This window comes from Mesocricetus auratus, unplaced genomic scaffold, assembly GCF_017639785.1.
Source record: "Mesocricetus auratus isolate SY011 unplaced genomic scaffold, BCM_Maur_2.0 Super-Scaffold_100008, whole genome shotgun sequence".
NCBI lineage: Eukaryota > Metazoa > Chordata > Mammalia > Rodentia > Cricetidae > Mesocricetus > Mesocricetus auratus.
In genome coordinates this window covers 80765214-80907131 of record NW_024429192.1, presented here as the reverse complement: position 1 = coordinate 80907131, position 141918 = coordinate 80765214, and the positions used below count along the sequence as shown (strand labels likewise).

Below are 141918 nucleotides of genomic sequence, written 5' to 3'. Positions count from 1 at the left end.
CTCTGGGAGAGCAGCCAGTGCTCTTAATTGCTGAACCGTCTCTCCAGCCCCTTCCTTCTGTTATTAATCAGATTTTCTTTTGAGACAGGGTCTCATGTAGTCCAGCTGTCCTAAAATTCACCGTGTAGCAGAGGATGACCCTGAACTCTTGGTCCTCCTGCTTCCCCTTCCTAGTGCTCAGATGAGAGAGGAACACCACCCACAGCTTGAATCTGAGTTTTGAATAATTTCTGACTTTGGGAGACTGTGAGCAAGAGTTGCTTTTGCTCATTTTATCTGGGAGTTGTTGCCTCTCCAGTAAGCCTTCTTTTTTGCAGTGGGTGCTTGGTGGTAGGCTCATTTTGAGAAATATTTATTTCATATGGTTTGATGAAAACCAAAACAATTAGTGCTTTTCTTCAGCAGTCTGAAATTACCAAAGGCACAGGGGCAGGGGAGGGACCTCCTATCACACTGTCATGAGCCACTGCTGGAGATGTGTAGTCTTTACACTAGGAATGTCAAGGCATCACTGATGTAAGATGTTTGAAAGACATGAAATTTGAGACCAATATGAAGGATGTTCCGGGGGTTGGAGGGTATTACAGATACCAAGCAAATAACACACAATTTTGTTTTTAAATTTTAAAATTATATTTACTTATTTGGGGGTGACACAGATTTGGAGGTCAGAGGACAACTTGTGGGAGTTGGTACTCCTCTTCCACCACCTGGTTCTGGGGGTCAAACTCAGGCTTGGCAGCAAGAGTCTTTATTTAGGAATTTGGAATGAACAGTGTAGTGGAACTGCTTGTGTCACAGAGTCACCGTGTATTCAAGGTGGCAAAGAAGGGAATTTTTATTGAGAACACATGCTTTTAAAAGTTGCATGAAGTGATCTGAAATGGCCACCTTCAGCTGCAGCTGGCAGTCCAAGGGAAGAAGGAGTTGTCAAACAGGCACCCTTGAGAAGTTTTTTCTGGATGAGGTGGGAATAGCCTTTGGGTTGTGGTTCTGGCAGAATCTCCTGTGCTGGTCTTGTCATATATGTGTGTGTGAGATGCCCTCCCTTCTAACACCCCAACTTTATTATTAATGTTAAGGTTTGACACAAGTGACTCCATTTTGATTCTGACAACTTTTTACCCAGGGAAGAATTTCAGCCATGGAGGAAAATGCTGGTGGGCAGGGAAGGGGCTGCCCCTAGGGAGCCCCAAAGTCCTTCCATGTATTAGCACACGGACTTGGGAGTGGGAAAGTCACTTAGGTGTGTGTATATACATGTAGAGAGTACTGGAAACCCTCAGATCCTTACCAATTTCAGGTCTCCATTTTTCTTACTACATGGCAGATTGGGATTCTCAGACGGGAATGTGTACTTGGGAGTGTCATGGGTTACTAATGACTTATGAACTAAGCAATTCTTTTTTTTTAAGTTTACTTATTTATTTTTTATCTTTTTACTTGGTTTTATTTTTATGTGTGTTGATGTTTGGCCTGCCTGTGTGTCTGTGTGAGGGTGTTGGGTCATTTGGAACTGGAGTTAACAGTGAGCTGCCAAGTGGGTGCTGGAAATTGAGCTAGATCCTCTGGAAGAGCAGCCAAAGCTCATAGCCACAGAGCCATCTCTCTGACCCCAGTGACCTGTAATATATATATTACACAAAAATTCAGCCTTTTTAGTGTTTGTTTGTTTGTTTATTTTGGGGGAATGCTGACTGCCAGCATAGCCAAAAACTTCGAGTTTCAGGTTTGGAGAAAGACTATGACTCAGAAGAATCAGGCAGAGAGTGCCTCCATTCCCACACAGGCACGCCACTAGTGTACACAAGTGTGTGCAACCAACACACACACATGCATACACTTCTCTCTCTGTGTTTCTCCCTTACACAAAAATGAAAAAAAGTCTATCAGGAAACATAACTACAAATAGTTTTCAGGATAGGGATGCAGCTCAGTGGTGAGACATCTGCCTAGAATGTGTATGGACCCAGGCTCAACCCCCAGACAGGAAAGATGCTATAAAGCACTATGAAATAGGATTTAGTTATGGGTCTAGGAACTTTAAGGCAGTCTTTGTCAAAGATGGTACACACACTCATGGGTGAAGAGCAGTAGGCAGTCAGTGAGGCAGGAAGAACACTCTGGGCAAAGGAACTGTGTTGTTCAAAGTCCCAGGGACAAGAGGAAACAAGCAGCATGGCTTGGCAGGTGGCATCTAGAGAGTACTTTGGGCTTTAGATAAAGTAGAGGAGGCTACCAAAGCAGGTACAAGACCATTCTGGCTCTTGGGACCAGAATACTTTGAGAAGGTCACTAATGAGTTGACCGGAGAAGTTTGACGAGAGCCAGTGATGGCTTAGACTCCAGTTTCAAGGTGGAGAGAAGCAGATGGAGTCCAGATATTTCCTGCAAGTAGAATCATGAGTGTGGGTAAGAGAATGTTGAAACTGAGAAGGAGGGAGGTGCCAAGAATGAAGGCCTGGATTCAGGGTAGGTGAAGGTGCCATTTTCTAAACAGAGACAACACAGAGAAACAGCTTAACTATTCTTATTTGTTATTTATTTATGGCACACAGGTGGAGGTCAGGGGACAGCTTTTAGGAATCAGTTCTCAATCCACTGTGGGATTGGGGATCTCACTTAGATTCTGAGGCTTGTGTAGCAAGTGCACCCCGAATGTTTCATTTAAAAGGCAGAGTTTCAGAGATCCAAAAGATGGTGGCAGAGTTGCAGTCACATTGTTGATGCTTAGGAAAGAGAGTCTGATTATAAAAAGTTAATCAGTAAGTAGGTGGTGATATTTGTTTATAGATAGGGTCTCATAACCCAGGCTGGTGTGGAACTCGCTATGTGGTTCAGGCTGGTTTAAATCTCATGATGCTTTTTCAGCCTTTCTAATGCCAAGATTACGTGAATAAGTCGTCATGAATGGCTGGTGATATTAAAGCTGTGGAAATTAATAGAACATGTAGGTAGTGAGTGTTTATACAGTGAGGAGGGATGAGGGCTTGTGCAGATCCTGGAGGACCTCCAATATCCAGAGGCCAGGTAATGGAGGATAAGCCAGAAGGCAAGCCAAGAAAGGTAGAAAGTATTCAGAGATAAACAGACAATAAGAACCAGTGTGGTGTGTTGACTTTGTTGGCCAAACATGAGTGGGTCGGACACAATGAAAATCATTGGGTTCATTGAATTGGGCAGCATGGAAGTAACCAAAGATTAGATTAAATCTGGAAAATATATAAAGGAGCTAGAAATGGCCAGGCAGTAGTAGTGGTGGTGCATGCCTTTAATTCCAGCACTCAAGAGACAGAGGCGGGCAGGTCTCTGAGTTTGAGGTCAGCCTGGTCTACAGAGTGAGTTCCAGGACAGCCAGGGCTACACAGAGAAAGCCTGTTTCAATGCCACCCCCCAAAGAACCTAGAAATGATGAATGAACATTATAAATTATAGGTTAGTAGGGTGAAGAAAAGAGGACCAACCATAGGATTGTGTGTGTGTGTGTGTGTGTGTGTGTGTGTGTGTATGCTAGAGCACAACCTCGGGTGCTGTTTCTCAGGATATGGCCACCTCATTGGTCTATAGCTCACCAAGCGGCCTCTGCTAGTCTTCTAGTACAGGTAACCCCTTCTCTAGTACTACAAGTGTGCACCACTGTGCCCATTTTTTGTATGGGTAGATTGAGCTCAGGTCCCCATGCTTACACAAAAACACTTTACTCACTGGCCTCTTTCCTTAGATGAAGCACAGGATCATAAATGGCTATGAAAGTACAATTTCCCTGGGAGACATCTGTCAGTTTGAAAACTTAAGCTTGGGGCCGGAGCAGTGGCTCAGTGGTTAAAAGCACATATTTTTCCACAGAGATTGAGGCCAATCACCCATGTCAACTGCCTGTATTAGCTGCTGCTGAGCATTCTCAGGGCATTACTGGCTATAGAATACTAAAGCTTGCTCACCATATTTGAAGAAGTGGTAGAAAGAAAACAGGAAAGCAGAGTATCACTTACAAAAACAGAGGTGTAGTTTTAAAAGGACAAGATAATTGTGCTGGTTGGCTTTAACTGTCAACTTGACATAATCTAGAATCAACTAGAAAAAAGTTCCTTTCTTTTAAAAGTGTAGTTTTATCAGTTTCAATTATGTGTATGGATGTGTGTGCAGGAGCCCAGAGGCCAGAGGCATTGAACCAGGTGATTTTGAGCTGGGAATCAATTTCATACCCTTGAAAAGCAACACAGTAGGCACTCCTCTAGTTCTCCTCCTAACCTATTTCTCCAGCTTTGAGAGGGTCTTAATGAGGAATTATCTAGATCTGGCTGACTTGTCGGTGTGTCTGTAGGGGGCTGTCATTGATAGAGGAAGATCCAGCCCATTGTGGGCATTACCATCCCCAAGAAAGGGATCCTGAAGTGTATAAACAGGAATCTTTCTCCTTGGTGACAGCAAGCAAGTATGGATGTATTTGTTCTCACTGCCCTTGGTTGCAAATGTGATGTGACTAGTGTTTAAAGTTTTTCTCATCTTCCCTGTAACTGATTGTACACTGGAATTGTAAACCAAATAAACTCCTTTACCCCTAAGTTGTTTTTTGTTAGTAACAGGAGTGAAACTGAACAGTGATGCTTCTAGTAACAAAGAGGTAAGTATTTTTAAAAATACTTCAGCTTGGACTCTAGCTTAGCGGTAGAGTGCAAGGCCCTAGGTTTCATCCCCAGTACCACTAAAATAGATAAACAGGGCACTTCAGTGCCGTATAAACTGCAGACTACATACAATTGAAGTGAGAATGGAGAAGTGAGAGATCTGGCATCACCCAGGAACAAGCAAGCACAGATCCGGGGTATGGGGAGAATGTGGTGGTTTATCCTATATCTAAAAGAAGAGAACCAAGAGCATATTCCAAGCGCAGGCATGGGAATCTTATGGAGGCCATGAAATGAAAAGGACTTGCACTCTGATGCAGGAATCCCAGCATGCCCGTATAAGATCAGCAGGTTTGTTTACCTTGTACACACAACAGTTTCGGGACCGCGGGACACTGAGGACAGAGATTTGAGTGTTGCCTGATAGAAGACTACCAAAGGGCCATAGTTTGGCTTGATAGGAACTTTTCAGCAGGAACTAAGGAAACCAGAAACAGCCCAACAGTGACACCAAGGCCTGGGGAGAGCGCCACTGCCACTCTGGGTCTAGCTGGAGCATCCTCTGGAATCTGCTCGAGGTTCCAGGATCATGCATTCTCCCTAAAAAAGTGACTTCTCACTACCGGGCGGGACTGGGCCTGCGTGACTCTTCCGGAAGCCCTCCAGCGCGAGAATTTCCTCCAATCTCGTGAGAGCGGCAGCGGCATCGGCCGGTGCGCAGGCGCGTGCGTGCGCCGTCGGTTCTGGAACGCGACCGCTGAGGAGCCCGGCGCCATGTTGGCCCGGAGGGGTACCAGGGGAAGCGCTTGAGGCGGCGGGCTCGGAGCGGAGCGGGGGCCGACAGGGCCGGCCGGCAGGAGCCCGCCCCTCGCGCCTTCGGATCATGAGCCGAGCAGAGGCCGCCGAGGTCGCGGTGGCGGGGCAGGTGCCCTGGCGGCGCGGGAGCTAGAGATGATGCCATTTGCGGTGACCACCCAAGGAGCACAACAGCCGGCTCCCGCCCCGAAGCAGTACGGCATATCGTCCCCCATTAGCCTGGCCGCCCCCAAGGACACAGACCGCGAACTCACCCAGAAGCTGATCGAGACGCTCCAGCCCTTCGGGGTGTTTGAAGAGGAAGAGGAACTGCAGCGCAGGATTTTAATTTTGCAGAAATTAAATAATCTGGTGAAGGAATGGATCCGAGAAATCAGTGAAAGCAGGAATCTTCCACAAGCTGTAATTGAGAATGTTGGGGGGAAAATTTTTACGTTTGGCTCTTACCGACTAGGAGTACACACCAAAGGTGCCGATATCGATGCGTTGTGCGTTGCACCAAGACACGTGGATCGAAATGACTTTTTCACCTCCTTCTATGACAAATTGAAGCTACAGGAGGAAGTAAAAGATTTAAGAGCTGTTGAGGAGGCCTTTGTGCCGGTTATCAAACTATGTTTTGATGGGATAGAGATTGATATTTTGTTCGCAAGATTAGCATTGCAGACTATTCCGGAAGATTTGGACCTACGAGATGATAGTCTGCTTAAAAATTTAGATATTAGGTGCATAAGAAGCCTTAATGGTTGCCGGGTAACTGATGAAATTTTACATCTAGTACCAAACATTGACAGCTTCAGGTTAACACTGAGAGCCATCAAATTATGGGCCAAATGCCACAATATCTATTCCAATATATTGGGTTTCCTTGGAGGTGTTTCCTGGGCTATGCTAGTAGCAAGAACTTGCCAGCTTTATCCAAATGCAATAGCATCCACTCTAGTACGTAAATTTTTCTTGGTGTTTTCTGAATGGGAATGGCCAAATCCAGTGTTGTTAAAAGAACCGGAAGAACGAAATCTTAACCTGCCTGTGTGGGACCCAAGAGTGAATCCCAGTGACAGGTACCATCTTATGCCTATAATTACACCTGCATATCCACAGCAGAACTCCACATACAATGTGTCTGTTTCAACTAGGATGGTCATGATTGAGGAGTTTAAACAAGGGCTTGCTATAACACATGAAATTTTGCTGAATAAGGCAGAATGGTCCAAACTTTTTGAAGCTCCAAGCTTTTTTCAAAAATACAAGCATTATATTGTACTTCTGGCAAGTGCACCAACAGAGAAACAACATTTAGAGTGGGTGGGCTTGGTGGAGTCAAAGATCCGAATCCTGGTTGGGAGCCTGGAAAAGAATGAATTCATTACTCTGGCACATGTGAATCCCCAGTCATTTCCAGCTCCCAAAGAAAATGTTGATAAGGAAGAATTTCGTACCATGTGGGTGATTGGGTTAGTGTTGAAGAAGCCAGAAAATTCTGAAATTCTCAGTATTGATCTCACCTATGATATTCAGTCTTTCACAGATACAGTTTACAGACAAGCAATAAATAGTAAGATGTTTGAGATGGATATGAAAATTGCTGCAATGCATGTAAGAAGAAAGGAACTTCATCAGCTACTTCCAAATCATGTTCTTCAGAAAAAGGAAACCCATTTAACAGAAGGGGTAAGATTGACAGCCGTGAATGACAGCAGCCTTCTCTTGTCTGTGGACAGTGAAAATAGCATGTCTGCACCTTCACCGACTGGCCCTATAAAGACAGGCCCACTGACTGGGAACCCTCAGGGTAGAAGCAGTCCTGCTCTGGCTGTTATGACAGCATCAGTGACCAACATACAGTTTCCTGAAGTTTCCATGCAGCATGTGAGGCCCATAGAAAACTCGGGGATTGCCCTGAGTGAAAGCATTCCTCAGATTCCCTCACAACCTACCATTTCACCACCACCTAAGCCAACAATGACCAGAGTGGTTTCTTCAACACATCTGGTAAACCATCCATCTAGACCTTCAGGAAATACAGCAACGAACATACCCAATCCTATACTAGGAGTCTAGAAGACCTTCTCACCTGATAAGAAGGGAACAAGAAACCCAACAGAAGGGGAGGAACCAGATAGACCAGTGCAGCTCAGACACTACTCAGACAGCAGCTTCTCTGTTGGCCTCTCAGGAAACACCTGGGAACAGATAAGCCCAATATCCCTGTTTTTCCTAGAGATCCTATTCCTTTTATTGAGAGTTCAATAAAACAGATTGAATGGATAGAAACCACCTCAAAGGCCCTTACACAAATTCTTGCAAATTCATCTTGTTGCTTTCAGATGTTAAAGGAAAATGAGGGAAACAGTCTAGATGTGACTCAAGATAGAATCATACTTGATTGGTAACTTTCTTTACTGGCCTAACCTTGAACCAAAGTCCAGATTAACATTGAAAACCAGAAGTACTGTTACTCATGCTTCAGATTATTAACATGCCACTAGTAGCTATTTTTCAAAGGACTACTATTCAAAAAGAGAAAAATCCCCTCCAGCTATGTTCATTTCTGTCCATGACTGACATTAATACTGGATTTATGTTTGATCCATTGTTGGGAAAACTTGCAATACAAACTATCAGAACCCCTTGTTTTAGTGATGCACTTTATGGGATTTTTAATTTTTCCATTAGGACTAGAACTAATTTTTGACTTTCCACTTTGGTGAATTTTCATGAATTTTTTTTCTCTCAAAAGGTTTCTTTACTAATCTTAAAGTTGCATGCTATTTTGTGTAATATATCTCAGTTCCCAGGAGGTGGCTGCACATTTAAAATGGAATGTCAACTCCTAGGGCACTTATTTGACATCAAAACCATAATTACTAAGTTTTTGGTTTCTGTGGGACAAGATCAAGAAATGGTATATGGGTTTTATCTGTAGAATTGTTTGGAGACTGTATAATCAGCAACTAGGTATTTTCTCAGAGTTTCACATTCTTTTGCCCTTAACCATTTGTCCTCAAACAGAAAACCTTTTGCCTTCATCCTCTTACTTTTGTATCAAGCACGCATGCATGCTGTTTAAAATCCAGAATATTAATATCCAAACCACGGTGTGAATCCAAAAGTTCTGTGTCGTGGCACAAAACACCAGGTTCAGACTCCAGGGTTAACATCTCACTTGGGTGGGTCAGTGTTCTGTCTGTGAGACAAACTGCCGACCTCAGTTTCTTGATCACCACAGATGTGAGATTTTCTGTAATACAGAGTATCTGCTTGGGAAGAAAACTAGTTTCCAATTTTAAATATTAGGCAAAAAGGCATTTTTACAAGAACTTTAAGCCATGTTTTATTTTTTTTTAATGCAGTACCAGAATTTATTGGATTTTGTGTGTCTAGTCCTAAAAAATAATTTCCACAAAGCGCTTGACATCTAGTCAGCTTTCTACTCTTTTACCAAATATTAGGGATACATTTAAGTTAAAAACCGCATTTCAGTAAAGCCACAGAACCCCCATAGGTAGGAACCATGAGGACCAATGGCTATCGTTGAATGATAGCTTAGTCTTCCTTAGTCCAGACACAGCAAACAGTAGGTTCTCCAGGCAGTCCGGTCTGTCCCTCCCCATCCCTCTAAGACTGTTCCTTTCTATTCTGCCCATTTTCTCCTAGGTCAAACCAAAATTGTTTACTGCCCCCTTGTCCTTCTAGATTAATTTTTTGTATTGGAATATAGTCTTTTTTCCTTTAAAGCTATGCAGTAATTGAGACTTTCTGATACCTAGACTTGCGGATCTCTGTCACCTGCGCCCTGTGCAAGTTTACCTTGCCTTTCCACCAGTATAACAAACCAGGTGAAAAGCACATGGCTTCTGCATCTCAATAGCCACGGTGTCTGGTCGAGACTGCCAGGCACAAATTTAGTCTCATTTTGTTTACACATTGGAAAAATTGTTTATTAAATGTTTTGTGTAACTATATCTGTTTTTTTTTTTACCAAGCTGGAAACTTGGGACTTTTGAAGTCTAGTTTTTATTACGTGAATACCAGACTATTTTTTCATGTGATGTGCGTAGTGTCTCCTGCCTGGAGTTTGCTGTTACGTGGTATCTGTACTCCTTGTATTTTCGAGTGCTATTTTAAAAGCAGATAATGTATTTCTCCATTATAAACATAATAAAAATAAATACCAAACAACCTGGAACTAAAAACATTGGCCAAATGTTTAAGTCTGATGTAAGAATTCAGATGTTCTTTTTTTTTTTTTTTTTTAACGGAACCCAAGGCCTCATATGCACAAAGCAAGTGCTCTACCTTTGAGCTGCATCCCTGGGCCCAGAACTCCTTCACTGTTCTGAAGGAGGTGGCGGAACTGGTGACTTTTCCAACTTTATGAAGTGGAAAGTGCAAGGTGTAATTCCTGTGGAGGACACACAAAGGGTTCAAATATCAACTCAGGAAAGACTTTAAAAAGGAAGACGGGAATCGAGGCGTGGTGGTGCCATGGCTGTAATCACAGCCCTTAGGATGCTGAGGTGGAAGATGACTGGAGCTTGGGAGTTGGTGACCAGTCTCTGTTTAGTCACATCTGAAGGAGTGTGATGGGTTTGGGGGCAGCAGGGATAGACTGCTTACATGGATATTGTCCTGGAGGAAGAGGAGCATGGCCATATAAGTGGAGATTGCCAGTGTGGAGGAGAGGAGTATCTAGGAGGAGGGGGGAGCTGCAGCGAAGTGGAGATGTCAGTATGGGGTGCTGGGGGTGCTGCTGAAATGGAAGAAACTGTTCAGAATGTGAGCACATGAAAATGCAAACCTGAAATGCAAGTGAGGAAAAGAAGAAACTGGCATGGTGACAGGGACAGGAGGGCCCCAAATTAATGATGGGAGACCATGGTAGGAAAGTGGGGTGCTTTATGACATGCTTGTCCAAGAATGCTTAGCTCCAACTGAAAATAGCAAAGCAAAAATTAACAGATTTCAAAGTATGCCATTACCACACAACATTTAAAATCAATGTTTCACTAACACCAAGCTTGTGGGCAGCCTAGTGTCATGGTTGCTGAACTTTTCCTGGCCAATGAATAGTTTCAGCTTTGGGAAGCCGTATGCTCTCTGTCACAACCACTTAACTCTGCCCTGTAGAGTGAAGAGACAGCTAATACAGCAGCAGATGGCTTGGGCTGGATTTATCGCTCTCCCTACCCCCAGCAAGTTGACCATGATAATCCCATGTATATTTATCATAGACCCCTCTATTCAACAACTGGCAAATGCACACCATTCTCTGGTGACTACTGGGCATGTATAAAGCCCATGATAAATAAGAAAGTAAGGGTCAACCTATTTCTAAGTATTAACATATGACTCTAGTAGTATAAGTTAGAAATCAGTAATTAGCCAGTGCTGGCAAGATGGTTCAGAAGGTAAAGGTACTTGCTGTAACAAAGCCTGACGATTCTAGCTTGATCTTGGGAACCCACTATGGAAATAGAGAACAGGCTACTAAAACTTGACCTCTATATCTGTATTCTAACTGTGGTATATGTGTGCCCACTTTCATACATATGTCTCCGTCTCTCTCCGTGTCTGTGTGTCTGTCTCTCTCTCTGTCTCTCTCTCTGTCTCTGTCTGTCTGTCTGTCTGTCAGTCTGTCTCTGTCTCTCTTTCCATCCCCCAGACACACACAAGAAAAAAAATTAAAGCTAGGTGTGGTGATGTATGCCTCTAATCCCAGCATTCAAGGTGGAGATAAGAGGAGCCAGAGTTCAAGGCCAGCCTGGGCTACATAGTGAGACCTTCTCAGTAAACAGTTACAATAAACAATAGCATGGGCATTTCACCATAGGTCCACACTTTTTTAAAAATTCTCAGGTCTCTGCATCATACTGTGGGTGCCAATATGCTTGATCTTGCTGATCAATCCACTTGACTGAGAACTCCACACACCCTCTAGTTACCAGTAGTGTGCTATGTAAAAACAATACTTAACTTTGATGGCATGGTGTTAGAAAAGTCCTAGAGACTCTTGTCTGATAGCAACCAAGAAGATGATAGTTCAAAGGTAGAAACAGTGTACATAACCATCAGTGGGGTGAACTAGGGACACCTTTTTCAAGTAAGCATCCTAAATCTATGACATCAAACATCATGCACCCCATGAAGATGAAGATGGATGGTCATGCCGAGGAAGACAGCAAATCCTCCCAAAATATGTAAAGTGTAATGTGATCTATATAAGGTTTAAATACAATGTAAAGCAGTGAAACTCAGAGTTAAAACTGTGTAACATGACCGGTGCCTTGGTTCTCCCCTGGAATCTCAGCACTCAAGAGGCTAAAGCAAAAGATTACCAAAGATCCCAAGTTCAAAGCCAGCTTGGGCTAAATAGCAAACTCCAGGCCAGCCTGGACACCTTAACCAGACCCTGTCTCAAAACAAACCAAAGATCAAAAGTCATTGTATTCATTTCTTTCCATTTGCTGTGATAAAATACCTCATAAAAGCAATCCAAGGGAGGGAGAGAAATTGCTTTGGGAAGGATTAGGAGGTTTGGATTTGTTGGAGGAGGTTTGTCACTGGGAGTAGGCTTTGAACTTTCAAAAGCCCAAGCCAGGACCAGTGTCTCTCTCTGCCTGTTGCCCGTGGGTCAGAACATAAGCTACTGCCCCAGTGCCATACCTGTCTCCTTCCCACCATGATGATCATGGGCTAACCCTCTAAAGCCACTTGAGAGTCTTCATTTAGTAGCTGGTGGAAGCAGAAGCAGGCACCCACAACTAAACACTGAGCCATACTCCTGGAATCCAGCCACAGAGAAGGAAGAGGGATGAGCAAAGGAGACGACCATGCTGGAAAAACCCATAGAAACAGCTGACCTGACCTAGTGAGAGCACAAAGACCCTAGTCGTAAAGTTGGGGAACCAGCATTGGACCGAACCAAGCCCTCTGAATGTGGATGCCAGCTAGGAAGCCTGGGCAGTCTATGGGACCTCTAACAGTGGAGCCAGTGCACAAATGAACTTTGGGAGCCCATTTCCTATGGAGGGTTACTATTGCAGCCCAAATAAATAAAAGAGGATCTAGGCCCTCCCCCAAATGATGTGATAGACTTTGATGATCTCCCGTGGAAGGCCTCACTGTCCTTGGGGAGTGGATGGGGGGTGGGTTGGGGGGATCAGTGGGGGGCATGGGAGGATGGGAGGGCGAGGGAATGGGGGATTGATATGTAAAATAAGATTATTTCTAAATTTTTAAAAAAAGCAATCCAAGGGAGAAAAAGTTTGTTCTGGCTTCAGATTCAAAAGGAAGGCATGGAGGCAGGAGCAGGAGGCAGGCAAACACACTTCATTGGCAGAAAGCAGAGAACTACAAATGTAAACTGCTACTCAGCTCCCTTTCTACATGTGTACACTCCAAGGTGTCAGCCAGGGAATAGTGCCACCCACAGTAGGCAGGACTTGCCACCTCAGTTAACATAACCCATCATGTCCAGGGGCCCACCTCCCAGGTGACTCTGGATTCTACTAAGTTGACAACAGTGGCCATCACGGCGATTAGTTAAATTAAAAATGGCAGTATGACTCAAGATGTGTCATCTTTTGTGAAGAAAGGTGGGAGAGATTGCAGTGGCCATGTCCATGTTGGATAAATGCAGTACTTGAAGGTGATACTTTGCAGAACCTTTGGAGTCAGAGAATCACTAGAGTTGGTACAGGCCTGTTTCTTTTCACATACTGGGTGCTACGTTCAGGACTACTGGGGTGGCTCCCTGGGTCCCCGGAGCCCTGGGCTGTGTCCACCTGTGGTCCCATTTCACTGGTTCACACCTTTCTTCTTCAGGGTTGTTGAGGGCAGGGTGATTTGGGGGAAAGAGCCAAATATCTCCATGTGTTAGCTACTTTCATGTTGATGTGATCAGAAAGCAAGAGGTAATTTAAGGGACTGGGGAGGTGGCCCATGGGTTAAGAATGCCTCCTGCTCTTTCAGAGGACCTGAGTTCTGTTCCTAGCACCCATACCAGCTGATTCACAACCACCTGTAACTCCAGATCCAGGGGATCCGATGCCCTCTTCTGACCTCCTGAGTTGCCTACACAGGTGTTCACAATAGACACATCCATAAATAACAAAAAAATCTGTTAAACATATTTTTTTAAATGGGTAACTTGAGGGAGAATTTCTTGTTGCTTAGGGTTTAGGGGATACAAGTCTGTCATAGCTGGTAATGCATGCCTTAACCCACTAAGCCTTCTCTTTTTTCAATAATTTATTTTAACTTTATGTACATTGGTGTATTGCCTGTATGTGTGTCTGTATGAGAGCATCAGATCCCCTGGAAACTGGAGTTACAGGCAGTTGTGAGCTGCCATGTGGGTGCTGAGAATTGAACCTAGGTCCTCTGGAAGAGCAGCCAGAGCTCTTAACTGCTGAGCCACCTCTCCAGCACTCATGGAGCCATCTCACTGGCCCACTTTATCCACTTTTATACAATCCAGGATCCCCCAAGTGGGCAAAAGTGCTACCTATAATGGGCAGGTCTTCCCACCTCAGTGAATGCAGTCCAGAGCCACCATCACAGCCATGGCCAGAGGGGATTTTGGATTGTGTCATGTTGAAGAAACTAACAGCCATAGCAACTTAAAGAAGAGTTTATTTGGGCTCTCAAGTTGCAGGGACAGTCCATTATGTCAGGGGAGGCGTGGCGGTGAGAGAAGACCTAACTGGCAGCAGGAACATGAGGCAGCTGGCTATCTTGTATTTGGTTAGGAAGCAGAGAGATGAATTCTGGCGCTTGACTTTCTTTATCCTTTTTTTAAACCAGCCCTAGAATAGTGTTGCCCTTTATTCCACGTAGGCCTTCCCTCCTCAGTTAAACTTCTCAGGAATCTCCCTCCCAGACTCAGAGGTGTGTCTCCTAGGTGACTCCAAATCCAGCTGCCATGAAGCTTAACCATCACTATCTTCACTCTGGTGTCCTTCTCCCATGGAGCATATCCCAGCAAGAGCATCCTTCATCTTTCATCAATTGGAACTTACACAAGGCCAGTCTGTCTGCAATAGAAACAGGAAAATGGTGTCTCCAGTGGCACAGGGGTTACAGTGTTGGGAGAGGAAGGAATGACTGCTGAAAGGCCATGACACCTTCTCTGTGTCATAGCACTCGAAGGTTTGAAGTCCAAGAGCACTTTTAAATACAGCTTTCCGAAGGGCCTGGCATCTTCAGGCCTGTGGGACAAATTAATTCCCCCTTATTCTCTGAGTACTCAGCTTCTTTTATGTTTTGAAAGCCTCATGTAGGCTGGGGAGGGGGCGCAGTGTGTAAAGTGCTTGCTGTGCAGACCCCTAGCATCCATGTAAAAGCTATGTATAGGCAAACATGTGGCTACAACCCCAGCATTCAGGAGGATCCCTGGGGCTTGCTGGCTATCAATTAGCTGAATTAGTGAGCTCTGGGCTTATTGAGAAACCATGTTTCAAAAAATAAAAAGAGCAAGTGTGGAAGATGCTGATACTGACCTGGGCCCTCCACATACACACATGCACGCATGAGTACACACACAGGCTCATGTGTTTGCTTGTGATAGTTATCACTTAGAGCATCTCTTTTTGAGTAAGCCTGTGTGAACAGATTATCATTTGTTATTCTGCGTGTGACATGGCACACGTGGAGGTCATAGGACAACTCTATTCAGTTCTCTCCTTCCACTATGTGGGTTCAGGGAATTGAACTCAGGTCATCAGGCTTGGCAGCAGGTTCTCTTACCTGATGAGCCAGCTTACCAACCCATCAAATGTATTTATAACTGAAGAAATTTCTTTTGCCATATAATTGACCATGATCATGGAATGATATCATCTTCACAGGTCTCATTCATATTGGAGGTGGGGTCATTGGGTGCCCACAATCCAGCCTGGACCCCAGTGCTCCAGTCCTGTGTTTCACATGCAGGATGCACTCACCCTACCTCAAAGGTCATCTGGTGTCATCAGGTTAAGCCCCATATCTAACCATCTCATTAAGTTAAATGAGGTGTGGCTGAGGGCTCTGGGTAAAGTCCATAAAGTTACCAGTGGTCATGAGCTGCCTGGTGCTGACTATTGAACCTGGTCCTTTGGAAGAGTAGCAAATTCTCCAGCCCCTTTGGCACTGTTTTTACCCTTTTCGGACCTTTGAAACCAAACTGCCTGCCCATCACCCCCATCCTGCAGTGGGAAAGACAGACACAAGTGACAGTGTTAGCAAGGGGCCACTGGGAGGTTGAACAGGGTCACTGGTCCCAAGGGATTTTCAAATCCACTTAGATAAACTCCAGCCATAGTTTTTGGATGAAGTTTCCAGGCCTGGGGATAACCTCTTGACCCTGCCCCCTGCACCTTTAATGCCACCTGCTGGGTCCTCCTTTCTATATTGGGGCACCCATCCTTTTTGGTGACAGTGTGTTTGTCAACCAGTGTCCTGTCAGTTTCTGTTCACTGTATACCCCTTGTCCTGTTCAGTCTGGGCCATCTCCACTGATAGAATTTTCTCAAGAGCCTTGTGGGCTGCATGGGATTTCCTGGGAATTCACTGCACTGCACAAAAACCACGCCCACACACATTTCTGAAGTCATTCCTTCTGTTTTTAGCCTCTATAGTCAAATAGTGCTCTTAAGTTTCCTTGAGGTCTTCTGGCCTGAGAAAATCTGTGGGAAACCCCTTCATCCCTTGAAAGAGTCTCCTGCGAGATTTAGTGAAGTGTGAGGGCTTTATTTATTTTGTAAGATTTATTTATTCTTATTTTATATGCATAGGGGTTTTGCCTGTATGTATGTGCACTACAGGAGTTCCTGGTGCTCAGTGAGACCAGAAGAAGGTGTCAGATCCCCTGGAGCTGAAGGTACAGGAAGTTGGAGCCACCTGATGTGGGTGTTGGGAACTGAACTCAGGTTCTCTGCAAAAGCAGCCAGTGCTCTTAACTGCTGAGCCATGTCTGCAGCCCGGCTGAGAGCTCTGAAATGTTTACTTTCATGTTATTTTTCCGTGTTGGATGGAGATGGAACCCACGGCCTTGTGCCTGCTCCAGCAAGCTACATCTCCAGCAATGCACTTGGCCTTTTCTCTTTCTTCAGGGTCCTTACAGGCATGTCCACACCCTCGCTGGGCTTTCCTTCTGTACCACATTTGGGGCAGTCATTTTCTGATTTTGTCTTCTGGTGAGGTGTTCCAGCACTTTCCAAGTCACCCTGCCCCGGCTGTTTTCTTAATTCCCAGAACTGTCAACTTTTTTGGGGGGGTGGGGGACAGGGATTCTCTGTGTAGCCCTAACTGTCCTGGGATTCAGAGGTCTGCCTCCTCCACCTTCTGAGTGCTAGAATTGACAATGGCATGCACCACCACCACCTGGCAGTTTCCTCTTTATTTTTCCCTCACAGTAAGCAGCAGTGGAAACCAGATAACACCTTTCACACTCCACTAGAAAGTTCCTCAGCTGTATACTGATAAATCCCACTAGTAAATCCCACTTTCCACACATGGGCTCCCTTCCCTTTTCCCTTCCCTCCCTCCCTCCCTCCCTCCCTCCCATTCCTCCCCTCCTTCCCCCCCTTCCCCTCCCATTCCTCCCCTCCCTCTCTTCTTCCCCTCCCATTTCCCTTCTCTTCCCCATCTTCCCCTCCCCTTTCCTTTCTTCCCAACTCCTTTCTCTTCTGTTTCCTTCCATTTCCTCCCCTTCTCTCCTCCCCTTCTGGTTCCTTTCTTCTTTCTTCCGTTCTCTTCCCCTTCCTTCCCTTTCCTTTTCTTATACCCTCTCCTTCCTTTCCCTTGCCTCCTCCCCTTCCTTATTTCCCTCCCTTTCTCCTTTCCTCCTTCTCTGTCTCCCTTTCTCTTCCTTTTCCTTCCTTTGGCTGCTGGGGATAAACCTAGAGCCTCACCCACTCTCTCTGCCACTGCTGTCCCCCCAGCCCTCAGGACTCAGTCCAGTGAGCCCCCAGCCTGGACACATGAAGGACTCTCTTCCTCCTGTTTCCAGTCCCACCCCTCACCTGCACCCCATCTTTACTTGCCCCACTATTGGTCTCCATTTCTGAGGTCTGCTTCTCCCATTCTTAAGCTACCAGCAGCAACATATTCACTGTCCCATCTCCACTGACTGCCTGTCAGGCAGGCCCGGCCTTTTCTTTCCCACTCCTCAAGCTTCTAACGCCACCGACTTCCAGCGCCTTCCTGCATGTGGGATACTTACTACAGCTGTGGCTTCTGCATACTAACTAACGTATCTGTAATTTTTCTCGGTGTGAAAACACCAACTTAAGACTACATGCTCTTCTCTTAGTGGAGTTTAGGCTCAGGGTAACCCCTGCTCCATCCATGTCAGTATACATGTTGATGGGGTACTTACCTGCTGTATGGAGGCCTCTGTCCATCTCTCGTCATGGACTGAAAACTGTCTTCCTGCATTCTCTTGAGTTCCCATCTTCCCTCTCCCTCCCTTAAGGATCTCCCTAACTTCTCTCCTGAGACCAGCTGAAGAGATCCCTCAGATCAGAAGGGACATGTGACAAGAACCAGACCCCTGGTCTACATTTTAAGATCTGTAGATAGGTGACCCTGATTTATTAGAGAAGCCTCCTCTCCTGTGCACCACGACCTGGGAGTGACCTCAGCAGAGTCTCAGACCCTCAGAGGATGCTGCCCAATTTGAATCCCCACCGCATACTACACATGCCACATGTGGTTCTTTTTTTGTTGTTATTGTTCAAAGTCAACTGGGGCAGTGTAGTGGGTTCTAAACCAGTCTGGGTTACTGAGTGAGAAAATGAAAATAGAGAGAAATCTACTAAATCTAAACATGGATTTTACTCTATATTAGATAGTATTGTGCTTACACAAATTGGTGTATCATAGTCAAATGGATTTGGAGTCCAAGGGTGTGTGTGTGTGTGTGTGTGTGTGTGTGTGTGTGTGTGTGTGTGTGTGTGTGTTACCTGGGATCAATCTCCCAAGGCTTGTAGTTGCTCTACCACAGAACATAAGCCAACCTTTAACTCAGCAGGTGCTCAACTAGGGAGCCACGCCCACATCATCCCTCACTGGGAGATTTGAGGCAGGAGCTCCACCTCTGAAACCCTAGGCTGCTTCTCAACGCAGAGTCCTGAGTGTCATCCACCACAAAGTGCCCAATTTCTGTGTTCCCCTGATCACTTGAGCTTTCTCCCCGTCTGTGGGCAGTTTCTGGGAATGAGCATTCGGAACCTCTGTTTGTCTCCCTGTGTCCACACATGAATGCTGTGTTCCGGATCTGTCTCAGGAACACCAGGTGAGCTGTTGCATCACTCCACCGCATAGCTCAAGGTGAACTTGGGATGCTTCCAAGGTGGGAGAGTGTACCTGGGCGCCAACTAGACCCTGCAGTGAGAGCACCCCCATTCCCCTCAGTATGTAGAAAAGTGTGCCCTCTCAAAGCCTGCCATCTCCAGTCAGATGTGTAGTTAAAGGAATGCTTTCTCATTGCTGCATAACACCAAGCAAAAGGAATCCCGGCTCCTTGCCAACCTTCCCTTCTTCCCACTCTGCTCTCCCCTGTGGCTGTGATAGCCGTGAGCTAGTTCTGTGGGGGTGTTTGGGTGTGCATGCTTGTGTGTACATGTGGAGGTCAGCGGACAGACTCAAGTGTTGTTCCTCAGGTGCCCTCTGCCTTTTTTGTTGGTTTGTTCTGAGGCAGGGTTTCTCACTAGCCTTCACCTTACCAGCTGGGCTAGCCGGCCAGTGAGCCCGGAGGATCTGCCTGTCCCCACCTTCCCAGTATTGGGATTAACCAGCACTTGCTTCCTTGGCAAACCCTTGGCCACCTGAGCTGTTTCCTCAGCCCAAGTGCATCTTTCAAAACTACAGTGTAGTCCTGACAGTTCTTAGGCTTTAAAACTTCAGATGTTACCTAGTGACATGAGCCGTCCGCACCATCCCATCTGATTACTTCTCCCTGTTCAGTGAGGTCACAGTTTGAGTTCAGTTGAAAGTCTGGGGCTGAGGATGCAGCTCAGTCGATAGAGTAGTTTGCCCATCATGGAGATCTCCAGCACCACATCAACGTGTGGTGGCAAAAGCACGTTATCCCAGGACTTGGAAGGGAGAGGTAGGAGGATCAGGAAGGCCATTGTACTCTGCTCAAAAAGGGGATGGGGCTGAGGCAGGAAGGTCTTGAGTTTCAGGTAAGACTGGGCTGCATAGGGAGACCTTGTCTCTAAATTATAAGCACGTCAGAGTTTTTGTTTGTATTTAATTACTTTATATACTAAAGACTGGGATATGCCAAGTGTGGTAGTTTGAACGAAAACAGCCCCCATAGGTTCATATACTTAAATTGGTGGACTGTTGAGGAAGGAATAGGAGGTGTGGCCTTGTTGGAGGAGGTGTGCCACTGGGTGGGCTTTGAAGTTTCAAAAGCCCATGCCAGGTATCTCCCGTTCTCTCCCTCCTGCCTGCACCTCAGGAGGTAAGCTCTCAGCTACTGCTCCAGAACCATGCACCCTCTGAAAGTATAAGCAAACCAAATGCTTCCTTGGTCGTGGTTTCTCTTCACAGCAATAAAACAGTAGCTAACACATGAAGATTGATCTTTCTGTTGTCTGAACTTTAGTTTTCTTTGTAATTGATGATATCTTTTTTTTCCTCTCTGCTTTTTCTTGGCACTTATAATCAATTAATTAATTGAAACAGGGTCTTACTCTGTAGCCCGGGCTATCCTTAAACTCATGGTATGCCTCCTGCTTTAGCCTTCCAAGTGCTGGGGTTACAGGCATGAGTTGTACCATGCCTGACAAATTACTTGTCAGTAATCCAGTGTGTTCTCTGTCTCTCCTTCCTCTCTTTCTCCAAGATGTTCAGACGCATCATCTTCTTTGGTTTAGCTTTCTTTTGTGTGACTATATATATGGTACCATGTATTTGCATGTGCTCATGGAGGCCAGAGATGTCAGAAGGAGTTAGAGTTTTACATGGCTGTAAGCCACCTGATGTGGACCTGAACCCAGGTCCTCTGTAAGTACAAGTGCCCTTAACCACTGGGCCAGCTCTGTAGCTCCTTACGCTATCTCTGTATCCGGTTTCTGGCTGTCCTGGAACTGTGCATACACCAGTCTGGCCTTGAACTCCAGAGATCTTCCTGCCTCTGCCTCCTGAGTGCTGGCCCCTCTTTAGCTCCTACACTGAGCATTCCATCAGTTTTGCAGCTTCTTGCAGCCTGTGTTACTTGTTTCTGACAGGCAGGGTCTGCCTTAGGGAAAGATGTATCCGTAATAAAAATTTTTATGATGTCACATCTGCCCAGCTCACAGGGTATCTTTTATACCCTTAAATGGTCTGTTTTTAACATCTAATTGAATGGCATCTCAGCACCTTCACAGACTTCTGCAGTTGTCACTATAGTCAGTAGCTGTTAGTGGTGTGATGGCAGAGTCCTTTTTCCACACAGAGAGAAACTGAATAGAAGATGAGATGCCACAACACTCTTAGAGTGTTGGCAGTGCCAGGCCTCGGAGACTCCAAGGCTGTCGGCTGGAAGTGCAGGCCCAGAGGCTCACAGCTGCAAGCCTTGAGAGTCAGACCTATTGCTCTAGCTCCAGAAGCGGGTTCTCAACCTTCCTAACACTTCAACCCTTTAATACAGTTCCTATGTAGCATGTGCTACAGAGTGCATGTGGAAGTCAGAGGATAACTTGCAGGAGTCTGTGGTCCTTCTGATAGTCTGGTCCTGGGGAACAAATTTAGGTCATCAAGCTTGGCAGTAAAGATCCCTACCCACTGAGCCAACTCACTGATATCTTTGAGGCTCATCCATGTGTAAAAGACATCATGTTTGATACCATTGTTAATAGAAGTCTATCATATGAGTGTTGGCTGCTTTCTTTGTTCCTTCACTAGTTGGTGGCCACTTGGATTATTCTCCCTTTTCCTTTACATGTGTGTTTTTGTGGTGTGTATGCATGTGTTTGTGGGTGTGAATGGAGGGTGGAGGCCATAGGCTGATGTTGGGAATCTTCCTCAATTGCACTCCAACTTACTCTCCTTCCTTCCTTCCTTCCTTCTTGCCTTCCTTCCTTCCTTCCTTCCTTCTTGCCTTCCTTCCTTCTTGCCTTCCTTCCTTCCTTCTTGCCTTCCTTCCTTCCTTCCTTCTTGCCTTCCTTCCTTTTTTGTTTTTTAGTTTTTTGAGACAGTGTTTCTCTGTGTAACAGTTGGCTGTCCTGGAACTTGCTTTGTAGACCAGGCTGGCCTTGAATTTATAGAGATCCACCTGCCTCTGCCTCCCGAGTGCTGGGATTAAAAGTGTGCCACTGCCACTGTCTGGCCACCTTATTCTTCTGAGGCAGGGTCTCTCAATCAAACCCAGAGCTCATGGATTTGGCTACTCCGGCTAGCAGTTTGCTCTGGGAATCCACTGTCTGCCTCTGAGGCCTCTACACCCACCTAACATTTATGTGGATTCTAGGGAATTGAATTCCCATCCTTATGCTTATGTGGCAGGTGCTTTAAGTACTAAGCCATCTCCTCAGCTGGGAATGGATCTTATGGCCCTCCCACACACAGGCAAGAGTTCATCACTGAGCTGTATTCCCAGCCGGGGGTAATGCATCTGCATGAATATTTACAAGCACTTGTGTACACCTTGGTTTATTCCTCTTGGGTATTTCAGTAAGAGTGGAATAACTGGCTGGGTGGTGATGCAGCCTATCTTTAATCCCAACACTGGGGAGACAGAGTCAGGCGATTGCTGAGTTCCAGGCCAGCCTGGTCTCAGGGCAAGTTCTGGCACAGCCAGAGCTACACAGAGAAACCTGTCTTGAAAAACAAACAAACAAGAGTGGAATTACTAGATCATACGGTAAATGTGTATTTGTCATTTTAATAAACTGTTTTCCAAAATGGTTGCCACATATTACATTCTCACTAGCACTGTAAGGGGGCAGAGCCCAGCTTCTCCCCCCTTGTTACCTGGCTATCTAGGCCAGACTGATGCTGGATTCCGGACATCTGCCTTCCTCTGCCTGGATGCAGGACTAAAGACCTGTGCCACTACACTCAGCCTTTGGTCTGCATGTTATTTGTTTGTTCTGAGACAGGGTCTCACTATTTAGACTTGGGTAAATCAGACTGGCTTCAAACACACAAAGGTCCATCAGCCTCTGCCGCTGAAGTGCTGGGATCAAAGGTGTGCGCCATCATGCCTGGCCTTGCCCATGTTTGTGAGAGAACATCTTTTACATATGTTTTAACAATTTCAGCCATGTATATACATGTGAATACAGTGTGTGTACAGTATATACAGTGAACCTTGGCCATATGTGCTCCCTCACTTCCCTTTCCCTCCTCCTGGATACTCCCTGAGAAGTCCACCTCCCATGTCGTCTGTCTCTTCCTATTGTTGCTCACCCCATGGAGTCGGGTACTGAGTCGGGTACGTGCTGCCTGCTGCAGCAGTGACTGGCCTTGTTGCCTTGATCCTGTGTAGGTCTTGTGCAGGTAACTTGTTAAGAACAGCCATGGTGATTGGGAAACACAGTTTTCTTTTTGATATGCATGTGTGTGTTCACACGGCCAGAGGAAAACATTTTTGTTTTTGAAACAGGGTCTGTCACTGGAACGTGCTAGCTAAGCTAGGCTGGCTGACTTTCCAGCAAGCACCAGGATCCTCCTGTCCTACCGTTCCAGTGTGCACTACCATTCATGCCTGTCTGTTTTTGTTTCTTTTCCTTTTCTCTTTATCCTCTGGGTTCTGGGGCTTGAATTCATGTCCGGTGCAAGGCCAGGGCTTTACCCACTGAGCCATTGCCCTAGGCCCGGTGCTTTTTTATTGTAACTTTCACTTCTATTTCCAGTTCTCAGCTAACTAATGATGTCAACCCATTTTTAATGTACTTCAATTTCTCCCACCTTAAAACATAGGATCATTGGGGGCTGGAGAAATGGTTCCATGGTTCAGAATACCTGCTACTCTTGCAGGAGACCTGGGTTCAATTCCCAGCACCCGCAAAGTGACTCTCAACCATCCATAACTCCAGTTTGAGGTGTTCCAACAGCTTCTTCTGACTTCCAGGCATGCATGTGGTGCACACATCGTCATGCAGGCTAAACACTCATACACAATAAGTAAATATATTCATAAATATGAAAGAGAGAGAGAAGGGCGGGGGCTGGGGAGGTGCTGAGCCTTAAAGAGCGTTTTCTGCATTCTAGAATAAGAGCTTTGAGCCGCAAACCATCGCTCCTCAGTTGTAGCTGGAAGCTTTTACCAGCCCTGCGCAGTCCTGCAGCCGCATATAAGATAATCACTCAGAGGTTTAAAATTAATTATAATTGTTTGGTCGATGGCTTGGGCTTTTTACTAGCTAGCTCTTATCTTTAAATTAACCCATTTCTATTAATCTGTGTATCGCCACATGGCCTGAGGCTTACCGGTGGTGCTTGGACATCTTTCTCCTTTGGCAGCTGGATGGTGTCTCCCTGTTTCTAATAATCTTATGTATTGCCACGTGACTGTGGTGTGACCTCATTTCTACATGTCTTGTTTCCTCGGTGGCTGGCTGGTGGCTGCCAACCTTGCTTTCTTTCTCCCTGTATCTCTGCTTGGATTTCCCACCTGGCTCTTTTCTGCCTGACTGTTGGCCAAATCAGCTTCTTTATTAACCAGTGGTAATAAAACATATTCACAGCATATACAATATCCAGAAGTAAGAAAAACTCACATTCATAGCATACAGAAAAACACCCACATCACTCAGGATACCTTCCCTGTACAGTTTTCACCTAATGGTTAATCTGTTCATCAACAGCTGTTGTGGTCATTAGTTTGTCAGCTTGATACAAGCTAGAGTCACCAGGGGGAAAAGTCTCAAAGGGGGATTAAGTTGGCTTGTAGGGGGTTGTCTTAATTACCTTAATTGATGTAAAACATAGCCCAAGCCTGGAACTAGCTCTTGTAGACCAGGCTGTCCTAGAACTCACAGATATCAGCCTGCCTCTGCCTCCCGAGTGCTGGGATTAAAGGTGTGCACCACCAACACCACCCGGCTCACCTTTTTTTTCCTAAGAGTCTTGCTATGTAACCCAGGCTGACCTTGAACTCACAGTCTTTCTGTCTTGGTCTCCTGAGTGCTTGGGTTGCAGGCATGCATAAGCACTTGTGACTGGAAAGTACTTTAGTGTGCATTTTGAATGATTTTTGCACTGAGAATTGCTTGCTCTCGTGTTAGAGTTTCATGATTTTGCTGACTTAGAAAAGGGTACTCCAGTACCTTACGAGACACAGACTCATAAACGATGAGTCAGACCCAGGATCCATATAGCAGCTGTGGCTTACTGAAGTATGTCCCCAGCTGGTGCAAGCCATCCCTTTAAAATAGGCTGTTCCCCTCATGTTAGGAAAAGCCCAGCACAAGAACGCTGTGCCCCACATCTACCAGTGTGCTTACCTCATCTGAGTTCAGGGCATTGGGCAGGGAACACTGACGGACTTCCTGGTTGTGCTGTTTGAAACCGTAGAGCCAGGGAAGGACGAACAAGCAGGACCAGGGGAGAGCCTCACAGTGATGACGTGATGACGGAAGCAAGTGATGTTCAGGAAGAGCTGTGTTGTGCTTTCCAGGGCTCTCTGAAGCCAGAGCTGACCCATGCTGGCAGCTCTGATGACAGTGAGCAGCTTCACACTTCTCTCTGAGAGAGATGCATTAGCCAGCACCTTCTGTGGAGGGGAGGAGGCCAGGCAGCCATAGAAAGGAAGATCCAGAGAGGCCAGGCTTAGCACGCCTGGAGTGTTTCTTGGGAGACACTGGTGCCTCGTCGCTGTTCCAGCTATACTTGGTACCCTCTGTTCCATCCGGAGTTCCGGAATCATAGGCCCTGCTTCCTCACACTCCCGACTGCTTGCTCAGGTGTTTCCGCTGGGAGACCTGCAGAGCCGTGTGGGTAGATGTCCCCCTGGACACTTGTGCTCATGGACACCAGAGCTTTTGGAACACTGGGTCCTGTTCATTTTGTTCTTGGATCTGGGATGGCATGGATTAGCAGGTGCCAGGTTGCGGGCAAGGAGGGTCTCTAAGAATATCCTTGTGTGGAAAATCCAAGGTCCCCGAGTGCTCTGAAGAGGAACACACCAGGGACTGTAGGTGGAACAGTGGAAGTTCTTTGTGGCATAGCAGAGGTCTCGGGACCCGAGGGGGAAGGCTTTTCTGTGTGTGGGATAGAGGCTCATTGTGGCCCTCCCTGGCCTGGAACACTCTATATAGACCAGGTTAACTCTGAACCCTTAGAGATTCACTTGCCTCTGCCCCCCCCCAGTGCTGGGATCAAAGACATATGCTACCACATCCAGCTGAAAAATATTTTTTTACATTTATTGATTTGTTTGTTTATTTGTTTGTATGTGTGTATACTCGGGCTCATTCCCTCTCAAGCACGTGCCATGTAGAGGTCAAAGGACAACTTGTGAGAGAGGGTTCTCGCTTTCCACTCTGTGGGTCCTGAGGATCAAACTCAGATTGTCAGACTTGGTGGCGACTGTTACCCATCAAGCCATTTCCCCAGCCCAGGCTCATGCTTTGATCATTTGTTCCCAGCTAGTGGCTCTGTTTTCAAGCCTGTGGGACCTTTGGGAGGTGGGACTCAGCTGGAGGACAGTTGGGTCAGGCCTTTAGAGTTATACCCAGCAGTGGTTCTGACCTGTTCTCTCTGCTTCCTGCCCCTCAGCCTTGTGAACTGCTGCTGCTTCCTGCTCCCATCACCAAGGACAGAATTGCTTATGTATTGTGCACTGCCCATCACTGACTTCCCATCTACAATGTATTGCAGACCTCTGGAACTGCCAGATGTTTGGTCAGACATGCCAGTGACTGATACCCAAGGTGTCCCTGAGATCTACTGAGTCAAGGCCTCTGATTGGAGTGAACTCAGCCACACTGGAGCAGGAGGTGTGGTCCTCAGGAAATGAGAGCCTCAGCTGGAGATCCCTGAGGCAGAGGAGGGGAACAGGTGGCTGTATCCCTCTCCATCCTCTTTGACACATGGCAAGGCTTGCCATCATTGCCTGGGAATGAATAGTTTTCCATTCAAATTTGCCCTGTTATGAAAGGCTTTGAACCTCTTGCCATTTGACTTGCCTAGAGTAAGGATGTGGTAAATGATGGCTTCCTCAAACATTTCTTATTGTTTGCCTCACATTGGCAAAGTCCCCTGATTGGCTGTAGGTGGCACCTCGAATGACCTTGTTCTTGGTCAAGATTCCAGGTGTGTATGACCCTAGGACATATGCCCATTTGGCTGCCAACTCCTCGAGCTCCTCCTAGGTCCTGTGGTACTAGATTTGAGCCCCTCACCAGCTTCAGAATATGTCTAGCCATGATGCCAAGCAGTGTTCTCTGTAGCTTCAGGACTGACTTATAAGAGATACTAGCCAGCCGGGTGTTGGTGGCGCACGCCTTTAATCCCAGCACTCGGGAGGCAGAGGCAGACTGATCTCTGTGAGTTCGAGGCCAGCCTGGTCTACAGAGCGAGTTCTAGGACAACCTCCAAAGCAATATAGAGAAACCCTGTCTCGAAAAACCAAAAAGGAGAGAGAGAGAGAGAGAGAGAGAGAGAGAGAGAGAGAGAGAGAGAGAGAGAGAGAGAGAGAGAGAGAGAGGGAGATTAGAGAGATTAGAGAGATTAGAGATTAGAGATTAGCCTGCTGACCCCTGCTGGCCCCTGCTGGCCCCTGCTGGTCCTTGCTGGCCCCTGCTGGTCCTTGCTGGCCTTCAGCCCATAGGCCACATGGATAGGCCAGTGGTCAGGGGTGGACTTGAGTTGATGTATAAGTGTTGAAGTTAATGGGCCCACCCAGCGGTGCTATGACCATAGCTCTGTTTCTAAGAATTCACGGACTCACAGGTCCTCAGAACTGGTCTCCCTGATCCCATGGTTTGGGCCCTTGCCTTCTGTAGCCTTGTCTTGAGGAGGGGACAATAAAATCCCATGTAAATGAGAAGCCTTTAGAACAGTAAGGTTCCATGATGCCCATTTGAAGGAAGGCTTTTAAGAGTAAAGAAAAGCAACCAGACATGGTGCACAGATCTGTAATCCCAGTCTTCAGGAGATGTAAGCAGGAAAACTATAAATTCTGGGCTGACCTGATCTATGTAGGAAGACCCTGACTCAGAAAACCAAAAACTAAAAAGCAAAGCATAGGGAATTAGTTGCATTTAACCGACACCTGGGTACCTGCCTCCCAAAGGTGCCACATTTGTTTAGAATTCTTAAACATAAAATAAGAAAGTCAGGCACAGCAGTATGGATTTGTAAACCTGCAGCTTGGAAAACAGTCAGGAAGATCTCATAACTGTCTCCAAAACAAAGCAAGATGGGGGGCTGAGGAGACAGTCCAGTCAGCAAAGGGCTTGCCTAACAATCATGAGGACCTAAGTTTGATCCCCAGGATCCCTATTTTAAAAAAAGCTAGGTGTGGTGGCATATTCGTCACCCCAGTGCAGAGGAACAGGAGGACTTGCTGGCTAGACTGCCTAGCCTATTTGGAAAGTTCCAGGCTCCTGAGAGACTAAAGGTGCTTGCTGCCTGCTGCTGAGCCTGATGGCCTGAGTTGTAGCTCTGGTACCCACATGAAGAAGGAGAGAGCTTGTTTCACAAAGTTAAACCCTTGATCTCCATGTCCATGTGCATGCACACATACACATCACACCACCAAAATACATAAACAAGTAAATAAAATAAATAAAAAATGATATGGACACCCTGTCTTGACAAGCAAAAAAAAAAAAAAAGATAAGTGTGCATCTTATCATATGTTACACACAGGCTTCCTATTAAATCCAACATGCCCATCACAGTATTCATTTCCCTCCCACCTGTGAGCTGCGAGTCTTTTTTTTTTTTTTTTTTTTTGGTTTTTTCGAGACAGGGTTTCTCTGTATTGTTTTTTTAGAGGCTGTCCAGGAACTCACTCTGTAGACCAGGCTGGCCTCGAACTCCCAGAGATCCACCTGCCTCTGCCTCCCAAATGCTGGGATTAAAGGCGTGCGCCACCAACGCCCGGCTGAGCTGCGAATCTTAAGAGATGACCCTGTGTGTACTTCTCCACAAACTAGGAACCATATCTGGGACATTACAGGGCTGGTAAACTGTGGTAAGCCGGCGGGATTGGGCCAATCATCTCTCCTGCCGGTTGCCCTTCTCACTGTACGCTCGAGTGTCTGCACACTGAGCCGGAGCTCCCTTTGTGTGTCTGGTGCAGAGTGCATGTCCCTGTCCCTCATAGCAGCTGACAGAGGAGGAGGGAGGCATGAGATCACTGTTGAGCCTGGGCGTCGCTAACTTTGTTGGTGTCCCTGGTGTAAGTTGCTGCTATGGGTGCTGCACAGCCTTACCTGTCCAGGCTCCTTCTTGCTTCCTGATGAACTTGGGTACATATCCAACCATGCCACCCAGAGCGAAAGCCTGGCCCTTCTTTCCCCTCCCAGGCTGGACGCTCGTTGAGCCTAGACAGAACCAAGGAAGGAGATCTAGGGGAGCAGGGGAGCCCCTGCATTGGCAATGATTAGACAGGCCTGGGTTAGGGGTGCATCTGAGAGGGTAATGTTCTTTTCTCAAAATGACAGGATTTCAGTCAGCTCTGAGTGTCTCATGTGGAACAAACAGCCTGACATGGACCCTTGGGGCCTTCTGGGAGCCCGGGAAATGAAAGAGGAGAGGTCACCTTCAACTCAGTTGCTTTCCACAACACTAGAACTTCTGGAATGTCCCCAGGGAATTGCCTTCTCTCCCACCGCCCTCCCCTGGATTTGGGCAATGCTTTGGGGGGGGGCACCATTTTGTACCATATTTTGTTCTTTCAGATCTGGTCTCATGGTTGTTCAGCGAGGACCAGCTGAGCATTTGACATTTTTTACAGGTTGGGGGAAGGGTGGGGCAAGACAGGATGGGGGGCGAGGGGGGGCGCGGCTCCGGCCTCACCTGCTCGGCACCTGTCTCTTGCTGGGCTGACCAGCTGGGCTCTGCAGCAGGTGAAGCAGCCTCATAGCCTGGCACTGCGGCTGGCCAGCCTCCATTCTGCAGCCCTGGCCCCCCTGCAGGCTGCAGATGTGCAGGCAGCCTTCTGGAAGGAAGGGCAGAGCTCAGAGCTCAGCCACCAGCTCCCGGTAAGGTGCGCATAGCAGCCATTCCCAGCCCCCCCTTTTGACTTTTGTCTGGTTTTGTTTGTAATGACTGGGAGAAAGGATGCTACAGACAGGGACAAAGCTGCCTGGAGGGCACTCAGCAGAGGGTTCAGGGAAGAAAGCGCCAGGGTCAGCTGGGAACATTGAACTGGGTCCCCAGGGTTCCATCCATCCTGCTGGGAGCTTTCCCAGCAGTGGTACTGTAGAGAGCATTTCCTGTATTTGCGAGCATGAGGTTTTTAAACTGTTTCATGGAATGTAATGTTATTTCCCAGCAGCGTGTGCATGTGAATGTCTGTATGTGTGCGGAGCTGGGAGCACATACACGTGTGATTATGTTTTTGTACCTTCGTGTTGTATGTACATGGGAGTGTGAAGTATAGGGTTTTTGTGCATGTGTGTTTGTGGCTGCATGAATATGTGTTACATTTGTTTGTGCATGTGTGTGTTTGTGTGTATATGTTTGTGTATGTTTTTATATGCACTTCTTTGTGTATGTGTATATACACATTTGTGTGCGTATGTATATTTGGATGCATGTATATTTGCATGTTCTTGTGCCTAAATATTTGTGTGTTCATATGTATGTTCCTACTCTGGCCTGCAAGATCATGATGGCCTCCGGAAGGTGGCAGCCATTCTGTGGTAGAAGCAGACCAGCAGGTGACTGGCAGCTTGACCAATTGTACCATATAAAGTGACCAACTGGTTCCATCACTTCTAGTCAGAATACCCTATCCCCAAAGAATTTGCCCTGACAGACGTAGGAGCTTAGAAGGACAGGGCAGGTGTGTCAGGAACAGGGCTCTGTGGTGACATGGTGATCCGAGATGAGCAATGTTGTGCTGAGGAATTTGTTTTGTAGGTTTGGTACAGGCTAAGGTATGTGATGCGCCTCTGGGCCACAGAATGTGGGCAGCCTTCCTGCCTGCGCTGTGACTGCCTGCTGGGGCAGCCTTCATGGGACTTCATCTTCAAGGCAATGCCTAAACTTTCAAAGGACATGGGCATTGGCCAGAGGCCTTAGGCTCTCCAGACTTTTTTTTTGACAGAATAATGACAAGTGTGCAAATGCCTCAGTGACATCCAGAGTCTGGACAATCTTGAGAAGTGAGGGGCAATGAGATCTCTGACCACATTTTCTTCACTTATTCTGTTCCAGGGATAAACGCCCAAGCCCGGAGACTGCAGCGTGTCCGTGCCAAGGGAACCCCAGCCCTCACCTCTGAGGCTGCCCAAAGCTCCCCTCCGACCCAGCTGCGCCGTACAGTCAGTGAGACCAGCCTAAGTCCAGCGCCCACACTCCCTGCCCAGAGCCCCGAGGAGCCCACTGCCGAGAGCATGCGCTACTCGCTGTACCAGTGTCCGCACCTTCTGCTGTTGCAGGGCTATAGCCAGCAGCATGTGAGCCACTCCGTCCCCAGAACCACTGCCCCTAGAGTAAGGGCTTGGAGGTCAGGTCTTCCCTACCTCCAGCAGAGGCAGCTGTGGGATCTCCCCTCCGGCCGGGAAGATACTGTGGAAGTGGGAGGTGGGGTGCAAGGCCACAGCAGACAAGGGCTGTCACTGAACTCATCCCTCATGGGGTCTTGGTGCTAGACACTTTCCAGTTTCTAGGTCAGGCCTTTGAGACTGATGTGTGGTGTGTGTGAGAGAGAGAGAGAGGGAGGGAGGGGGTGGACAGAGGGAGGGGATGGAGGGGCTTCCTTGGCCAGGTAACAGTACGAGTCTATCAGGACTTGGTAACTGTGTTGTCCTAGCTCCTCATCCCCCCTCCCCTTAAAACAATGTCTTCCTATGTAGCTCAGGCTAGTACAAAATTCACTGTCACCCAAGCAGGTCTTGAATGAGATCCTTCTGCTTCAACTTCCTCCCCAAATGAGAGATGATTGGCCTGTGCCAGCAGACCCAGTTCCCAAAGCCATTTCTTCTTTATCTGAGTCCCAAGCCCTTGGTGACATCCTGTTGTTACTTATCTTTCCTTCGAGCCTTCCTGCTGTGTTCTCTGGGTCTTTCACAGTATCCTGGGTTCCTGGGCTCAGTCTCAAGAGATGCCCCAATCTGAGCTGAGAACTGAGGACCAGGGCCTGCACTGCTTTGTTGCGGGGAAGGGGGTGACTTGAGGAGTTTGGCAGCCTTTAGCACATGGCTGTCAGACCAAGCACTGCCCTTGTCTTTTGATGCATGTCTTTTGTATAGAGAAGCCCTGTACTGTGGAACAGGCTGGGGTGGCCAGGGAAAGATTACCAAGGTGATGGGCTATTGGTGACTTTGGGGTGGGTGTCCCAGGATATGGGGAGTCCTGGGAACAGAACCTCGGAAGATCCAGCTGCTGTAACAGGGTCACTGCTGTGCTGGTGCTGGGCATGACTGGTGTCATGCCTGTCCTAAGTCATCTGTCTGCTCTTTAGGACAGCCTGGTATACGTGCTCAGCCGGGAGCGGCACACGGTGGGCCAGCGCACACCCTCCAGCAAACCCAGCATCAGCTTGTCTGCCCCAGACATCCTGCCCCTGCACTGCACACTTCGCCGTCACCAGTCCCCAGAAGGTGGCCAGGCAGGGACCAAGGTAGTGCTGGAGCCCATTGCAGGGGCATCGGTTTCAGTCAACTTCTCCGAAGTGGGAAGGAATCCTGTGGTGCTACAACATGGTGACCTGCTCTCCCTGGGTCTCTACTACTTGCTGCTGTTCAAGGACCCTGGGCAGGCACAAGCACTGCCTGCCTGTGCGGTTGCCCGCCTTGGGGCCGCACCACAGAACTGTAGGATGTGTGGTGCGGTGCTCAGAGCCTGTGGGGTCACTTCCTTGCCTCCTGCTGTGGTCCGGCGGCGGTCACTGCTCCTGGAGTTTGAGCCCGACGTGGAGGACACACTACTGCAGAGGATCATGACACTGATTGAGCCTGGCGGTGACGACCACAAGCTGACGCCTGCCTTCCTCCTCTGTCTCTGCATCCAGCACTCTGCCACTCACTTCCAGCCTGGTACCTTCAGGCATCTCCTGCTCAAGATCTCCAAGAGGGTCCGAGACACCATCTGGGTGCGTGGGGTTGACCGCCTGTGGTAGATGACCTAGCTCTGCTCGCATGTCCCCACAGTGATGTCAGGCTGTGGAAAGGGGTGGGCTCTCCATCTACACCTCCCTATTCAGCAGGCCACCAGGCTGGGCACTGTAGGCCACAGCGTAGCATTTTGCCTTCAGAGTGAGTCTGAGCCCTGCACTGTCCACAGTTTTAGTGCCCTGTGGTTTCCACCAGGTCAGTTTGGTGCCGAGGCCACAGGACAGTCAGCGTTGGCACATTCCCTCCAGGTCAGGGCCTCTCAGCCTGGACCAGTAGCCCAGGGACAGGGGTGGGGTGCGGTGGGGGACAGAGTTCCTCACTGTGGAGCCAGTCCTGAATCTTTCATGGGGTACATTAGTCAGTGTCCATGGCCTCTCCCACTGTAGGCTGTCCCCTCCCTGACCACACACAAAGGACTTGTCCATCAAAAGCTCAGCAGTGCCACCTGTTGGGCTGGGCAAGCAAAAGCATTGGAGTAAGCTGCTTGGTGTGGCCCAAGGTCTCAGCCGCTGTGCTGGCTCCTGTCCTGAAGGTGACCTGACTCCTAGGGACCAAAAGGGTCTCTATTGCTCAGGGTTGTTAGAGACCCTCAAGAATCCTGGTGCACATACATACAGATAATCAGATGCTCTCACACTCATAGACTTAAAAGTAAAGATTAAAAAACAAATAGGTTCAGTCATAGTAGTGCACACCTTTAATCCCAGTATTTGAGAGGCAGAGGCAGGCAGATCACTGTGAGTTCAAGGCCAGACTGGTCTGCATGTCCATAGTGAGTTCTAGGACAGCAGGGTTCCATAGAGAGACCTGATCTCAAAAGAGAAAGAATGAAGGAAAAGAAAAAAATAGGAGCCTTTAATCTAGAAAATAAGACCTTTACTTTTTAAAAAATCATTGTTGTTAGCTTATTTGTTTGTTTGAGACAGGTCTCCCAGCCCAGGGTAGCCTGAACTCTCCCTTCTTCTGCCCCGCCTCTCAGATTAGAGTGCGGGGTTTGCAGGTGTGTTTCTCTGCCAGCTCTGGCCTCTGATAATATCGTCAGTGCTGGGAGAGCTGAAATTTTAATCTGCCCATGCCTGTGCCATCCTTGCCAAATTTGAGAGTTCCGTAGGGAAGTCACCACTGCCAGGTCTGACTACCATAGCTCAGAAAAGTGTTTCAGGCAGTCCTTTTAACATTCAATAAACCCAGAAAGACATTGCAGGGTGTAGTGGCTCCCTGCATCCTGTGAGGCAGCCCTTAACCCCTGTGGCTGCCACAGTGGAGAATACTACCTCACAGTGGGATGCATGCAGCCAGCCTGCAACTCTAAGATCCCTGCAGCAACCCTCCCCTGCTTCACTTTTATGTGGGTTCTGGGGATAGAACCTAGGGACTGTGTGGCAAGTGTATGTCCCACTGAGCCTTCCCACAGGCCCAGAATGTGTATTTGAATATCCCTGGGCTATCCTGTTTTTCTCACATTTACTTTTGTCTTATTTTTTCCTTTATAGGAGAAAACCAAAGAGCTAGCGGAAAAGCAGGCGCAACTGTAAGTGTGACCTAGTTATTGTCCCTCCCTTGCAACATCGAGTTCCCTGCAGGCAACTTGGGCTTGGCTCCAGACTTCAGCCATGGCCCTCCCATTCCTCTTTCCTAACCCTGGGAAGCTGTATGGAAAATTTCCTATTAGGCCTGTTGTGCATGCACATGACATCTGTGCTGTTTAGGAGTTGAGGCGGGATGATTGCAAGTTCAAGGCTTGCCTGGCCTACATAGTGAGTGCAAGTCCAGCCTAGGCAGTTGAAACCCTGTCTCAAATTAAAAAGTTAAAAACGGCTGGGGACATAGCTCAGTGGTAGAGCACCTGCCTAGACCCCCATGATAAGTTGGAGTGACAGCATAGATAACTTGCCTAGCACTGGGGAGGACGGGGTCCAATCATCAGTGCTAAAGTGACAACAAACACCACAAAAGGTGTTGAACAGTTGCCTAGCAACACACACACACACACACACACACACACACACACACACACACACTAAATTCCCCCTGAGCATCTTTAACACAGAGAGGAATGTCTTTTCTGAGTCTTCCCACAGCTTATTCCCTGGTTAAAGCACCCTAGCCCAACCTCTGTGGAAAGTGCTCATCTGTCTGCTTGCATTGCTGATGGGACTTGGTGGCTGATCTGGATTATCTGTCATCAGACATGCTGACCCTGAGGCCCGCAGCACCTGCCCTTCCAAAATGGAAACCTTCATGAGATGCCCTCATGGGCAGATTGTCAGGGCAGCAGGGGCATGCTTAAACAGTATATACAAAGAGTCTGGCAACTGCAGCCTTGGCTCTTCCAGCATGCTAATACTGAAAAATAATGTCCAGAAAAGCATGCCCAGGGCTGGGGATATGCCTTAGTGGGTAGAGTGCTTGCTTGGCATGCAGGAGGTCCTGGGTTCCATCTGCAGTACTCCATAAACCAGGAGTGGAGGTGCCCACTTGTAATACCAGCACTTAGAGGTGAAGGTAGGAGGATCAGAAATTCAAGGTCATTCTTGGTTCATAGTGGATTTGAAGTCAACCTGAGATGCATGAGATCCTGCATTTAAAAGAGTAAGGCACCAGACAGTACCTGTGATGTGTGTGAGTGTTTGCACACACGAGTGTAGCCCAGGAAGCCATCCTCTCACGCTAACACTGAGGCTGAGCTGAAGGTGGTCCCTCGGAATTCAGAACACCTGAGGTAGGGACTGGAATTGGGGACCAAGGGCTCCACCTGCTGGTAGCATGTTCCTACTTCAGAATGAGCAGTATGCAGTTGTTATGGGTGCTGCAGGGTTGTGCAGCAAGCTCTTTGTACAATAGGATCAGAAGGCATACAAAGTCAGGACAGAGGCCCGGGGTCCTGCCATCCTCAGTGCCCACCAGGTGGAACTGAGTTCAGGCTACCTCCCATTCCTGTCAGTGTCACAAGCCAGAGCCCGGTAAGGTCACTGACTGGGAGAGGGAGTCAGGATCCCTGGGGTCGGGAGCTGCATTCGGGAGACCAGGTGCTGCCTCCTGGCCTCACAGGGCTCTGTGCACAGTAGCTAGAGGCAGCACTGATCCCAAAGGATGATTGACAACAAGGCAGATCTCAGAAGAGTTGCAAAGGTATTGGTCCTGTTCAATTGGGATGAAGGGCTTTGTCTCAGAACAGCCAGGCTTTGAGGAAATTGAGGGGGTGTGGAGATGATGGGAAACTGCTAGGCACTTCTCCTGTTGCACCCAGAAGTGCAGGTCAGACTAGAACTTTCCATCCCAGGGCCTACCTGCCAGGGTGGCCTAGGGAGGGCCTTGGCTTGCCTGGGCTGAAAGAGGTGTAGGCATGGGGTGAACTGTACTGACAGGAAGAGCCAAGGCCTTCCCTGTAGCGTTGCTGTTTCTGCTGTGTTTCCAGAATTTCCATCCCCAGTGCATGCTCATGGCTTTCTTTTTAAAATTCCTTTTTCCTTTTGAAAATAATGGATCACTACAAGAACACAGAACAGTATGAACACAGCAGTCAGTCTCATGAATTCACGAATGTCTGGGCTTAGCCTGGGCGCAGGCTGCCAGATCTCCATCTCTCTTCTGTGTCAAAGTTAGCGCTTCTCTGCTGTGTAGAGATGGGGTCTGCTTCCCAGCCCTCCTCACCTGGCAACCCATCCACTTCCGATCCAAGGCCTTCATGTCCCTGGCAGAATACCAGAGAGAAACAGCTTAAAGGGGGGAAAGTTTGTTTCAGAGGCTTCCTCTAAGGGCTGGGCCTGAGCCCCTGTGCTGTGGTGATGCGGCATCCTAGGACAGGGAGAGGAGGAACAGCCCCCACAGAGAAATGCCTCTGCCCACAAGCTTCCTCTTCCCCTACCCCCTTTGTTTTGTCTGCTCCTCAGCCTGTGGAGTGAGGTCACCTACATTCTGGAAGGGCGTCTACACCATCTTATTGGTATCAGCCTTTGGATTTTTTAATTAGGACCTCACTGTTGTCTACCCTAGAATTTGAGAGCGTCCTACCTCTGCCTCCTAAGTGCTTGGATGGGGATCACAGGTGTGTGCCGCCATGCCAGTTTATCCAACCTGTTTATGTGTGTTAAAGGACTCTTGTTGTTTCTGTGTACTGTGCCAAGTGTCCTTCAAAAACACTTTCCCATGTAGTTGGATTTTAGAAACTCCCTCTGGTTTCAAAGTTGCTTTGCAATATTAACATCTTAGGTAGGGGGATGAATTAGTTGATAAAGTATTTGCTTGAAGCTTGAGTACTTGAGTTCTGAGTTTAATGCACAGAACTCACTAAAACAAACAAACAAAAGCCGTATAAGGTAGCATGCTTCTAGTTCCAATACTGGAGAGGGAGAAACAGGTAGACCCTCGGGGCTCACCAGCTGGTCAGCCGGCTTACTCAACCTTAGATCAATGAGAGACATACATACACATACCATACCACACACTCCCACACCATAGTCACTCCCACACATAAAATATACATACATACACACCATACTGTATCAAACATACACACTACACACTGCCACCCCATACTCACATTTCATACATAACACACACACACACACACACACACAGAGACAGAGAGAGAGAGAGAGAGAGAGAGAGAGAGAGAGAGAGAGAGAGAGAGAGAGAGAGAGAGAGAGAGAGAGAGAGCAGAAAAGAACATGTGTTCCTGACCCCAAGTCCAAGTGGTGGGTGGGTCACCACACAGCTGCACAAAGTCACCCCAAGATGACATCAGTCAGGAGGGAAACAGTCCACGCTGAGGGAGGGGAACCAGAAATAATGATTAGGGGGAAAAAAACAAACACTGCTAAGAAAAAGAACAAGGCTAAGTCAAGATAAACACAGATTAGAAAATGCAAATTACAGCACAAGGTGCCTTGGGAAATAATGGGGACTGGAGCAAAACAAGTAATAAAGTGAGAGGCAGGGAGGCCAAGGCAGAGAAAGAAATGGTAATGTTTGTGTGGGGGCGGGTTAGGGGTATGTGTAGAGTGTGGAGTGTGGGGTGTGGGGTTAGGGGTATGTGTGGAGTGTGGGGTTAGGGGTATGTGAGGAGTGTGGAGTGTGGGGTGTGGGGTTAGGGGTATGTGTGGAGTGTGGAGTGTGGGGTGTGGGGTTAGGGGTATGTGTGGGGTTAGGGGTTAGGGGTATGTGTGGAGTGTGGAGTGTGGGGTGTGGGGTTAGGGGTATATGTGGAGTGTGGAGGGGGTGTGGGGTTAGGGGTATGTGTGGAGTGTGGAGTGTGGGGTGTGGGGTTAGGGGTATGTGTGGAGTGTGGGGTTAGGGGTTAGGGGTATGTGTGGAGTGTGGAGTGTGGGGTGTGGGGTTAGGGGTATGTGTGGAGTGTGGGGTGTGGGGTTAGGGGTATGTGTGGAGTGTGGAGTGTGGGGTTAGGGGTATATGTGGAGTGTGGAGGGGGTGTGGGGTGTGTGTGGGAGGTGTGAGCTGTGTATGTGGTATGTGTGTGAGGTGGGTATGTGTGTTTGTGATGTATGTATGTGAGGGGCACGGGAATAACACGTGCACCTTCAGAGGCCAGAGGAGGCCATGTCCTACTCTAGCATTCTGCCTTATTCCCTTGAGATAGTGTCTTTCTCCAAGCCTGGAACTCACTAATATGCAGACTTCTGGGCAGCCAGAGAGCTCCCAGGATTCTCTTTGCTTAGAGAGGCCCTTTACACTGTGTTGTTGTCGTCTGGGCTCTCTAGGCAGTAAGATACATGATGGTTTACTTCATAGTGTGGGGCTGCCCACCCCCTTGAGTTCTTGGGGAAACTGAGGAAGGCAATGCATTTTGAAAACAAAATGGAGTTGGGCTCCACACAGTCAAATGAGGGCTCTTCCAACCATGTGCAGATCTTAAGCACAGCAGTGTCTAAGTCGTCAAGCAGGGTAGAGAACCAACAAGACTCCAGGCTGTGCAAGCTACATTGGGAGGTCGCAGCTGCCTGGCAGCTAACACAGGAGAGATGGTGGACCCACCCAGGCACAGGACAGAGAGGTCACCATTGTTTGTGGACTAAAGTGAAATTAATGGCTGAGGAGAGCCTAGGACAGCAGGACAGTCTGACAGCCCAGGGGCAGCAGGACAAAGGCCAGACCCTCCCTCCCGACTCCCTCACATTGGCCCCATTTAGTCCCCAGATGTTTCCATGGGTGTGGCCCTTCCTGAGCAGCCCCAGGCATTGTAGAAACATCCAATGCCAGGCCCTTGTGGCTCCAGTCTTCAGCTTCCATCTTCTCCAGGCCCTGTGCCTGCTTCTAGACCTGCTTATCTGGATGCCCTGTGATAGGTGGAAAAGCAGCCCCCGCAACTCTCCCAGTGGGGACACTGAAGCCACCAGGGAGAGATTCTGGGACTTTTTCCTCATATGAGGAGTCAGATCTTGGGGTGATCCTTCTGAGGGAGTGCACACAGCTGCAGAAGTACATACCTAGGTGGGGTGGTCAGAAGATGTGGCGGTAGAGGCTTATGTAAGAACCCACCATCCTAAGCCTTAGGAGGTAAAGAATTGTGTGGGTGCATGGTAGTGCCAGCATTTGGAAAGCTGAGGCAGGAAGTTTACTGGTTCAAGGCCATCCTGGACAACATGTCAAAATTCTGTCTTAATAAATACATACATACAAACATACTACATACAGGTGACAGACAGACAGACAATGAATGCCTGTTAACATTTTAGCGAATTGTAAAGGCCCTAAGTGCCGTCCCAAGCTCACAGGAGCCCCAAGAGTCTGGTTAGGACAATAAATAGTAGATGCAAGTCACACTGAAGGATTGACACCCACACACCTCTGGGGGTTGGTGTGTGAGACTCAGCTGGGAGATGGCTTGGGGTGGCCTAGTGACTGAGAGCCAGTATAGTGCTATAAGGATATCAAGGGAAGCAGGTGCCAGTCATTGCCACTGTCCTCTGCAAAGGGCATGCTTAGTTGGAAGGCAGCAAGCCTGGGATGAATGGAACTATGTCCCTGGCTGGCTATAGCAGGGCTTTGAGCTGCCCCAGGAACTTGCCTTGGTGCCAGGTACCTGGTAGCCCCTTGCCTGGTGCCTGGTTCTATTTGCATTAACCAGAGTAACAGTGCCCCCATGTGGATAGCACACCAAACTGCAGAAGGGAGTGTGGGAACTGGAAATGTCCTGGTCCCCTTAGACCGCAGGAGGTGACCTCCAGTGATTATGTCCACACTGGGATTTTTCCAATGGTTACCTCTAAGTCTGAAGAAGCTTTGCTTTCCACCTGATTTATTTTCTCATGGTACTATGGATTGAACCCAGGGTCTTGCACAAACTGGACAGATGTCCTGTTCTACCCCTGAGCTGGTCTCAGTCCCTCATTGATTGTAGGCAAGTGTTCTGCTGGTGAGCCACACCCCCACTGGGGGATTCTAGGCAACTGCTCCAGCACTAAGCCACACCCCCAGCCCCACACTGGGGGATTCTAGGCAGGTGCTCTACCACTGAGGCACACCCCAGCCCCTCACTGGGGGATTCTAGGCAGGTGCTCTACCACTGAGCCACACCCCAGCCCCTCACTGGGGGATTCTAGGCAGGTGCTCTACCACTGAGCCACACCCCAGCCCCTCACTGGGGATTCTAGGCAGGTGCTCTACTACCGAGCTCTATCCTCACCACTGATTGCTGCCTCTTGATTCATCAGCTTCACACATTCCTGACATTCTTTCCTGATTAAGTAGTATTTAACTAATCTCAGATAGTTCAGTCAGTCTGTTTCCTCTGAGAATTTCCTTATTAAATAGTCTGTTAAAGTTATTCAATTTCTAAGTAACACACTTATATTCAGGTTTCTTGTCCCAAAAACCATGGACAGTAAGCCCCCCCCCACCGCTATGCATGTGTGTATGTGTATGGTCCACAGGTGCTGTAGCACTCATAGATGTTCATCATCTGCTTCCAGAAGAAAAGCTGTGGAGGCAGCATTCTTTTTTTGGGGGGGGGTTTCGAGACGGGGTTTCTTTGTGGCTTTGGAGGCTGTCCTGGAACTCACTCTGTAGACCAGGCTGGCCTTGAACTCACAGAGATCCACCTGCCTCTGCCTCCCAAGTGCTGGGATTAAAGGCGTGCGCCACCAACGCCCGGCTGGAGGCAGCATTCTAACCAGAGTCCGCTCTCGGTAGATTTTGGAGCCTTTGATAGGCTGCTGACTTCTTGGGAGTTGATAGCAGTACTTTCTTCTGCTAGTGCCCCATGAGCATGATTGTCCCCGAGTAGACAGAGAAGCAGACATGGCTCCTCAGCTGCACCCAGAGTAATCTGTTAGTCTTTCTGTCTTGGCAGCCAGGAACCCATCTCCTGGGCCAGCTTCCCCATGGCCGACTTGGTTCCCGACCTTCAGCACATCCTGTTTTGGATGTCAAACTCCATCGAACTCCTGTACTTCATCCAGCAGAAGTGCCCGCTGTACATGCAGAGCATGGAGGAGGAGCTGGATGTCACAGGTATGGCCGCGGCAGTGCGGGGCCAGCACTGTCTTCAGGCGACTTGACAGTGGGCACAACAGTGACTTTGTGCACATGTGCCTGTACTGGGTGGCACTTTCTTGGTCCCCAGGCCAGTCATTTGGGAATCACACATGAGGCCAGCATCAGTGGTTTAGGCTGACCTGGTGCTCCTAGGGCAGGCTGTATAACGCTTTGCTGGTCCGTATCATCTCGTGTCCCATACACACTGTAACTTGTTTGGTTCGACATGCAGGAGGCTGAAGTTGTGCACAGGCCACTTGGAGGGGACATATGAGCATACAGTTAACCAAATGAGGGGTTTAGAAATTCATCCTTATTCCAGAAAGGAAGACTGTTGCCAATCACAGCTGTAAGATGGTAGAGCGTATCAGTTTCAGAGATGGAAATATGGACAGCATGCCTTAAATTAGCATTTTGAAACACTCAAATTCCCAAAAAACTCCAGGAGAGGTAGTTCTGCTGAGGGGAAAACGGGGAGTGGGCTGTAGGCTCTCTGAAGATGACACTGAGCTGTGCTGAGGAAGCGGCTCGGTTAGGAAGTGCCAGCTGTACAAACATGAGGACCCGAGTGCTGTCTCCAGCATTCAAGTAAAAAGCCAGAACTGGTGGTGCTCACTTGTCATCCCCAGACTCATAGCCCTGAGAGACAGGAGTCTGGTCCATATGTGTGAGTACGCATGCATGGACACGCACACACACAGACACAAACACACACAGACAGACAGACACATACAGACACACACAGACAGACACACACACACACACACACAGACACACACACACACCCCACATAGAAAACCATTCCTCATGGTACATGCTTGTAATCCCAGTGCTGGGACAAATAAATAAAGCCAGATTGGGAGTGTTGGTGTGACAGGCAGAACCCTCAGCAGGGAGCTAGACAGATAGTGGAGTCCTGAATGCGCTGGTGACCCCCCTCTTGTGGTCCCTTCCCCTGCAGGCTCCAAGGAATCACTGTTCTCCTGCACACTGACGGCCAGCGAGGAGGCCATGGCGGCCCTGGAGGAGGTGGTACTCTATGCTTTCCAGCAGTGTGTGTATTACCTCTCCAAGGTGTGTGCTGCCACCATGCTATTGATGGTGGCTTTCCTAGGGCCTTGGGACGGGAGGGGAGGGATAGGGACGAGCCAGCTTCAGCGGGGAGGAAGCAGTCACTGGCACACTCTGCTTGGGGGTACCCTTTTCTCCAGCCCTTCCTCATACCAGGAGTGCCACCACGGTACAGCCTTGTGGTCATTGGCCATGGTGACATCACTGCTAGGTGACTGCCATGTCCAGCCTGTTTGCACCTGCAGCTCCTGTCCCTACCTCTGTTAGTCCCAGGGGCAGCTCCTGCAGGGCCTCATTCTAACCTATTGCCTAAGGCTGGAGCAGGAGCTTGTTAGGTCGGGACTCCTGGGTCAGTCCCAGCATCCCTCCCTGTAAGTGACTCTTGGGTTCTCTCTCCCGGCAGTGCCTGTATGTCTGCCTCCCGGCCCTCTTGGAATGCCCTCCATTTCAGACAGAGCGCAGGGAGAGCTGGCGCTCAGGCCCTGCTCTGCCGGAGGAGCTTCGGCGTGTCGTGTCAGTGTTCCAGGCCACCTCGGACCTCCTGCAGCAGCTGCAGATGCACCCTGAGGTGGCCTCCCAGATGCTCGCTTACCTCTTCTTCTTCTCTGGCACACTGCTTCTCAACCAGGTGCTGGACAAGGGTGAGTGGTGCTTGGGGCTGGAACCTGGGTCGTCAAGGGGACATTGCTGTGGCTGGATGCAGAGCTGTGCCTGTGGGAGGATGGCTCAAGACCCAGGGCAGACAAAGGCTTAGAGCCCACAGAGGGGCCAGACTGCGGCAGCTTTGCAGGGTAGCAGTGATGCTGACCCTTGGCCTTACTGAGTCACTGTTTCTCCATCACCTGCTGGGGCTCTGGGTTTCTAGCAGGGTGCAGCCGCAGCATGAGCCTATTGTCACGTAGACGGGATGATGTGGGGTTGGAGGGGCAGGGTGGCTGCTGGCACAGCCCCTCTTGCCTTGTAGCTTGCCTCCTTCATCTCTTTCTGCCTCTGCCCCAGAGGGGGCATGGCTATTTGGTGTTGCCTTGGAAACTGAGGTAGGGTGTTGGGGTGGCCTAGAGAGGGAGCGCTCGTGCTTTGGGAACCCTGATGTGTGGGTCTCATCCTTTCTTCCATCTCCAGGGCCCTCTCTGAGTTGCTTCCATTGGCCCAGAGGGGTCCAGGCCTGCGCCCGCCTGCAGCAGTTCCTGGAGTGGGCCAGGAGTGCTGGCCTCGGAGCCCCTGCTGAGCGCTTCTTTCGGAAGCTCTCCTGCACCCTGCATTTGCTGGCCACTCCCAGTGCTCAGCTCGTCCAGGTAGGAGAGTACGGGGCGGGGGATGGGCATATGACTCTAGGGTCACTGGCTTACAAATCAAGTTAAGGTGGCCTGGATCCTGCACCCAGACAGCCTCACATATTCCCTAGGTTACTCGTGGAGTTGCTTAGTTCCTCAACTGTCCCCGTCCATATCAGGCTGAGTAATTTCATAGGTGTCTGTGGGCAGTCCCTGTGCCCTGTCCTGGTCACTCAGTGTAGCAAAGGGCACTCTGCAAGTGTGACCGAGATGAAAGACCTGAAGAGAAGGACACGGTCTGTGTCCTTCACTGGGCCCAGTCTAATCAGACAGATCCATAGCGTGGGTCAGATAGTTGGGTGGAGGAGGAAGGCTCGGCTCACAGTGGCTGCTGTCTATAGCCTGGGAGTTCTATAGCTTCTAGAAGCCAGGACAGTGCCATCCCAGCCATCCCAGAAACACAGCCTCATTCCCGTGTCCATGAGGAACTGAACTCACAACAGATATGGGGAGGTAGGTCTTCCTCTAGAGCATTGGCTCTCAGCCTTCCTAATGCTGCGACCCTACAATACAGTTCCTTATTGTGTAGTGAGCCCAACCATAGAATTGTTTTTATTGCTACTTCATAACTGTACTTTTGCTACTGTTACAAATCCTAAATATCTTTGGAGACAGAGGTTTGCCAAAGGGGTCATGACCTACAGTTTGAGAACCACTGCCCTAGAACTACCCCAGTCAGCCCTGGAGGACTGTACGGTTCTGCTTCCTCCTCAAGTTCATGGTCTTCCACCACAGCAGTAGGAAACACCCTCCTCCCGCTCGCTACTTTTGGTAACTTCTTCCTCAGAGCATCTGTCCTGGTGGCTAACGGAAGCTTTGCACTGGTTTCTTCTCCTGTGTGAACCTCTGACCTGGTCCTGATATGGTGAACATTCGCAGGGATGGGGGTGGAGCAGTCCATCATTAAATCTGCCCTCCTTTATCCAGGGACATGTGTTCAAAGCTCTGTGGGTAGCATGGCTACATTGTCAGCCTCAGGCAAAGCCCTGGGCAGACTTGGGAAAGCCAGCTGATCAAAAAGAGTGGTGGCTCATGCCTGTAATCCCAGCACTCTAGAAGCAGAAACAGGAGGGTTGTTGCAAGACTGAGGCTAGCCTGGACTACATAATGAGTTCCAGGCCAGCCGGAACTACATGTGGAGATCTTTAAAAAAAGTTGGCCAGCTGGTGGTAGTGCACATCTTTAATCCCAGCACTCGGGAGGCAGAGGCAGGCAGATCTCTGTGAGTTGGAGACTAGCCTGATCTACAAGAGCTAGTTCCAGGACAACCTCCAAAGTCACAGAGAAACTCTGTCTCGAAACAACCCTCCAAGAAAAAGTTAAAAAAGAAAAGAAAAAGATATTCTTCCTGCAGAGTCTCATGCCTGTGTCTCAGCACCCCTGACATTGATGACAGTGGCTGCTGTTTACCATTGAGACTCTGCTGTCACTCTCAACTGCACAGCAGTTGGCTGCGTGGGCAGCACGGTACCCCACCCGTTCTGTGGAAAGCAAAGCTGAGGTCACACAGTGAGTATACAGTAGAGCTGTGGTTCTTTGTCCACTCAGCAAGTATTAAAAATGTCCTGTTAGGAACAGTTCTTTTTCTTTACTTACTTGTGTGTGTGCATGCCCGCATACGTGTGCACATGAGTGTGTGGAGTTCAGGGACGGCTTGCAGGAGGCTGCTCTCTACTTCCTCCGTGGAGTCCCAGGGATGGAACTCAGGCCAGTGCATGTGATCAAGAGCCTTTTTTACCAGCTGACACATGTCACCAGGCCTAGGGGAAATGTGCTTTACATGAAGTCCCCTGGGACTGGAGTTAACTGCTGATTGTGAGCGTGTGGTTTGGGTGCTGGGAACCGACCTTGGGTCCTCTGAAAGAGCAGCATGTACAGCATCTCTCTAGCCCCATTAATTAGGAAATGTCTCTCATCTGTCTGTCTGTCTGTTGATCGTGTGTATAGGCAAGTGTACATTTGGAGGTCGAGGACAACTTGCAGGAGTTGGTTCTCTCTCTGCATGAGGGTCTTGGAGCTTCCACTCAGGTCATGAGGTGACAGGTACTTTTACTGGCTGAGCCATCTGACTGGTTCAGGACCCTGGTATAAAACAAAACCAAGCAACAATTCTTGTAAATTAAAACTTCAGGAGCAGAATTGAGAAGGCCCAGTGGCAGGGTAGGAAGTTAAGAGTGAAGGAAATCTTCCCCAAAGGGCCACCCAAACACCAGAGAGTAGAATACAGAGGGAGGAGCAGGGAGGAGCAGCGCGGGGGGGGGGGGGGGGGATGATTCATGGCTGATTCCCTCCCTGACAATGGGGGTGGGGGTCAAACCACAGAAGTGGGAAGGAGACATAAAAAAGAAACAGCCCCTCCCCCTGTGAGTTTTGGGCTTGAGGTGTATGTGGAGGGTCTGCCAGCAAGAGTGTAACCTGAGGTCAGCTCCTGTCCCTCCTCCAACAGCCCTGTGGCTCTGGCTGTCCCTGGTGCATAGACTGTGGACAGCCTCAGCTCAGGCCTGTGGCTGTTGGCAGGAGAATCAAACCATGGAGAGAGGGGAAGAAAAGACAGGAAAACTAAAGCCAGAGAAGCTGGTGGTGGGAGGCACAGAGAACCTGATCCCAAGGGACTTTACCAAGAATTTTGGCACCATGGACAGGGACAGCCTAGGGCCTCCAGAGCAGAATAATACAAAATAGGTCTGAGACTGGGAAACTTTTTGTTTGTTTGGTTTTTGAAACTGGGTTTCTCTGTGTAATAGCCCTGGCTGTCTTGGAACTCACTTTGTAGACCAGGCTGGTCTCAAACTCAGAGATCTGTCTGCCTCTGCATCCTGAGTGCTGGGATTAAAGGTGTGTGCCACCACCTTCTGGCTGAAGGTAGACTTCTTAAGAACCTGCCTGGAAGTCTGAAGTCTGCCTCTAAATTCTGCAGCTCAGGACACCTGTCCTGGAATTCTGGGCCTGTGAGAGAGGAGGAACTTCCAGAGTAAAGTTGTGGTCCGCTGGGCCTTTGTCATGAGGCCATAGAGGACTTGTGCCACTGTAGAACAGAAGGGGTGAGCCAAGAAAAGAGGCACCAGGCTAGGGAGGGAGGAAGGAGGGGTACCAGAGAGCCAGGTGACTGCGAGATGGCTGCCTTAGCTTTTGTTAAAGGACCACTGGGGCTTATACATGTCTGCTTTTGTTTAGTTCATTGTTAGCCTAGACTGACTTCAGACTTGTTATGGAGCCCAGGTTGGGCTTGACCTCCTGATCCTCCTGTCGTCACCTCCTGGGATTACAAGTGGGCACCACTATGCCCGGCTGTCCCTTTGTTTTATCTTGGCCTCAGTCAGGTCTCACAGCACCTAGGTGAAGCTGTTTCCGGCTTTCACAGACATACATGCTTTCTTCCCTCTCTCCTTCGCTCCCTTCTCTCCATTCTTCCTGACTCTCTTGAGCCCAGGCCAGCCTTATCACTGGGAATAAGGTGGCCAGTGTGGTGTCTTCTGTTCCATCCCTTGCTGACGTTCCTGTTGTCTGCAATGCCCTGTCCACCTACCCCTGAAGTGAAAAGACCAGGGGGAGGGGCTAGAGCCTGTCGGAGGAGGAACTCTCCCTGCCCTCATGTACCTTTGGAGTCCTTTGACTGGAGCTTCTTGTTCCCAGATGAGCTGGGCCACCCTGCGGGCCGCATTCCCTGCCCTGAACCCTGCTCAGCTACACCGACTGCTTACTCAGTACCAGCTGGCCTCTGCCATGGGCCCTATGAGTGCCTGGGAGCCAGGAGCCCAAGACAACCCCGAGGCCTTCCAGTCAGGTGAGCCTTCGCAGCAGCCAAGCCTTGGGCTGAGGTAGGGGTGGTGTGGGTGGGGAGACTCCCAAGCTCAAACTCAGGGAAGCTCCAGAGCAGCCCACCGAGGTGGGAACACAGGAGCCCACACTACCTGGCCCCTCCACTCAGGATCCTACTTAGCCCCATTTCAGAATCAGTGTCCGCTTTGCGCTTAGGTCTTCAGACTGGGGCCTAACTGGCACCTAGTTGATCAGGAAATGAACGGCTGGGTGGGGTTTCAAATCCTTCTGGAAACATTCCTCAGCTCTGAGCACATGTGCTGTTCACACACAGGCACACGGGCATGCCCTGGTGTAGCGGTAGATGTATATGCATGTATATGTATGTGTGCATTTCAATTTGTAAGTTATAAACATCTTCCTTCATAAACCTGTGTTCACAGTGTATAAACAAAAAGTGCAGGCTGGTAAACAGTAGGCTGTGGTGTGCATAAGTGCTTCCCACTGTCCTCCGGTTACTGCCACCACTGGCTGGCCTGGGCCCACAGGATGCCCCTAGACAGTGCTCTTTGCACCACCTGCTCCCACTGGGACCCTCCAATTTACTAATTGGTGTCAGAACACTCCCCCAACCCCACGAACCAGGCTCTGTGCTGGGAACTCAGAGATGGCATCATAGAAAGATTCCTGCCTTCATCCCCATCCAGGACCTGCATATACTAACAGCCCAATGTCCTAGTGATACACGCGTGCGTGCATGCATGCGTGGTCTGCTCAGTCTAGACAGCCTAGTCAGGATCCAGAGAGACTAGGCTGGGACTCATCCTGCTGAGGTCTTGCTGTCCCGTGTCCTCAGTGGGTGGGTGAGGACCTATGATGGAGGGAGTAGGTCAGGTCCTAGCATCCCTACTCATCCACTGCAGAGGACATCTTGGAATCCTACGAAAACCCGCCACCCATCGTTCTGCCGAGCCAGGGTTTCCAGGTGGACCTGGAGGCGGACTGCCTGGAGGACAGCATCTACCAGCACCTGCTCTACATCCGCCACTTCCTGTGGGGGCTGCAGGGCCAAGCCAGCCCTGACAGTGGGCCTGCCCAGCCTGAGGGCATTGAGGTAGAGTGGAGTGTTGGGAGGAGGGACTGTGTCACTCAGCAGTGTGTAGTCTTGCGCTGAACTGAGACAGCCTTCCCTTGACTGTCAGTAGACGCAGACACAGGTTGTCTAGAGTGGGCTGGGGATGCAGCGGTGTGATCTCGGGGCTCCATTTGAGGTGAAGGTTTGCAAATGCCTTCACTCACTCTTTGTGCCTGGCTGTACCCTTGTTTGTGTCTACTTTCTTCACAGGGAGGCACCATGGATGCCTGGCCCATCCTCTTCTCTGGGTCTCAGCTTTTGCGCATTTGTCTTCCCAGGGCCTGTACCACACCATTCCTGAGGGGCATCCGGAAGGCCATGGCTGCCCCCTGGCTAATAGGGACCCAGGCAGAGGAGCTGTTGAAACTGCCCCTGTCCATTCCCTTCCTGTCACTGGAGCTCCCTGGACACAGGGCTCCCTTGGAAGACAGCCTACCCGAGGGGACCGCAGGGGCTCCCAGGCTGGCTCTCTGCACACTGACTCCTCCTGCCTGCTCACTCCTCCCAGCACACCTCTGGGCCAGGAGCCTGGAGGCCCCACCTGGCCAGAGCCCAGCGGCTTCTGTGGAAAAGCACTCCTTGAGGGGCAGAGGAATGGACCAGGTGGCCCTCCTGGTGCGGCTCTAGAAGGTGAGACCTGGCCTGCTCAGGACTGGGTAGCAAACCCTACTTGGAGTCTCCTTGGGCTGTCCTATCAGCCAGTGCTGATCAGATGTCCCTTAGCACCTGCTCAGGGACAATCCAGGCAGGTGGCTGCCAGTGCACTTAGGTCTGAGCACATACAGATGCATATGTGTGCACAGTGGGGCCCGCCTGGCCCCATGAGGACTCTCATCATTGTGACCTTGATTCTCTGTCAAGTCTGAAGGCTTCCTCACATTGGGCACACGATGGAGCAGGACAAGGCAACCTGCTGAGATTGGGGCTCAGAACTGTGAGGTCAGGCCCTGTTCTGAGATCCCCACTCAGACACAAACTCTGTTGAGGGGCATAGGGCCTCAGGGCAGGCCTCTGTTAGTCTGGGGCCTGAAGCAGGGTCTGGACGCGATGGAGGCCTCACGGAGGATGGATTTACAGTTGCATCCTAGAGATGAGGCGGTGGGAAGGTTAGGCTGCCCATATGCACTGGGCCCATGGCCTCTGGAAAACGGCTACCTCAGGATAATGTCCTGTTGAGTTGGTCTGACCCTTGCCGGGGCCTGAAGTCATGTCTGATCAGCTATTATCTTCTTGTGGGCTCCAGGAGCATTTTCCATGCTCTGTTGTGTGGGACATCTCTGTGTCCTCCCAGAGGGGCCCTGTGTCCTGACTCTGGGAGTGAGTGCTGGCCTCCAAGCCCACTGGCTCCTCATCCCTATCTCCCCTTCTCTGCCCACCCAGGAGGCACTGTTCAGGCTGCTGCTGAGCCTCCTGCTGAGGCGTCCAGCCCTAGCTCCAGTGCGGAGGATTTCTGCTACGTGTTCATGGTGGAGCTCGAACGAGGCCCCTCAGGGCTGGGGATGGGCCTGATTGATGGGATGGTGAGGACCCCTGGACTTCAGCCCTCTCCTCCCACTCTTGTAGACCCCCCCCCCCACAGCCTGACCATGATCAGAGCCAGTTGTGAATGCCTGGACTGTCTCATGGGCCTGCCTTTGGGAGCACTGATGGGGTCCAGTGCTTCCCTGTGGGACACACAGGGACCATAGTTTGTGACCTGGCTAGCTCCAGGCATGTTCACAGGGAGGGCTGTGCGGTACAGGGTCTTTTCTGGGGAAGCATGTGTCAGCACCAGCAGCATCCTGAGGCCCCTGCTTCTTCCCAGCACACACCTCTGGGGTCCCCAGGACTCTACATACAGACCCTGCTTCCTGGGAGCCCCGCAGCATCCGACGGGCGGTTGTCACTGGGAGACCGAATCCTGGAAGTGAATGGAAGCAGTCTGATGGGTGTCAGCTACATGAGGTGTGTGCCACATCTGGCCTGCAACAGAGGATTAGCTGGGACTGGGGGGAGGCTCTGCAAGCCAGTCCTTCATCCTGGGGAGGGAGACGGGGAGAGGCAGCGAGTAGGGCCCGCTGCTGGCTCTTCTGCTCATCTTCACCTCTTTCCTTGATTTCAGGGCGGTAGATCTGATCCGACACGGAGGCAAGAAGATGCGATTTCTGGTTGCCAAGTCTGACGTGGAAACAGCCAAAAAAATCCGCTTCCGCAAGCCCCCTTCCTAATAGACCAAAGGACTCCTTGCCCCCAGAACCTGCTTTCTGTATCCTCACCAGGTGCCACCAACACCCACACTCCCTCCCCCAAGCCCCACACCCCCCAGTCCAGCTAATCCTCGGTTTTTAAGTTGACTGAGTGAGTCCCTATATGTGGCCTCACGTTGAGGACACCTGTTGATAGTGTACATCTTAGTGTATATTTATTTATATGACAGATGACACTAAGTTGTGACATTTCTTACAGAGCTTTTATGTGTAAAGTCTTTAATGGAGAATTGAGAGTCAATAAACTATCTTTCATATTCTTACAGTGGGGATACAGGATCTGCATTTGGTACAGTACACGTGGGCAATGCTGAGGGAAGCCAGTGGTTCTTGTGACCAACCCTTCTTGCCCAGCCAGCATAGGAGAAGCCATGAATGGACCTAATATAGATTGCGATGGATATAGTTCTCCACTGCCTCTGGTTCTGGGGATTAGAACCAGCTCTTGATGTATTAGTCAGGTGCTCTACCACTGAGCCACACCCCAGGCCCTCACTGGGGGATTCTAGGCAGGTGCTCCACCACTGAGCCACACCCCAGCCCCTCACTGGGAGTTTCTAGGCAAGTGCTCTACCCTGAGCTACAGCCCTCAGACCCTCTTTTTATATTTTGTTTTTCAATAGTCTCACCGAGTTGCCCAGGTTGGCCTTGCTCTGTAGCCCAAACAGACTTGAGTTTTCTACCTTCCTGCCTTAGCCTCCTGAGCAACTGGAGCTACAGGCCTGCTCCCCTGAGCTAGGCTAAGGATAGGATTATTTGGTTGGCCCTGTACTCCAGGACTGTAGCTCCTTTGCAGTCAAGAAATGAGAAACAAACCAGTGTGGTCCTGTCTTTTGGTCCTTTCTTTGAGACTGGGCCCAGGCTGGTGTGGAATTTACTATGGAGGAGTCAGTGCAGGGCAGCTCCCAAACCCACTGATTCTTGCTTCAGCCACCCGAATTGTGGGCTTGTTGTGGGATCTCTGTGACTTTCTCCATCATTTTAAACACATTGCATAGTGTCTCCCCAAAGAAAGAATCTGCGGGCCTGGAGAAGGCTAATGATTGAGCCGACATCTCCTTGGGCCCAAGCCAGCCTTGAGCCCTCTCTCACTGCTCAGACTGACCTCCACTGGTCCCCATTGTGACTGATCACCGAGGCAGGAGGTTGAACACTAACACATAGCTAGGGGCCCAGGAGTTCCTTCCCCAGGCCACATCCCTTTACACTGTTGGAAGCCAGCCTTCTCCATCCAGGGTCTGTGTGGACTGTGACAGCAGCTAGCACATGCCACACTGGGTGTGGACAAGCTTGGCTTCGCTGAGCACTTCCAGCAGCGTCAGCAGCTCTGACCATGTCCTTGTGCACAGTGCTCGTTTGTGGGAGAGCATCGGCAGGTCCTCGTCTTTTAAGAGTTTGGGAAATGACCATGTCTGTGTGCCTGTGCACGTGTGTTGAGGTAGGGGACCTCAGATGCCAGCCCTCACCTTCCCCTTTGTTCCAGACAGGGTCTCTTGTTTGCTGCTGTATGCACCAGGTTGGGTGGCCTGAGAGCCTCCAGCATTCTCTTTCTTCCTCCCATCTCATTGTAGGAGCACGACGATGAGACACACATGCTACCGTAGCTGGCTTTATGTAGGTTCTGGGGATTCGAACTCAGGCCCACGTGCTTGTATGGCAGGGGCTTTACACACTGATCCTCATACTTTTAGCAGGAATAGAGACTATAGGGACAGGCGGGTCCCAGTCAGCTGCAAACACTCCTCACATGAAAGCGATCTTTATAGCAGTGTCCCCCTGCGCTCTCAGGCTTCTCCATGCTGCCCCCTCCTGGTTGTCATGCAGAGGTGCAGTGCATCCGCTGCAGGCCCTTTCCAGCTGCTACTGTTGCTGCATGTTTCCACCCAGCTTGGATAGGCAGCCACAACTCAAAGATGCCCAACATGACAGGATAAAGTATACTTAAAAAGAACAACCAACGCCTTACTATGTTTTTATTGGTTTATTTTGTGTGCACGGAATGGAGTTGGTGAGGCGTGCATGTATGTCATGGTGTGCACATGGAGGTCAGAGGACAACTATGGGAGTTAGTTCCACCAGGTAGGTCTTGGGACTTCAACTCAGGTCAGCAGGCTCGGCATAGGAGCCTTTACCTGCTGAATCATCATCTTGCTGGACCCCTAAATCTTTTCTGTCCAGGACTTTAAAAAACTTATGTGTGTATGTGTGTGCTTGCATGAATTTATGTGTACCATGCATATTCAGGAGCCCACTGATGTTAGAAGAGGGTGCCAGATTGAGAGCTGGAGTCCCATGAAGTTGTGAGCTACCATGTGATGCTGGGAACCAAACCCAGGCCCTCTGCAAGAGCAATAAGCTCACTTAACCTCCGAACCATCATCTCTTCAGTCTCCCACCCCTAAATATAGTGGCTTTTAGGCAGGGGCTCACAGGGAGATGAGGTGTCATCAACATTGCAATTCTGATGCAGGATAGTGGGCTCCTTCATGCTTATTGTTACCTAGTAGTCAAAAGAAACTATCTCCAGGTAACAACTATTCACAAAGGAAAAATTAGCTTCCCAAAAAAATTCTCATTGGGTATACAAATCACATTTAAGGGAGGGCCCCAAGCCCAGCAGCAGATGCTTAACACAAGCTCACAGGTATTTTTGAATATTTTTTGTCTCATATTGCTTTATTTGGGCCCCCCCTTACTGATTTGTGTGTGTGTGTGAACATGTGTTTCTCCTGGTTTGGGGGGTTTGTTTGTGGATTTTTTTTTTTGAGACAGCATTTCTCTGTGTAGCCATGGCTGTTCTGAAACTTGCTCTGTAGATCAGGCTGGCCTCAAACTCAGAGATCCGCCTGCCTCCCAAGTGCTGGGATTAAAAGCGTGCGCCACCATCGTCAGCTACCTGTTTAGTTTCTTAAGGGAAAGAGAAAGAAGATGTGGAGTTGGAAAAGAGGGTGGTTGCAGGGGGGAAATGATCAGAATAAATTGTAAGAAAACAATTATCTTCAATAAAAAATAGTTTTGAAAAGGGTGGCTCAGCAGGTAAGTACTTGCTGCAGAGCCTCGGGACGTAGGACAGACTGACTCACAAGTTGCTGTCTGACCACCACACATGCACACATGCACACCACCCCCCAAATAAAACACAAGGAAAACTTAAATTACATGGAGAACAACGGAGGAAATACCCTCCCTCCACACACTCACACACACTTGCATGTACACGTGCACACACAGTCATCACACGAAAAACCCATGGTATGTGTACGTGTGTGTTGTCAAGCATTCCTGTGAAAGACGGATTACAACAGTGCTGAAAGCAGGTGTGACTATGTGAAGGCTTCACGGGCCCCAGGAGGGCCTGGGAGTTTGGAGCCCAGGCCAGTCCTGCTCTCTAGCCAGGTGGAGGTGGGGAAAGCCACCGAGCATGCATGAGCCTTGCCCCCGGTGGCTTGCCCCAGAGTAGAGTAGCCAGGGCAGCCCCGGCCATCTGAGTGGGCACTAGGCTGACTGGTGCCACCAAGAAGGCAGTGTGTCCTCAAACACCCCTGCCCTTGTTCACATTGGCATGGCTTTATCAGCCGTGTGCAGTGCACCGTGGAGGCGTCTGACTTTTGCTCATGACTATGAAGGGTACCAGTGTTAGGGCTGGAGAGACAGATCAGTGGCTAGAGCACCGGGTGCTCTTCCAGAGGACCTGGGCTCCATTCCCAGCACCCACACAGTGGCCCACAGCTCTGTAGCTGCAGTTCCAGGGATCTGATGTCCTCTGACCTCTGCATGCAAGGCATGCACATGGTGCACTGACAGATATGCTTGCCAAACACACACACATAAAATAGAGGCTGATTTTTAAAACCCACCTATGTTCCTGACTGAAGAACATGGCAAATATCACTTCCTCTGCCCATGCTGCAGGGGTGGCGCCCTCACAGGGTACAGGTGGCACAAGGCAGACTGTATGTCACACTCTGAGCACATTTGTCCAGGCCCAGCTTAGAGAGGGGCTTTGGTTAGGGCACAGCAGGCCTAGTGGCAACAAGCAAAGGTTTCCCTGAACATGAACCTGGACATAGGGCCCACATGGGCTGTGGTGTCCCTGTGGCCTGGGTAGGAGCACCCCATGTTGCTACAGACCTCAGCTGCAGCCTTAAACCTATTTTTCTTTAGAGAGCTCTGGCCTAACACAGGGAGGAGTATACAGCAGAGCCCAGAAGCAGAAAGCGAAGGGTTGGGCTGTGGATAGGGTCAAAGGCCTGCCCAGCAATAGTCTAAAGGCAATGGTGCCCTCTAGTGGCCATGTGCTGTCAGCACCTGAGCAGCTCTGTCTCTGAGGTTCTGTAGTTCAGCCCAGCCCCAGGGCTCAGGGAAACTGCAGAAAGGCTCAAGCAGGGCCCTGCAGCCCTGAACACCACAGGAAATCTGGGTCCTTCTGTGCCTTCACACACCCTGAAATCAGGAAGCAGGTGTACCCTGGAGACACTGCATCTTCACGAGTAGTGAATTTTACTCAGCTTTTAAAACGTCTTGTGCACACAGGAAGGCATAGCACATCTTCTGGGAGTTGTTTCTTGCCTTCCATCTTGTTCTCCTGCTGCTCTGCATATCCCAAGCTAGCAGGCCTGTGAGCTTTGAACTCATGCTGTCTGCAGATGTGCACACATCACAGCACCTGGGATCCAGGGGGCAAACGTGGGTCATCAGGCTTATATATGGCAGCCTTTGATGTGCTGAGTCTCGTCTTCAGCAGCCCAGGCTGACCTCAAGTTGCTGCATAGCCAAGGATGACCTTGAACTTCTGACCCTCCTACCTGATTAGTAGTGTGCACTACAATGCCGGGCTCTGTGCAGGCTGAGTAACATTCCACTGGCTGAGCTACAGCCTCAACTCCTGAGCATGTCACTTCTGTCACATCCAGGACACTGGAGCTAAAGAGATGAACCAGGGATTTCCCTCTACAGGGCAGGGTGGGAAGGGCTCCAGTCCACGCTCAGGCTCCCTGCTTATTTCCTAGCACAAGGAGGGCAGAGAGATCGCAGCTGTACATAGACAGCACTTAAAGGTTTATTGGGGGACAGGCAAAATGGCTTAGTAGGTAAAAGTGCTTGTCACTGAGTCACACAACCAGCCAGGGCCCACATGAAGGAGAGACTGACTCCCCAAAGTTGTCTCCTGATATCCACATATGTGTGCTGTGGTGTGTGCACACACCTACACGTAAATACTAAAGAATTTTTGTTTTGTGAGACGGTTTCTGTGTAGCTCTGGCTGGCCTCAGCTCTGAGTGCCAGGGTTAAAGGCGTGCACCACCACTGCCCAGCATAAGCGATTCTATAACATGTATCATTGTTCCTGCACTGCTCCCTGCCCCAACTCTAGAAATGAGTTAAGAGCAGCGAGCAGACCAGGCTACTTCTGCTCAGCCTGGGAAACAGTGCTCGGTCATTTATCAGTCACTCAGGTCTGAGTTCGGCCAGCCACAGGGACAAGGCTGGATGACTCATACCCAGAGCTAGTGACCCATCTTGAGGGCCACGCCCACCTTCTCCCCCACTCTGCTCCTATCACCCCAGCCTGCAGCTCAGCTCTGATACCGGGCTGACCTCCCAGGCTCCTAAGATATAGCCGGTGTTCAGGTGGTGACTGTCCCTTCAACCTGGCAAGAGGCCAGCCTCCTTCTCCACCAGTCGGCTGACGGTGCGCAGGGCCAGAGGCAGGGCCGTGTTGGTGTCTCGGTGGTAGCGGGGCTGGCACACGCCTGCAGGGGGTGTGAACACAAACTGGGCCACGCTGGGTATCTTCAGCAGAGTCAGTAGCTCTGTGGCCCGGGTACGGATGGCTTCTGCATCCTCCTCGCTGTGCACGGAGCTGGTGGCTGGGTTCTGGGCCAGGGTCCGAAGTTTTGACAGGAACAGTGACACCCTGAGGAAGAGGGGTTCAGCTATTCAGCTGCCAAGGACCAGTTTCCTCAAGCACCCAGATAGCTGTCCTCCGTGGGCGCCTGCCTGCTCTGCACTCCCTAGCTGGATACCTTGGGATCAGGTCTTGGCTCCGGGAGGCCAGCTTGGTCAGTGTGGTCATGAGTGCAGTAACCACCTGTGGCGGACAGCAGAGCAGGTCAGCTGAGGGGCGGGACTGGGTGACTTCAAACAGCAGGGCCTCCAGAGCTTCAAAGAACTTGTTGATTTGCTCCACTGTGCACCTCTTGTCACAGGTCACCGACAGGTACTCGCCAATGGCCCACACCTAAGCCCAGAACAGAGGCTCAGCACACACCGGGGCCTCCAGGCCGATGGAGGGAGGTGCGCATGCGCTTACCACACAGGTGAACATGCCGGCTCGGCTGCAGATGCTGCTCACGTTCCCCACAAACTCCAGAAGCTCTCGCGACAGCTCCACCACCAGCGAAGGCTTCAGCTTGCACAGCACCAGGAGCTGGGAGCTCAGCACCCTGCCAGGAAAGCAGGAAGCCTGTGAGGCTGTGCGCTCAGGACAGACCTGACCCCAGTCTATCGGATGGGAGAACCAGCAGCAGCCGGCTGAAGTCAGGAAGATAAGAACTGCCACCCACTGAGAGTTTTCCACTCCAGTAGGGATATAACTGTCTGAAATCAGGGCTACTTGAGAGAGTGAGGCAGGAAGAATGCTGTGAGTTATAGGGTAGCCTGGACTGGGGTAAGATCTGTCATAAGACTGAAGAGTAGATGGCTTGTCTAGAATGCCCCAGTGACGGGCTGGGGTGTGAGTCAATGGTAGTGTACTTGTCTAGCATTCAGGCAGCCCTAGATTTAACCCCCAGGATGTGTGTGTGTGAGAATAAGTTATCTAAAGCAGCAGTTTTCAGTCTGGGTTGTGACCCTTTGATGTTACATTATCAGAAGTCCTGCACATCAGATTATTTATATTACAATCCATAGCAATAGCAAAATTACAGCTATGAAGTAGCAATGAAACTAATTTTAGGGTTGGGGTCACCACAACATGAGGAACTGCATTAAAGGGTCACAGCGTTAGGAAGGTTGAGAAGCACTGCCCTAAAGAAAAAAGGACCTGGGTGGACAAGAACCTCTGCAATGGAGACAGAGTCCACCCTGAAAGGACACGGAGTCCTGGAGGAGGGAAGACACCAGGATGTCCTGGATGGTGAGATGCAAGCTGGGGGAGGGGCTGGCCGGAGGGGGAGAGTGCTCAGACCCCTATCCTGTGCCAGAAGGGGAGGCAGAGGCAGGGGCCTGGTCTGTGTGTGCCTAGCCTGTGCACAGGAAGGGGAGGCAGAGGGAGGGGCCTGGTCTGTGCATGCCACAGGCACTGGTGACATCGCCAGGGCTGTGCGGCTACCTGTGCACGCGGCCCTCATACTGAGGGACCTGGTAGAGGGAGTCACTTCTGTCCAGGAGCAGCAGCACCAGCTGGTTGATCAGGGCCCCGTCTGCAAACTGGGGTCAAGAACAAGACATGGGCTTAGTCCTGGGCAGTGGGCACTGCTGTCTTCTACCCTCAGGGAGGAGCGAGGCCACAGAGGTGGGGCATCTCCTTACTCACTGTCTATGTTCTCCAGCACGTGTGTGGTGTGTGTGTGGTATGGTGTGTGTGTATGTGTGTGTATATGTGTAGTGTGTGTGTATGTGTAGTGTGTGGTGTGTGAGTGTGTGTATATGTGTAGTGTGTGTGGTGTGTGTGTGTGTGTGTGTGTGTGTATGTGTAGTGTGTGGTGTGTGAGTGTGTGTATATGTGTAGTGTGTGTGTGGTGTGTATGTGTGTGTATATGTGTAGTGTGTGTGTATGTGTAGTGTGTGGTGTGTGAGTGTGTGTATATGTGTAGTGTGTGTGTGGTGTGTGTGTGTGTGTGTATATGTGTAGTGTGTGTGTATGTGTAGTGTGTGGTGTGTGAGTGTGTGTGAGTGTGTGTATATGTGTAGTGTGTGTGTGTGTGTGTGTGTGTGAGTGTGTGTGTGTGTATGTGTAGCTTCCCCCCTCCTGGCTCCTGCCCTGCATCTTTCCTGTAGGACACTGTTCTGTTGCAGGGTGTAGTGGTGCACACCTTTAACCCCAGCACTTGGGAGACAGAGGCAGGAGGATCTGAGAACTTGAGGCTGAGTGATCTCCAGGCCAGTGGGTTTATGCAGAGAGTCAGTGTCAAAAGCACAAACAAACAAAAATAAATAAATAAATAAAATAAGCCTGTTTCCTGAGGCCAAGGTTCTGTCCTGTCTAGCTGAGTGACCCCAAATAGCCCCACTGGTACTAGCCTACCTCACGGGGTTCTATGGGCTTCCAGTCGTTCAACTTGTGGACATGCAGTCGGGGCAGGGGGGACAGAGCACTGGGCTATGGGAGCCCCAGGGGCTGGGGTGTCCCATCCTGAGGGCTGAAATGTGAGTAGCCCTTTCTCTGTTTGTCTTACTCAGAGAGGCCATGGAGGGCACAGCAAGACAAACCTCCCAGAGTCAAGGCCAGTGCACCACACTCTAGACCACGTGAGGTCTAAAGGGGAGGGTACCTGGGCGGTGTCTCACCTGGGTTACAGCTAAGAAGAAGGCCTGAAGTAGGATGGGTACTGCCTCTGCACACTGGGTTACCCGGGCACAGCTGGCCATGGGCTTCAGCAGCTGGTGAAGTAGCGTCAGTCTGGGGACACAGTGGGGCTACTGAGTGCCCACCCATTGTTACTCCCTGAGTGACCCCACAGCAACCAGAAGGGACACTGTGGCCAGCTACAGCTAGTCACGGTCCACTGGCTCCTTGGAATCACATGCCCCATGGGGCTCAAGGAGGCCAGGAGATGTCAGGGGCTCCCAGGACAGCAGAGCCAGGGATAGGTCAGCTAGGTCTGACCTGAGAGGCCTGCAGTCCACTCCTGGTCCTCTCACTCCCCAGAACATGCTTGGCCTTAATTTTCCCATCTGTAAAGTGGACTGCTCACAACACCAGCTGAGGGATGGGTCAACAGGTGGACCCCGGCTTCGGAGCCAGGGCCGGGATCAAGGCTACCTTCCCAGGCCAAGGGTGAGAACACAGCCCATTTTCTGGCAGTCCCACATGATGGACCGTGGTAGCCCAGGGCTCCCACCTCTCTGTGGAGCTGCTGGCTTTGGTACGAAGCAGGTAGCGGAAGAGTCCCTGGAACTGTGGGTCCCGGAAGGCCTCCAGGCAGCTGGGAACCCTGAGGGAGACATCCCAAAGCAGCCTTTCCGATGCGGTCTGTGTGGACCTGAGAGGAAAAAGGTTAGGCTGGGGTGCTACTCTCAGCACAAGCCAATCCCATGCCGGGGCGCCTTCTGGAGCATCACAGGCTCTCACGGCTGGGGAAGCACTCTGGGCCACAGAACATGGGAGACTCCCCTTGCTGAACATGAATGTGCTGAGGAGTGCTGGGCCTCGGGGGCTGCTCTGGGTGGGCTGCAAATGGCCCGGAGCCTTGCAGGGGCCCTAGTCGAGGGGGTTGGGAGCAGTAAGGAGAGCAGAGTTGGTGCCTGGTTGCACGGGAGGGGACAGGGCTGACCGGAGCAGAGTGGGCTAACCTGAGCTGTAGGTCCAGGGCAGCAGTCAGGCAGGGCAGGTCAAGCAGTGTGTGCAACATCTCCACGGTGGTGCCAGCATCCACCAGAGCTGGGAGGAGTACCACAAACTCGGCTGTGAGGGGAGGGCTGTTCCAAGCCAGGAACTGTGGGAGACACGGTGTCTCAGACAGGGTAGGAGGATGCTAGCAGGCAAGGCCTCATCTAATGGCCTCCCACTACCCACTCACACCAGAGATACTGTTCAGACAGGGGCAACTGCTCCCCCCCCCCGCCTGTGATGAGCCTGTCTGTCTTGTCTACTTTGAGGATTTCATTTACTATTATTAATGTGAGCGTGTGCACACACACATGAGTGGAAGCTGAGGAACACTTGGCGGGAGTTGAGTCTGTTTTGCCATATGGGTCCCAGGGACAGAGCTCCGACTGTCAGCAGCAAGAGTCTTTACCGGCTGCAGCCGTCTCTCTGACCACTACTCTTCTATTTTGTCTTTTGCAGCCAATTTTGTGCTAGCAATGAAGGCAGCCATTTCTAAATTACTCTCATTATGATGCATGGAGACCCCAGTCCAAACACCCACCCTGTGTTCCAAACTGAGATCACCTGAAAGGGAGAGAAGCCCTGGCCCCATCCCCAAAGACGCCCACACGTGCCTTGAACAGACTAGGGAAGCTCAACCTGAGAAGGCTGAGGAAGTGGGGGTCCAACAGAGCCAGGTTGTGCGTGCAGAAGTGTATAACCTCGAAGGCCAGGGTCGGGCTGTAGAAGCGCTCGGAAGGGAGTCTGCTGAGCAGGTGCTGGTAGACGGCTTCTGCATCCATGGTGGCCGCCTCCCCTAAAAGACACCAGAGGCCACCAGGGCATTAGGCTTTACGGCAGCAGGATCTGCAGTAACTTGGGGTAAGTTAGGCCAGAACTCAGCGTGACGGAGCCTCCAGGGCGGCAGGTGTCTCCAGAACACCTAAAGCATCCCTGAGGCCACTGAGCACAACCCAGGGGAACACTGTCAGGAAGGTGGTAGGCCGTGACTTCTGACTTTCAAGAGACCATGGCAGAGCAGAGTTCTGAGCTTGGCACAGAACTGTAATCTCACCCACTCAGGAAATTGAAGCAGAAGATTTCCAAGTTCAAGACCAGCCTGGGCAACTTTGAGAGAACTCATTCCAAAATAAAGAGAGGCTAGGTATGGTGGCATACTTTTAAACCCAGAACTTGGGAAAGGAGGCAGGCGGACCTCCATTAGTTTAAGATCATCCAGAGCTACATAAAATAGCCTATTTCAAAACATGAAAGAAAAACCAAACCAACTGGGTAAAAACAAAAAGAAGTAATCAAAATAAATAGAGGGCTAGGATTTAAACTCAGTGGTAGAGCACCTGCCTAGAATCCCCTAGTGAGGGACTGGGGTGTGGTTCAGTGGTAGAGCATCTACCTAGAATCCCCCAGTGAGGGGCTGGGGTATGGCTCAGTAGCACAGGACTTGTCTAATATGTGAAGGACTTGGGTTCCATGCCTAGTACTGCCAATAAACAAACAAAACCCAACTGTAAGTGTGACAGCCTCTGAGTGCCTGGAAGAAACTTCCCATGCCCCCAGACTCACCATGGTTCAGGAAGAACTGGGCAAGGGGCACCAGTGCCCGCTCGCTACCAGGGTCTTCACCCAGTCTCCTATGCAGGGCCTTCAGGCAGGAGAGGGTGCGGTAAAGGAAGGAGGGGTCCTGCCGGCACAGCACGTCCAGCACCAACACAGCTTCCACCAGGCACTACAGGACAGAGATGTGTCAGCGGGTCCAGGCAGCGCCCTGCCCCAGCCACCCTGCAGGCTACTTACAGCTTTCTGTAGGTCGGAGTCTGCCCTCCTCAAGGCCCCTGGAAGAAAGTTGACGTGTCTCAAAACAGCCCCATAACAAGGCAGCCCGTGTCCTAGAAGCCTGAGGCCAGGACAATGAGCGGTCATGTGAAGGGGGGGAGGGGCTGGGGACTGGTGCCCATAAGATGTGTGCAGGATGGGTGGACCCTGGATGCCAGAGGTGAGGTGCTGGGCACACAAGAAGGGCTTGTCCTCAGACACAAGGAGGCTCCTGACCCACAGTGATCGACACCTTCAGCTCTTCTTTCCAAGATTTTTATTTTTAATTTCAAGTGAGTGCGTGTTTTTTCTACATGTTATATATGTGCACCATATGTATGCCTGGTGTCTGAGGAGGCCAGCAGAGGGCATGAGATCCTCTGTAACTGTAGTTACTGTGGGCAACCATGTGGGTACTTGGAAGCAAAGCCAGGTCCTCCCCAAGAACAGCAAGTGCTCTTCTCCGCTGAGCCATCTCTCCACCCCCATACCCCAGCCCACTTTCCAAAGCAGATACTCAGCTAGGCTGGCTGCCTTAACCCCACCCTGGAGGGCAATGTGGGTCAGAGAACCCTGGAGGGCGATGTGAGCCAGGACTAGGAATTGGTAGCCTGCGGACTCACTCCGGTTACTCTGTTCCAATAAGCGCTGGCAGTACTCGAAGGCCACCTCCCTCAGTCGCTCCCGAGGGGGCAGCAGGCGGCTGGCAGTGGAGGCGGCAGAGAGCACAGACAGGGTGGAGCCCTCCAGCTCTGACTTGTCGTCTGCAGGAGAAAAGGACACCCCTCACACCCTGTGTGGACGGGCAGGCTGGGCAGATGGCACACTCCAGCAGCTTCCTGGAGTGCTCAAGTCATTAAGGATGAGGTTGTCACCTGGTGCTGGATGCACAAATATGTCTGGGCTGCTAGTTGTTTTTCTGTTTGGTTTTTAGTGTATGAAAATAAGGTTTTGCTATGTAGATGAAGCTGGTCTCAAACTTATAATCCTCCTGCCTCAGAGTCCAGGTGCTGGTATGATAAGTATGGATCCCGACACTTGGCTTAGGTTTGTGTTTTGAGACAGGGACTGGCTACAACCCAGGCTGACTTCAAACTATGTAGCTGAGACTGGCCTTGAACTCCCCGATTCTCCTGTCTCCACCTCCCAAGTGCTGGGTTCATAGGCAGGTACCACCATGAGCAGCTCAGTTTGACTGTCTATGAACCACTCTGCAGATGAGACAAGATCAGATAGGCTTGTGAGTAGCTGCCTTGGATGATCCATCTGGCTCTCTGGGAACACCTTGTGGAAACATTAGTGTGGCAACAAAGGATGCTGGGCTGTGTTCTCGGTTCTTCCTGGGGTCATGGGCCTCTGCCGCTGGCCTCCAAACCCATCACACTGCGTGCGTGGCATACAGACACCTGTGGCGTCCATCTGGGCCTCAGCGGCCCCCTGCCCCCGCTTACCCGATCCAAGCCACCATGTACTTATGCTCTCTACCCCTCGGTGCCGTCTGTCCCACCCTGGGCACACCTGCATCTGGACTGCCTGGGTCCCCGGGGCCACTGTGTAGCAGCCATTTCCGAAGCATGGAGAAGGCCTGCATGTTCAGCCACTGGTCCTCTGTGAAGTGCTGGCCGGTGGAGAGAACCGTGAAGAAGTCAGAAGCCACTGCTCCATCCACCTCAGTGATGGGACCTGGCTGTGGGAGGAAGGACAGGGCTGAGGACGAGCCTGGTGGGCTCACAAGCTACAGGCATCATGTGAGGCCATGAGCTCCAGCAAGGTGCAGGGCTGCACTACCTGTCCTCTCTCAAGGGTGTACCGTGGGATGGATCCACACGCCTAATCCAGCATGCCTACCCCAAGAACTAAAGATACACGGCACCACTGCAGCTCAGATGTGTGTCTTGTGTCCTCTGTAGGCACTGAGCAGGAGCCTCACAAGCTGAGGAGCTGGCCAGACTCCAAGTGCACTCCCCATCCTGGGCACACCTGACTCCGAAGTAGAGACAGTAATGAGCGACCTCCTTAGAATCAAGAGCAAGGGCATGCAGCGTCCATAGGAACCTACCTGCTGAGACTGGCTACGTGTGGTATCTAGTCATGCAGGAGAGAGAGAGTGAACAAGAATACTATCAAATAGAGAGAAGCACTGTTGGTTTCTGTGACAGGGTCTCACGTACATCAGTCTGTCCTCAAACTTGCTATGTAGCCACGTAGGCGTTGGTGGCACATGACTTTAATCCCTGCACTCAGGAGGCAGAGGCAGGCGGATCTCAGTGACTCTGAGGTCAGCCTGATTGACAAGGTGAGCTCCAGGACAGCCAGGACTGTTACACAGAGAAATCTTGTCTCAAAACACTTGCTATGTAGCTGAGGAATACTCTGGAATCCTGACTCTTGCTTCTGCCTCCTAAGTCCTGGGATTGCAGGTGTGCACCACCACGCTCTGTTTACGTGGTTCTGGCTGGGGCTTGAACCCAAGGCTTAATGCATACGAGGCAAATGCTCTGCCAACTGAGCCACATCCCCAGCCTGTGACAGGCCTTTGTGATTTCATCTCCTGGGGCAGTTGGGACTCACCTGCCGGGTCCTGGGTGTGGAGAAGAAGCCTGCTGAGGACGGAAGCCCTTGCTGGAGGCTGGCGTAGCGCAGCCAGTCTATTAGCCTCTTGCTGAGCAGGTTGCTCTGGTCTGTAGGGAAGGGAAGGGGTGCAGGGAGGGACAGCTAAACCTCCAGATTCCTAGTAGTGCTGAGCTTGCTCAAGAGAACCCCTCCCGGGGGTACAACCTGGGAAGCTATGCAGGGTTCTCCCACGGCTCAACCCTCCTTCCACCACACCCTAGACTACAGTTGGGAAAGGAGCCAAGAAAGTCTTTTGGGAAGAAGTGTCCAGTACCTTCCACGAGGGTGCCTGGGGCCAGGCCAATGACCTTGGACAGGACAGGGAGGAGGTGCCTGACACTGGGCCCCTCGGGCTGCCGGTTCTCGAGGATCTTGAAGATGCGTTGGCTCACTTGTCTGATCTCTCCTTTTCTGTCTCCCTTCAAAGCAGGACACAGAGCTGAGGACATGGTTCGGCTGGCAAAGCCAGTGCCTCAGCAGCACAAGGACCTGAGTCTGATCCCTAGAAAGCACACTGGCCGTCCAGGCCCTGAAGTCTGACTTAGCTATTGACAGGGTCCTGGTGTGCATGCACGGGGTGTGTGTGTGTGGGGGGACTATGCACACTTGAGATAGTCATTAGACCATCCAAGGGAATGGGCTCCGGGCAGAGCAGGTCTCTGTAGAACATGGATACATTGAGGGACACAGAGCAGCTTTCTGTACTCCTGAGATTCCAGAACCATCAGAAACAGACGCTGCCACCACCCATTGTCAATGGTGGCGATTGTGTTACCTGGGCCAAGAGCACAGAGGCCGCAAGCCTGAGCTGCCGGGTGTTTTGGGTATGATCGAAGGACAGGGCCAGGTCATCAAAAGGTGACATCTCTCTCAAGATAGCGGCACAGAGGACCTGAAGCTGCTCAGGGCTTGTGGGCAAACAGAGGGTGGTCTGCAACAGGTCCACACACATCTTCTCTAGCCTGGAGGGAGAGACGCCACCAGGTGACAATCAGGCCCGTAGCAAGTACAGACACCCCAGGGAGGCTGGCTGGGACCTGTCTGGCAGATGCACAGGGATTCACAGTAGTGCTGCCCACTCACCTCCGGGGGTACTTGGTGGCTGAGACAATGAGGAAGAGCCTCTGTAGGGCATCAGTGGTGGCTGGCCCCGGGGGTTCCTGCAGCAGCTTGGTGACTCGGGTGCAGAATCGCTGCAGCTCCTGATCTTGTATCTCCCTAAGGAAGGAAAGGGGACCACAGTGCTGTCTTAAGTCACAGACATGTCCCTCACTGGGGGACTATCCCTGACCAGCACAGAGAAAGCAGGGAACAGCCATCCAGGCTCACAGTGCCTCTGTGTGTGTGTGTGTGTGTGTGTGTGTATGATTATAGGAACTGGAGTGCAGGCAGGTTCTTCCCCTGGAACTGAGATGCAGCACCCTAGTTTCCTAGTGGCACCCTTTAATAAAGGTGATGCACCCGATCTTATTCTGTTGTTCCAATGGCAAAAAAGAAAACACTATTTTATGTTTTCCCCCTTTGTTTTGAGGCAGAGCCTCACTTTGTAGCACAGGCTAGCCTGGAGCTTGCAACAATCCTTTAGCCTCTGCTTCCAAGTGCTGAATGACATTACAAGAGTGAGACAACACACTTAGTAAAAGGTTTTATGGGTCTTTCAAAAGTCAGGAAAATTTAGTCTCAGTTGCCTCTCCCCTTCCCCCAAAGAGTCTTGCTATATAGTGCAGGCTGAATTTGCTACATAGCTCAGACTCAAACCCTTCATCCTCCCAAGGTGTACAGGTGAGCCCCGCTTCCCCCGGCCCTGCCTTTATTGGTGGTGATGGAGTTTGACAACAGGATCTTACACATAATGAAGAAGCATTGACTGTGCCTTGGAGTGCCATTGCCAACACTCCCAAGTTGCCTATCAATCATGTTTTAGTGAGCCTCCCACGTTTGAGAAGGGAACATAAAAGCTTCTATACTGAAGAGCAAAGATTACAGCAGAGTGTAAGACTAGCCTGATACAATATGTCACCGGCTAAACTCAGATATGCTGAGACTAAACTAAACAACAGTGTGGAACCCAGTTTCTCAGCTTCGATTCCAAGCTTAACAGCCAGGAAAAGGGCTGGGACTGCAATTCAGCAGAAGGGAGCTTGCCTAGACATGTGCAGCCCTGGGTTCCATCCCCAACACCACAAAATAAAGGCCCATGATGAAGGAACTGCCTGGTGCTGTGGTGGCACACACATTCAATCCCAGACCTTTTGAGGCAGAGTCAAGTGGATCTCTGTTGAGTTGAGGCCAGCTTGGTCTACAGAGCTAGTTCCTGGGGCCACACAGTGAGGTTCTGTCTCAAATATTTCTCACCAAAAAAGAACAAAAAGAGTTACTGGACGAGGTGCCTGTGGGCACTGAGGAGGGCTCACAACTTCCTAAACCATGGCTGACAGTCCCACTGTGGTCTCCAGACAGAGCTGACAATTTGCACACTGCCCCATTTTGGACCTGCCGGGCAGCTGCTTGAATTTGGCACCTGAGAACCAAACGGAAGACAGGTGGTGTCCTCTTTGAAGGCTGCAGGGTGATCTCCAATAACTTTCTCAGCACCCTGGTCTACTTGGTTTTCTACATCCTCCACCCAGAGTCATTTCCAGGTGCCCGCTGAAGAGGCTGGGCGAGGGAAGGGAGACACAAACTGGGCCAGGGTTGTGCCTAAGAGGGCACAGTGATAAACCACAAACACTAAGAGATAGAGGATGAAATGGCCAAAATAGAGATTCTCTGCATCGTGTAGTTACAACTTCAATGCAGCTTTAAAGCCCACAGTTTCCCACTGCTCCTGGGGACCCTTCCCAGGAAAAAAAGATATTCAATGAGTCCCTTTGCCGTCCGTCCCCACCCCATGGCCCTGAGCAGAATCTGCATGGGAAATGTTATTTTCGTGTTGGCATGAGAAGGTCACATGCTGCCCAACACGAAAGTCCCCATGTAACACACTGCTTAAAGTGAAAGCCCTACTGAAGGCAGGGTGGGCAGTGGGCTGGCGGGCAGACTGTGTGGCTTGGTCATCAACTCTTTCCTAGTAGATCTCAGAGAATTATCTTGAGAATTGTTCTTTTAATTTGTTGCGTTTATTTATTTATGGGCATGTGGGGGCGCTCAGTGGAGATCAGAAGACAACTTGAGGGAGTTGATTTTCTCTTCCTCCACGTGGGTTCCTGGGGTCGAACCGAGGCTGTCAGACTTGGTTGCAAGGGTGTTTACCCATTGAGCCCTCTTCGGAGTTCTGCCTTGTTTACAGACTTTAACGTTCTTCAGGCTCTTGTTCCCTGAGATTCTAAAGACCTTATCCATTCTAATCGTTCCACACAAGTGGCCCAAGCTGAGTCCAGATTTGTCCTCTGCTTTTTAAGTTTACCAAATGCATCAGGTCTGGGTTTCTGGCAGCCACTTCCTTCGTCTGATCCAGTCTTGGACCGGCTAGTTGGGAAAGAAGGCGCAACCTAGGCGCTCAGTGCAGGACCAGCGTAGCCTGGCACCAGACACGATGGGGAGGACTTCTCAGTTGGGTCGTGCACCTCACACTCCACACAGGCGGTACCGAGCCCGGGATCCCGAGCCACACAGCGGAACCACCTCCTCCCCGCTCCTCCCTGGCTTTGTCTCACGCCCCGTGGCCCCGGCCCCAGATCCGCAGACCTGGCCTGGTGCAGCAGACTCTCCGCGCCCGCCGAGAACATCCTGCAGCAGCTAGGAGGCCACCCGCGCCGAAACCTTGTCGCGGACTTCCGGGTCGTGGCACATGATGTGTCATGTGACCGAACTCTGTGTCTGCTACACCCCTCCCGTCCTAGCCCATCCCTCCCACAGGCCTGCGTCACGTGGGAGAACCTGGAGGGTCCAGTTGCAGGGCTTCCGGTGCCACATTACGTGGAAGGACCCAGCTAGCGAAAGACCGACTTCCGGTATTGCGTCAGGTGGGCGGGGAGGAGGCCCTGGGCCAATGAGTTGCAGTGCGGAAGCCGGTTCCGGACAGCTCCGGGGCATCTATCAACGTCAGTTGTTAGCGGAGGAACCCTAAAACCATGCTTCTTGGAGCCCAGCGCTCTTGGCCCCGGAACAGCTCCCTCTGACCCCGGAACTGCCAGTGATAGATTCTGAGCCTGGAACGAAGACTAGGCACATAGTTTAGCAGTGGAATGCCTACCTAGAATCCCCTTGAAGGGCTGGGGGCGTGACTTGGTGGTAGTGCACTTGTGCAGCCTGTGTGAGGCCCCGGGCTCCATCCTCAGCAAGACAAACCTGTGTGCCAAGGATTGATCATTTTCCCCTTCTCTACATATAAATGCTTACCCAGTAAACCATATTAACGTGAATGATATTTGACCTGGTTCTTACAATGTGTAGCAGGTTATTTGAAGGTCTCATCAGTGGAAAATATATTAGGGCTTGAGAAATATATTATGGCTCAGTCAATAAATTGCTTGCTATGCAAACATGAGGACTAAAGTTTGAGTTCCCAGCACCACATAAAAACACCCAGACACTCAAACAGACATTTTAAAATGTCTGTTAGAGGCACTCTGCTACAGAAACACCCAGTGTCTTGATAGCCTGGGGTTCTCAGATGAGGAGCCCTGGCATCACTCATTTGTTGAGAGGTGGGTGCCTGTATAGGGGAAAGGGTCCAGCCAAAGAAACACACCCTGAGCAGAGCCAAAGAAACACACTTTGGCCCTGCAACCAGAACCAAAGAAATGCACCCTGACCCTGAAACCAGTGCCAAAGAAACACACTGTCCCTGGAATCAAAGCTAGTGAAAGAAATACACTCTGGCCCTAAAACCAGAGCCAAAAGACTAAAAAGGACCACAGAAAGAAACACACTTTGGCCCTGAAACTAGAGCTAAATCTGATCCTAAGCCTGTGCAGAAAACTATCCAATCCTTGAGCAGGAGATCTAGTCAGGGATATTGAAATCTGACCAATCTCCACCCTGGAAGCCCTATATAAACCCTGTGTCTGTTCAGCTTGTGGCTGTTCGTGCTGCCCGGCTGTCCTCTGCTGGAGTGGCAGAGGACAGCCACTCTCCTGGATTCTTCCCACCCAATAAATCTCTTAAATGAGGTTTGGGTGAAGATCTTCTTTGTGGCAGAGCAGAGACGACCTTGGGCAGAGACCTTGGGCAGAGCAGAGCAAGCAGGGCTGTAACACTTTTGCCAGGGAAACCTTCCCCTGGTAGAGGGGATCCGCTCTCCACTCTCTCAGGAGCAGAGCTGAACTGTAGCAACTTCACCTAGGAAACCCTCTCTGCCTGAGCAAAACTGCTACACTGGGAAAACATCCCCAGCTGGGAGACCCTCTCCTGCCTGAGCAGAGCTGATACACTAGTGAGGCCTTTCCCTGAAGCAAGGCTGTGGGCTGCTATGCTTACTGTGACAAGTGGTATTCCTTGGCTCCCGAGTGCCAGAGTACCTTTCCATCCATGCTGTAACAGTATTCTTTGGCTCCGAGTGCCATAATCCATCCCTGTCCATCACATCCGATCTGTCGAAATGCTTACACAGCCTGCTTCATATGCAGAAAAACAAGCTAACTGTAGACTGCGGAGCTGTCATGGTGGGAACCTGAACCCATGTCTGTCTGGCTCTTGTCAATGCAGAAACAGAGGCGGCTCAATTGGTAAAGCTTCCCTTGCAAGCACGAGAGCCTGAGAGCTATCCCTAGGTGGCCATGTAAAAATACAGCACGCACTTGTAATCCCAGCACTGGGCAAGGGTACACAGAGTCGAGAATCCCTGGGTTTTACTGGCTGGCCAGCCTAGCTTACTTGGCAAGACCCGGCCAGGGAGAAACCCTGTCTCAAAGAGTAAGGTGGGACAAGAAAAATGACTCAGTGCATGAAGATGACTGCCACACAAGCCTGACAAGCAGAATTTGGGTCTGCAGAACCCACATAAAAGTTATGCCCAATAGCGTTAGCATTTGTAATCCCAGCACACCTACAGGAGATGGGAGGAGGCAGGAGGAACTCCTGAAAGTAGCAGGCTTGCTAGCCTGGCTTCTGCAATGGCAGACTCTGCCTCAAACAAGGTAGAAAGGTAGGGGTGGGCATCTGAAGGCTGTCCTCTGACATGCCCACATGTCTCCAGTGGCCTGTGCATGCCTGTGCCTCCACATGTGAAAACACACACACCACCTGAGGACAACAGCTGTCCTCTGCCTCCACACAAATGTACACACATGTGCAGTCACACCCAGGAAAGGAGAAATGGGGTTTCTCACCTGGCTGAGTGTCATGTGTCTTCCAGGGCTACTGAGGCAGCCATGGGAGGAAGTTTGAATGAGAGTGGCTCTCAGTGGCACATATACTGAACGCTTGGTTCCTGGTTGGTAGAACTGTTTGGGAAGGAGGCATGGCCTTGTTGGAAGGAGGTTGTCACTGCAGTCAGGCTTCGAGGTTTCAAGAGCCCACGATACTTCCCAGTTAGCTCTGTCTGGTTTCAACATGTGAGCTCTCAGCTACTGCTCTGACACCATGCCTTCTTGACAGCTACCGTGCTGCCGCCATGACAGTCACAGACTCTAACCCCCTGAACGTGAGCTGCAAATAAAATGCCTTTTATGTTTTTAATAAGTTGCTTTGGTCTTAGTGTCCCCTCACAGCAACAGAAGAGTAAGAATACACACAGACACCTGCAGACATACCCTGGCCCATCTGTGGACCTGTGTCACGAGTCAGGGAGACGTGGCTAACTCCTCCCTTGCCCTCTGTGAACCATCTCCATAGCCTTAGAGCTCAGATGACTCACAGGGGACCTGAGAGTCCTCAGTTGACAGACACCTGCAGGACTTTCCCTGGCCCCATTTCTTCCTAGACTGGACGCTCAGGAAACCCTGGAGGAAGCAGAGACCCCAGTCATTTCCCTCACACCTTTGAAGCACGTGGGGGTCAAGTCTCTCACTCCTAGGAGCAGAGGTGTGTGTCCAGGCCATCTGTTGACCTGTCTGCCCTCCATAGTCACCCACTCACAGGGACCACTCACAGCCTTGGGTACATCTCTTTAATATATAATTTTTATTTCTGGTTATAGAAACAAACACTAAGAGGAGAAAACAGAGCTTCCCCACCCACATACAACAATCGAATAGATAAAAGAACAGTTCCAATGGATGAAAAAGAAAAGTAGAAATTTTCCACTTTGTTATAGATTTAAAACATTAACGTCTAATAATAGTTAGAAATCACATTCAGGTGTCAAACTCTTTTTTTAAAAAAAGGATGGTTCTGTTATAAAAAAATACTGTACCCCGTTTGAAATGAACACCCAGGTGGTGCTGCTTGGGATGTGGACCCACAGGACTTTCTGATCCCAGCCCTTACCCTGCCTCCTGGGTGGGCCTTCATCCACTGAGGGGGGGGGGCACATCCCATCTCCGGAACCCGGATCCCAGCATAGCATAGGATACCACTGCTTTTAAAGCACTACGTGTTAAACATATCATGGAAACACTTTAGACAGCCACTGTAAAAAATAAAAACAAAGCCACACATGCGAGCACGCACACATACTCCCTGAATACCCTCCCCCCAGTTACTTTTACAGAATTATCATTCAGTTAAGAAAAAGAACCACCTCACTATTGGCTTTAGCCTCTCTCTCACACGTGCCCAGCTGTTGACCCTCCCCCTCTGGACACAGCAGATTTCAAAGGGAGACCTGGAAGACAGTTTGGGCCTTTCCTTCCTGCCCCCACCTTTTCCCAGCCCAGGAACCAAGCTAGGGTAATATTGGGGATCCCAGATGCCCCCCAGGAAGGATGCTAAGAAGGAAAGATGGGAGAGAGGGGCGAAAATGAAAGTGTTAGTTTTTTTTAATTCCCAATTTTACCAATTAAAAATAAAAGTTCTAGACCAGCCAATTCTGACTCAGGAGGCCAGGGCGTCACTTAGTTGGATACATACAGTACAGAGAACATGAATACTCAGTGGATCATGGGGCTCGCTCCAGCAGGGTCAGAACAGCCCCAGGGACTCAGGGGACAGTGCTGAGGTTGCTCTGATGTGGGCAAGTGCTTCAAATGCAGGGATCAAGCCTGGCCACTGTCCACCCTCAAGCTTTGCCTCGGCTCCTGGGACCCAGGGTTCCTCCACACCATCCGTTCATTTTGTGAGTAGTCAGAGGAGCAAGGATTCAGGAGGTAAAGCAGCAAGCTCTTTTGATCCTCTAACTCTCACGAGGTGGGGGTTAGAGGGCAGATGACAGCTTGTGGAGGGGGTCCTCGGGGCCCTAGGCAGCCTGTGTTTGCAAGCTGAGCCCAAGTACAGAAATGCACACTGCTTTTCACGGTGAGTGAAGCCCTGCTCGTGAAATTTCCTCTTGGAGAGAGAGATGTCCACGATTAAGGGATCTGCTCTCTTTACCACTGCCTGCACCAGCTGTGAGCACTAAGACAGACGTGAGGGCAGCCATCAGCTTCCGGCCCCACTGGCTCACCTTCCCCTAGCTCCTGCCATGATGCCCTCTGGTTGGCCACTTCCTCTCACTAAGAACTTCAGGGGACCCTCTGTCCTGCCTCACAACCAGGTGGTACCTCTGGATAAGGCATGTAGCTGGCCTCATCTGTGGGATAGCCCTGCCAGGGTGTTTTACCCTGACCACCTGGAGGGTAGTTCTAGAATGTTCCCTGCAGTAGCAGAGCTGAAGCCTGCCAGAGAGAAGTTCAGAGCAGTAGAAAAGAAGAGAAGAGGAGCAGGTAGGACCAGCAGCCAGGACCACTTAAGTAGCTTTTTTTTTTAAACACAAGTAGAAAACTATTTTCCCTAAAAACCGTCGGTGAAATGGGTCTGTGTTACTTCAAAGAAAATGCCTGTGGTTGATTCTCAGAACTCCACTTGCCAAGAAGGTGACTTCAGGGGTTAGCGATGGGGGACCAGAGGGAGGGAAGAGGTAACCCCAAGATCGAGAGTCCCTTGGATAGTCCCAAATTGTTCAAATCACAGGCTGTGGGAAGCGGGTGCCATGTGCTGGTCTGTAGGGGCATCTAGGCCACACCCTCCTCTGTGTTACCAACATAGCAGCTTTTGGTACAGAAAGAAGAAAAAGAAACAAAAATCACAAGGAGCACTGGGCCACAGTGGCCCATTCCCCTAGCAATTCAGGAGTTTGAGACAAGAGGGTTACAAGTTCAAGGCCAGCCTGGGCAGCTTCGTGAGACCCTGTCTTGAGCTTAAAGAATCAAAAGGGCTGAGCTGGGCATGCAGCTCGGCAGTAGAGGAGCCCTTGCCTAGGGGCTTTACCTAGTGCACGCAAGGCCCTGAGTTTAATCTCCAGCACCACAAGAAACAAAACAAGACACAACAAACAAAACCCAAGAACAAACAAAACAAAAAACCAGAGCCCAACAAGCAGGCGATACAAGAACCACCCTCAAGTCAAGGCCTGGGACAGGGGACTCACAAGATGAAAGGGGACATTCAATTGGGAACAGGACTGAAGTGGCAGGTGGGAATTGGAGGAGGCCTTGGTGAGTGAGTGTCTGTTCCCAGCCCTCACCTGCCTCCCCCAAGCCTAAGTGCATGTCGGAGACCCTGCCCCCAAGAGAAGCTGGAGTCAGCAGCTGTGATCTTTGGGACAACTTGACCTACCCTTTGTAATATTGCTTCTAAGCAGAGGTATTCTAATGAGACTAGAGGTGAGGTGACACAGGCCACCACTTTGTCACCCTGAGCCAAAACAAGGGACTACCCTGTCATTATCTGTGGTGACTTTACCACTAGTGACTGGGATGCAATGCTCCCTACACAAGGGATCTTTCACCAGAATAGAGACTCACTCACTTTCTGACTTACTCTAGAGTAGGCAATGAGCTATTCAGGTGTGGAGGGAGGGGCTTGGTCAGCAAGGTAGAGGTGCCCACCCTAGAGTGGGCAACGTCACATGGGTGCACTGTGGAATTTGAGGCTTTGGAGGAGAAGCAGTAACATTCTATTTCATCACTGCTTCTTCTCTATGGGAAATGTTTCTTTCTTGCATTTAACTAACTTTTTTACCACTGCCCAAAGGGGTCCCCTCATCTCTATACAGGACGACACTGACCCCATCACCTGGCTGTACCCATTTCCAGCTCTACCAGATTACTGTGGAAGGCCATTCCCTCTTTCAGAGGAAAAATGAGTGGTACCTATTATCTCAGACCCCAGCGAGCCTGGCGTAAGGCAGGAGGGGAAGGTGGTAGGTCTGCAGATTATAAGTTGTAGAAGTGAGAAGGGTCTGAGGGACCTCCTCACAGACAGTGAATCAGATATCCCACAAAGGCAAGGATCCTTGCACAAAGGCAAGGCTCCAGGAGCTGATGGCATGCCCTGGATGCTAAGCTGAGGTAGGGGAGAAGACAGAAGAGGCAAAAAGGGAGGGGAAGGTAGGAATGGGAGGGGGACGACAAGGGGGAGGAAGAGAAAGGGGAGCTGAGCTCATAGGAGCACGTTCCAGCTGGCTATCCATTCCTGCTCTGAGCACTGGCTATTCTGGGTCTGTGGCTGTGGGCTGTAGCAGAAGCTGGCACAAGTTAGGGGTGCTGCCTGGTAGATGACCAAATTTACTTCCAGAGCAGTGGCACCAGGCTAGCCTTCTCCTCTCTACCTCAGGCTGCCCAACCAGAGACATAGGGCCCTATGTCCTGTAGACACTGGGGCAGTGTGCTCCACTCTCTGCCTCCACATCCTTCCACACCCGTGGTAATGGTGGGAGGATCTGCTTCAGAGGATGGAGACCATGATATTTTAGGAGCCTGGAGAGCAAACTGGTCAGGGCCATTTTGAAACCTGATGACAGATGTGACAGACGGTGATGCATAGTTCCATGCAGGGGCTGCACGCAGTGCCTACGATGACAACCCACAAATAATCTTAATCTGCCTTGCAGGGTGACCATGCACAGCCTTGGAGTAAATGGTGATGGAGGGAAAGATGAGTGGGAGGCACTAATGTGACCTCAGCCCATTCCTGCTTTCCCTAACGCATGCTCACACCAGGCACACACAGAGAACAAGTTCATGCCAGGCACAAAATGATGGGGGAGAGAGCCCTTCGCCTACTCCAAGGAGCAGCTCCACCTGGAAAACACGACCTCCCCCAGCCACAGCCACCCCAGCCCCACCTCTCTGAAACCTCCCAGGCAACAGACAGGAAGCCTTTAAAACACAGCTTGCTTCCAGTTTGAAGTTTAGTACTATAGAAAACGACTGGCTGGGGAGCTTGGAAGACAGCTCAAGAGGACCGGGCAAGCACTCTCCACTGGCCCGATATGTGTGGGGAACTGGTGGCTCCAATGGTGGCAGCCACAGGGTGAAGCTTGGACTCATCCAACCGGAGTGTGACCACAGCCTCCAGGTCATTGACTGGCACCCCTTCCAGCAAAGGCAAGCTTGTACAGCTGCAGGCCCCTCCTTCCCTGGGATTGCCTGCTTTTTGCTCATAGGCTCTCTCTGCTCTTCCGACCGCACCTGGCAGAGGCAGAAGGATGGTGGGAAGTCTGATGCCAAGGATAAGCTGACTCTTTTGGGGCTCTCTGTCCAAGCTGTCGAGGTTGCTTACGGCCCACCCTCCAGGAGGGCCAACGCTGAGCTCCTGGCTGCCTTCAAGTCCCCTGTCATGCAGCCAGGAAACATTCAATGGCTCCTAGTCCTGTGACTTGGTGTATGTTGAAAGGTGTTGCTGGTAGCTTGCCTGGGCATGCAAAGGGACCTTCTCTGGGGATCCAAGTCCTTGGCTGGCCCCCATACTTTGGTTCTTGCCACACTGTAATCAAACTTGGCACCAACTGCTGTCCGGAGAGGTAGTTTCCTTTCCGGTGGATAATGGCCAGGGACCTCAGCTTCAGGTAGAATAGAGGGTTTCCATTTGCAAACTGGACACGTCTTGGGGTGCTCAGGAAACTGGAATGTGTGACAGGAAGGCAGTATGAGCAGAGCGTTGCACAGATCTTCCAGCTGCCAGAAACACAGGACGCATTCCCTGCTATCTTTCACTGGCACATACCAATATCCTCCCTGCTGAGCAAGGGGCTGGCTGATGTCCCGAAGCTGCCTGGTTTCCCTGGATATCCACTGTAGCTTGCAGCTTGCAGCTTTGGGCTCAGCCAATGCTGTGGAAATGGATGTCACAGGCACTGCCCTGGGCTGATTTTCCACCCAAAGCACTTTGCAATATCAACTCGGGAGCCGCTGATCCTTCTTGGAGTTATCCGGGAGAGCGGTATGTTCAACAGGGGCTAGTGTGGGCGAGTGCCCGGGTCTGCAGCTGCTCAGCTGACTACCAAAGGGAACCCCAAAGACACGTGAGCCCTTCCGTGTGTCTCAATTTCGAGATGAACCCAAATTCCATGCTTAACTGTAAGAAATATTTTAGGGTCCAAAGCCAAGGTAGACCTCCTGACCCCAATTAATGCCACAACCTATGTCACTTTTGGGGAGAGGACAATGCATCCCAGCCTGTGGCTGGGACATTCCTGCCGCTCTCTGTTCTCTGGTCAATTCCCACTTAGTTACAAATAGGACGTTTGTAGCCTGGCTCTCAAGGAGAGCAGCCTGGGTTTGTGTCGCACTTCTGTTCACTCGTGGGGCTCGCTCTTCTTGAGGGTGCTGGCTGGGATCGGTTCCTGAGGAGCTGGGCTAGACCTTCTCCCACAGATGTGGGGAGAGGTGATGGCATGAGGGAGGGGTAAATAAACACACAGAACCCCCAGATTCGTACAATCAAGTTGTCTGAATGTGTTTATGTGTTTTGTTTCAAACCACGGGAGGATAGGAGATAAAAAGGAAATGTCCAAGTGTGGCGGCCACTCTGGTGGCACATGCGCTGCAGGCAGCTGCGAGGCTCTCCACTCCATCCTTGACTGCAGCGGCTGGCCACCTGGGCACCTGCGGCGTGAGTCCCACTCCAACTTCCTGCAGGTGACTTCACTCACCGGTGCCTGGGCCCTGAGGGCCAGTGGCTGCCGTTGCTGTGGGCTGTGTGGTGGCTGTCCCACTGGGTTCCTCTACCCGGGACCTCTTGACCTCGGGTTCCCCGCTGGAAGAGGCAGACGTGGTAGTGGAGGTTGCTGGGGTCGGCGTGGCATTAGTGGCCACCGAGACAGCTGCTGTTGGCTCCTCAGGCCCTACCTCGCATACCCGGGTGATGACCACTGGCGTGGATGAACTTGCCTGGGCTGCCAGGAGCTGCAGGGGGCTGGTGAGGGCTGGTAGCAGGAAGAAGAGGTTACTTAAGAGTCACCACTAATTAATCTGAGCAGTAAAGGCAGAGCCACAGTGCTCCTCACATGGGCATCTTTTTCCTGCCCATGGCAAGTCTGGGCCAGACACCCAACACCCAACTCAGGGTCCCTCTCATCTGCTGCTCCTGTCACCCTGAGGACATCCCTTCCTCTCATGCCTCTCTGTGATGCCTAGTCTTGATTAGCACCTCAGTGGGATTTACAAGTGCCAAGGGAACAAACCACTGGGCATGTCTGTGAGGGGTTTCGAGACTCGGGTCACGATGAGGGGAGACCTGTCCTGGAGGTGGTGACCCCTTCCTACTCTGGGCTCCTAGACAAAATGAAGTAGAGAGCGAGCTGAGGCGCGGCTTCCTCTCCCTCAGCTGCCTGGCTACGCCATGCCTTCCCAGCCTCGATGGGTTGCACCTTCAAAGTGAGCCTAAAGAAACCCTTCCTTCCTCCCTTAAGTTCCTTTCAGTATCAGACATTTTATAATACCACAAGAAAAATAACTACCATACTCTGGCACACTGAGTCTAGTCACTAGCACCCCAACCCCTGCCTGACTTCCTCTTCTGACCTCCCCTGTTACCCTAGGGGACATCTGGTCTCCCTGCTAGTGCTCTTGGATGGGAAAAGCAAATGCTCTCCTGAGCTGCACTGCTTGTGGGCAGGTCCCTGGCACCCAGGGTTCAGGCTGAGGGCAGGCTGGGGCCTCACCATAAGCGTTGCCAGTTAAGCTATTTGTGGGCACAGCATGCTTTCCGTTCTGAGTGACAGCCCGGACAGGAAGATGGTGCTGCCCGATGGTCACTGGTGTAGCTGGCTGTAGGATGGTGACTGTGTGTCCAGGCACTCCTGGGGCCATCTGGCTGGCGACTGTCTGGATGACTCGGCTGGCTGCAGGGATTGTGGCAAATGCTATGGTAGGTTTCTCTTCCAAACCTGTGGGGTAGGCAGCCAGTCAGAACCACGCAAGGCCCCAGCCACCGAGTCCCACTAAGGCCTCTGCATGAAGTTGGCTAAGGGGCTGCAGAATGGGGTGCCACTGGGACAGTAGGCTTCCCAAGAAAGTCCTTGCGGATATGTTTAAATTAACAGAACATGCTGGGTGTGGGAGGATCAAGAGTTCAAAGTCATCCTTGGTTACACAGTGTTCAAGGTCAGTATTGGGCTTCACAAGACTGTCTCAAACACCAAGAACAAAATAGAAATGAATAAAATATTTATACCTTTAATGTAACCAATCCAAATTTAATCTGTGGGGCAAAATGGTTTGGAGTAAGACAGCTTGCTTTTAGTGCTGTGACCATCTCTTTCACCAGGATGTCATTTCTATGATTATAATTATTATTACTTTGTCATTGCTAGTGGCTGGGGATTGAATCTAAGGCCACATGCATGCTGGGTCTCTGACACTGAGCTACATCCCCAGCCACTCTTTAATTTTTTTTTAAAGACAAAGTTTAGTTTAGCTACCCAGGCTGGCCTTGGGCTTGCTGTTCAGCCCAAGCTGGCCTCCACCTCCTTAGTAACTGGGAAGACAGGTCTCTGCCACTAGGACAAGCCTGCTTCCATAATGACAACAATAAAATACAAAGTCAACATTGAAACTGAGTTCCCAGTGGGAATAACAACCAAGACATAATGCTTTCTAGACAAGTTTTGAGGCTGCTTTTCACACACTGGGCATCTACCCCAGAAGCCCCTAGGACCAGGTTTCTTCTGGCAGTGGGCATGGGTGCATGCCTGTAGCCTCAGTACTGCTGGGGTAAGATGACTAAGTCTGAAGCCAGCCCAGTAGGGATATATATTGCAACATATAAACAAACAAACAAACAAATAAATAGGAGCTGGAGAAGTGGCCCAGGGATTAAGCACATCCACATAGTGGCTCTCAAGTGTCAACTCCAGTCCCAGGGTATCTGATACCCTCTTCTAGCCTCCTCAGGCACTGCACACAGTCTTGAGTATCAGAAGCTCTGTCAACTAAGGAAAAAGTGAGTACCCAGGGACATCATGTTGTCTGAAAATGCCTTAAAAAGAAGACAATAACCCAAGACCCACTTCCCTGCTTAGTGGACTCTGAGCCTATGACCCAGGCTCACACTGCCCAACAGTGACGACTCTGCTGGGACCCTGCCAGGAACACAGCTAGGGCTACATAAGGAACACAGCTAGGGCTACATAAGGAACACAGCTAGGGCTGCATTAGGAACACAGCTAGGGCTACATTACCTCTCGACTCATTGCCCAGGTCCAACACGGCCGTGCCTGCTGTGTCGTGGGAGCCCCCGGCTGAGCCCTGGCTAGCAAGGATGTAGCCATTGGCTGAGTTGGCAGAGGTGGTTACCACCCTCACCATGGTAACAGTAGGGGCCTGCTGCACCACATGGATAGCATGGCCTGAGGGCTGCTGTGAGGTCACTATGGAAGCTGGCATGTAGGCGACAGGCTTAGCCACTAAGTTGGAAGGTCGGGGAGGGACAGCCATAATCACCGGTTGGGCGCTGACAGGGGAGCCTGTGGGATGACACAGAGGACAGTGATTAGTGGGTGCCACTCATCTGTCACATCCCGGAAGAGGATGAACCTATGTCTTACCCGGGGCGCTCTGAGAATAGCGATACTCTGGAACAGAGGCTAACTTTGACCCCAAATCGGGATCATGTGGAATGGGGGAGCCCTCCCGAGACAGGCACTCTGGGGTCTGCAGGCCACTGGAACGAGGGGACATCAGTCCAGGATGGGTGGGTGAAGCTGGAGCACTCCTAAAATGAAGAGAAAGGTATATCATAATAAAAGTAAAACACAAAGACAAACCTCCCACCCCCACACCTCTCTGTTCAATGATTCCTAAGATAAGACCCATGTCCAGCCCTACATCTAACTCAATGATTCCTGGAATACGGCCCACCCCCTACTTCCCAGGATCCACCCATCTCCTCATGTCTCTGACCCTCACTTCCGGGGGCTTATCTCCCTAAGGTTTTCCCAGATCTAATGTTTTCTGCTGACCAAGACCATTAAAGGGACAGAGGATGGATTGCCTTCTAGCAACTGTACATCCTGTAGAATGCACTGCCTAAAAGGTCCTACCACTCTCCAGAAGAAGCTCAAGCCTATGTCAAAAGAAAAAGCTGTAGCCAGGATTGACAATGCAGGCCTGTCATCCTTGCTACTTGGAAGGCAGAGGCAGGAGGATCTTAACAAGGCCTGCCTAGGCTATAGAAGGAGCTTCAAGGCCAGTCTGCATAACTTAGCAAGACCCTGACCCTGACTCAAAATGAAAAGTGAAAAAAACAGGGATGGGGATACAGCTCAGTGGTAGAACACCTGCCTAGAATTCCCCAGTGAGGGGCTGGGGCATGGCTCAGTGGTAGAGCACCTGCCTAGAATCCCCCAGTGAGGGGCTTACCTGCCTTGAATCACCAAGTGAGGGCTTACCTGCTTAGAATTCCCCAGTGAGGGGCTGGGGTGTGACTCAGTGGTAAAGCCCTGGCTAACAAAATGAGACTCTTGGTTGAATCCCCAGTACGACAAAAATCCCAAACTGCTATTGGATGACATCTTAGAACTATAAGAGGCCAGTGCTGATGCAGGTATTCCTATCCCTGAAAAACCCCTCCCTGGCTCATTGTGACATTGTGACAGAAAGTACTAAGCTCTGCTTTCCTATAGATGGAGGAATTCCTGCCACTTGCTGGTTCCCTGCTCTATGCTGGTCAGAAATCTCTCATCTGAGAAATCTGTCTCGGGGGGGGAAAAAAAAAAAAAAAAGAAGTAGCCAGTAACTACCTCACTAACTTCTCCAACCAGCACAGGAACCTGCGAACTGAACACATAGTAACACCTGCAAGCCCACCAGGGCAACCATGAGTTCAAGGCTAACCTGCCCACAAAGGAAGACCTTATCTTAAAACTAAAAAGCAGCAAAGATAGAAGCTTAATGGTTTAAGAGCCCAGAAAACAGACCCAAGTCCTCAAGTGCTAAGCCCCTCCCATTGCTGGGGAATCTAGCTTCTCAGAGGAGTATGAGGACAGTTGTGGTGGTTGGGGGGCGCTTACCGTGAGGACAGAGGCCCGAAGGGGGTGCGGAAGCAGGAGACACCTCTCTGTCTCCGCTTTCGGAATGCTTGTTCCACAAGTTTGGCTTCTGAAGCAGGGTCTATCCGCCAAAAAGAACCCTTCCCAGGCTCCTCCTGGGACCGAGGGACTTTGATAAAGTAACGGTTAAGAGAGAGGTTGTGTCGGATAGAGTTCTGTAGGAGACAGAGAGACAGCTGTGGGTCACAGTCACCACACAACAGATACAACAGGAGCTATGACAGATACGTGGCTGCAGGTGACCACCCCTCCTGGGGAATAGGTGGAACACGGGGCAGCTCCTCCCATGCAATCTCCACACAGTAAAATCCACCCCTGTCCTTTTGGGAGAAAGAGGCGAACAAGTATGAAGGATCTCATCGGGAGTGGAAAAAGATGAGGCTGACCAGGCACACCTTGAAGGCTAGGTGTGGGAGCTCATGCCTGTTATTACAGTACATGGAAGGAATGCTGAGGCAAGAGGGTTGTGAGTTCAAGGTCAGCCTGGGCTACATAGTGAGCCCTTGACTCAGCAAAGCTCCTTGTGGAGCTGGGGTGCGGTTCAGTTGGTGAAACGCTTGCCTGGCATGTGGAAAGGCCCTGGCTTCTGCCCCTGCATCACATAAACCAGGTACGGTGAGTGCACAGCTATAATTTCAGCACTCAGGAAGTGGAGGCAAGAGGACCAGGCGTTTAAGGTCAACGTTGGCTATAAAGAAAGTTCAAAGTCAGTCTGGGCTACATGAGATCTTGCCTCAAAACAAAAGAAACAAGGAAAATAACAAAAAGATTCTTCTGGATAAACTAGCCAATGGAAAATGGTAATTACAGAGAAAAGAATAAAATGGTATAATCTGTGTCCATTTTGTGTAATGCAGAGGTCTCATAGCCTCCAAGAAAAATAAAATGCACGAAACTCATGCACATGGATCACTGCACTAAATGATGGGCGCAGGGGACTGCTACAGTGCTACAGTGCGGGGGGGGGGGGGGGGCGGGCGGGCTACAGTGCCCAGTAAGAACAGATGCCATTGGTAAGCAGGTGTGGTGGTGGCTCAAGGTTGATCCCAGCACTCAGGAGGCTGAGGCAGGAGGACTGCCATGATTTCAAGGCTAGTCTAGCATGAGACACTGTCTCAAAACAACTACAAAGAAAAAAGTTGCAGCCAGGCATGAAGGAAAAGTAGTAAAAACAGATCATCGTAGGGCTGGGATGTGGCTCAGCTGGTGTGTGTAGGAGTCCTGGGTTTCACTCCTAGCACTGCAAAGCATGGCATGGTGGCACATGCCTGTAACTCCAGCATTTCACAAACAGGAGGTCATCCTTGGCTACATAAGAAGTTTGAAGTCAACCTGGGCTACATGAGACCTTTTCACAGCAACAAAACAAAAACAGCTCTAAACACCACCGAAGTACCATGGCCTGAGTGTCACCTGGGAAAACACCCAGGTGTCTCTGCGCTGTTTGTTCACATGATACACCGAGTCCGTATCTGAACCTCCAAGCACAGCCCAGACCCCCAGGGCCTCACCTGCCAGCCCTTGTCAGCAGTCCTGTAGTAAGGGTAATGTTTGGTGATGTGGGCGTAGATGCCACTTAGTGTTAGCTGCCTGTCCTGTGCCGAGGAGATAGCCTGAACGATCAGCTGCGCATAGGAGTACGGTGGCTTTGACTCATCCTAAAGGGCAGAGTTCACAGAAGACAGAGTTATAGGGCGGTGCGGGGAGAGGATAGGAGAGGATCTCCCCAAGTCAGGCCACCCACTCCCGACACAGGGGAAAGCGTTTGGATGAGTCGCACCAGGAAGCCTGCCTCATCCGTTAGCACGCTTGCATAAACTCTGAGCAATGACATATAGCAGACTGCACCTGTTCCCAGCAACTGGAAGGCTGAGGCAGGAGGATTGCCTTGATTCTGAGGTTAAACTGGGTTGTGGCTGAGACCTTGTCTTAAAAACCCAAATAACAACAACAGAAAGAATTCAGAACAGTGCTGTTGGGCCAGGTGTGATGCATACTGTAGTCCTAGCACTTGAGTTTTAGGCCAGTCTCAGCTACACAAGCTTCTCAAAAAAAAAAAAAAAAAAAAAAAAGGAAAGGAAAGGAAAGACAAAAGAAGATGGTCTGGGGAATGGCTGAGTGTATGAAGTGCTCGTCATGCAACCATGAAGAGCAAGTTCAGATCCTCAGCACCCATGCAAAACGCCAGACATGGTGTCACACATGTGATGCCAGTAACTCCTTGACTGCCCAGCCTAGACTAAAGGGTGAGCACATGTTCAGTAAAGGACTCTGTCTTAAAAACAATGTGGAAAGGGTTGAACAGGACACGGCGTGGGCAAGCACAGCTGCACATGTCTATGTGTGCAGACAGAACAGACGAGAAAAAACTGAACAGAAACACCGAGTCCCAGATCTGAGGAGAGAAAACAAGTTGAGCCATAACTCTGCAGCTCTTTTTGTCCAGCACACCGTCAGGGACCACAGGAACAGAAGCAAAGGCACATGTGGCTGGCCTGGGAGTGCTGGCCTGGTATCCAAGCTACTCAGAAGGCTGAGGCAGGAAGGTCACAAGTTCAAAACCAGCCTGGGATACTTAGTGAGACTTTGTCCCAAAATAAAAAGTAAAACACGGGTGAGTGGGTGGCAAATTGCTCCTGGGTTCAATTTCCAGCACTGTCAAAAGGGGTGGGTAAAGCTGGGTGGTGGTGGTGCACACCTTTGATCCCAGCACTCGGGAGGCAGAGGCAGAGGATCTCTGTGAGTTCAAGGCCAGCCTGGTCTACAGAGTGAATTCCAGGACAGGGTCCAAAACAATACAGAGAAACCCTGTCTCAAAAAAAAAAAAATGTGTCATTTGTCTTAAAGACTATTACCAACTCTGGAACTGTCACCAGTAGTGGTTGGAACAAGTAAGAACTGGGTGGGTGACAGGACTCCAGCTCACCACAAATGCTCAAGCACATCATTTGGGAATGGCACAGGTAGACCCCTCAAAGCAGCCATGTGCAGCACCCCGGAGTGCCCCATCTGAGCCACCTGCAGGACCCCTACTGTGGGTTGAGTCTTGGTCACCACGACAACACTTCTGAGGCTCAGACCTTGGGGCTGTCCCCACCAGATGTGTCTGCTTGCTGCTCAGAGGCTGCCTTCGCTGCGAACTCTGCGGCCAGCTGAAGGTCTGATGTCACGTTCTGGACGAAGCGGTAACTGGACGACCCAGCTCCTCGAGGACTGGCTGGACAGGAGTTGGGAACGCTGGAGAGAAGAAAAAACACACATGAGACTCTGGGAAGGAGATCTCTGGGTAGGGACACTGTTTCTGAACCACCATGGGTGATGGAGGGAGGGTAGTATTAGTGGGTGACCAGTTTCAGAAAAATCGAGAAATACAACCAAGGAACTCAAGAAATGTCAAACATACATCCCTCTTTCCTCCGAGGCCAAGACTAAAGTTGCAGGAAGTCAAATCCCCAGGCCATGAGTTCCTAAGCAAGAAAGCAGTAGCTGGATGGATTGCTCCAGCAAAAGCAAGCTGCTTCTCCACTTCAGGCTGTGAAGACACGGCTAGTGAGAAGGTGACCACAAGATGGCACCCTAAGAACAGGCTTGCATAGCGAGTAACTAACTCCACACAAGGAAACTGAGGAGGTGGCAGGGGCCTGCTGGCAGGCAGATGAGGAGGCACATAGAGGTCTCTGGCCCAAGTCATCAGCTCCACAGTGAACTACCACTAGGGAAGGCAGCACAGCTGCGGGCTGTGCAGGACAGGAGGACCTGGCCAGTCCTGCCTGGATCCCGGGGCTGACGTTGGTTGGCCGATCAGCAGGCTAAAGGATTAAGACAGGCTCCAGTAGGCCGGTGAGCTGGCTCAGCATGTGAAGATGTTTGCTGCCATCGAAGACCACCTAAGTTCAATCCCCAAGCCCTACATGGTGGGAGAATCTAACTGACTCCCACAGGTTGCCCTCTGGCCTATACACATACACACACACACACACACACACACACACACACACACACACACACACACACAAATACAATGAAGTGTAAAAGATAAAAACTGAAATGCTTCAAACAGAGAGAAGTAACCAAACCCTGAAAGGGGGGGTCCTGTCAGTGTTCTGCACGCTGTCCCTGCCCTCACTGTAGACAGCCTGTGATGTCATCCCTGACAAAACCTGTGGCTGCAGGACAAGTGTCGGAACACTGCTCTCTTTCTCTGCCTGCAGCTCCTCCGGCTGTGGGAAACACCCAGAAGGTCACTGCTCTCTAGCATGCCTGGCCCCTGCCTCATGCTGGAGCTACTTCTTTGGCAGGGATGTTTCCTGTTCCCCAGACTCACCTGCACATTCTCCCTAAACTCACATGCACAGTCTGTGACCCCTCATACCTGGGACGTGCACCCATGGGTGGCTGCTGGTCCATCTCCCTCTTTCTGGGAGCTACACAGGACTGAGCAAAGGCTCCCTCAGGCAGAGTGGGAGGATGAATTCCTTCTGGGGTCACAGTCCCTATGTAGGAAAGAGGGGCGCACACCACCCAGAATCCTGAGACCTTTACTTTAAGAACTCACATTCTCTTCTCCTTTGACACCTCAAATTTTGGTAATTTCTGTGCTTGTAGAGGTCTCCCTGGTAGGCACCTTGGCCTCCTCCCTTTCCCATGTCCTTACGATCTAGCTGAGGTCTTGATACATAAAGTTCAGTAAGTAAACTGAGACCCAAAAGGAGGAAACCAAAAGAAACTTTCCGGAGGTCCCTTTAAGAGGGGATCCTCATTGTGTAGCTCAGACTGGTCTCAAACTCACCATCCTCCTGTCTCATTTTTCTGAGTGTTAGAAATATAGGCACGAGCCACTATACCTGGCTTGGATTTAATTCTTTCCCTTTTTCCCTTGAGGTGGGGGTCTCATTATGGCCTAGAACTTCCTATGAGGCCAGTGTGGGGATTCCCAAGCCTGATACCACACTAGGGTGGATTTAATTGAGTCTAAAATATAAACCCAAGTACAGGATGGGGAGGCAAGGAGAGGATAAATCTTCAGCATGCACACACTCAAAAACCAGGTTTCACTGGGCATAATGCAGTTCGCCTTTAATCCCAGCACTGGGAGGCAGAGGCAGGCAGATCTGAGTTCCAGGCCAGCCTGGTCTACAGAGAGAGTTCCAAGACAGCTAGCGCTACACACCCTGTCTCAAAAGCAAACAAACAAACAAATGAAATTTAAAGACCAGGTTTCAAAACCAGACTTGGAGCACAGGCATGGTCATGGGGAATCGGGCATGGGGTGAGAGCTGCTAGTGAGACTCCTCAGACAGCTGCTGCCTCTGAAGTGCATTTGGTACCCTGCCAAAGTCTGGGCCCATCAATGCCCAGAGTTTACCTGAATGGCAGGAGACATCATGTCTCACTGGTGACCAGGGGCTGGAAAGTCACCAAGACACAGCACACCTCCTAGTGACAGGCCATGGACACCCAGCTTAGGTGGAGTGAAAGAAGGAGAGCTCGTCTCAGGAAACTGAAAACCTTGTATGAGGTCATGGAGGTTGCAGAGCGTCCATCCTGGCAGTTCTAAGGGGCAGGAAGCGCAAGGCCATGCTGCCTGTTTCCACCTCTTAAATAATACGGAAGGAAACTCACACCTTCGATCCCAAGTGCAAAATCCACAGGATGGTTAAGATGAATTAACACACAGGGTTTGGCCCATCTGAGAAACATGAAAGAGTCAAGGGCCAGACCTGATGGTTCCAGACCTGTCATCCCAGTTACTGGGGAAGCTGAGGCAGGAGGATCTCAGCTCAAGGTTGGTAATGGGGTATAGAGTGAGTTCAAGTCCAGTCTGGGAAACTTAGTGAGACCCAGTCCCAAAATAAAAAATCAAAACAGGCTGACAATGTAGCTCAGTGAGGGACTGGGGTGTGACTCAGTAGTAGAGCACCTGCCTAGAATTCCCCAGTGAGGGGCTCGGGGTGTGGCTCGGTGGTAGAGTGTTTGTTTAGTACATGTTAAATTCTAGATTACATGCTCGTTATGCAACTCCCCCTCTCCCGCCAAAGCAACCTCTGTCTTTTCAGGCTGACTCATGCCAGTGACCCCTGTGTGGCTGTAGCCGGATGTGCAGTGAATGCCTCTCTCTCGTAGCCTGTGATGGCACTTTCCCAGCAGCACCTCCAGGGCACACGTGCCTCTGGTCACTCATCTGTTCCCTACCTCAGAGCAGCCCGTTTCTCAATACAGCCCACTGAACCATATGCAAGTGGGCTGAAGGAGAGAGCTGTGTCTCAGACAGGGTCACCCTGCTGCTGGAGCTCAGGTCTCAGAGCTGTAAAATGACCCACTGGGACCACTGGGAGTCAGGGGAATCCCAGACCTGAGCAGGGCTTCCTAGTCTCTAAGAACTGCATATGCAGTGCAGTGGTTCTCACCCTTCCTAATGCTGTGACCCTTTAATACAGTTCCTCATGTTGTGCTGACCCCACCATAAAATTATTTCATTGCCACATCATAACTGTAATTTTGCTACTGCTATGAATCTTAATCTAAGTATCTGATACGCAGGATATCTGACATGTGACTCCTGTGATGTGGTCATTTGATCCCCATAGGAGTCTCAACCCACAGGTTGAGAACCACTGGCATAAAGGAACTTGGGACAGCCACCTAGGAAAGAGAAATTTACACCAGCGTACTGCACTGCCAGTGTTTGGGAGGCTAAAGCTAGAAGGTAGAGAGTTGCAAACCAGCCTACTGCAGCAGGACTCTGCCTTTAAAAGCAATACAAACAAACAAAATCTAAGCAATCCTGCCCCTAAAAACTGTCCTCACAGAAACAAAGTAAAGTGGTGAATGGGCCTGCAAGGTTGTCCTGCTCCAGAGATGACGATAGATTAGGGAAAATTTCAGGACAAGGGATGAGCACTCACTGAACGTTCAGATGTGCTTTCCGCTCTCAGAAAGGGACAGAACCCTCCCTGTGGGAACCCCAGCTGGGATGTATTCCAGACCCAGCACTTGGTGGAAGTCAGGCTTTGGGGGTGTGATGGCATCTGAACTGGGGGACTGTCACTGCCTAATAAGTTGTTGTTGGCCAGTGAAAACCCCTGCCTCAAACAAACCCCAAATAGAAAAACCAAGGACAGCCCCAGAGGAATGACCCCAAGTTGTCCTATCTCCACACACAAGGCACACAGTGGACTGGGTGGTATGCATGCTTTGAGAAAGTGTGAAGGCCCTGAGTGTCAGTCGGCTCCTGGGGACTGGCTTGGCCCTGGCCTGTTCAGCAGCAACCTTGATAATCTCATGCTGGCCCTGTGACAGCCTGGGTCACACCCTGGAGCAGGCAGGGCTCAGCTGCTTCTCTTGACTCCTCAGACATGCCAAGAAACTACCCTGCCTGGTTCAGGAGTCCAGGGCTCCCAGCAGGCAGTGGGCAGCCTCCAGAGAGTCACAGTCACTTTTCCTTGTTTTTTTGTTTTTTGTTTTTTTCCCCGAGACAAGGTTTCTCTGTATTGTTTTGGAGGCTCTCTGTCCTGGAACTTGCTTTGTAGACCAGGCCGGCCTCAAACTCACAGAGATCTGCCTGCCTCTGCCTCCCGAGTGCTGGGATTAAAGGCGTGCGCCACCAACGCCCGGCTACTTTTCCTTGTTTTATTTCTCTTTCTTTTCTTTCCCTTGTTTATATGGGGTGGGGAGCATGTTCATCTTCTATGTATTATTCCAATTTTAGCAAATGTGTTTCGTTTGTTTCTCTAGGAGGCCTTAAACTTGCTATGAAGTTGAAGGAAAGGAGACCTTGAACATCTGATTCTCCTGCCTTGCTCTGCTGTACTTCTGCAGGTTATTGTGAGCAGATATTAAGCTGGGAAAAGAAATCTGAGCACTCCAGCCCAGCCCCTGCTCCAGATAAGCCGTCTCCTGGTCACAGGGCCACTGCTGCTCCTGCAGACACCCTCAAGTCAACACCCTGGCAATGCCAGGTATCAGGGACCCTCTGATCACTTTCTTCCAGTGCCAAACCCATGGCCAAAGCAGAGATCCTAGAATTTCTATGTTTAGGGGAAAAGTACTGTCAAAGGGGGGGGGGCTTACAGTCTGTAGGAACTTTCAGGGCTGTGAAGGGGGCACGATTGGCATGATTGCACTGCACTGGCCACATAGTATGAGGATCTGAATTTAATATCTAGAACCCATGCCAAAAAGCTGGCCACGGTGGCTGCCACTTGCAATCCTAGCTCTGGGAGGCAGAGACAGTAGGATCCCTGGGACTCACTGGCAAGTCAACCTTGTCTCACAGGTGAATTTATAGGCCCTGTGGGCACCGGAGCAATGGTACCTGAGGTTGAACTCTGATTTCCACACACAAGTACAGGAATATGCACTCCGGGGGACTGGAGAGATGGCTCAGGGGTGAAGAGCACTGTCTGCTCTTCCAGAGGACCCAGGTTCAATTCTCAGCACCCACATGGCAGCTCACAGCTGTCTATAACTCCTGTTTTTTCTGGGGATCTGACACCCTCACATGCACCCACACACACACACGAGTTTAGGCACAGGCTTTCCATCCCAGCTACAGAGGAGGCTGGGGTAAGCAAGTGTTAAGTTGAAGGCCTATTAGATGGTACAGTGAGTTCAAGACCAATATATCTATATCTATATAAATAAAATGGTCTCAAAAATAAAATTAACCAAATTAAATAAATTTAAAACATATAAAGCAAAGGGCTGTAACAAGGAAAAAGTGCTTGCCACACATGCGCTAAGTCCTGGGGTCAATTTCCAGTACCTCAAAAACAAAAAACAAACAAACAAACAAAAAAAAAAACCAAGTCACTATTGCTGGTTAAATTGTGTCTTAAAAACAGTCTCTCCCGAGTCCTTTCTTAGGAAGTCAATGAGGAATATTCCTTAGTAACACAAAGGAGTCAGGAAGGATACCCTTTCCTTCGAGAAGCCCCCAGATGGTGAGGAAGATGCCTCCAAGGGTCAGAAGGGTCTAGAGCGAGGTCCAGGATGGAGGAGGCAGAGCCTGCCAAAAAGGGCTCGGGACACAGAGCGGCACTGAACCAAACAGAAAAGAGGAATTACAAACTCTAAGAAGAGGAAAATTGAGCCAAAGTACAAGGAAGGAAGTGGCTGGGCCCCATAATTAAGACACAGTTACAATACAAAGATGCTGATATGCGCAGGACCAAAGATGATGTAATGTATTGGGCAGAGGGAGAAAAGCAAAATCCTGCATGTCCCTGTAGGGAGTCCAAATACAAGACCTAAAACCAAAGAAGAAACTGTCACCCATGCCCGTGACTCAGAAGGGTGCCGGCAAAGGGCAGATCCTGAGGTTAGAAGTCAGGGAGGTCCTGGGGGTGTCCCGCCACTGTGGGAATGTCACAACACCCCTAGTCTACTGCTAATTCTGCACAAAACACAAGGATAGGGAAGGAATATTTCCAGAGGTGAACACTTTGGACATATATTCAAGAATGTTTGTGTTCTGTGGAAAAAGGTACTTGCAGGCAAGTGTGACAACCCAGGTTCATTTCCCAGAAGCCACATGGCAGGAGAGAACCAACTCCTGAAAGTAGTCCTCTGACCTCCACATGTGCACCATGGTGTGCTCATGCACATGCTCACTCACACTCACACTCACACACACTCACTCACACACTCACACACACACTCGCACACACACTCACACACACTCACTCACACTCACTCACTCACACACTCACACACACTCACTCACACACTCACACTCACACACACACACTCACACTCACAAATGCATGTTTAAAACGGAGTATGTTCTCCTAAGATAAGTGTCATGCTACTGCTTAAGTCCTGGGAGCTACCTGAAAAGATTAACTTTGCTTCTTAAACAGCATCGTACCCAAGGTGGAAAACACCCAAACATTAGGTACTCCTTGGAACAAATGTGTATATTTGATGTGTGTGCATACATGGAAGTCAGATGACCTCAGGTATGGGTCCTGGTTACATATATTACATACAGGCTAGCTGGCCCATATAGTATCTATCTTTACATGGATTCTGAAGATCCAAACTCAGGCCCTCACCACTGACCCATCTGCACAGCTCAATATTAACTACTTTTAGGCAGACTTGCCACAGAAGAGGGGAGCAAACACCCCCCGGTTTTGAGGGGTCTGATGCTGGACTCAGCCTCTCTGGCCTCCACTTGGCTTCCCACCAGTGGGAGTCTGGGGAGGGAGGGCCGTCCAGTGCACACACTGTATACACAGTGGGCCCACAAAAGTACACAGCAGGCTTATCAAACACAGTGAAGGGGACAACACACAGGTGGGCCTGAGACGCATCCACTGAGATTCCAGGAGAACTGGGGGAGCCCCATAAAGCTCTGATTCAGACTCAATACTACAGCACCCCAGATGGCCCCAGAGGAGATGCAGGCAGTAAGGAAAAGCCAAAGGAACATGAAAGGCCCCGAACCTCTTAGTGGGAAGGAGCCAACTTCCCCCAAGTTTTCAGAGGGGACAGGAAACAAGGTGAGGCCTGTAGGCACAGACAGGAACAGGAAGCAGTAGACCTCAGTGTCTATAAATGCCCAGACCCAAACATTCAAAGTCATCTTGAAGCTCTACTGAAAACACACGGAAGGTTAAACATCCTGAAGGTGGAACCAAAGCTTGTCAAGAAGACAAGCATACAGGAGGCTCCTTTTCCGAGGGACATGTGCAGAGCCCTCCATGGGTTCCTGAGCCCCAGCCAGCACAGAACCCTATCCCGTTGGCCAACACTCCCATGGTAAAGCGCCCGCCACCTCTTCAAGTAACCCCGGAGCTTGCAGCTGGGCTTTAGCATGTCTGAATTTCCAGCTAAGTAAAACAAGATTGATTTCTGTTTTCTCCTAGTACTAATGGGCTCCAGGGCCTTGTGCATGCCAGGTGTTCTACCCCAGAGCTACATCCCCAGCCCCTAGTGTAGATCTGGCGATCAAGTCACCCACTGGATACCCTGGGTGGAGCCACACCTGAGGGTGGGGCTACTCAGAGCAGCACTCAACTGAAAACTTGTAAGTTGTTCATTTTCTGCAGTTTTCCACTTGATATTTTTGGACTGTGAGTAACTGAAACCACAAGCAAGTGAAACCAAGGCTGGGGGCGGGGCGGGGCGGGGCGGGGCTGGGCTGGGCACTAGACTTCTAATGCAGACTGGATGCCCTCCAAACGGAAAAGATCTTTGGAGAGCAAAAGAGAGAGTTAGCCAGCAATGAAGTTGAACTGTGCTGGAGACGCATGACTAAAGGGGTCAGGACTCTGCAGCTGATGCTTACATTCCCTTCTTTCATCTCACCACCGCCAGCCTTTGCTTTTTTGTCTATGTAGAGGGAGGCTAGGCACTGCACCGATGGGTTAACTTTCCCGATTTGGCCCTGTGGATTCTGGGAACGCCATCTCCAGGCCTGGCAGCAAATACCTTTACTCCCCGAACCATCTTGCCAGCCTTTCCATCTTTATTTTTGAGACAGGGTCTCTCAGAGAACTAGAGCTTCCAGTTTCAGCTGGAATGGCTGGCCAGGAGTTACACAAGACACTGGCTCGGTTTTTACTTGGGCACAAACACAAACAAGCACTTTACCATGGAGCTATCGCACCAGCCCTTTCTGTTTAAGGTGAGATCTCCCCGTGTAGCACTAGCTGGCCTCAAATTTGCAATCTTCCTGCCTCAGCCTCCAGAGTGCAGGGATTACTGGCAAGCGCCCCATGCCTGGATCCACAGGTATTTTCATGGCTGCTGTTAGGAGCCGGGTTTAGCCTGAGTAACCTCGGCAAATGACCAGCTCCTTGATTTCCTAAAATCACTTGCTCTTCACAGGTACAAAGGTCAAAACACTGTCGAAGCCGCAGTTTCTTTCAAAGAGCTCATTCATTTGCTGGGTGGAGCCCTGAAGGCAGGGAAAAGGGCTCCACCCCCGTCCCCCCAACCCCACCTCCGCCAAAAAAAACCCGACGTACACACCACTCAAACCACAGCGGAACAACCCGCCCTGGGAAACACGGAGCCGCCCAAGCCGACCAGCAAAGCGGAGCCAGGGTCGGGTGGGGGTGGAGTGGAGGCAAGGGGACACGGGGCAGGTACCAAGCCGTGGGATCCACTCCAGGGAGGGAGGAGCCCTAGATGGGAGGGCTTCCAGACCTCAGTGCCCAGGTTGGCCAATAGTGAGCCGCTAGCAAAGCTCACCAAATTAGGCAAGCTGACTGCACAGGGCGGGACCCAGGGCTGCTAGCTGGGAAGTCAGGCCCTTTCCCCAAGCCAGCCCCGCCCTGGCTCCCGTAGCTTGGGAGAGGAAGGCCAGGGCGTGTTTGTAAACATGAGGGCTCCACCTCTACACAGAAACTTAAACTGAAAAAGTTTTGGCAGGCGTGCACCTCAGGCCTCTGAGCTTTACAAAAGCTCAATGGAATTCCACAGTGCAGAGATAACGGATGTCAACAGAGATCTTTTGTTGTGACACTTAAAGGTCCAGGGCAGGTCCCAAGCCGCCATCTCAACAGGTGACCAAGAACCCAGTCACCTTACCCCACGGGGACCCGTGGGAACTCTGAGGAGGCAAGGGCCTGCTCCCTCTCAGCAGGAATGAGGTGACAGAAAGACCACGCTCCAATGAAGTAACGGGGCCACCAAAGCACCAGCTGCTTTGCAGAGGCCTGGGGTCTTTACAGTCACTGTCCCACCTGCCCAAAGACATACCACACCCCAACCTTCACCCAAAGTCACTTTGGCCGTTTTGCTTTTGAGACAGTCTCCTGTAATCCATGCTGGCTTCAAGATCTCTCCATAGCTGAGGATAACACAGCTTCCTCCTGTTACCACTTTCCCAGAGCTGGGATGGGCATGCACCGTGCTAGGATACTCCCGGGCTTCCTGTGTGCCAGGCAGGCGCTCTAGCAACCCGGCAACCCCCTAACCCCCACTACTGTTTTTATCTGGACAGATGCAGGACGATCTCGGAGTTTGAGGCTAGCCTGGTCTTCTTAGTGAGTTCCAGGTCAGCCAGGGCCACAGAGTGAGATCCTGTCTCAAAAACAATGTTAAAAATACTCCTATTCAATCCCATAATCTTGTGCCCTAGAGCGCCCCCACCCCCCTGCTTTTGAGATGAGGTCTCATTATGCAGGCCTGGTCTGTCTATAACACGCTATGTAGACCAGGCTGGCCTTGAACATGTATGGGATTCTCCAGGGTCTGTCCTTAAGTGCTGAGATTTCAAGCATGTGCCATCATGCCCAAATAAACTCAGGGCCACTTCCAGGCTAAGGAAGTGTTCCACCACTCCTCTTTATTATAAGATGGGATTCCACTAAGTCGCCCAGGCTGGCTTTGACCCTACTCAGTAGCTCAGGCTGGCCTTGAACATAAGCTTTTCCTAGCGTCACACCGTCAAGGTGGCCCCACCTGTTCCACATGTGGGCATCTTGTGCCTGTCTAACAGGCTATAGCTTTCTTAACTGTTCATGAGTACCGAGGATGAGTGACGTGACAGTAGCCACTGGGGCAGAGGGACTTTATGGAGGGGGCGTCACAGTCTCTCATAGTGGCCAAATCAGCTTACTAATCAAACATTCACTCCTGCAATCCCAGCACTTGGGAGGCTGCGGCAGGAGGATTATGTCAAAATTCAGGCCAGGCTAGACTGCATATTGAGTTCTGGACCAGCCTAACTACAGTGTGAGACCCTGTCTCAAAAACCAAATTTGGGGCTCAGATAAGGGGTAAAGATGCTTGCCATTAACTCTTACCACCTGAGTTTGACTGAGACCCAGGATCCACATGATGGGAAGAGAAATGACCCCCAAAAGCTGTCCTCTGACCTTCACATGCCTTCCCCAAAATAAGTCAATATATTTTAAAATAACAAACGAAATGAAATAAAAACAAATCACACACACAGAACGCCCTGACTGGCCGAGAACTCTAAGGCGGGCATGTCTTGGGACACTACCCAGTGGATCACACACATGGAGTTTGGGTGTTAGGACAGGGCTGTGCCCAGCCTGAAATGAGGCTGGGGAGCACTCTTTGATGAAGTGACAAGCTGAGCACAAGAGAGCTGTCATCTCTCACCACCGCCTTCCCGAGGGCCGAGCTGTTACTGCAGGCTTCACAGACAGGAGACACATGGGCCTGGGAAGCTGCTGTGATGTGACCTACCCAAAAAGACACAACACATCACCCACATGGCCAGGACCATACTGGGGTCCTAGACCTGATTCCTGGGGCTGCGAGTTCCCAGGCTATACCTCTCGCTGGTGTCAAGAAAGAGGCCTCCTACTCAAGACAAGGGAGCCATGTGCATACACTGCATGGTAGGAAACAAAATAAGTTCCCAAAGGCAAACCAAGGGTTAACCCCCCCCCCCCCACACACACAGTGTGCTCATGTTTATGGTAATACTCTTAACCATCTTGGGTTTCCACCAGCAGGAAGGACATCCTCAGATGTGACCCCCTGATCATAAACCTCTGGAGCTGAGAACCAAAAGTCTCTCTTATACATAAACTTAAAAAAGGGGGTAAGTGCCAGCCAGGTGTGGCAGTGTACACCTGTGATCCCAGCTGGTTACTGAGGTAGGAGGATCAAGAGTTCCAGGCCAGCCTGAGTATCAGGAAGCTTCCATGTCTATGAACCAAGGGCTAGGATGTGGCTCAGTGGCAGCTGCCTAAAATTCCCATATCCCGTGTGCTGGTTTGAGTAAGAATACCTAAAATTCCCATATCCAGTTGCTGGTTTGAGTAAGAGTGCCTAAAATTCCCATATCCCGTGTGCTGGTTTGAGCAAGAGTGGCTCCTGTGGGTTCAAGTGTTTGAATGCTTGGTGCCTGTTGATAGACTGCTTAGGGCAGGTTAGACGGTGTGTCACTGGGGTGAGTCTGTAGGTTTCAAAGTCCCTGTCAGGCCCATTCTCTTTCTGCCCATCCAGTCTGTCTGCAGATCTAGCTGCTGAGGTATGCCTGTATGCCATGTCGTCCACCATGTTAGCCATGGACTCACCCTCTGAGACTGTAAACTAGCCCCAATCAGACACTTTCTTTTATGAGCTGCCTTGGTCTTGGTGTCTCTTCACAGCAATAAAACAGTGACAAAGACACCTAGTATGTATAAAAATCTGGGTTTGATTCCTAGCACCAGGGGAAAAATTTTTTTAATAAAGAGACAGCACTAAGCATAACTCCAGAAAAGTAGAAGATACAACTTTGGGGACCCAGTGAGGTTACCCATAGCAGTGACCCATGGCCAGGGCTCAGGGACAGCACAACCCTGGCTTGTGGGTTTTATGGGTCCCCAAAATCCTGCCCCCAAGGAATGGGCCACACCTATGCCACAGTCACAAGAGTGCCGGCCACTATCTGCCACCTCTGCAGGGCTGACCTGTACCATGAACTGAGATGGAAACCAGAGGGTTCAGGGGCACATGGCCCCAGCACCGGATGGTGGCACAGCACTTTTAAAAGCGTAATGAACACGAGAGGCAATGAGAGGGAAATCTGCTTCAAAAAACACCTGTCAGAATCCAGGTCCCCCTCCCCTCTCTACTGTGAGACAGTCTCACATAAACCAGCTGACCTTGAACTTACTATGCAGTAGAAAATGACCATGAAGTCCTTATACCCCTACCCAAGGTCAAAAGCATATACTGCAATGCCCAGTTTATGATGTACTGGGGACTGAACCCAGGACCTACACACTCTACAACTGAGCTACATCCTACTCTGTGTGCTCTTGAGTCAAGGTCTCTCTCACTAAGTGGCCATGATGTCCCTGAATGCTCATGTACCCATGGTTGGCTGTACCCTGGACAGCCTCCTGCCTCAGCCTTTGGAGTGCTGGGGTGACAGGACCGGGCCACACACCTATTCTCCTACTTGCTTTAGGAGGCTCCAACTACAACCTAGACAAGGGCGACTTAAGGTTGTCTTTCCCAGAGTCTAGCTCCATCTCGAGGCTCCTAGTACATTCAGAAGAACCTGGGTGCGAGACGCTGCTCACCTGATGGTGCCGGTCGGGGAAGGGATGGGGCTGACGAGGCTCCGGAGGTCCGGCTCCGGAATGTGGATCTTCAGTGGAGAGATCTGAGGGTAGAGTGGCCGCAGGGGGGATGCTGGGGCCTCCTCCTTATGGTACAGGGACGTGAACTGGATCTTGATCGCTGTGCTGGGGAACCGGAAGGTGCACCTGCAAAGGAAAGACAGTGGCTGGTCAAGTACAAGGTCAGTGGGTGCAGGAGCTGAGGTCCCACTGCCCACATGGCAGGGGCAGCATGAGCCTTAAGCTTGGTACCCCTGGGAACACAAACCGGCTTACTCTGGCTTCAGCTATACTCTGCTTGTGAACAAAGGATATAAATACCCCCAGACAGGTGCCATGAGGACAAACCCATGGAGCCTCTATGTACCAGGACAGTAACAGTGATGATGAGTGTGATTACTGACCCTCAGGGGCAAATAGCCCATTTATGCACAGATCTCATTCATCACTCGCTCATTTACTTTTCCAGCAAAAAATAGCTAAAAGGACCATGCCCCATTTGAAAGCTGACTTCACTCGCTCGCTCACTCACTCACTTACTCACTCATTGTCCCACTTTCACTCATTTATCAGAAGACAAGGTCTTACTACGTGGGCCACACTGGCCTAGAACTTGAGATCCTCCTGTCCCTGTCTCCTGAGTGCTGGGATGACAGGCCTGCACCACCATGTCCAGCTTATGCAGAGATTTTAAAAGCGATTCCTTCAAGGTATAAACAAATCCACTATATAAAGGTAGAGGGATGCTCCAATGACATTTAGCCATGGGTCAGGAAGAGAGACAGACAGAGAGGGAGGGAGAGAGGGAGACAGGGAGGGAGACAGGGAGGGAGGGAGGGAGGAAGGGAGGGAGGGAGGGAGGGAGGGAGGGAGGGAGGGGAGTATGTGTTCTCTAACTGGCTTCTCACTAAATTTAAAGCTTACAAGTCTAGAGCCAGGCATGTTTACTGAGTGACAGACAAACTAATCTGACCCTGGAACAGCCAGGGAGGCCCTGCCCATGGCAAAGACCATACCACATGCTCAGACAATGAGCAACTTCCCCTGTCTCTAAGAAATGGGCATTATTTGTTGAGCACATCTTACTTCCAATTTGTGTGTGGGCATGTGGCAGCCAGAGGCTCATGTTGAGAGTCTTCCTCAGTCACTTTCCACCTGAATTGTAAAGGTTTCTCAAAGAACCCGGAACTCGCCATTTCAACTAGACCGGCTAGTTGGCAAGCTCAGGGTCTGTCCATCTCTGTGCTCACATACATACAAAATCAATAGATACAACTTGGAAAAAAAAGAAGAAAAGAAAAAAGAATTCGAGGTCAACATAAGCCACAAAGGTCAGGACTGTCTGGGATGCACAATAAACCCTGTTCTCAAAAACAAACCCGGTGTCACCTCTACTCTATTCGGCATCCCTCGACTCAGGAGCAGTTCTTCTATCATCAGAAACTTGGTTTGTATAAGGTCAAGCATGGGGCACTTGAGTACACATGCATGGGGTGGGCAGACACCACCATGTTTGAGGGGATCTGAGGCGGACTTATTTGCGAAGCTGGCTGCCCGTGAGCCAGAGGGATCTCCCTGACTCTAGCTTCCCAGCACTGGGATTATAAGCATATTCCACCATACCTGGTTTTTATGTGCTCTGAGGATCAAACTCAGATCCTCCTGCCATGTATGTGGCGAGCACCTTACCCGTCAAGCCATCTACCCCAGCTCCTCCATCAGCATCTGGACTTTGAAAAATCCATCAGTCATTTTCAAAGATGTCTTCTCACATCTGTGCAGTCAGTTCTGCATGCCTGTAAGCTTTTGCAAGACATCTAGGGCATGTCTGATGATGGCTGAGTGTCCAAACTGAGCACCTAAGGATGGAGCCTGGCTCGGGGCTGCTGGTGTGTCAGCTGGACTGGCTAAGAGTGACTTGAAAATGCCTGAACTGGCTGGGCAATGGTGGCACACACCTTTAATCCCAGCACTCAGAAGACAGAGGCAGGTGGATCTCTATGAGTTCGAGGCCACCCTGTCTACAGAGTGAGTTCCAGGACAGCCATGGTTAGACAGAGAACCCCTGTCTCGAAAAACTAAGGGGGTGGGGGAGAGGCATAAGGAGAGAAAGAGATAGAGAACACCTGCACAGAACAAACATGGTACATGTGTGCATACATGTGATGCACATGGTCAACCCATGTTAACAGGAAGATTGTCATGGTAACAAATTTCCTCTTGTTCTTTTGCCACACATTTCTTCCACCCTCTCTACCCACAGGGAACAGGAAAGATAACATGCTACATCTCACTCTGCTGAGAGGGTCCAAGGAGTCCAACATCAAAACGAGACCCTGTCACCTTAGAATCATCATGGCAACCAGAGGCTGTGGCTGTGATCCACTCCTGTGGTCACAGCAGACAAGGATCCTTCAGCACATGGTTTAGGTGGGAAAGGAGTAGGTCTGTAGACCAGGGCCTGGATGAGCTCGGGCTGAAGAACTTCAGCCTAATCTGGAGTGCCTGAAGGGCTTCCGAGGCCTTCCTTCCCTCTGCTCAGCACCCTGCATCACTGGGGCACAAGGGGTAGAAAAATGCTAGCCTGGGGTTTGCTATGCAGATGGGGACCATTCGAGAACATGGGCAGCAGCCCTTCCAGCCTCTTTGTTCTCCCTCCCTCTGCATCAACTAGGCTGAGGGCCTGAACAACAGTCACCTCCAAAGGGCCTGCCAGCTGAAACCATGAGCCCTTTAAAAAAGGCTTTGTTTATGTACGGATCCCAGAAGAGGCTCGGATCCCCTGGAGCTAGAGTTATAGGAGGGTGTAAGCTGCCTGATGTGGGTGCTGGGAATTAAGCTGTGATCCTCTCGAAGAGTACTATGTGCCCTTTAACTCCTGAGTCATCTCTGCAGCCCCAGCAGCCAAGATTCTAAGAGCTGGAGACACCGTTGAGTGGTAGAGACCCTGCCTGCCTCAAATCCCCCACCGAGCAGCTAGCATAGTGTCTCAGAGGGAACAGCTGTGTGCCACGGAGGTCTCAGCTTCTATCTCCAGTACTGCCAAACAAAACAAAGCCCGAGATGAATGTGTGCATGTCGACTGAGACTTTTAGTAAAACAGGCTTCTTCCTTTCCCTTCCATTCATGATGAGGATCATGCACCCCATGTTAGAAACACCTGATTCAATCTGCAGCACCAAGGCAGGAAGGGAGGGGAGAAGAGGGTGTTTTACTAAAGATCTTACCCATTGCTAACTGAGGTCCTTTGTGGCACCACACCCCACTTGACAGAAACCCAAAGAAAGGCACTGGGCGATAAGCATCTTCAGGTTGCCTACTGGAACAGCTCCTAACTCACTCTTCCAAAATTCAACCCAAGGCAGCTGCCCTGTCGCCAGGAATTGCTGGGAACAAAGGGCCTGCCAGCTCCTTGGCTTGGCAGAGCGGCCTCCCCAGGACACTCAGTATCTTCCATCACACCCTTCCCTGTAACATCCCCACTTAGATTCGGGGGTCTCAGCTACAGTTTCTTTTTCTGATGTTTATCTGGCTTTGAACTCCTCCTCCTCCCGCTTCAGGCTCCAAAGTGCTAAGATTGCAGGTATGTGCATCATGCCCAGCGTATCCCTCCCCGCCACCCACACACCTTTTTGAAACAAGGTCTTGCTCTGTAGAACTGGCCTTAACTTCTTGGTGATCCCCCAATTGCAGTCTTCCAAGTAGCTGTGATTTACAGATGTGAGCCAATATACCTGGCTCCTAGCTTGGAGTTTGGGGGAGCTGTTTGCAATGAAAGAATCTTCAAGAAGGTGTCACACACTGTCCCAACCTGCCATTCACAATGCCTATCCTACCCAGCTGAGGTCAAGGTGCCTACCAGACAGGGACACCACTCTGCTCTCTGTCCATCATGGAATCTACCACAGAGACAGGTTCTCAAGGCGGCACCCACCTAAGGGGGAATTTTGCTGTTTTTTTTTTAATATTTATTTATTTGTTTGTTTTAAAAGCTGGGTCTCTCTTGTAGCAAAATAACAACAAAAAACCAACAACAAAAACCAAACCAAGCCAAAACCAAAAACCAACCCTGCTTGCTCGAAAGCCAGCGATGAAAGGAGAACCAACTCCTGTAAGCTGTCCCATGAGTGCAGAGGAGACAGATAGCTGCCTGGGGTTGGCTGGGTTGGGAAGAAGGCATGGGCGCTGAGAGGCGTGGCTTCTTGGGCGTGAATAAGAACTGTATTCTAGCACTAGCTACTCAATGGGAGATTTAAATGACTAGCTATGTGGCAGGTAAATTATACCAAAGTTCTTGACTGAAGGCTCACAAGCTGACCACGAGTCCCACCCTGTCTAGAGGCCAGGGGCTGGGCTGACGGGATGGAGGCGAGAGCACTGTGCCTAGCATCAGATCTCAGTACACAGCTGGCTTGACCGTTATAGCCTTGGTTGGAGCTGGCAAGGTGGCTCAGAAGGAACCAGAGTTCGAATCTCTAGAACCACATAAAAGCTGGAGCCACAGCATGTCTGTAATTCCAGTGTTCCCAAGGAGGGGGGGGGGGGCTGCTGCTGGCCAGCTGGCACTCATAAACAACCAGACACAGTGGAAGGAGAGGATTGGCATCTGAGGATGTCCTCTGATCTCCACATATGTGGTGTGCTATACATGTGCCTGCACTCACAGGTACACACACAGGTTAAAACAAAACAAAACAGAAACAAGGCCCAGTTGATTGGGGCACCAAGTTCTTCTCTGCAACCCAGGCAGAACTTGGAACTTTATTCCATCTTCTTGCTTCAGCCCAAAGCCTGGCTACTCCATCTTTGACGGAGGAATCTAGTAACCTCCTCCTATCCAGGGGGAGCTGCCAAGCTGCCAGAAAGTAAAGATGGAATACTGAGCTCTTACTGACTTGAGACAGTTAACTTCCTCTTGGTCACAGAGACAAAGAAGTACATGAAAAAGCTTCTGGCAAAGTTTTAAAAAACTTAACACCTCTTTGCTACACAGCTGCTCCCCATTTCCACTCCTCCATCCCAGCAGAACAAGGACTTCAGTTTCTGGAAGGGGTGGTGAGGTGAGCTGTGGGAGGTGGGACCTGTAGGGGACACTGCACAGGCACTACGGGGAATACCCCACTCATAAAACAGACTCCTGGCCTGAGATGCGGCCGACAGGGAGACCACTGCATGCCATACTTCCCACGTGTGAGGGGTGTTACAGACTTGGCGGGGAGTTATGTTCACTGCCCACCCACGGGAGCAAGGGCTCAAGCATCCAACTCTTCAGTGTGAACACCCCAGAAAGGGCAGACTTTGCAGCAGGAAGGAGTATCACATTCTTGTCAGTATCTCGGTGCTCAGAAGCTGAGGCAGGAGGATCAGGGCTATGCAGTGAGTTCTGGACTAACTGGGACTGCAGAGAGAATTCAAGGTTAGGCGGGGCTACTCTCTCAGAAAACAAAACAAAATTTTTCTTTTTCTTTTGTTGCTTTTTAAAATCTAAAATGCATGGGTATTTTGCACATGTCTGGACACTAATAGTGTGTCTGGTGCCTCTGGAGGCTAGGGGAGGGCATCAGATCCACTGCAAACAGAATTATAACTGGTTGTGAGCAGCCATATTGGTGCTGGGAATTGAACCCAGGTTCTCTGGAAGAGCAGCCAAAGCTGTTTACTGAGCCATTTTTCCTACCTCTACATCTCCCCCCCCCCCCTTGGTTTTTGAAACAAGTTTTCTCTGTGGAGACCAGGCTGTCCTGGAACTCAGAGACCTGGCAGCCTCTGCCTCAAGTGCTGGGATTAAAGGTGTGCACCGCCAAGCCTGGCCTTAAATTTTCTTTTTAAATAAGGGAAAATGCACAAGGGATCAGTGTGGGAGAGGAGACTGGGATTGACATAAACAAAACAAACAAAAACAGTGGATCAGTGAGTGACAGATGAAGCCTTTGGAACTAAATCAAGATCCACCTTATTTAGTGGATTAACACCAGATTTTCCTTCAAACACAAATGGGACCAGGACTGGTGGTGCACACCTGTAATCCCAGCACTTAGAAGGTGGAGGCAGGGGGATCAAAAGTTCAACATCAGCCTCAGCTGCATGAGACCCTGTCTCAAAAACCAAAACCAACCAAACAAAAATAAACAAATAGAAACCAACAAAGGGAACACTGAGATGGCTTAGTAGGTAAAGGCGCTTGCTGCCAAGTCTGATGATCTGAGCTTGACTCTGGAACCCATTTGTGGAGGGAGAAAACCCATTCTCCGAGGGTGTTCTCTGACCTCTTTGTGACCTCTGTGACACAGGCACAGGCACCGACACAGACACACACACACACACACAGACAGACAGACAGACACACACACACACACACTCACACACACTAAACACATTACTAAAAAAATCAATTCCATACAAAGTGGTTCAAAGAACTCTCTATGTTTAGACACCCCTGTGGGAGGGAGGTGGCTGAAAACCACCATTTTCTACAGTGATGTCACCATGCCATGTTAAAGGATGCCTGACACCTTCCAGCAGTTGGGCTAACCACAATGAGCATCTTACAAAGTACCTGTAAATGTGAAAGACAACAAGACTAGACACAGAAGTGCTCTCCAGTTCTTGACCTACCAACAAATACAAGAACTATTTGCCATAGGCTAATGAAATAAAATGAGAGGATCGATGACCAGGCAGTCGCTAACAGGCAGGACCTAACATCAGGCACACATTGTTTGAAAAAGAGCTGGAGCTCTGGGTCCCCTTGCCAGCACTGCATAAATGGGGTATGTGGTGCATGCTGGGAATCCCAGCACTGAGGTAAAAGCAGGAGGATAAGAAGTTCAAGGTCATTCTCAACTATATACAGTTCATTTAGGCCAGCACTCAGACAGACAGACAGACAGACAGACAGACAGACAGACAGACAGAAAGAAAGACACACACACACACACACACACACACACACACACACACACACACACACACACCTGGTTATATATGTTGAGAAACCCTAGGCCCTCCCAGGACCTTTGTGTAGCTATAGGTACCCTTGCTACAAATATGAGCCTAGGTCTCCACCACTGAACATTAATTTCAATTATTCTCATGAAATGACAATCACAGGGAGGAACATGGCAACGGCTTGCAATGTGGGCTTCCAGTGGCCTCCACAGCTACAGTCTGTCTTCTAAAGGCCATTTCCCAGGGCCCAGGCTCCACGAAGAGGGCCAGAAACTCTGCAGGGGGCTGGACACACGATGACACAAGAAGTCCCTCCATTCCCTTTATCCCACACTCCACACATGCTGCAGTGCCCTGCCCACGAGGTCAGCAGCGTAGAGGCCTTGCTTTGTGTCTGTGCTTGGATAACCATAGCTGAATCAGGAAGTGGATTTTTTTTCTGAGACAGGACCTCATGAAACCTAGGTTGGCCTTGAACTCTATGTAGCTGAGGACCAAGGCCCAAAGCAAAGAATTCTCACAATTTCTAACGTATTTCGTGTAAAATTTCTTCTTTCGGCTGAGGCTGGAAGGCAGCTCAGTGGGTAGTACTTGTTAGGCAAGCTTGAAGACCTGAATTCAGATCCTCCAAAACTCACAGAAGAGTCAGGCACACAGCATGCTCCTGGAATCCCAGCACTGGGTAGGTGGAGCTGAGAGGCCAACTTGGGCAGCACAGGTCCCAATAAAAGACCCTGTCTCAAACACTTGGGGAGGAGAGTATGGAGGAGGAGCCTATAGTCTCTCTATACGTACACAGGCATGTGCAGCCTTCACACTTGTGCAAACACACATGCACACAAAAGACAATCGTTTTGCCAGAACACTGCAAGATGAGCCAAGGTGGCTGTGGCTGTGGGTACCTATCATGGTGCTGAGTCACAATGTGGAAGGGCACAGAAAGACCAAAAACAGACCTGTGCATCAAGAGTGATGACAAAATACTAAGAGCAAGCCCGGCGTTTGTGGAGCACGCCTTTAATCCCAGCATTCGGGAGGCAGAGGCAGGCAGATCTCTGTGAGTTTGAGACCAGCCTGGTCTACAGAGTGAGTTCCAGGACAGCTTCCAAAACAATACAGAGAAACCCTGTCTTGAAAAAAAAAAAAAAAAAAACTAAGAGCAGCACAAGTAAGAGCCCTGGAGGGCCCAGGCCCTGAGACGGGTTCACTGTTCCCAGCCACTGGTCTCCATTGGTTGGCAGCTGGCTCTGTAAGGGTGAGACAGTAACAGAAGTATACACTACCCTTCCCCCAGAAAACTATACCAGGCTGGCTAAAGGCAGGCAAAGAGAGCATCTGTGGGTGACAGTGCTTGAGAGCAAACATGACAGCCTTAGATCAGTTCCTAACCCCACCACCACCACCACACACCCACGAGTGGGTGAGGTGGAGATCACACGTTAGCCCAGCATTTCAAAAGTGCATTCACTGGCAGGTCACTGTGGCTAAGCTCAGCTCTGGAGTGAAGTGTCCTGGGCTGTATTCCTGAGGGATTTGTGAACACACCAGGTAACTGGCTGGCCCAGGGATCTTCATTTTTAGTAGAACTGCCCCACCCCCCAAAGGAACCTCCTCCAGACAGCATGCTTTCAGGAATGATTGATTACAACACAGCCAAAGGTGGTGGTGCATTGAGGCTGAAAGCCTGGCACGGTGGTCTATTCCTACTGCAATACCAGCACTCAGAAAGTGGAGGCAGAATTGTCATGATTTTGAGGCCTGCTTAGGCTTGAGATCATAACTCAAAATAGCTACAAAGATTCAAAGGGAGGGCTGAGGAAGTCACTCAGTTGGAAGCATGCTACCTAGCATGTATGAAGCCCTGGTCTCTAAACCCAGCACCTAGAAACCCAGCTAAGGGGCAGTCACAGCCATGACAGCATGGAGAAGGGATGCTGGCTACACCTGACCCCTTCTGGGACTGGGGCTGGATCAAGAGCATTTGCTGCTTCTTCAGAGGACCTGGGTTTGATTACCATTGTGGTTCACAACCTCTGTAACCCCAATGCAGTGGGGATCTGCCATATTCTGACCTCCAAGAGTATGAAGCACACATGTAATGCATACATATAGGAGGGAGCTGGAGAGATGACTCAGGTTCAGAGCACTGACTGCTCTCCCAGAGGACCTGGGTTCAATTCCCAACACCTACATGGCAGTTCACAACTGTCTGTAATTCCAGTTTCAGGGAACCTGACAAGACCCTTGGAAAAAAAACCAAAAACAACAAAACCATACATACAGGCAAAAACACTCATGCAAATATATAGAATTATCCTATGCAGCCTTGGCTGTCCAGGAACTCACTGCAGCAGGCTGACCTCAAACTCCCAGAGTCTCATCTGTCTCTGACTCCCTAGTGCTGGGATCAAAGTTACATACAACCATGCCTGGCTTCATACACATAATACTTAGGAATGTAAGTCAACCCCTGACACACACAAACCCAGGCTAGCCTAGAATGTATACAGGCATGTTTAATAGACTCACTCAGTTGGTAAATCAGGAACATTTGGCAGGCAGGAAGAAGCTGGTCCTCCAGGTGATGTCACTTCACCGAAACACACCCTCCCTCCCACTCTTCTCAGGAGGAGACTGAGCCGATGCTCTGGTGGAGCCAGGCCTTTGCCTTGGTGCTCAGCACCCCACACCAAGCCCGTGCATCCTCTTTGAGGATGATGAGCAGCAGCAAGGGTCTTTTGCTCAGATCTTGAATTTCACGTAATACTAGTTAAGAACTAGTATTTAGCTGTTGAGCCTCATGGTGTAGGCCTATCATTCCAAGAACTTGGGATGCTAAAGAGGGGAATGGTCGGGTTAAGAGCTGCCTGGGCTGATAGCTATTGAGTTTAAGGGAAGCCTTTGCAATTAGTGAGATCCTATCTCAAAACAAAAGACAGAAAGTGATCCTGTGTCCGTGTGTACGCGTACATGAGAGAGAGAGAGAGAGAGAGAGAGAGAGAGAGAGAGAGAGAGAGAGAGAGAGAGAGACTGTAGGAGACAGTTTATTTAGCATGTGTGAAGCCTTGAGTTCAATTTCTAGTACTATAAAAAAACTAGTATTTGCTATTATTTGAATATCTGTTGTGAATACACACAAACCACACACACACACACACACACACACACACACACACACACACACACTGAGCACTTTAAACCTAAACATCCTAGCTCTCTGAATCGCTTGGCTGTATTTCCTAGGTAAACATATATTTCAGACTATTGCAAAAAAGAAGGGACCGGGACAAAGCATCACTGGAACCCTGGATAAGGAGCTAGAGCAGAAACAGGCTCTCTACTCAATCTCTTCATGCTGGCAACTTCCAAAGGCCCAGGACCAATTTGTCCAACTTGGCTCAGGAAACCCTTTTGGGAGCTGAATGCCGAGCCAGGAAGAGCCTCCCGGAAAGGGCCAGGCATCTTCACACAAGCAGCCCAGAGGGCGGCTGGTGGCAGAGCCTGTCAGTCTGGAATGAGAGAAGTGTTTCCTGGAACAATAATGTTCCAGGCAAGCCACGTGATGGCTTCAGCTCTTAACTCAGCATCATAGGCCAGACACAACTTTTTGCTGGGGACTCCTGCTCTCCCTGTGTCCCATCTAAAGAGCAAGAAGGCTTTGCTATTTAAAAAACAGTAGCTCCATGGGTCCAAACAAGGCAGAGCCCAACTCAATGCACCAGGGAGCTTCCTCTCGGTAGCCATGGGCCAGTCAGGCTTGTCTTCCTAATATGGAAAGGACAGCCAGGCCCAACAAACTGCCCAGAGCCCAGACTTGGCCCAGCCCAGCCCAGGAGCTGGGACCCAGGTGGGTGGGACAGGGCTGGCTGCTGCAGGCAGCTCCCAGTCTCTACCTATGGCCCCACCCAGTCCTAGTTGGCATTGGTAGAAGCAGTTGGCTGAGTTCACCAGCATGGAAGAAGTTGGGACCAGGAAGCAAAGAAAGCAAATGTGTTCCTGGGAGGCAGCATCACCCTGTTGGCAGAGGTCCACTAACAATAAGGAAATGAGTTTCATTTTGTGGAAACAAATCTCATCCGCTCACTGCACTCCAGCAGAGGCAGTACCTGCAGTTCTTGGGGAGCTGAGGCTGCCAAGGTCCAAGTGTGTATGTGCACATATATGTATATATCTGTGGTGTGTGCATATGTGCATGTGTCCACATGTGTTCAAGAGGAGACGGGAAGGGGATAATGGGTGTTCTGCCCCATCACTCACCATCTTACTCCCTGGAGACAGGGTCTCTCATTGAACCTGGAGCTATGCTGGCAGTCAGTAAACCTGCTTAACTACCTACATGCTGGGGTACAGGCACAGGCAGCCAAGCCAAGCTTTTCCTCAGCTGGGTGCTGGGGATTCAAACACAAGCCCTCATGCTTGCACAGCAAGCACTCTTCATCACTGAGCCACCTCCCCAGTCCCCAACATCCTTTTCATTTCCCCCTTCCGTGAAAAAGGAAGACAGTGGGTGTTCGGGCTTTGGCTTGCGGGGAAGCAGCTTCCATCACATTCCTACTTTCAACAGAGGGAAACCGAGTCACAGAGAGCAAATGTTCACATAAAAGCCAATGAAAAGCTGTCCATACGTCCATGACCACAGCACTTGGGAGGTGGAGGGAGTTGGACAGACTTTCAAAGTCATCCTTTGGCAACATAGCAAGTTCAAGGCCAGGTTGGGCTACATGACACCTTATCTGAAAACACAAACCTGCAAGTCCTGTGTGACAGTGAACTACTACTACAAACAACTGCAGTCCTGCCCTCTCCAGGTCTCCTCTGTGTTTCCCCATATCTGTTGGTGTCACATACCTTTGGCCATGTCCCTAGCAGATCCCCTGGTCCATCTCTTTTGGCACCTTCCCTGGACAGAGTATATTCTTTTGCCTCCATCTTGCCTTCTGAACTTGGTCCTCTATTAGCCCAAGGACCTGTTCTTGCTCCCACCACTACTGTCCCTACCCCAGGTCCAGGCACACACACTCTTCCACTGTCATCTGGGAGTCCTTATGGATGCAAGGCTGGAATACTCACACACTTAATACCTAAAGCTCAGTAGTTAAAGGTGCTTGCTCTGCTAGTCTGATGACCTGAGTTTGATCTTCAGAATCACATAAAGAAGGAGAGAACCAACTCCACAAAGTTGTCCTCTGACCTCACACCCAGAGTACTAACAAATATTAAAGTAAACTTTTAAGAATTGATGTTTCATAACTTCATAAATGTTATTATAAAAACCTTACAAATAAATAAAAACATTGCACACCAAAATTAACCAGACCCAAGGTCTATGCAACTCAACTAACTTCTGTACAGTTAGAAAGGGATTCAGAATGAAAGCTGTGGTGCTTAACATTAAATCTTACAATTTCAGTATCAAATATATTTTATGCACTTATCCACCATCTAAACCAAACAATCCACATCAGAATTAGAACTAGAAAAGCCTTACACCCACTTTTTTTTGTTTTTGTTTTTGTTTGTTTATTTTTTGAGACAGGGTTTCTCTGTGGCTTTGGAGGCTGTCCTGGAACTCACTATGTAGACCAGGCTGGCCTCGAACTCACAGAGATCTGCCTGCCTCTGCCTCCGGAGTGCTGGGATTAAAGGCGTGCGCCACCAACGCCCGTGCTTTACACCCTCTTTCATACTCCTGTCTATTGCCATCTGGTCCTTCCTCATCCCTTATACTCAGCCTTTCTCATTCTCTTTTCTTCATGTTATACAGCACCCATGTGTACATTAATTTACATATATGAATGTTGATGAGATAAGGGAGACAACAGAGAGCACACAGTATTTTTCTTTCTGAAATTCTGTGACCTTGCTTAAAAGTACACATTCTAAGTCCATCCATTTCCCTGCAAACATTTTTAACCTTCTTTTTCTTTTTGTTTTTTTTTTGGGGGGGGTGTCTGGAAACAGGGTTTCTCTGTGTAGCCCTGGCTGTCCTGGAACTTGCTCTGTAGACCAGGCTGACCTCAAACTCAGAGATCCACTTGCCTCTGCCTCCCAAATTCTGGGATTAAAGGCATTCAACACCACTGCCTGGCTTAACTCCATTTTTCTTCAGAGTGGAGCAGTACTTCTCTCTCTCTCTCTCTCTCTCTCTCTCTCTCTCTCTCTCTCTCTCTCTCTCTCTCTCTCTCTCTCTCTCTCTCTCTCTCTCTCTCTCTCTCTGTGTGTGTATGTGTGTGTTTGTGTACCAAATTTCATTATCCATTCATCTGTTGACAGACAAACAGGCTGATTCCAGTTCTTTGCTACAGTGAATAGAGCAGCCATAACATGAGGATGCAAATGTCTCTAAGGTAGGGTATACAATCCTCTGGGTATGAGTCCAGGAGTGAAATAGCTGGGCACTCACTTTTTAAAGAAGTCTCCAAGCAATTTCCACAATGGTTGCACTAATTTCACCTCTACCAACAGTGAATGAATATTTAAGAAAAGTTCATTGTGTCACTTAAGGGTTAATGGCAGCTGAAAGTTTAAGACTAGAACTAAAGCCATTTAATCCAACCATGGTGTGCATCAGTCAACAGTCCAGGAAGTGTGTTGTGTGGGAGCCCATGCCTCCTCGTGGGCCAAGTAGGGGATTTGACAGATGCTGGTGAGGCTGTCCAGCATTGGGACTTGCTACAGCAGCAATGACATTCAAGACGACTCATGCAACAACAAATCCCACATAGTAGACACAGACACACTTTACAGCAGTGGCCAAAAGCACCAGGGTGGAAGTAACAGCCAGCAATGTAACCACAGCTGCAGACGTGTGGGGCTGCCCAACTTTCCTGTCCCATCATAGTCCAGCCCAGGCTGAGCCTGGGGTAGATGCCTATCATTCCAGTGACTCGGGAAGCTGACACAGGAGGACTGAAAGTTCAAGCCTGCCTTGGCTATAGTGCAGGTTCAAGGCCCTGTCTCAACATGAAAAGTAAGAAGAATGCTAGGGGTATAACTCACAACAGCAGAACAGCTTGCCCAGCCTGTAGAGGGTCCTGGGTTCAGCTCTTAGGATTGTAAACAAACAAGTCCCTCCCAAACATCAGCAGGTTGGGAAGATGTGGCCATTTAAGAAGTTTTAGATTATTCAGTGTTGCCTGGTGGTGGTGGTGGTGTACGCCTTTAGTCCCAGCACTCAGGCAGAGGCATAGTGCATCTCTGTAAATTCAAGGCCAGCCTCATCTACAGAACTAGTTCCAGGAAAACTAGGGACTATACAAAGAAACCCCATCTTGGGGGCAAAAAAGAATATTCTTTGTCTGCTTGGCTTTGGGTGAGAAACAACACAGAAAGAAATAGGAGTCAGGGACCAAGGGTCCTGCACTGTGAGGAATTCCAGGGACACCACAGGTGGAGCTGTTCCCTGAGATCAGCAGCAGAGACGAGCTGTCAAGTTCCATGTGAGCATGAGGCAGGATGAAGCAGGTGACCAAGGATGGCTGCTGGAGCACAACATTTATCAGGGTCCAAGGCCTTGGACATCAACCTGTATTCTTCCGAGGAGGAAGGGAGAGCTCAGACAAACAAGGGGGGTTGCCAGTACACTCTGTCCCAAGCCCATTGCTGGCAAGGCAGAGGACAGGACCTCAAAGCAGCCACTGTGAACTCTGCAAAGAGCTACTCGAAGAGAAAAATCTAAGAAAGATGGCTCCTCTTTCAGAGGACCCACATTCAATTCCTAGCACTCCCGTAGCAGCTCACTACTATCTGTAACCCTAGTTTCAGGAGATCTCCAAGGGTACCAGGCATAGACATACATGTGGGCGCGACACTCATACACATAGAATTAAAAAACACTTTTTAAAATCTCAGTGAAGGAATAGAAGCTATAAAGAAGATCTGAAAGGAAATCTTATAATAAAAAAAGTATGGTAACTTGAAACATGACTTCAAGAATGAACAGCCCAGAAAAGAGCTGGCAGTATGGCTCAGTGGTAAGAGTCCTTGCCTAGCATGAGAGAGGCCTTGGGTTCCTACACCACCAAAAAAACAAAACAAAACAAAAAAAACAAAACAAAACAAAGCAAAATGGCTGGTGAGACGTCTGATACCTAAGGGCACTTTGGCTGTGCCTGATGACCTGAACTCAACTCCTAAAGGAAGGAGAGAGTTGATGCCCTCAAGTTGTCCTGATTCCGTGCATGTGTGCACTGAGGCACGTGTATGCCCAAGAAACAAATAAATTTTAAAAAAGAAGAAGAAAGGAAGTAAAAGGAAGCAATGAGTTCGAAGCTAGTACAACAGAATAAAGAAACTACAGGAGCTATATATATAACCTTGGGACTTACCACCCACCTTCAGACCTCAGCAGACAGATGGGGAGTGAAAAGCAGTCAAAGAAATGGTGGTTACACAACCTTCCACAGCTGACAACGACAGAAAAGACTGACCTAAGATTGAAGATTATGAGTAGATAAACCCCAAATGACCCAGGCAGGACTGTCCGTCCCCAGGACCTGGCTTAGGAGGTGCTCTCAGATTGACACCAGAGGGAGCTGAATGTTGCCACTCAGCCCAGAGTCTGTGGAATGATGTCATCTACTAGGGTGGGTGGGTCTCAGTTAACCCACTGTGGGAACTCCCTTGTGGACATGATAGGTCTGTTTCCATGGTAATTCTGGTTTTTTGTTTGTTTGTTTGTTTTTCTTTTCAGACAGGGTCTCATGCAGCCTAGTTTGACCTTGAAATCCCAATCCTTCTGCCTGCACTTCCCAGGTACTCAGAGGACAGGCACAGATCCACTCACTATGCAGGGTTTACAAGGAAAGGACACTGCATTCCAGGCAAGCTCTCTACCAGCTGAGCCCTTCAGGGTCTCTAAAATCCATTAAATTGACTCCAGGTCACTTACAGACCTGGGCTGACGCCCAGTCTGGCCCCACCCACCCCAAGGCCATCTCCACACCCATTCGCACCTCCTGTAAGTGTGAGGCTGGCCATGGCTGGCTATCCAGAGAGAAGGCAGGAATCTGGACTCTAAGGAAGGCAAGCTGGATGAAGTGAATAAACCCGTACTGTAGACAGCACTTTAAAATTGTGGGACTGGCTGGTGTATTCAGAAAGTGTTCCAGCCACTGCGCATAAGGTCTACCTTGTAAAGACTATGGCCAACCAGGGCTCCAGGGGGTGGCCTCCTCTCAAAACAAAATGGGGCCCTCAAGACAGCTTGCAGGGTAAAAGCATCTGCTCTACAAGCAATGATGACCTGGGTTCCACTCTGGGACTCAACAAGGGAAGAGAAAGCTGACCCCAGAAAGTTGTCCTCTGATCCTCCCCAATAATAATAATAATAATAATAATAATAATAATAATAATAATAATAATAGTAACAATAACAATAATAATATAATAATAATTAATAAACCTCTCAAAGCCAAAGCACACTGCTAGGCGCCTTTTCTGGCAGTCACAGGAGCATGAAGAGCCAAGAACTTCTGCAAAACAAAAACAAAAACAAAAACAAACCCCCCCAAAAAACCAAAACACTGGAGGAGGCCAGCTCATGCGTGTCATACTAGCACTGGAGAGACAGACCTGAGAATCCCTGAACTTGCTGGCTGGCCAGCCAAGCTGAACCTGTGAGTCCCAGGTTTAGTGAAAGACTTAATCTCAAAAAAAAAAAAAAAAAAAAAAAAAAAAAAAGGCAGAGGCAGAGGCAGAGGCAGAGGGCTGATGTCTCAACGGTGGGAGTGCTCAGTGCTCTTGAGAGGACACCCAGGTCAGATGGCTCACAACCACCTATAACTACAGCTGTGGGGGATCTCACACCCTCTTCTGGCCTCCATGGACAGCAAGCACAAACATAGTGCACAGATACACATGCAGGCTAGACAACCACACACATACATTTAAAAGGGGTGGGCAAGCTTCAAAGGGAAGGTCGGTGGCTCTGCTTCTCTAGGTAGCTGACTGACCCCAGTGGTGTCTCTAAAAGCTGTGTATGTGTATATGGGGTGGTGGAGGTGGGAGGGGGCAGGGATGACCTAGCCCAGGCTGGCTTCAAACTCACAATTTCCCACCTTAGTTTCCTTGGTCAAATACTGAGGGGACCGGCATGTGTCAGTGTCTGGCTCTATATTCTGGTTCTTTTCTGTCTTAGTTTTTTCATAAGGACCCGAGGGCCAGCCCACAACACAACAGAAATAACTACAGATGAGGAACATTTCTCAATAGGTGTGATGACACATGCCTGTAATCCCAGTATTGGGAGGCTGAGACAGGAAGATTGAAGTGAACCTGAGGCCAGCCTGGGCTACATGGCCAATTCCAGGGCAGCTTGGGCTACAGAATTAGACTTTGTCTCAAAAACAGAAAAGGGGGCTGGAGGGCCAGTGGGATGGCTAGTGGATAAGGCACTTGCTGCCAAACCTGATGACTGGGTTTTATTTCCAGGTCCCACAGGGTGGAAGGAGAAAGTGTATCTACTTTCCATTCATACCATGGCATGCACACTCCCATAACATAAACACACAACATCAAGGGGGGCCTGGTGGCTCACACCTTTAATCCCAGCACTTGGGAGGGAAAGGCAGGCAAATCTCTTGAGTTCAAGGCCAGCCTGGTCTGTAGAGTGAGTTCCTGGACAGCCAGGGCTACAAAGCAACAACTAAGTCCATAAACATACAACAAAATAAATAAATAAAAAAAATTTTTTTTGGTTTTTCGAGACAGGGTTTCTCTGTATTGTTTTGGAGGCTGTCCTGGAACTTGCTCTGTAGAGCAGGTTGGCCTCAAACTCACAGAGATCCACCTGCCTCTACCTCCCGAGTGCTGGGATTAAAGGCATGTACCACCAACGCCCAGCAATAAATGTATAGAGAGATGGTCAGTGTAGGACTTCTTTTGCTAGGCAAGCAAGAGGACCTGAATTTGGATTCATGTACTCACATAAAGCACTGGGCGTGGTCATTCACATGTGGCTAGAACCCCAGCATTGTGAGAGGCAGAGACAGGAAGATGCCTGGACTTCTTGACCACCAGCCTAGTGAGAGACCCTGGCTCAAAGGAATAAGACAAAGATGTATATGTACATGTATATGTATATGTACATACACACATATATAAACACATACATATATACACATATCCAGTATCATATAATATATAACTTCTTTGGCCTCTATGAATAAACAGACATATACATTCACACATATATACTCACATGTACATATATATACACACATGTACACATACACTACAGAGAAATAAAGTGAAATATAAAATGAAACACACAAGAATCTTTGTTTTCATGACTTTAAAATTATATACTGAACTGTGTGATGGTTACTTTTCTCTGTCCCTAGGGTGGGGGTCAGTTGGGGAGGGTAATGGCACAGTGAGTGGGTAATGCCCATACCACACAAGCATTAGGACCCAAGCTCGGGTCCTTGGCATCCAAGTCAAAAGCCAGGTGTGGCAGTATGTGTCTCCAGTGCTGGAGACAGAGACAGCAGGATCCTTGGGGCTCACTGACCAGTAGTCTAGCTTACTCAGCAAGCTCCAGGTTTAGTGAGAGGCTCTGTAGAGCGCATGCACACGCACGTGCGCGCACACATACACAAACACACACACACACACACACACACACACACACACACACGGTGGACAGGACTGAGTGCTGGTATTAATGCAATGCTGGATGGGACCCAGGGCTTTGGGCATGCTAGGCAAGCACTCCACCAACTCAGGTCCATCCCAAAACGCTGTGTTTTGTTTTCCGAGGCAGGGTCTCACTCTGTAGGCAGGCTGCATTGTACCTGCAGCCATCCTGCCTCAGCCTTTTCTGAGTGCTGGGATGAGGCATGTGCCTGCAAGTCTGTCTTTAAATAACATTTTTCCTCCTCTGGAAATAAATAGAACAGACGGGAAGGAGTCACATACTGCACTCTCAAACCTGCAACAGCCTCGCCCATGCGGCTGTCGGTAATCCTACCCCAGCTGTTTGTACAGGGTTTAATCATCAATGGATCTGAAGGTGCCTGGAAGTATAAACAGAGCGAAGTCCCTAACTTGAGAGAGCAGCAAAGTGAAAGGGTAGCAGGCCCTGAGGCTAGAAAGGGAGATGGTCGGCATTCTCCAGAGCACACCAATAAACAGGGGGGGGCTCTGAAAGCAGTCTTACACGGGTGTTTCCAAGGAGGGCTAATAATTCTCTCTACTCAACTGTTCAAGAGACTGAAGCAGGACACTGTAAGTTCAAGGCCCAGAGTTTGAGTGTAGATCAGTTGGTACAGTGCTGGCCCGACAGGCACCAAGCCCTGGGCTTTCTCCCCTTGCACTGTACAAATCGAGCATGGGACTCACACCAGTAATGCCATCATTTGGGAGGTGGAGGCAGGAGGATCAGTTCAAGGTTATCCTTGGCTAAATTGTGAGTTTGGGGTCAGATTCCAAAATAAGATGCCACCCCAACCCCACCCTCGCCCCCCCACCCCCCACCCCCGCTGGTGAGATGACTCAGTGGGGAAAGACGCTTGCTACCAAGCCTGACAACCTGAGTTCAATCCCCTAGTCTACACAGTAGAAGAAGAGAACAGGATCCTGAGAGTTTTCCTGCATGCGCATGGGTGCCATGGCCCACTTCTGGCCCACTCATGTGCACACTTTCACCCCTCAACACATGATGAATGAATGAATGAATGAATGATAAAAACAAACAAACAAACAAACCAGGAGCTACATGGAGCCAGAAAACAGCATGATCAACAGTCATACTAGTATACCATTGACATGTAGAAAGGAAACCTAAGCTGTGGATCTGCTGTGACCTCATGTGTGGACGTTGGGACTCCTCCAGGGTCCAGTGTCTGTTAAAAGTGGCTCTGACCTGTGCACAGTGACCTGGAACCTGTGCCTCCCACACTGCTCTGAAGTGGCTTCTGCCCTCAGCCTCTCCATTTCCTCCTTCCAGGAGTCGTGCAGGTGCATTTGCCACACCACACAGAACACAGCAGAGCCCTGGCAGTACTGATTTCTCTGAAATCCAAATGGTGAGTAAAGGTTCCTGCTGTCAAAGCTGAAGCCACGGTGGAAGGAGAGAACCAACTCCCATAAATTGTCCTCTGACCTACACACATGTGCCTTGATTTGCACATGCCCTATGTGTGCACAAAAATACACACAATAAACAAATGGAATCTAAAAAATTAAATAGCCAGCCATAACTCAAAGGCCCATTGAAAGAGACCCTGAAGTCTGATATGGGGTCTTTACAGACAGGAGCCAGGCAACCTGCGGTTCCCAGGCTCTCAAAGAAGCAGCAGCTGCCTCTTTCTGAGAGGGATCAAGTTTAGGGTGACAAAGCTGTGGTCCCAAGTCAGCAGTCAACCGCAGCCCTTGACACATTTCAGAACTGTAACCTCTTAACTCCTCCTACTAGGAAACGAAGACTTCTAAACATTTGCTGCTTTCTCTTTTTTGTGTTGAGACAGTTTACTATGGAATTACACGCTGGTCTCAAAGTTACTATGTAGCTCAGGCTGGTCTCAAGTCTTTGATACTCTTCAGCCTCCTCGAAGCAGGGATGCAGGGATGCAGGGATTACAGACCTGCCCCAAGGTAACCTAGTTTGAGAGTCAGGGTTAGTTTAACCCAGCCTCCCCCTGAGGGAGCGCCTTTCTTCCCTGTCTATTTGGCCGGCCCGCTGACCGCCACACCAGCAGCCATTTGATAAGATCGGATCAAAGGCGAAGGAAGCCCCCAGCTCTTAAGAGGGAGGAGACAGCAGCTGGCAGTTGTTTGCAAAGCAGTGGGAGAGACCGCTACACCAGCCCAGATTAAAAACCAAAACAAAACAAAGGAGCCTCTTACCGGTAAGCACCCAGGAATTTGAAAGAGCCTTTATTTGGTTTAAACCTCCTATGGCACAGACAACTCACTCCTGAGAATCACAGGTGGTCCCACAGGGGACTTAGGTCTGCCTGGCCCTCCGCTAGTTTCCCTGTACCCACATTTCAAAGAGCCCCGAGCCTGAGAACCAGTACCAAGCCACAGTTCTGCAACCTCAGGAAGACAGGATGCCGCCCGGACCCACAAGGCCTAGAAAGATCATGGTTGGACGGGATGGCTCCATGCTGGTAGAAAGTCTAAAGATTTGAGTTAGATTTCCAGAACCCCCATGACTCCTCAAAGTAGTTCTCTGATGCCCACACTCTTACCACGGTACCTGTCCCCTCCCCAGACAAGAAAGAAATAAAATGTAAATAAGTAAAGTCAATAGAAAACTTTTATTTTGAAAGAAGGAAAGACAAACTGGCAAGGAGAGGCACAAGGAGTAATGGATGCACAGCTGGGTACAGTGTCCTATGCTTGTAATCCCAGCACTTGGGAGGCTGAGGCAGGAGGATTGCAGTGAGTTTGAAGCTAACCTGGACTAAATGAGAGTCTGCATGGGGGGGGGGAATCTCTTTTTTAACAGCTGTCAAGCCATCTTCCTCTTCTGCAGCTATCCAGGTTTCTAAATAGATTTTAATACTATGAAGGAGCAATTACCCATTTGGGGAAACCGGGCCATAAAGCAGATTAATAATGCTGAATAATCGCTTGGGGAGAAGCTGGCTCGAGCTTCTCAGGATACACTAAACTGGTTTAACCGTTATGTAAATCGCATCCTTGGTCCTGTGATTTATCCCTGATGGCCCATTAGTCAGTATGGTTTGCTCTGCAATAAAAACAGTTCCAGAAGCCTGAAGGTCTGTAATATCAGCTACTTAGGGGGCTGAGGGCTGAGGATCAAGAGTTCAAGGCCAGCCTGGGCAACTTAATAAATTATTATCTCCAAATAATAAAAAAAATAAGAGCTTGGAGCACAGGTCATTGGTAGAACCTTTGTTTAGAATTCCCTAGTGAGGAGCTGGTGGTGTGGCTCAACGGTAGAGCCCCTGCCTAGAATTCCCCAGCAAGAGGCTGGGGTATGCCTCAGTTGTAGAGCTCCTGCCTAGAATCCCCCAGTGAGGGTCTCTGAATTCCATCCACAATACTGGTGGGGAAAAGCCTAGCCAGAGACTAGCTACTAGTGCCCACCCAAATATACAATATACCTGAGACCCTCCTGTCCCTCAGTATCTGTTCCCTTCCTCACTAGGTGGTCCTGTACAAAGTGGGTACCTGGACATCACAGACCAGTCATGATTTTTCCAAAATTTTACACGTCCTCTAACTTGCTCTATTCTCCTAGTATCCATGGAGTAAGGCAGAAAGCCCATGGGCCTGTGCTTTAAATGTCAAGTGGCAAGGACAGCATTTTGCTGGCCTCTAAAGTAACTGAGTTATGGTCTCAACAACTTTTCCCCATGAGTACTGAAGCAGAGAGGACATACACCAGAGAACCAAGCACAACCTTCCTTCTAGGGAGCAGCAGGAGGACAGGGGATCAAATGTGGTGGCACTTTTTAATCCCAGCCTGGATGTGGGTGGCTGAGGCAGGACGATCATGAGATGGTCAAGGCCAGTCTGGGCTACAGAAGGAGACCCTGCTGGAAAAAAAGAACAATGTGGACAGTGATGTGGCTCAGTAGTAGACACACACACACACACACACACACACACACACACACACACACACACACACACACACACACACTACTAAATGCTATGGGTAAAAGGCCCCTGCTGCCAAACCTGAGAACCTGAGTTTGAACCCTGGGACTCACAAGGTGGAAAGAGGGAACTGCCACCAGAACTGTCCTCTGGCCTCCATACACTCACCTCTCTCTGTCTACAAAGGGAAGCAAATAAATGCAAAACCACCACAAAACCAAAAAAGCACAAGGGAATCAGACCCAGCCACACTCAGACTGGCCAGGGAGAGTCAGTGGCTTGGGGGGGGGGTCAAGGATGCTTGAGTAGACATTCCCAGGGATGGATACAAAGCCCCAGCTTAGTGTTCCAGCTACTTCTGTCCACATGGTGGGTAGGTATTCCTCTAGGACCACCGTGAAGCCAACTCAGAAAGACCTACTCTCTTCTGATGATTAGCTGAGCCAGTGAGTGTTTATAGTTGGCAAGAAGGGATCAGAGAAACAGGGGTGTGTGTGTGTGTGTGTGTGTGTGTGTGTGTGTGTGTGTGTGTGTGTGTGTGGTGATGAAGTGATCTGAACCCAAAGCTGCATGCATGCTAGGCAGGCACTCTACCACTAAGCCACAGCCCAGTCTGTCACTGGAGGATTCTAGGCAGAGGCTCTACCCCTGAGCCACACCCCATCCCTTCACTGCGGGATTCTAGGCAGGTGCTCTACCACTGAGCCATACCACAGCCCCTCATTGGGGGATTCCAGACAGGTACTTTACCACCCAGCCACACCCTAGCTCCTCGCTGGGAGTTCTATGCAAACCCTTTACCACTGAGCCACACCCAGACCCTCGCTGGCAGATACTAGACAAGCACTCTACTGCCGGCTTCTGACCTGGGACAGTCAGGCTCACACTACCCAAAGACATTCATCACATTTTTTACCAACACTTAAAAACAAAGAAAACAGTTGGGGAGATGTCTTGGTTAGTAACGTGCTTGACATGCAAACTCAATCTGAATTCAATTCCCAGAACCCATGCAGAAGCTGGTATCATACACCTTAATGGCAGTGCCAGGGAGGTGGACAACAGAGTCTCTGTGGCTCAGAACCAGCCAGTCTAGCCAAATAGGTGAGTTCCAAGTTCAGTGAGAGACCCTGACTCAAAAAGTAAGATGGAGAGCTGCTGTGAAATATTCCTTTACACTGTATGAATATATGTTGTTGTGATTGGTTTAATAAACAAGCTGACTGGCCAGTAGCTGGACAGGAAAGCCAACTGAGAATGCTGGGAGGAAGAAGGGCGGAGTCAGAGAAGTCACTGGCAGACACAAAGGGAGTAGGAGACAAATGTGCCATGCTAACAAAGGTACTGCCATGTGGCAGAGCGTAAATAAGGAATATGGATTAAGTTAAAACGTTAAGAGTGTTAAAAATTAATATAAGCCTCAGAGTGGTTATTTGGAAGCAGCTATCAGGATGGGAAAACTACCTACAGGGAGTCACTTAGGAATACACGACGACAACCTCTGGCTTCCCAGGTTTAGTGAGCGCACACACACACACACACACACACACACACACACACACACACACACTACAGCACATCTATTGTGAGATGGGAGGCTGGAAGAGGAAAACTCAGTCAAAACTCATGTGCCTGGTAGCCAACAATACATGTTGCATGTTCACCTTCTGGCAACAGTGCCCTTCTCTGCAAAGCCCCCACCCCAGTACAGGGTCAGCAACCCCAATCTGTGTAGCTCTGTTAGACCTTGCACACACTCCTGTTGACCGAGTGTCACTGGGACCCTATCTCCCTGAGTTTTAGAGGCCAATGGCTACTTGCTGTCGGGCAGAAGATAGCTCTTAGTGAATAGTCTTTCAGTCTCTCTCCTCCCCACCCCTTCTCCTTTCTTGGACAAGCTCTCACTATGAACCCCAGACTAACCTGGATCTTGACATCCTCCAGCCTCAGTTTCCCAAGCTGGGATTTATAGGCCTATGCCATTGCACCCAGCGTCAAGGCACATTCTTTGATCTTGTTAATGCCCACACAGGTGGAGCTGTCGGAGTTGGGAGTGGCTGTGCTCCTAGGACTCAGCCACAGGACCCCACGCTACCCCCATGTGAACAGTCTCAGAAAACCCAGACTTTCCTCTCTACATCCTATAGGACCCACAGATGTGCTGGACAGGGGGGAATGGGCGGGATTAAAAGAAGACACAGGCCAGCCTTTCTCAGGGCTGGACAGCCAGGTCTCTGTCACTTGAACCAGTCTCCCAGTCTTTAGAATGGAGGCATAATCACAGCAAGGGTGAAGTCCGTGGCTCTGCCAGGCAGGCAGTGTGCCGGGGCTGAGCAGCTGGACCTCGCTAGTCTATGAGTGTGCCCACCCGGCCTTCCCGAGGCATTTGCGTGCCAGGAGCTCACAGAGCCTGGGTGTATTTTCCTCATGTGCTTACTGCTCTGTGACTGCTCCTGCCACTTTGCCCTCCTTGGCTGAACCCTAGGTCATGAAATCCCACACTTGGTTTGTTAAGGAAAGGTCGGTCTCCCTGTGTGGCCCAGGCATCTCACTTCACAGGCCTACATCATCCTGCCTGTTTATTCCCATTTTCATGTAGCTACAGTACTCTGTTTATGATACTGTTTTGTTATGGGGTCTCAGGTAGTTGACGATGTCCTTGAATGCCATACTATGTAGCCCAGGATAAGCTTGGATTTTTGATCCTCCTGTCTCCACCACCAGAGGGCTGGGATTAGAGGTGTGCACCCCACATCTAGTTTATGCAGTAATGGGAAGGAACCCAGGGCTTTGTGTATGCTAGGCAAGCACTCTACCAATTGAGCTGTGTCCCTAACCTTCTGATGTACCAAAGCTTTGAGCCTGGTGATTAAAATCTCAGTTGAAGTGCCACTTCCTCAAAGATGCCTACCCCACCCACCCTGAAATCCCCAAGAAGAGCTGACAGGGCCCTCATTTCCTGTCCCAGAAGCACGTGCTGGGGTGGGCTCAGCTGCCCATGTGTGCATACTTGGCAGGGGAGGGGGAAGGAGCACAGGACAGTGTCAGAGTCTGCTAAGTTCTCACACTCAGAAGGTGGAGACAGAGCCCTGGAGTGGGCAAAGAACTCTGGGTCTGACCTGAAAGAGGGCAGAGTCTCCATCCCGGAGAACACAGGATGGCAGGCCTGGGCCATGGAGATGGCTCAGCAGATAAGGGCACTTGCTATGAGACTTAAGTTGGCTCCCTGGAACCCACATAAAGGTGGAAGGAAAAACCACTTCAAGATTATCCTCTGATCTCCGTGTGTATACACCATGACCCAGCCATGCCCACATGTGCATCACTTTCTCTCTCTCTCTCTCTCTCTCTCTCTCTCTCTCTCTCTCTCTCTCTCTCTCTCTCTCTCTCTCTCTCTCTCTCCCTCCCCCACACCCCAAAAAGAAAGGGCTTGATAAATGTGCACACACATAAAGCAGCATGGGCTCCCCAGTGGGTAATCAGAATTCCTTACACCACGCATTCTGCTGGTTTTAAAATGCCTTCACACACACCAATGGTTGGGAGTCAAGTTTGTTTCTGTCTCTGACCCACACATAACTTTGCCTTCACAAAGCACCCATCAGAACCCTCTGGGATGGCCTGGGGACAGCACCGCTGCCTTTGTTCTCCTCTCCAGCCCACCCAGGCCCCGGCAGTCCTAGAACCTTTGAAAAGCTTCTCAAAGGAGTTTAGGGTAAACTGCAATTGTCTTTTCAAATCCCCCGCGCTCCAGGTCCTACCCCAGATAAACTGCTCTAGAACCTCTGGGCTTACAGGCCAGCAGGGAGCTAGAAGAAGCCCAGCCCCCATCCTCCAGGCAGCCCAAGAATTCGACCTGACCCCAGGACAGGCACCCTGTCAGCTGACTGGTGATCTCCCATAGTGGCACACGAGTATGGCGACATGTCCCTCCCTCCAGACCAGACCTCAGCATGTACACCCAGGTCACTGTCCCTGGAGCATTAGAACAAGGTGGGGACAGTGATGTGGGGAGGGGGATGCCACACTTTCTACATACCAGACACCCACAAGAATATTTCTAATTCTCCTCTTGCAGTTCTTGTAATTCCCTTCACAGTAGGCGGTGTGCCCATTCTACAGATGGGAAATAGAGGTTCTAGGGGAAAGATACTTGCCCAAGGACACCCCAGTTCACCCAATTAAGCTAAATCTTTAATCCTTCCTTCCTTCTCTTTTATGACAAGGTGTCTCATAGGCCAGGTTGGCCTTAAACTATGTAGCAGAAGATGACCTGATCCTCCTGTCTCCACTGAGTGCTGGCTCTACAGTGGTGCACTCTGCCCAGTAAACGAAGTGCTGGGAATTGAACTCTGAACCTAACACATACTAGACAGGCACTCTGCCAACTGAACCATAGATTTTTAAAATTTTCAGGTTTTCTTTTCTTTTCTGTAGACAAGGTCTTCACACCTGCCCAGGTTCTACCTCTGTCTCTGGAATGTTGGTATTGTGGGCATGTACCACCACCACACCTGACTTTAACCTGAATCATTTTTTGTTTTTCTGAGACAGGGTCTTGTTGCACATGGCTCCGTCCGATCTGATAGACACTGAGTCATCTAGAGTGGTCTCTAACTCCTGACCCCTTTCTCTCCCAAATGCTCCTTGATCAGCTGCAGCCTGCAAGCACCAAGAGAAGTCAGGTGTGGTTATGAATGCTCTAATGTCAGAACTTGGGAGACGGAGTCAGGAGGATCAGGAAAGCAAGGGTAGCCTGGGCTATAGCATCAGGTTTGAGGGCAGCCTAGTCTACAGAGACCATATCTGAAAGGAAAGTGAATGAACCTCAAATCACCTCCCAGATCGCCTCCATGGTGAACTCTCCCTGCCAAAGAGGACTGGTAAAGTATTAACCGGCTGTGTGCCAGGCACTACCCCAGTGAGCAAGAACACTGTGGTCCTTTAACAGCATCCGAGCTGAATGTGCATCCAAAACATGTAACCACAAGGTATCACCAGGCTGGTGGGTGTTGAGGGACCTAACCAAGGGCATCCTGAACAAAGCAGCTACTTATTACCAAGATGGGGTTTTGCTGTATAATAAACAGTCCTGGCTGGTCTCGAATCCCTGGGCTCAAGCAATCTTCCTGCCTTTTCTTTGTGAGTGGCGAGGACATAAGATGTGTTATACTGGAACTGACTAGGAAGCAGGCTTTTTATCTTTTTATTTGTTGGTTTTTCTTTTCTTTTTTTTTAGATATGGCCTTATGTAGACCACACTGGCCTCAATTCACTCTGTAGCTAAGGGTAATCTTGAATTGTTTATTCTCCTGCATTTGCCACAAAGCCCAGTTTAGGGTGTCTATTTTAAACAATTAATTAACTAATTGTATATGTGTGGGGGGTATTAGTTGTGGAGATCTGTTTGATGTGGGGGTCCAAAGACAATCTTGGGGTGCTGGTCCTTTCCTTTCTACCCAGGGGTCTCTTCAGCACTGTACAAGCCATACTAGCCCATGAGCTTCTGGAGATTGTCCTATGTCTGCCCCCCATTTTCCACAGGCGTGTGGGGTTACAAACCCACTATTACATCCAACTTTTTACATGAGTTCTGGGGTTCCGAACCCGGGTGTTGGCGGGTGCAGTAAGTGCCTTTATTCACTGAGACTTCTCTCCAGCGCAGGAAGCAGATTTTAAGCCATGAAATCTGCATTCACTGGAATGTTTCCATGTATTTCTTTTCCAGCTAGCTGCAAGACAGGAGTCCCTTCTCCCAGGCTGTTTACCCAAAAGGGTTTCGGAGGTCCAGCCCGTTCAACCAGAACAACGAAAAGAAACAGTGGAAGAAAGAGACAAAATATCACTGTTTGCAGATAAAGACTAGGAAACACATGCAGGGGGCTGTAAAATTGTTACTAGAAGCAGGTAAATGTGACAAGACAGATACAAAATATTCTGCACTGGGCTAATGGCCAAACATCACTTACTAACTACAAAAAAAAACACACAGTAACCTCGTGGTACTCAAGCAGCCAGGAATGCACTCCAGTGTTATCAGCCACATCCTAAGGAGGTGTGCAGGCCCTTCCATAAAATACCTGGCCTGTTTTCTTTTTCTAAAAATGTCATGGTCAATAAAGATTAAAAGGCTGAGGATTCGTTGGGGGTTACAGGGACTGAAGTAAGTGACAATAAATACAACACTTAGCCAACAGCAGTGCATGCCTAATATCCTAAGCGCACAAGAGGGGCCATTCAGCAGTATGTCTCCTGGCTAGGGTTTGGGAGGTCCTGGGCCTCAATCCTTAGTACTACAAACAGATGAAAGACAGACAGATCTAGAACTCTCTAAAAGATGCTATTGGGACAGCTGAAAAAAGGTATGGGGGGAGCTCATGAGGTTCCACTCCTCCCTGAGATCTACACGGCTATTGGTTGCTTGTGGGGGACACATTTTCTTCAGGGGTGAAGCCACTGGCAAGGTGCCCACGTTCTTGTAAGCAATCCCTCACCCACCTTCACAGAGAAAACACTACAAATAAAAAAATAAAGGCACAAAAGCAGAAGGCAGACCAGCTCCAAAGAGGAGGGGGGATCCAGACAAGTGGAAGGCAGAAAGAGAGGGGAATGGAGGGCCACTATGACCAAAATTCATTACATGTCTGTATGTATAGTTGATATGTGCTAATAAAGCAGCTTAAAAGATTGCTATACAGACTCCTGGGTCAGTTTCCTATCAATATTCAATTGAAAATTGAAGTTCTATAAAAATTCTTACAGAAAAATGTATGTTGCAATATTAAGGGGGGGAGGCACTGGCTACAGAATGCATCACTCTGCACACACAGGAAATGCTTGAGGACACAAAGCAGAAGCCCCACGTGGAGAAATCCTGGCAGATGACTCAGGGAAGGATCAGTACTCACCCTACAACTATCTGTGTAAGCTCCAGTGTTTTCAAACTCAAAACTTTGAAAATAAACTAGTATTATAACATGCCAAAGAAATGCACAAACACCCAAATGCCTACCTTCTCTACACAGGAACATAAATCATCTATAAGACAATGAAAAAAATGTGTCAGCAAGATGGCTCAGAGAGAGGGTCCAGGCGCCTGCCACCAAGCCTAGTACCCACAAGACCTTGGAAGGAGAGAACTGACGCCTAAAAGTTGTCTTCTGACCTCCACATACACGTTTCTCTGCTGACACACACTAAACTAAATGTAATCATGAGAGAAGTATGTTTTTAATAAAACAACAACAAAAAAGAAAACAACAGCCAGGCGTTGGTGGCGCACGCCTTTAATCCCAGCACTCGGGAGGCAGAGGCAGGTGGATCTCTGTGAGTTCGAGGCCAGCCTGGTCTACAGAGCGAATCCAGGACAGCCTCCAAAACAATACAGAGAAACCCTGTCTTGAAAAAAAAAGAAAAAGAAAAAAGAAAGAAAACAACAGGGGGAAAAGATCCATTCGTATCCCCAAACCAATGCATGAAACATGTGGGTTTAAGAGTGACAAGAAAATTGGAACTGTGTATAAAGAAAGCTGGTACTTCCAGGCTTTTGAGTTTCAGAATAAGGTCCTGGTCTAAAGAGAATGAATGTCGATAGGGGTGGAGTCAAGAGCAATTGAGGGTGGAGCCAAAAGCAGAGTCTAAACAACTATGTCTCCAAGGCTACAGGACTCTCAGCTAAGCAACATCAGCCAGTTCAGAAACCCATAGGCAGTGTGTACTGATAAAATTATCTATTTGTTTTAAACTTTGTAGCCCAGGCTAGCCTCAAATTCACATCCTCCTACCTCCGCTTTCCAAGTACAGGGATTACAGGCAGGTGCTACCATGCCTGTCTTTAAAACTTTATTTACAAACATAGGCAGCTGGCAGGCTTTGGTCCCCAGGTTGCAGCTGGCCAACTGACCACACTGACTGGTCAGTTGCTCAGTCAGTGAGCTGCCGTTTCCATCTGTCTGGGCATGCTGCCCTTCCTTGGAGAAGCCAGGGACTGAGCTCTGCTCACAGTCATGAGTGGAAGTGAGATCAGCTGCTCTCTTCCCTCTGTCCGTCACCAGCCATGCAGATTCTGATGAACTGCACAGGGCAAGCTGGGGCTGGTGCAACCTCCAGATGCAGCAAGCCTCTGACCTCAAGAGACTCTTGTGCAACAGCCAATTCTCATCTCAACACCTACTCATCTGCCATGGCAGGGCAAGAGCACTGTGAGAGCTTGTCAGGCATCTGGGCATGGTGGTACACACCTATAACCCAACACTTGGAAAACTGACAAAGAAGAATCATAAGATCAAGGCCAGCCTGATCTACAGAGAGAACCTACCTAAGAAGCAGGCACACATAACAACAGCAACACAGCTTGTTAGGTAAATGCACCTGGTGTGGCAGGCTGACACAGGCAGACACACAGCTGCCACCCTCCTGTCAAAGAGTCTTACCATCTGCAAGGACAGGGATGAGATGCTGAGGAGTCAGACTCAAACAGAGTTAAGATGCCCAGGATGAACAGTGACACCACTGTAAAAAAATCCCTGGCTCAAGAGATGGCCCTGTGGGTAAGGTGACTACCATGCAACTGTGAGAATCTGAGTTCGAATCCCCAGAACCCACATAACACTAAACATGGATAGAATGCACCTCTAATTCCAGAGCTCCTATAAGGAGATGGGAGATCAAGACAGAAGAATCCTCACACTGAAGAAAACCTCCGCTGTGACATGGATAAACCAATGCCGTGGCTATGCTTAGTAGCCAGGAGACCTGTGGCCCTGAAGCTACATCAAGGACACTGGGGACCAGTCTGCACCTTTGGCTGCTCAAGTGTAATTGAAAAACTGAACAGAAAAAATAAAAAGCAAACAAACAAAACACCCAGTGCCTTACTACAGCTCAATGCTATAGTAAGTTCTAGTTTCTCCATGGCATCTCTGGCTAGTCAATCTAAGGGTAAGTAAATGGGGGGAATGTGCCTACACTGTGATTTATAGAGAAAACCGCTCAGGAAAGGGAAGCTGGGTATTGAGCAGTCTAAACCAAGGCAGGAGCCAGCATTTCTTGGCTGGTATGGCTGAAACCAGAGGCAGCTGGATATTCCTGGGTATTCCTGGGGGAGGAATGTTTTCTTCCAGCTTCTATGAGTCATTCTTCATTCCCAGAGCAGGGTCCTACCTGTGAGGCAGATTGGGTGTGTGCTTCTCAGGGACAAAGGGAGGAACCCCCTCACCTCCTCGGGGTTCGCTTTTCTGCAACCTAGGGCCAAGGTGGCTGGCAGGTGACTTCCAGCCTTGCTCCTTCTACAGAAGCTCCCAAGTGCTGCTAAGTTCACCAGTCACTCTCAATCAGTGCCTTACAGCCAAGGCCTTTTGGTAACACAAGGAGGCTCCTCATGTGTCACACAGTCATTGCCAATCACATGGTGGAGTGGCACTTCTGAGAGGGCTTTCTGGTCCCAGCACCCTGTATTGCCTATGAGTCTGATTTACCTGCTGCCCATCACAACCATCATGTGCCCATCACAGCCACCATGCTGGACCACATAGCCCCTATACAGGAGGCTGCACACAGCTTCAACTATACATAAGGAAGTCATACATTCTCTTAAAAAACAATTTCAGGGTTAAAGACTAAATCTAGCATCTTCTATATGGTAGGCACATACACTACCAATGAGACACACCCCAGCCCCTCACTGGGGGATTCTAGGCAGGTGCTCTACCACTCCATCTCCCAGGTCAGGCCCAAACACACAGTGAGTTTGAGGCAGTTCAGGCAACATGAGACCCTGTCTCAGAAAGAACAACAAAACTATGTTGTATCAAAGAGCTTGTTCCTATTAAGATCTACAAACACACATACACACACACACACACACACACATACACACGCACACACACACACACCACCACCACCACCACCACCACCACCAACAACAACAACAACAACAACAACACCACCACCACCAACAACAACAACAACATTGGGACTGGAGAGATGACTCAGTGGTTAAGAGCACTGACTGCTGTTTCAGAGGACCCAGGTTCAGTTCCCAGAACCCACATGGCAGCTCGCAACTGTCTGTAATCAAGTTTATACAAGAAACCTAAGGGTAAGAGCCTTATTCAATAAGATGTGCAGAAACCTGCAAAGACTGCATTGTGATGATATCTTTCTTGTAAAAATAAAGCTTGTCAGAAGATAGACCAAGATATCACCACACTGCATGACTCAGTCCAAGACATCTCCCACCGCCAATGTCTGGTGTCATAAAATCATGAGTGTCATGAGGGGGTGACTGATTCCCAATGAGATACAGTAAGGGTTTGAACATAGAGCGAACACTGAACACCAGCACATAGATGCAGTTTCTGCACTGCAACGAACTCCGAGGAAGCTACTTGTCAAGTCCTGGTCAGAGACAAAAGCCAGGCAGACACGACTATCTGGCAAGCTACTTGAATGCTCCCCTGGTTTCCAGCTATGGTGCTGTGTGGCCAAATCTCCCCCATGTCCTTCAGCCAAAATAACATAATGCAACGACTGAGAGCAGAAGCAGCTGGGAGTCTAGCTGGTTCATTACGTTGAGACACTCAAGAGACTTACAATAAACTGAAATAACTGGGTTGGTGAGATGACTCTGCAGGTAAAAAATGCTCACTATCCAAGCCTCCTGACCTGAGTTCTATTGCCAGGACCCATATTAAAAGGAGAGAAGCAATGCCTGGAAACTGTCCTCTGCCCTCCACACATATGTGGTGGTATGCACACCTATATAAACACAAGCGCGCGCACACACACACACACACACACACACACACACACACACACACACACACACACGTAATAAATTATAAAACCCCAAAAGTGGCCGGGCAGTGGTGGTGCATGCCTTTAATCCCAGCACTCAGGAGACAGAGGCAGGTGGATCTCTGTGAGTTGGAGACCAAGCCTGGTCTACCCAGCAAGTTCAAGGACAGCCTCCAAAAAACAATACAGAGAAACCCTATCTGAAAAAAAAAAAAAAAACCCCAAAAGTGACAACACAACCAAAATACAACATATAACACATCTTGTTTAAATTGGGGGTTTCTTTGAGACAGGCTCTTCTATGAAGTCCAGGCTGCCTACAACTCAAGATCCTCCTCCAACTACCCAAATGATGAGGCAACCACCATGTTCCACCACGTCTGGCCAAATACAGATTTTGGGCTTTTTGTTTTTTGTTTTTCATAAAAAAGGTCCTATTGGTTTTTGTTTGTTTGTTTTCTTCTTTGAGGTCTCATGTACCTTGTTTCAGCCTCAAACTTGCTATGTAGCCAGGAATGTCCTAGAACTTCTATTCCTCCCACCCCATCTTTCCAGGGCTGGGACTCAGACTCTTGCCACCCTATCCCCAGCTCCCTGCTCCCTTCTGTCTCCTGTCTCTGTCTCTGTCTGTCTCTGTCTGTCTCTGTCTCTCTCTCATTAACCAGCAACATTTTGCCTGGAAGCTAGAAACTTAGGAGAAAGGACACTTTGAAAACCAGCTACAGTTATAACAGGGCCCATTTCCAGGAATCAAAGTAAAAGCATTTTTTTCTATAATCCTCTCATTTTAATATGAAATGCTTTAAATGTAGGGTAATTATGGAAATGAGGCATGACTGCAATTTGAGTTGTCATTAATTTAGCAAGTTTATCCTCCGACATTCACAAGATGCAAAAACAAATTGCAAATCACTCGGTCTGCAAACCCCCGGCTCCTTTGCTTTCATTTCCACTTTTTAAAGCGGAGCTGGGTCTTCTTCCAAAGCATCAAGTAAGACCCCCCCCCATTACATTTCTACATAGTCTATATCAGCTCGAAACGGCTTCCATACGCTTGGTACAAAATCAGTTAGGATGCACTACATGACCAACATCTTTCCTATGGACCGTTCTTCAAAATTATATATTATGTAATTACTATACATATCCTATAGCTAAATATGAAATGCTGGCTGGGGTGGTGCTCATCTGTGATCCCGGCAGCTGGGAGGTGGAGGATCAATTCCGTCATCCTTAGCTACAGTGGAATCTGAAGGCCAGCCTGGGTTCCATAAGATCCCATTCTCAACAAAAGAGAATCTATAAAAACCTTGTTCCTTGCTGGGTGGTGGTGGCTCACGCCTTTAATCCCAGCACTCGGGAGGCAGAGGCAGGCGGATCTCTGTGAGTTCGAGGCTGGGCTGGACGGATAGCCTCCAAAACAATACAGAGAAACCCTGTCTCATAAAAACCAAAAAAAAAAAAAAAAAAACACCTTGTTCCTTAGCGATAGACCTTGAGCCCTCAGTGCAAACTGAATGGATTACATTTTTAGCAAAGAATTGTTATGCCAGCACCCAATTCACTACATCCCCACAAACTTTCTGGTTTTGGTGTTTTTGTTTTTTTAGAGACAGGGTCTCCCATAGCCTTAGCCAGCCTTGAACTCACTATGTGGTCAATGCTGGCTGTAAACTTCTGATCCTCCTGCCTCCACCCATTGGATGCTAGAATTACAGGTGTGCACCATCACAACCAGTTTATGCCGTCCTGAAACAGAACACAGGGCTTTGCACAGACTACTCACAGAGTTGCAGCTCCAGGCCCCCACAGGCCTTGTGGAAGCAACTTTGTAACCAGACCACAGCATAGCAAGTCTGACAAGCCTGACACGCAACAGCAGGTGCTTCCCAGCAAACAGAAGGAAGCCTTTCTGTAGAAGGGGGCTGTATTTCAGTCCTGACCTCAGAACTGCCAAGCAACAGCTCTCTCCCCCCAACCTCCCAGCTTGTGCACTCCAGCTCTCCTCCACCGAACTCAAGAATCACCCCACCCCACACCTGTTCTCAGGTCTTTCATTAGGATCTGTCCTACTCCAAGGCCCTAGGAGCAGTGTGACTGTCTCCTCTTCCAGGTGGCATCTGCTGCCCTCCCATCAACAAGAGCCTGGCCCTTCCAGTCTCCTTCCTTCTGTGCTGCGCCAGGGTTCTCTCTGTGCAGACACTGGCTAAGCACAACCCCAGTTTCCGCATCCTCCAGCTTTGACCCCAGGGCGGGTTGACCTGATACCCTCTCCTATGCCAATGGGCAAGATGAAGCTGTGTGCCAACACCCACTCCTGCCCAACCTGCCCCCATCCAGCAGCTCCCTGGGGAGTGGGGGGGTGGGGGGAAGATGAGGCAGAGGACTCCAGAAGAAGAATGCTGTAACCAGTCCTAAAGATGCTTGGCGATGGGAAGAAGTCAGAGGAACTGTCCGTCTTGTCTAAGCCAGGCATTTTCAAATGGATTTCAACATATTGCCCAGCTGCTAACTAGTTGCTCAATGACTCACAACTAATTGGCTACTGTCAACTGACCAGCTGGAAACAGCAAAGAACGGTCATGTATCTTTTCATTAGGTATGAAGCAATTCCTTGGGTAGCAAAGTGGCCATTACAATTGGTTCTATTTTATCAGAATGTAAGTCTGATGGCTGTGATCTGTAACATCCACCATCTGTCCTGCCCCAAGGCAAAGCCCCTCAGTTCCTCTGCCTTACCAGATGCTGGCATCCAAATAAGCCATAGAAAGTCCTAGTAACAACGAACAGAACTCAGTTAGTGACTGTCAAAAGCTGCTAACACACCTGTCACCCCAGCACTTGGAGGTGGAGGCAGGAGGATCAGCATTTTAAGTCACATGGAGAGTTTGAGGCTAGCCAACAAAAAGGGGTGGGGAGGGAAGGAGCTCAGTCAGTAGAGCCAAAAAAGCATGAGAACCTGAGTCTACTCCCCAGAGCCCATCCACATATAAAAGCCAGGCTCAGTGACACAGGCTTATGATCCCAGCGCTTAGGGAGGTGGAGAAAAGGACAATCCCCGAGGCTCCTTCACCAGCTGGCCTAGCCTACTTGGTAAGCACCAGGTTCAGTGAGAGACCATGCCTCTAAACCCTCCTGAAGAATGATGCAGGAGGCTGTACTCTGACCTACACACACACATACACATACACACACACACACACACACAGAGAGAGAGAGAGAGAGAGAGAGAGAGAGAGAGAGAGAGAGAGAGAGAGAGAGAGAGAGAGAGGCCTGCACACACACACAACGCTTGGGTGCGCACACACACACAATCTAATCTGATCAAGAAGACAGTTTGTCTCCTGATTGCCATACCAAAAACCAGTTATGCGGCAGTTTTGACCAAAAAAGAAAAGATAAAGATCAAACTGGAATGTGATCCAATCTCTGGGTTTGATCCTACACCCAGGTACGAAAAAGGGAAGGTTTGCTTGTGTCTCTCAAAGTCAATCTTAGGAGGAGCTGGGGACCTGCTGGGGACAAATGACCTGGTCCTTCAGGGCTTTACTCAACAAGAGAGCAAGTGAGACCTGTGGAGCCCATGGGTTATGTGATAGGTGACGCATATCCTTCAGGGCTCAGGAGGTAGTTGAGTGGAAAAGTGCTCACTGTCTGAGAATGAGGGCCTGAGTTCCATCTAAACATCAGAGTGGGCTCGTAATCTCAGAGCTGGGAAGGTAGAGAGAGGATGATTCCTGGGACCAATGGCAGCCAGTCTAGCCTAACTGATGAGCTTCAGGTCCTGTGAGAAAACCCAGCTCAAAAAAAAAAAAAAAAAAAAAAAAAGATATACAATTCCCAAGAAATGATACCCAAAGTTGATCTCTGTCCCCTATACCTACCCATACACATATGTGCATGTACCCACACACACTTACACAGACACACTTGCACACAAAAGACACAAGACAGATAGTCTCATGCCTGGACCTTCTTTAGACTCTGATTCTAGTAAGTCCTGGGTGAGAAATCAAACATTGTAAGGCAGTGGGGTTCTGAGTGGGTACTGCCAACAGGAGAACTTACTATTTATTTTGTAGGTGAGACGAGCCACTGTGGTGACCTTTCTCTCCCTTTAAAGGATCCTTACCTTTCACAGGGTAACACAACACCTATGATTTGCTTCTAGGTTAAGCATAACTAGGGAAGAAGATAGGGAGTGGCCGTAAGACAGCAACTGTGGATATTAGGTGCTGGGCACAGGGAGCTCAGTACTCAAGTGTTTTTATTTTTACTTTGTTTCTTCAGTACTGGGGCTCAAACCTGATCCCTAACTGAGCCTAACCAGGGACTCTATGCAAGGGCTCTGCTGTGGTAGAGCAGCAGGAAAAGCTAGGAAGGGGTAAGTACATCTTTCAAGTTCAACATCAATTCCAAAGTAAACAGTAAAAAGAAACATACAGATACCATCACCAACACAGACACTCATATTCAACACACTGAATGCACAGACACTGAAGCCCAACCAAGGACAAGGCTGAGTCAAACCCCAGGGACAAATATGACCTGGCGATGTAAGCCTATCATCCCAGCTACTCTGCAGACAGAGGCAGGAAATTCAAAGTTCAAGACAACCGTGGACAACTTAGTAAGAACTTGTCTCAAAATAAAAAATGAAAAGAGGCTCGAGGGTGTGGCTCAGTGGTAGAGCACCTGCCTAGAATCCCCCAGTGAGGGGCTGGGGTGTGTCTCAGTGACAGAGCACCTGCCTACAATTCCCCAGTGAGGGGTTGGGGTGTGTCTCAGTGATACAGTGCTTACTTATCAAGTATAAAGCCCTAGGTTTGATCCCGGGTACCACAGAGGTACACTCCCTCTGCCTGCATGCCTGGCAGCTCTGGGTGGTTCTCCACCCAAGGATCAAACAGAACGTATCAAGACCAGCTATATGAGCAGACACTTTCCAAACAGTAACTGAAAGTATCGAAGGTCTGAAGACATACTTCTAACAACCGCTGGGCTGGATTCTGGTTTCCCTCCTGTGTGGGAGATGCCTAGGAGAGTGTGTGGTGTGTGCAAACGTCACCCATATGGCTGTCACTGTCATCTATCCTGAGAGTGGAGTAGAAGGCAGCTGAGGATGGGGCTGCTTTGGGAATCAGTGTGGGCATCAACAAGGGACAAAACTGCCAAGCCTAGAGTTACCAGAGCTTGCTGAAGGTGGGCAATGGTTAAGTCGATGAAATTCTGATGCAAAACAGACTAACAAAACAAAAAACGGCACTGAAAAACTGCCATTATTTCCAAATCACTAATGAATTTTTCAAGATAAAAATAGGGGGTTAAAAAATGGGAGCCTTGGGGCTGAAGAGAGGCTCTAGTGGTGATGTGCCAGCAAGCACGAGGGCGACTTCACATCCCCAGCTCCTAAGCAAAAGATGAAGAGAGGGAGCCGGGCGTTGGTGGCGCACGCCTTTAATCCAGCACTTGGGAGGCAGAGGCAGGAGGATCTCTGTGAGTTCGAGGCCAGCCTGGTCTACAGAGCGAGTTCCAGGACAGCCTCCAAAGCCACAGAGATACCCTGTCTCGAAAAAACAAAAACAAAAACAAAAAAGATGAAGAGAGGGCTCTAGTGGTGATGTGCCAGCAAGCACGAGGGCCTGACGTCAAGTCCCCAGCTCCTAAGCAAAAGATGAGTGCAGCGTCACATTCCAGTAATCCCAGTGCTGCAGAGGTGAGGCAAGAGGTTTCCAGGGCTTACTGGCTGTCAGATTAGGCAAGCCAGCAGGCTCCAGTTCAGTAAGAGACCCTATCTCAAAATATAGGATGGAGAGTGATAAAGGATGGTACTTTGATATTAGAGACCACCTCTGATCCCAATATGCGTGCACACACACGCACACGCACGCGCACACGCGCGCGCACACACACACACACACACACACACACAGTATAGCTACAACAGCCTTGCTCTGAACTCACTGGAGTATTGGGATTATTTTAATGTCAACATGCTTAAACACCACTCTAATCCAGAACTTGGCAACATTCTGTCCTATGCATGAGACCATTTCTTTTGGAATTCCCTATAGTCAAAAACAACAGGAGACCTCCCAGAACTGCTCAGCTGGTCTGCTGACAGGCTTTTCCGAAGCAGGACAGACATGACATCCATTTGCCAGTTTTCCTTACACACACTGGTTATGGACTCTGCAGACATGGACTGTGCTCAGAAACAACCCTCAAGTCAAATATGCACAGCTGGCCTGCAGAGATGGCTCAGTTGGTGTTTGCCTCACAGACATGAGACCTGAGTTTGATTCTTAGAAGTCACTTAAAGCTGGGCTGTGGTGGCACACGTCTTTAATCCCAGTACTCAGGATGCAGAGGCAGGCAGATCTCTATGAGTTCAAGGGCAGCCTGGTCTCCACAGTGAGTTCTGGGACAGCCAGGAGTGTTTCACAGAGAAACTGTCTTGAAAAACAAAACAAAACAAAGCAAATAAACAAACAAAAAAGTCACATTTAAAAAAAATCCCGTTGGTATGGGATCATAATTCCAGCATGGAGGAGGCAGGAAGAAGGATAACCTTGGGATTTACTAGCTACCCAACCTAGACATTTAGATTAGGTGAAACACCCTGTTACAATGAAGAAGGTGAAGGACAAATGAAGACATCCAAAGTTGACTTCCAGTCTCCACACACACACACACACAGAGAGAGAGAGAGAGAGAGAGAGAGAGAGAGAGAGAGAGAGAGAGAGAGAGAGAGAGAGAGAGAGAGAGAGAGAGAGTGCACAGGGCACTCTGTGCTCATCTAAAGCGTTCTAGAGCTCGGTGGTAAAGCACTTCCCTGCCAGCTAAGCCACCATGCTCAGACACGTACCTACTACACATGCCAGCTCCTGAGAGACAGATTTCCAGGCACTGCACACACCAACATAATTTCAAAAATACCAGCCTTGGCCTATTCAGTAGATGAGCAGGACCCTGTGGTTTGAAACTTTGCCCACAGTAGAGAAGACAATTCTGTGTGAAAGAAACCCTTTTATTCAAAAGGCAGAGAGCAGGGCTGGGAAGAACTCGGCGAGTAAGACTTGCACTTGCTGCAGAGGCATGAGGATATAAGTTTGAATCCCCAACACCCATATAAAAAGCCAGGTATGATTTCCTGTGATGCTGCAACCCCAGTGCTATGGGGATGGAGACAGGATCACTGGCTGCCAATCTAGCTCCAGGTTCAGCTGGAGACTCTCCCTCAAGAAATACGGTAGAGAGTGACAGAGCAAGATACCCAGTGGCTTCTTCCTCTGGCTCCCGCACGTGTAGCCCCATCCCTAACAATATAGTAAGCTAGATTCTAGCAGGGGTAGTTGGGACAAGAACCCTAAGAAGATGACTGTGGGTTGAGGTGTTCCCAGAATCTGAGTTACAGGAAAGTGCTAAAAACTTGGAGAGAGTGGTCACCTGTCATTTTCTCAGGCCCTCAAATGCCTTCAGTGACCCATTGACTGAACAACTGTCCCTCCAGGCAATCTGGCTTTATTTTCTTTCAGTGATGGGAATGGAACCCAGAGTCTCACTAGGGAATTGTTCTACCTCCCGGCTGCAGTCCAGCCCATGTACACTCCACAGGGACACCGCTTTCAGGTTTGGGAAAAGAAGGTGGCATTCCCTCTCACACCCTAATAAGATGAGTCACTGTCGCCATTCAAAGTTACTCAGTATGGAATCTATAACACATTTGGACCCTGGGAAGGCAGACATGCACAATGAGTGCTTCAGACCTGGGAACGACCCCAGCAAAAACTCAACATGCAGTGTGCTCATGAATGTGAGTAAGAAACACACACCTAGCGTGAACCTTGTCAATGGAACACTAGTGAGAGTTAGAAGCCATTACTGGATAGAAAAAGAAAGGGCTGGGAAGGAGGTAATTAACATGGCTTTTGCCTGGTTCATAGGTCTTAAGGTCCTGGACCTCTAGATGACAGAGGACTGGGAACAATGGGAGCTTGGAAGAGGATAAGGTAGGCATGGCGTTGAATATCACATAAGCAGTGTCCTGGGAGATGGGACAAGCTAGGGACCTGTATTTCCCACCATTGTTCTGGGGGTAAATAGAGGCACCACACTTCCTGTCCAGCTACTAGATTTAAAGTCTGTGCCTCCAGACATGCTCTTAAGGCATGGACTGTCCCTCAACACCCGAGGCAGCTCCCTGCACCATACACCTCCGAGGCAACACCTCCCAGGCAGGAGTAGGGCAGCTCATCAGTCCTTCCAGGTCCAGGGCAAGAGAGTGAACACTGGGGTCCTGACCTATGGGAGCCAAAGACAGGAGTGCACCAAGATTATTCAGACCACAGGGTCAGAAGTGGCCCTGGTGGTTCTGGCTAAACAGAATCAGGGTTGAGGGCCATGGGTGGGAGGAGGAGTTATGGTCAATCAGGCTGGGTGGGATCTCATGGCTGCCAGGGGCTTAGGTAAGAGGGGAAGTGTTTCAGGGCTGGAAGAGTCTGGGGGGGCCCTGAGAGTCCAGAGTGGTGAAGATGGAGGTCAGGGTGAGCTGATGGTCTTAAGTCAGATTTAGGCAGGGTGAGAAAGGGTTAGAGGTGGCCCTAGGGCTTTCATGTTAAGTTAAATCAGGGGTAACTGCTCCTAGTTGGTAAGATAAGAGTCAAGAGCAACCTCAGGTATTGAGGACAGGTGGGATTAGGGGTGACCTGGGTTCAGAAAGTGAGGAATGGAGAACATGGGCAACCAGCTCCTGCATAGGAGGGGTGGGGGCCAGATGGAGTAGGGGAGAGAGATACAGACAGACAGACACACACACACACAAAGACAGAGAGAGAGAGAGAGGGAGGGAGGGAGGGAGGGAGGGAGGGAGGGAGGGAGGGAGGGAGGGAGGGGAAGGGGTTAGAGTGAACCCCAGTGTTTAGGCCTGTCCAGGTTCGGGATGACAGAGGGTTGGTTTCAGGTTGACTAGGTTCTGGGTTTGGCCCTATCAGTCAGTCAGAGCCCACCCAGGGATCAAAGCCCAGTGAGGTAACAGGGGGATCAGGCTTAGGTGGGTCGTGATTAAGATCACAGTAATCACCGGGTCAGAGCCAGGTGAAGGTCGAGATCACCAGTAACTTAGGAATCAGGCTTAGATGGGTGGAGAAACGGAGTAACGAGGGTCTCGGAGCTAGGTGGGATCGAGGTCAGTTAGAGCTAGGTGGGGTCAAGACTGGGAGATGACTAGGTAATCAGAGACGGGTGGAGTCGAGATTGGAGGGACTAGTGCCAGGCAGGGTCGAGATGGGGTCGAGAATGACCAGGGGCTAGGACCCAGCAAAAACGAGACGGGATGAGAGACAACCCAGAGGCCAGGCCAGGAGGAGTCGAGCTCAGGGGATGACCAAGGGGTTCAGGCCCGACAGGGTCGAGATCAGGGGGTGACAAGGGACCTGGCTGGGTGGGGTCGAGATCAGCGGGTGGCCAGGAGGGTCAGGCCAGATCCGGAGAAGGATGACCCGGGGTGGAGCCGCACTTACTGTTGGGGCAGCTGAAGGGCTGGCGCTCCCCGCCTCTGGAAGGCTCCGTCCACGAAGACACCGTTCTTACCCAGGCAGCGCAGATAGAAGTGAGGCTCCTGGAAGCTGAGCTGCAGGTGGCGCCGGGAGATGAAGCTCGACAGGCCCATGTTTAGGTCCACCGAGCCCTGCGACGAGTTGCGGCCGATGGTGACGCTGGGCTGTCGCATCAGGAACTCGAACTCCCGGCCCTCCAGGCGCGCTAGAGCCGGCCCAGGGCTCTGGCGCACGGAGGCAGCGGCCGCGGCCACCAAGGCGGGCGCGGCGGTGGTGGCAGTGGCGGCGGTGGAGGGCACCGGGCCGGGGCCGGGCACGGCGGGCAGGGCGGGCGGCCCGGGCGGAGGCTGTGTCGGCGGCGGCGGGGACGCGGTGGCCGGGAAGGCGGCGGCCGCGGCCGCGGCACACAGCACGGGGCTGCAGGGAGCCGAGCGCAGCGCCAGCAAGGCGCGGGCGCCGCTGTCCTCGCCGACTTCGGCCATGTTCGCGCAGCTCCGAGCGGCTCCGGCGGCGGCCGAGGCGGCGCGGGGCGGAGCGGGGCGGGGCGGCGCGCGCGGAAACCTGGTCTGGATTACAGCGCGGAACGGAGCCGGGGCGCTGCAGGACCCCTGTCGCTGCGCGCGCAGCTTCCACCTCGGGGTGGGCGGATGCAGAGAGGCTGAAAGCCAAAGAGCCCCCTCCTCCCGCCCCGAAGTGCGTGCGATGGTGCTTGACTCACCACGTTTTTAGGAGTGTCCTACTGGGGCTGCAGGTCAAAGTTGCCCAAGGATGCTTGTGATGTCTTAGCTCTTTGCGAATCGCTTCTGTACGGCTGTTCTTTTTTATGTTTCTTTTTTTTTAAATAATGTTGCAAATTACATTTTATTCACTCATGTATTTACTTTTGGTTCTTCCCCATACCTGGTGTGTGTGTGTGTATGTGTGTGTGTTCGCGAGCTCGCAGATTAGAGGAGA

General features: G+C 49.9%; 4 protein-coding genes across 4 annotated transcripts in view; 2 read left to right on the top strand and 2 right to left on the bottom strand.

Annotated features, from left to right (window-relative positions):
* The window catches only part of Radil (Rap associating with DIL domain), a 63398-nt gene extending 12426 nt beyond the window's left edge, over positions 1-50972 (top strand). The window contains exons 3-15 of the mRNA XM_040751275.1: positions 30768-31009; positions 32017-32646; positions 34162-34199; positions 40980-41140; positions 42126-42238; positions 42639-42876; positions 43358-43530; positions 47203-47353; positions 48252-48442; positions 48742-49093; positions 49844-49983; positions 50268-50407; positions 50565-50972. Coding sequence (XP_040607209.1) covers positions 30768-31009; positions 32017-32646; positions 34162-34199; positions 40980-41140; positions 42126-42238; positions 42639-42876; positions 43358-43530; positions 47203-47353; positions 48252-48442; positions 48742-49093; positions 49844-49983; positions 50268-50407; positions 50565-50670 — 2675 coding nt within the window. The 3' untranslated portion in view covers positions 50671-50972. The remainder of the gene's footprint in view (positions 1-30767; positions 31010-32016; positions 32647-34161; positions 34200-40979; positions 41141-42125; positions 42239-42638; positions 42877-43357; positions 43531-47202; positions 47354-48251; positions 48443-48741; positions 49094-49843; positions 49984-50267; positions 50408-50564) is intronic.
* Positions 5350-7142, top strand: LOC101823667 (poly(A) polymerase beta). Its single transcript, XM_021232964.2, has 2 exons — positions 5350-6508; positions 6966-7142. The coding sequence occupies exons 1-2, from the start codon at positions 5580-5582 to the stop codon at positions 6997-6999; spliced, it is 963 nt and encodes a 320-aa protein (XP_021088623.1). The 5' UTR covers positions 5350-5579; the 3' UTR covers positions 7000-7142.
* Positions 50973-55746: 4774 nt separating the features above from the next.
* Ap5z1 (adaptor related protein complex 5 subunit zeta 1) lies at positions 55747-68634 on the bottom strand. Its single transcript, XM_005079967.4, has 17 exons — positions 68375-68634; positions 65771-65905; positions 65463-65649; positions 64962-65106; positions 64646-64755; positions 63593-63761; positions 62698-62838; positions 62057-62094; positions 61826-61988; positions 60877-61058; positions 60226-60368; positions 59775-59915; positions 59221-59332; positions 58043-58140; positions 57023-57155; positions 56736-56950; positions 55747-56626 (listed from the first exon to the last, which is right to left on the bottom strand). Exons 1-17 carry the CDS (start codon positions 68413-68415, stop codon positions 56356-56358), a joined length of 2424 nt encoding a protein of 807 aa, XP_005080024.1. The 5' UTR covers positions 68416-68634; the 3' UTR covers positions 55747-56355.
* A 3095-nt stretch (positions 68635-71729) lies between these two features.
* On the bottom strand, positions 71730-141461 carry Foxk1 (forkhead box K1). The gene is made up of 9 exons (XM_040751274.1): positions 140929-141461; positions 98048-98233; positions 85121-85277; positions 83552-83698; positions 82002-82195; positions 80538-80704; positions 80172-80456; positions 78654-78878; positions 71730-77915 (listed from the first exon to the last, which is right to left on the bottom strand). Exons 1-9 carry the CDS (start codon positions 141444-141446, stop codon positions 77635-77637), a joined length of 2160 nt encoding a protein of 719 aa, XP_040607208.1. The 5' UTR covers positions 141447-141461; the 3' UTR covers positions 71730-77634.
* Positions 141462-141918: the final 457 nt, after the last annotated feature.

Excerpts from the sequence above, each read along its gene's own strand:
- LOC101823667 (XM_021232964.2), top strand. The coding sequence starts at position 5,580 with ATGATGCCATTTGCGGTGACCACCCAAGGAGCACAACAGCCGGCTCCC. Across the intron at positions 6,509-6,965 it reads AGAGTGAATCCCAGTGACAG|TCTTTCACAGATACAGTTTA; the intron begins GTACCATCTTAT and ends TATGATATTCAG.
- Ap5z1 (XM_005079967.4), bottom strand. The coding sequence starts at position 68,415 with ATGTTCTCGGCGGGCGCGGAGAGTCTGCTGCACCAGGCCAG. Across the intron at positions 63,762-64,645 it reads CCACACCCAGGACCCGGCAG|CCAGGTCCCATCACTGAGGT; the intron begins GTGAGTCCCAAC and ends TTCCTCCCACAG. Across the intron at positions 56,951-57,022 it reads CCGGCATGTTCACCTGTGTG|GTGTGGGCCATTGGCGAGTA; the intron begins GTAAGCGCATGC and ends TTCTGGGCTTAG.
- Foxk1 (XM_040751274.1), bottom strand. The coding sequence starts at position 141,446 with ATGGCCGAAGTCGGCGAGGACAGCGGCGCCCGCGCCTTGCTGGCGCTG. Across the intron at positions 82,196-83,551 it reads CTGCTGACAAGGGCTGGCAG|AACTCTATCCGACACAACCT; the intron begins GTGAGGCCCTGG and ends TGTCTCCTACAG. Across the intron at positions 80,457-80,537 it reads CTATTCTCAGAGCGCCCCGG|GCTCCCCTGTCAGCGCCCAA; the intron begins GTAAGACATAGG and ends GTCATCCCACAG.